The sequence below is a fragment of the Anguilla rostrata genome, chromosome 3 (genome assembly GCF_018555375.3).
Source record: "Anguilla rostrata isolate EN2019 chromosome 3, ASM1855537v3, whole genome shotgun sequence".
Lineage (NCBI taxonomy): Eukaryota > Metazoa > Chordata > Actinopteri > Anguilliformes > Anguillidae > Anguilla > Anguilla rostrata.
This window is the reverse complement of record NC_057935.1, coordinates 17,973,875-18,090,925: the sequence shown is the minus strand read 5'-3', so window position 1 is coordinate 18,090,925 and position 117,051 is coordinate 17,973,875. Positions and strand designations below refer to the sequence as shown.

Below are 117,051 nucleotides of genomic sequence, written 5' to 3'. Positions count from 1 at the left end.
TGCAAGTTCAGGGCTGTGTGGTGAGTGATTCTGAGTGGAAACTCTGAATAAGCATTTTTGCAGGGGAAAGCCATGTAGCCTGTCACGTTTTTGTGGAGTCAGGTGTAGATGCACGCTGCCAACCAGCATTTTTCACTTCTGTCTGTAATCCTGATTGAGGATGTGCTCCGTGTGTCTTAGTTGTATCTTTTGTATTAGATCACTGATTCAGGAGATTGAAAGTGGGTCTGGGCACAGAAAATGGTAGGCGCTCCTATCCAGAGCAACTTGCAGTGGAAAAAAAACTGCATCCACCGGAGTTAAGTGAGCAAGAGTGTTAGGCCTAGCTAAACATGTTCCCAGGCCAGAGAGTCGAAGTGCAACATCAATAAAGTATTAAATCTAAGTGAACGTATGCCGACCTAGAACCATAATACAAATAGGAGGCTTGTGCAGCTAACCTCCATGTAAATCCAATATAAATTCTTGAAGTCCAGATCTGCTCCTGAGGCTTAGTCTGACTTAGGCTGCTTTGGAGACCTACTTTACTAGCACTACAGACTGCTAATTGAACAGTGCTGCTGTGGTGGCATTCTTCTACACAACTGTTTAGTCGATTAATAAATGCCACAATGGGAAAGTAAATTAGGTCATGAGAAATATGTTGGAAATCAAAACTGCATTGATCGCATCAAAAACAAGAATGCAGCTGCCCAATAGTACAACCGTTTACCTTGGTTTCTGCATTATCCCTGGGACATTATCCTACACCCCCCCCCCTTATGATTTTTCCACTCAGCTTTGTATTCTTTCTTATCTTTCTAGTGGTGTCAGCATGTGGATTGCAAGTGCTTACTGTATTTTACATCCATCATTAAGCAATGCACGTGCATTTACCCCCCTCTGAAAACGTCATGCGTTCTATTACTTCAGCATTCCTTTTTTTTTTGTTGGATAACAATGAAATGTCAGTATTTAAAGCAGAATTTTGCTTTACGTCAGCGTAGATCAGTCCTCCTTGGTCGTTTATGGCGGCAGTGTAGTCTGATTTCAAAATGGGTTTATAACCCCGAGGTTGCTGGTTTGATTCCCAAGGGCAGTTTTGTACCCTGACATGCAAGGTACATAAAGGGGAAGCTGTGTTGATTCTTTGGATAAGACTTATGAAAAACTGAATAAGTTGGACAAACTGGGGTTAAAGAATGTGTGTTCTGTGAAACCAAGTCAGCCACTCTTCTCTCCACATTGACCTTATTGGAGTAAAATTGGTATGTATGATTTTTTGTTGTTGTTACTGATGCAAACAGAAAGCGGTTTGATGGATCCTTAACTTTATTTGAGAGAACATGTGCAACACAAGGTCACTCTTTTACATTCTCCTCAATAGAGTGTCGGAGTGCTTGTTTGTACAATCACAGTGTGGTATTTACACAATTACAAAACTGTAACCCAAAATAATTTTACACGATCGAAAACAATGCAAAGGATCAATATAAAACAAGTTGTATGTCTTTAAAGCATTTTCTTTATCCTGAAAAACTAGTCAATATTGAACTTAAACATATTCCAAGTATTTTAAAGAACATTTTACATTAACGGTACATCAGTGTCAAAAGCATTGTGGAGGCATGTGCCATATTTTGTTTTCCTCCAAATTAGGAAATAAAGCACACCACCTCACATAGCTAAAGCTAACGCATTCTATGCAATACAGGACTCTTTATTTAAAGAAATGCCATAAAAATTTTTTTGACAAAGTAAAAAAAAAAACATTTAATATCACAAATGACCAATGTTAATCTCACAATCATAATTATCTGCACATTGTTTTGTGTAATAACGTTTGTTAGTTTCATGAACATGAAAACAGCACTGTGCGTCTTAATTAGAAATGTTCCCAAGACCTCCCCAGCTGGAAAACATTAGTTCTCATGTTATCCTGCTCTTGCGAATTTGTTTATTTCTAATCTTGATTGAGGTTTTCCATGGAAAGCCTTTCTGCTGAGGCTTGGAGGAAGGACTACTGCTGTCAGCATTTTCATACAGAAACCAACTCGATTTTGGAATCCAATATAAACCTGCCGCACTGACCACCTACTAGCTGAGGTAGGCTGGCAACTGCCCAACCTCAATATTGTTTGTTATGCCTTGCCAAACCCTCAGTGCAATCCAGGATTTTCCACAGTTTTCCAGGTGCACCCCTAGGCATAAGAAAGATTTTCCAAGGACCTAGAGTGACCGGATATTGAATTGAACCAGGCCCCTGATTCAGACTAATCACAATATTATCTGTCCTTCACCTTTCCTTTGAGTATCATGTTTACTCAAATTGTGCATGCTTTTCTCTCCTTCCCCCCCCGCCCCCCCAATTTGAAATACCCAATCATCTTCTGAGCCATGTTCCTTATTGCACAGCAGTTTGCAAGTTGAGCTGGCACAGACATGAGTCGTAGGAAGATGCTCGTTGTGCAGCTTAATAGGTAGACTTTCAGGTACCGAAATGACCAGTGGGGGTTTGCTGGTGTGTAATGACGTCAACCCTCCCGACCCTACCGGCCTCAGTTTAGCACAGATATGGTCGGGATTCTGTACCTGACCGTGAGGCCCATCCATGCACTAGAGCGGTGAATTAACAGGATGATCCACCCAACTTCCCTGTGTTCTGCATTTATTCTTCATTCTCTCACCATCTCAAAATATTTTTTGTTGATTTGTGTAACTGCCAATTTAGTTACACCTTGTGAGAATGCAAGGGGGGGTGGGTAAAGCAACATTGACTTTCAACTTGTGACACCAAGGACTATATTTAAGGACCAGGCTTGTGCTTCGATTGAATCAGGGTCTAATAGCAATTACAGTCAACCTGAAGGTGTTAATTGGAGTTTTCACTCCAAGAAGGGGGGTGGGGGGTTGGGGGCCTACTTATCCAACATGTGGATGAGGTCTGGTAAATGACACTAAATTCATAAAAAGGCATTACTGAAACGTAAATGTAAGGCAGCTTTTTCCCAGTGTTAAAACTTGAGTTTTTGTGAACCACGCTGTGCTTTCTAGCGGAAGTCACAGTCTGAAGACTGGGAGGATCCTGAGAGACCAGACAGTCTCAGAGTCGGCTTTCGAAAGCAGACAAGAGCAGGAGAGGGAAGGATTTCAGCCTTGTGAAAAAATGTAAATGCTAAAAACAGGGCTGAAAGTGTCCACTACTCATCATGGACAATGATTGATTAAAGTGCCTGTGTAACAATCAAATGAGAAAAAGATTATCCTAAACTCAGGGAAAAGCTATTTACTATGTACTATAGTAGGCTATATCTGCTGCGGAGCCTCGAGAATGTTTGCCATGGGACATATGCACGTTATAAAGATGACTACGCAATCGTACTACACTGTATTCATACCATGCACGGAATGTTGACAAACCAAAAAATATTTCCCCTCACTTCCTTATGTTGCGTTAGAAAATCCACTTTGGTAAATATATTTTAAATGTGACTGCATAGCTTACTCACTTGGTTAATAATAACGCATTAGCACCATGAAGGATTACAGAATACTGTGAAAAAAAAGTTTACAATAGAGGTTCATAAAGCATGAAAATTTCGGCATGTATTCATTAATAATTTGTTTGACCCTTTAACCACTTCTGAAAGACACTTCAACCCATGTTTGAGTTAAGCAACTTAAAACACATATTCCTAAGGTTATATAAACAAAATACTAAGCTAGATAATAAATGCAGAGTATTCCGTATTATAACTAATCGCGAATGCACTATATAAACTATAGGTTGACAAAAACACTGTCAAAGGCAAGGCCTTACACTTGGTTTTACAGCTCTAACAAAGAATCGAACAGAAGGTACTTTAAAAATTGTTCTTTCCCTCCTTTTGCCCTGTAAAAACATTTTTTTAAATGTGCCACCTGTAGTTTAGAGGAGCTATGTAATACTAGAAATTCTCTTGCCACACTGCATCGATACAAATCATCACATCTCTGCCTGTGCTTCTGAAGGTCTCTTGCATAAAAACTGCATTCCTCCTTAATATTCATGGCTAATGAAATCTGCGCTGATAAAATAGCATTGCTCTGAGTTAAATTAATGTAGCTGCTGCTCAGGCTGTTACTAAAAATGTCTATTAGTTCAATAGCTGGGATATATCTTGCACTGGTGCGGAGGGAGGGTTTGTGGGAATTGCGGTTTGCAGCGATACCATCTCTGTAATGGAGTTACACAACTGAAGGAAGTGGGGGACTGTCTGTTTCGGCTTTCTGCTCCAGAGGACTTCTCAGGCTCTTAAAGGCAAACCTAAAGTACATCATATGACCCATGGCAATAAAAGCGACTGAAATAATGACCAGCAGACCAAAGGCCTCTGGGTTTGGCGCTAGAATGACCATGATGAAGTGCAGCAGGTCCAGGAGGCAGTTCATGGAGTTCTGGATGCCATTGATTACCCCTCTTTCAGACTCAATCACATTCTCTTGGATCAGTTGGGTTACAGTTAAATCGAAGGACCAAAGACCTGAAGACGACAGTAAAAAAAAAAAAAAAAAAATTCTAGAGATTAGGAACTGGAAATGGCAGTTATATCACATAGCCAAGTCAGAGCTGTAGTTCTGTTCAAGGTTCCATCATTTTATAATTATGGTACTGATAAAGAGACTTCTTATTTCCATGTCATAGATCACTGTTTCAAAGGTTATTTGCTTAAGCTTGGCATCATTTGAAATTTGAAAGCAAAGCTTCTCTCAATACTGGTTTCATTACATGTGGCAGTGACAGAAAGCATTGTTTAATTCACTCAGGGTCTGACTCTAAAAATACTTACCAACTCTAGCAGCAATGACACCAGCAAACAGAAGGCTGACGGAGAGGTAGGACTCCACCTGTGGCTCCATCTCGTACATCGTGGTGGACCCGTTGACCAGGCTTTGCAGCTCGGTGGTGAGCACGGCCAGCGGGGTGGGATTGGCCTCTGGCAGGGTGCTGTCATCCATGTCTTGGAAGGGCGAGACGGTCAGGTCGAAGGGGCTGCCCGGCATAAAAACGGAGACGACGCAGAGCAGGAGGCAGGAGAGCTGGGCCAAGCCTGAGATGAAGCCCGTGCGAATCAAGCCGCACCGCTTCCTCATCCAGGTGAAGGCCACCGTGCCACAGATTCCCGAGATGGCCGAGGCGCCCATGAGTAGGCTGAGGACGGAGCCGTTCAGGCCCTGGGTGTAGGCATAGCCCGTGGTGATGCAGTCGAACCCGAGCACTGTCATGTAGAGGAAGGCCAGAGACATGCCTGCAAAGAAGATTGACTGGTTGTAGTAGGCCACCCAACCGTCCCTGAAGGTGCGGATGGGCTCGGACATCTGATGGCAGCAGCTCAGTTTCTTCTGGGACTCCGCGTTGGCCAGCTCCACCTTGTTCATCAGCTGAGAGCCCTCTGCTGGTTTCTGGCCGCTCTCAAGCCCTGTGGTGGACGAGAAGAGGAACATAATAAATGGCAATAAATAACACAGCTCCTGACTGTCGTAAGGAGGGGGGTAACCACTTTCACCAGCACCAGCCATGTAACTGCACTGAAGGGTTTGGCTCATTAAGAAATATTTTTTCTACAGAAAGAAGACATTTTGTTGAACAGATGGGAAGTTCTGAGATACTGTGCTTCACCTTGCTGGATGTTGAGCTGTTTCAGCTCCTGGTCTTCCTCCTTCTGTCCAGCCTTGATAGCCAATGCAGGGGTCTTCTGGTACACCTTCCAGAGCAGGAAGTACTCCAGACACATGGAGCAGAGGTTCCAGCCAGAGATGAACCCGCAGCCCAGGAAGTACTCCAGATACACGGAGCAGAGGTCCCAGCCAGAGATGAACCCGCAGAAATGGGACCCGAACGACATGATCTGCCCAACCAGCATCGGGGCCAGGATATTAGTGAGCTGGTCAATGATCCTCACTGTGGCATTCATGTCTGATGAAGAAAAGTACAAAGAAAGTTAATTAAACCTAAGAAAAGAACATGATGCAGAGTAAATATGACACGCAAAGCTACAGGTTTGTCAGTCAACAACGCTAATGGACATACCACCATGTAGTCTCCACCCTGTCTAATGATGGAAACTACAGTATAAAGACCTGGCCTGGTTAATATAATATTTGGATAGGAAATATGAGGAAGCCCAGACTATTGCTGAAAGTGACGTTAATAGTCCAGTAGGGGTATAATGATCTCTTCGCACTATGCATAAATTGAATTCATATTCACTATGCATATGTTGCTTTTAGCAACAAGTGCCTTTTAGCTCCTGATCCTTGTATGTCTGTTCTGTTTTTTTTTTTTTCTTTTGGTATGTTTTTAATATGAAACTTTTATTTTTCTGCTGTCATCTTGACCAGGACGCCCTGGCAGAAGAGATATTGTATCTCAATGGGACCTTCCTGGTTAAATAAAGGATAATTAATTAATTAATTAATTCCCCACTGCAGTGACTGCAGAGAATAACTGCAGAGAATAAGTGGCTCTCCAGTGTCCCCTCCCCTCAATCTGGCTATCAACCCAGCCAATAAACTCTCACGGGCTTTACAATCTCCCCAATCCTCTTCATCATGGGAATGAACCTCCTCATAACAGCTGCCAGGAAAGAAGCCTGAGGGCCAAGAATGGAATCGGGTGACAGACAGCCCCCAATAAGAGGCAACATGGATGACCTCACTATAACAACTATAACCCATGTGGAGGCAAGGTCGGTCCTAACGACGCTTGGCGACATGGCAACATGGGCCAGGATGAAGTTCAAACCTAAGAAATCAAGGAGCACGGTGAACAAGAAAGGGAAGATAACCAACAAGTTCAAGCTGCAAGTCCAGGGGGAGGTCATTCCATCAATAGAGGAGAATCCAATCAAATGCCTCGGGAAATGGTTTGACGATTCCCTGTCTGAAAAAAACAACGTCACCAACACTGAAAAGCAGATAGTCGAGTGGCTTACAGCCATTGGAATGACAGGAAAGGGGAGGAAAACAGCAGCCCACAGGTTGGGGGAGGCAGCAGAAAGAGCCTCTTGCTGGTTATGGAACAGGAGGGAAGAGTTGAACTGGAAGCCAGGAGGAGATGGGCAGTGATTTGGGCGCCACCACTGTTGACTCGCCAACGAGAGGGTGTTACGGTTTAGGTCTGTTGCAGATATCTAGGTTCTGTGACTGCTAACAAAAAGGCCTAATCATCACTGTACTCATTAAGCAATCTGAAGACCTAAGTGGATAAAACACTACGGTTTCTTTCTGCCTTCATAAATCTTCTGATAAGGAGTTTACACATTTCCTGTAGGATATTCAGGGGAGCTGCAGGTTGGTCAGTGGGTTTAATGTGTATCCCTAAACCAACATAGTACATATCCAGGGCTTTCATAAATCAATCTGTTCTGCCATTGGACTTTAACAGTTGTAAACATTCCATCAAGATATGAAATCAGATGATGGCCAGTTCTGCTACCACTTTTCTGCAACGTGACAATGGTTTTATTACCTAACAAACCGAAGTGAGGTCATAAACCCTTTCCTCTGATAGAGGTGTAGCCAGCTGGCTGGCTCTGATTTCCACATGTAAACCTAAGACAAGCTGAGACCCTTACCTGCCAGTTTGCTCCTGTCCTCTCCTGCTACTACAACAACCCAGTCTCTCTGGATGGTGATAGAGGTGGCGGTGCTGGCCAGATTGGCAATGTTGGCAATGGTGATGACCATGACGTAGCAGGCAGTCTGTAAAACAGCACAACAAGAAGAACGGCTGCTCAGGATTCTCTGCTTTTTCATTCAAATCCATTGTTAAGACCATTAAGAGAATCTTTAGAAGGCGAGAACACACATTTCCCAAGTAAGGCCTGAAGCAGAACCACAGGACTGTTCTAAGGGGACCGGGTGCGTAACTAGAAAGCTGTAAGTTCAAATTCATGGTTATACCCTGTTCTTTAACATGATAATAAACCTGAACTTCCTCAGAAATTACCCTGCTATATAAATGTTAACTGTGTGCTATGCAAGTTGGCATGGATTAAGGCTGTAAAGAAAAGCTCATGTTATGTAAAAGCAACTAACGGTTAACAAACAAACTCATTTAAAAAGTCATTTAACATTTTTCAATTATATTTTGCCATTTGGCAGGTAGTCTTGTCCAGAACAGCTTACACAGTTTACAGATAATCTGTTTTTACTGAAGCCATATCTTGTACAAGGGTACGATAGCAATGTCCAGCTGGGACTCAAACCAAAACCCTTTGGATTGCAAGCGTAGATTCCTAACTATTATACCACACAGTTATCTAACCAGTATGAAAGTAACCTGTACGTATGTTTAGTGGCCACCTGGGTTCCATTCTGGTTTTCTCTCTGACACAGTTGGCTTGCATGGGTAAATGAATGGTATTTGACACACTGCTCAAGCCACATTTCTCCTGTCACATGTGATAGAAATCTCGCTAAACGTGCGGTCATGAACCCTGGATCTTGTTCAGCCCAGAATGGAAAAATCAGTGGGCAGCACAAGATTAGCACAACCCATCCTGCAAACCCTGGGCCTCTTACAAACAAAAACATCTCCTTTTGCACTATAATGCCTCCTGTTAGTTTGTCACCATACATGCATTCAAGCAAACCTCACAAGCAACCAGAAAACGGACCCTTTTGCAAACACTGGGAATTACATTCACAAGACCTGACTGATGAACTTAATCAGAAAAAAAACATCAGGCAGCCCCTCCATAAAATTTTAATTAGAATTTAGTTTAAATGTAAATTAGTGAAACACAATGTTTACACAAGGTATTTCATCAACTCTCCCTGCCACCACGATGATCCATAAGTACTGTAAAAAAGAAAATTTTGCTTAATTTTAAACAGTTAAACTGAACATGGCAGGCTCATGCTTATGAAAACTTATGTTTTCATATAAATATGTGAAATGGCACTTTTTGATAAACTTCTACTTCATTTGGTTGGAAAGATTAAAAATGCAATATAGTTCGAAATTTTGCATAATATATGGAAGGACCTTTCAATAACATTTTAATAATAGTGAACACTTGACAGGTGCTGCATATAAAATGTATTTTCTGTCATCCAAAATTTGGATGCAGGGGTATAAAATGAACATTTGCTTACATTTGTATAAAATAAAATTTGCATACATTTCTTGGCTTCTCATTGGCTTCACAACAAATTTAATTTAAAAATTTGAGAGGACAGAAAAAGGTGAAGTAGGCAACTTACAAGCAACCAACCGTTGTACATTCCTTCAAGTGTCAACTTAAACCGAAACACCACCATAAGGAGAACCCCACATAGTATCACAGCGCTGTTCTGGACCAGCAGGGAAGTCTGGGCGACTGTTTTGAAAAGATAAGCACACAAGAAAAATAAGGAAAAAAAGCTACATATTTTTGCAATGCTGGAAATATCTGACAAACATATTCAAACATGACTTTATTACCAAACTAAATGACTATTGTCAACGAAAATATATTTTAAATGTTCATAAGTAAGATCCTACTCTGGAGTTAAGTTTCTCACACCTTCTCACACCATGGCTGCCCTGGTGAGGCGGATGTGAGAGGATCTTTTCACCGCGTCTCATTGTAATATAAATATTTGTTGTATTTATAAGATTACCGCTTCCAAAAGCTGGATAGGATTGTTTGTTTGGAAGGTTTTATCGATAATAATTATCACTACATGCCAAACCAGCCCGACTCCAAGAGAACAAGATCGCAGCTTGGTTCAAGCGACTCTGAAATGGCGGACAGCGGCGGCGGTACCGTGAGTACTATGGAAGAAATTAATATAAAGCTCAAAAAGCTGGATTTGTTGGAGAGGGTGGTTAATGACCTTGCTTCGGTAAGTAAAGACATTATTCATTTGAAAAATGCCATTGGCATGAACAACGAGCTAATTCAAGAGCTGCAGCAGGAAAATAAAACCTTAAAGACAAGTCGAGGCGCTGATAAAAACAACTCACAAACTGAAAAAAGCAAACAGACAAATACAAAACAAAATCCTTGATTTAAAGTGTAGGTTTATGAAAAATAATATATATATTTTTTTTTTATTATTCTTCTTTCTTATTACTAATAATTATGATCTTATGGGACATGCGGCCAATGTCATGTTGTCCAACAAAGAAATGCAATTTGGGACTAGATGCTTTATGTGGTTGTATGTTTTCTGTGTGTTTGTTTGTTTTTTGTTTTGTTTTTTCCTTATCTAATCATGTCCACCATTTTGTTTTTGTTTCTCACCTGCCACATGACTGTTGGCTGGTATGGCATTTGTGTTGATTCTTTTTTTTTTTATATAATGTTTTTTATCTTTATATGGATCAGGGTAAAAGGATACACCACACAAAAAAGTTTCTCACACCTTTCAATCTGGGGTTTTTGTCCACCCAATCTCCGATAATGGCTCCAAGCAGCAGCACTGACCCTGCTACCACAAGCCCGTATACGGCCGTCAGCAACAGGCTATTGCCGTACAGCTCCACCAGAAACACGGCCACAGCGAAATTCCACATCCGGTCTCCCTGAAAATCAAGTACACCAAATGTCAAACAGGAAATATGAACACGAATCACACACCTAACCTAGGCTACTCCAAATTCTTCAGTGTGCAGGTAGCTGGCTGCAGAGGTGGACAATCCAGGGGTCAGAAAGTAAAAGTCCTGCCATGTATTTCATCCATCCCTGAACTCAGCCAGCTGATTTAGCTCTATCTCCTGGCTGAAGAATGGTGCTCATTAGCAAATCCAGGTGACTGGAACAAAATCCTGGGATGAACTTTTACTTTTAGAACCTGGATTGTCCACCTCTGGCCAGCTGTTATAGTGTGGTAAACCTGTTGTGGGAGTAGACGTTCTTGGGGGGGGGGGGGGGAGACAGGGTAAAAGATTCACAGACAGAAGATCCGTGTACTTTTGGAAAATATCTTTTACTGCAAATGTAATCTGAATTCCTCGGGCAGCACTGCAGTCAAGCAACATTTTTTGTATAAGTATTGAATAAATTCATCTGATTCTCTGAGTCTGTGCATGCACACATAGTGACACCTGTCAACAGAAAATAGTCATAGATAAACTGTTAGATGTGTCCAGTGTAAGTGTGTACTGTTGTAATTTTGATGCATCCTCAGATATGTTTCGCAATATTTATCGCTGATACTTACCCAAGTTGACAGGGCATGTCCAAGATATATAAGAAACTTCGCAGATGTAAAGAAATTGCGGGCAGATTCTGCAAGAATTTGCATGATATCAATTAAGGTGTATTGGGCATATTAAACACGTTCAAGTACTATTACATTAATTCACCAATTGCAAGGAAATTAAACGTTGGCTACTCAAAGAATGAATTATCATAATCAGACAAGCAAGAAATATGGCGAAAAACCTACCACAGCGATTTTTTTTGGATCCAGCGTTGTCCATATTCTATATTTTCAGTCAAAATCCCTTTGTGCGTTTTTATCGATCGGCACAAGCACTGAAACTGTATTATCTGCAAAGAATACTAAATTGCCCTTTTCTCCTCTCCAAACTTAGCTATCACTGTAGCTGAAGTTGGAAAGCAATGTTCGAAAAGGTTTTTAGTCAAAATGCAAAATAATAACAAATCCTGCCTGCGATGTCCGTATCGGGCTCTCCATAACTACACAGCCGACTGTTTCAAGTCAGTATTTATAGAGTATTTTGCGTCATTGATCACGTGGTACAATCCATGAGCATCCAACACAACCGCTGCTGGTATTGAACCCGGCGGCGGGTGAGCGCTTATACCTCAACACTACGCCTATTAATGATACATATGATACATATTATTTATTTGTTTAATCACAAATTTAAAAAAATATTTCATTAATCACATGTCGATTTCCTGCACCTGTCTTGCACGTCCACAGACGTCAAAAAGCATCTCCTAGTCGGACGTTCAAATATTTTGTTAAAAATGATGTTTGATAAGTTATTTAAAAACGGTTTTGTTTATTGTGTACAAGCTAACAGCAATGCTAGTAGCCAGAGTAACTGCTACCTACAGTGCAAAACATGTATATTCATATTTACAGCGACGTACAATGTAATATTTAGTTAAGAACACGGACAACGAATATTTTTGTGTTGTTTTTATTTAAAGTTTTCACCAGCTTGTTAATGAAGAAGTGTGACAGTAAATGGTCAAACTTACTACGACTCTGTCTTCATTGGCTACGGTTTAAACTTGGTGTTTAGTCAGAGTTTCAACACACTGCACGAGAACACTACAGCTACAAACATGACTAAATTCTAACTATGGGAAAGTTAGTCAATATTATTGTATTAAAAATATTAGTGCGAACTGTCAGTTATGCTCTCTCAATTTACACGAAGGTCTGTCTGTATGGATAATGAATATTGACTACCGCAACATTTCTAAAATAGACTAGATGATTTGTTTGCTTGCAGCTTGTAATGGAACCCCAAATTCTACAAATAGGATGTCTGTCTAGGCTTGCCTGGGATAGCCATGCAGCTTTGTTTTTTTCCTTGTGGCTTCACCTGAGTGTCATAGAAAATAACAACAGCAATGACCCCACGGTCTGTTTTTTGCATAAAGAATAGTCACAGTGCCTCTGATTGTTATAACACAGAGGCCCTTGTGTCAGTGTGTAAACCTGTTTCTATCCTATGCACAAACTGCTCTAGCCTGGAGAATGACATAAAAAAGCTTGTGACCTCAAACAACACACAGCCAAGCCTTAGACAAGAATACATTGTGCTCTTAAGATGTTTTCTTGTGCTGTGGTGGTTGTCTATATTGTACAAAAAATCAATGTGTAACTTGTTTGCGATTTTACCTGTTAAAAATAATTCCATTCCTTAAACTACAACCATATTTATGTAGTGATAATTATTGCTTTTGTTCTTCTTCTATCAATCGCAGATTTATTGGGGACCGTATTTGTCTCCACTTCATAAATCACTAGTTATAGCAGCCTGACAGGAAACTACTGGGGCAGGTGCTAGAGTTGATTTATTTGATCATATGATAGATAATGGTAACATATATAATGACTGTTACAGCTCTGTGAACAGTGCTTGTTTATAGTTACACTAGCTTGGGGGTCAATTGGGGTGATGTCTATGATGTATGAAGAACTTGTATGAGAACCACAGCAGTTTTTGTGCTCCTTTGCTGGAACTAGAGAGGTGTAGAGATAATATGTAGATTAGAGGTCCTATGGTCAGTAGCAAAATGTTGTGTGGGAAAATATATTTTCAGAAAAGCCCCTCATTGTAATAATGTTGTAAATCTAAGATCTGTGATCGTCATGTCTTCAAAAAATGTGGCTGTCTGTCAAATGCTAAGAGTAAATGACTGGTCACATGGAAACTATTCTCAGCAAGTCCTTTGGAAGGTGTTCAAAGACCCTCCCCTGACTCCTGCTTCATTTGTTTGTAATTCTGTACCTTAAAAAAGTGTTCATCAGGGGATAGCTTGTCTCTGGGTAAACACAACACTCTTTGGAGAAAATAAAGGAATGAGGAAGCTACCTGCTTTATGTTTTCTTTACAGGTCTGGTCTTTTATGTGTTATATGTTAAATGCTAATGTTTTAAGCGTTGTGTGTTCTGTGTTGAAGTGTTGTTAAGTGTTATATGTCATGTGGAAAAAATGAATAAAATGGCCGACAGGACAAGAAATAGGAATATTTTTTTAAAATAGTAAGCTATTTTCAAAAATATCAATTGTTGTTTGAAATTATTTATTTGATGGGATGAGGACTCTGCCAGACCACAACATTTAATGGATGCCTCAACAATAATACATTTTATTTGTATAGCCCTTTTCAGGACATTCAATGTTGCCCATTTCTAGAGGAGGGATTACGCACAATACCTCAAAATGCAAACCTCGAAGGTGTCATAGTCACTGAAATGCCTTTACCGATGCCGTAATATTCAGTGGTGTCAGAGTATAGGTCTGATGCTTGCCCACACTGTTCTATCGCACAAAAATAATGCCGGCTCTGTGAAGAGGCATAATAACCCTGTCTGCACAGCGCTCGGCGGGCAGACTTAAATCACACCTATGATTACAGGAATTTGTGGAATTGTTCTCTGGGCCATCCTGCATTTGTACCATTTAACACTGATTTAAGGGCAGCAGCACAACACACATTTAAACATGACGGCCTTGTTTTTCATCTGACCGCTCTTAATTCCCATGAAGTCAGACGGTCGTCTGTGAGGAACAAGGAAGCTCTGTGACTGCACACAGTGCATACTTATATATTAGAAATGATATTTGACGTATCGACAATGTCTTTTTCGCCTATATAGAAACTAAAGGCCTGAGAAAGTTATCTAAGGGACACCTTTGATTTGATTTGATTTGATTAACAGAAATATAACAAACCCAAGCAGGAAGCTTGACCGAGAAACTCTGAAACAGGGTAAGATAAACTATGTAGCCTCTTGGGTGCAGTCTTCTTATAAATTATAGCCAAGTAGCTTGCTGCCTAGATAGTTCATATAACTCTTTATTTATAGTGAGAATGCAAATAATAAGATTGATGAAGACCAATTTGTGACACTAAGTATAGGATTGCTAGGCTGCTTTGAAATCCAATGAGCACTGCTAATTGGCATCTTTGCATACCAATGATCTAAACCGAAAGAGGTTAACAAAAGTATGAACACTAACAAAACAAAAGTATGTCACTGAACAACTGAAGAAAATTTATTTGTATTGCCATTGTATGGGCAGACTGGTGTTGCTGACTGACATTTGTGGTCACTTTGGCTTTGAACACAACCAAAAGCTTAGTTTTCCTTTCTTGTGTGGGTGTGGTTTATTATGAACATATTACGAATGGTCTGGCCTTTCTAGTCAGTCAACATTAGATTTTGCTTACATCATGCTTCAAACTCTTCTAAGATAGAAATTTCAAGCATTTTTTTAAATTTTTACATTATATGAAAAAAAATGACAAAAATGAAAAAAGTATATATGACGACATACAGATGTGCCCTTGCATCTGACTTGGATTGTGTCTTTAAACATGCTCAGGGCATAATAGTTTTCATGAGTAATTACGTATGAACTTCATTGCATTATATATTAACTTGTCATTACATTATATATAGACATGTACAGTACAGTCCTTAAGTATATAGTGACTCAATTAAACAATTTTTTTTTTTTTGTTTTTTTTTTTTGTGGGGGGCAAAAGTAATAGGAAACAATTAACACAATTTGAAACAAAGTCATCTTATTTAGTACTTGGTTGGAAATCCTTTGCATTTGATGACTGCCTGAAGTCTGTGACCCATCAACATCACCAGATGCTGGGTATTTTCCCTGGCAAGCATATACTGAAGCCATCTTCAGTTTCCGTTTGATTTGGAGAATTTTTGCCTTCAGTCTCGTCTGCAGAAAATTAAACGCAATTCGATTCAGGATCGGTGACTGGCCAATCAATTACATTCCACTTTTTAGTTGCTTTAGCTGTGTGTTTGGGGTCATTGTTCTGCTGCAAGGTGAAGCACCGCCCAATTAGTTTTGAGGCATTTGATTGTATCTGAGCAGATACGATGTTTCTGAACACCTCAGCCATGTATGTCCAAACCATAATATTACCTCTATCATGTTTCAATGATGAAGTGGTATGCTGTGGATCATGAGCAGTTTCTTTCTCTCTCCACACTTTATTCTTTCTATCACTTTGGTACAGGTTCATATTTATCTCCCCTGTCTATAAGACTTTGTTCCAGATCTCTATTGTTTTTATCACTTTTTTGCAAACTCTAACCTGGCTGTTCTGTTCTTGAGGCTTGCCAGTGATTTGCATATCGCAGTGAACCCTCTGAGGCGATGCAGGTGTAGTCTCTTTGACACATCTATGCCTACATCTTGGGAAGTGTTCTTGATCTGTTCAACAGTTTTTCTTCAGAAGTGAAAGCAGTGTTTGGTCATCCACTAGGCCATAATTCATTGTACAGTTCGTTTTAAAGATCATCCACGACATGGCACCATCCCCTTTGAAAGAATTCATTAAGTTCTGCTCTGATAACAACAGCAGAATTACATGGTCCTCAACCATGTGTTGTCCACTTAAGATTTACAAAATTTGCTCAGTCGGTCTTCTCTGTTAAGGAAGTTAAAATATGGAACTCTCTCCCCTCCCACATCAACACTTCTCCAGATAATCATTATTTTCCCACAATGTTATAAAGATGGATAAAGGACAATCAAACATTAATTTAATTTTAAACTCATAATATGATTCTTTTCTTGTAATGTACATTGTTTTTAATGTATATCCACTGTGATTGTGCATATAGTGTATTGTAGGAAATATTTTGTTGTTTGTAATGTAAGTGTTTGTGTTGTGTGTAATGTTGTTTCTAATGTAGGTGTTAATGCATTTTTTTCAACTGCCCAGCGACTGGGGATGAAAATTAGTTGGTCAGCTATATCTCTGTATCGTGCATCAAGATTTCAAGCTTAAAGTCCATGTTTTATTATACGGTGTCCCTGTTAAATAAACTTTTAAAATAAATACAAATGCATGCATTGACAGAAGAACACAAACACTTCACAGGTGTTTCAAATCAATATGAAAACATTCAGGATATACAGGAACATGACAAAACCCATACGCAGTGCTATTTGCCGTGTTTGTGACAGTCGGCCACAAGCGACCATGGGTCGTGTCAATGACCAGTTGCCCAACCTTCTGCTCTAAGGATCAGAATGGCCCGCTTAAGACACCACAATGAGCGGAGGGGGGAGTTAGCAGAAAACCACCAAGGCTATCATTACAACAATGATGACTCTGAGCCCTGCTGTTTTACAGAATACACCCATGAAGTCTGTTTGAATTCAAATGTGAACACAATATACACCTCTCAGTGTGTCATCTTATCTGAAAAATGCAATGGCTGCCTCTTTGGTCATCGACAGACTGAAATTGCAGGCCTAAACAAGTCCTACCAGCTGCTCAATTGCTCCTTTGAGTTCACTCTCTTAACATCTCTGTTCATACCTTGCTAGACATGTTTCTAAAGTATCCACGGCACCGGGCGTCCTGTTTTATGAAGTTTGCTTATTCTAACATAATCAGACACATTACAGTACTGAAACTGCACCTCGGCACACAGAGAATGACTATCAGGAGTTGCAACCGTAAGTGAAAATGCGTCCCGAGTGTGAATGCTTGCCATCAGACATAATCCGCTATAGCCTGCTAAACGCGCCGGCGGTCAAGTCAGCTAGAATGCTCAAAAATGTTAATGAACAATCGTAATAAGCAGATGAAACTGACTGCAGGGACAACAGTCTTGTTTAAAGAATGTAACTGCGTGATGTGTCTGATTATGTTAGAATTTGCACTTGTCACATGACTAAAATACATCTTCTTTTACTTGCTGGTGACAGTTTATGGGTGGGAAGAGAAAAGAAGGGTTAAGCAAACAGCTGAAACGGCAGATCCAAAGTCCTTGAATGTTGTAATAACGTGAATTGTGCCAGTCCAGGCAGAATGACATAAGTAATCACACCTGTATAAATATATGACTACCTTGAGTGGCTGTAGCTTTCACCTACATTTATTTTTAGAGGACACTGATTTGTACAGTGGCAGGGAAATGGAAAATGCCTTTTCATCAGAATTCTTTCAGTATTCTAGTACTGAGCTCAATTTTATTTTACCATGAACAAAACCTTTTCATGTATACTGGATTACATAACTCTGATTTTCTCTAGTGAGCATGGGTAAAATGTCTTCAGTTTTCATAAAATGTGTGTGTTTCTAGGAATATGACACTTCTAAAAAAATTTAAGGACACAATACTCTCTGTTGTACTGAAAAGTATCAGAGTTGACACTAAACATTTTGCTGTTTGATATCTTTTTTATCAGTAATGACAGCATGAATGGACATACACTGAAACCTTTTCTATTTAATTAATGAACCACAAACTGATGCAGTTATATTCCAAACTTCCATTGAAAGCAGTCAGACAGCCATCAGACTGAAAATGATTATTTAAAATATGGTAGCTCACAAACCTCTAAGCTCTTTTTTTTTTTGAAATATCTGCATGTCTCTGAGAATGACTGACTGTCTTCCATGGGTTCATTTTTGAATTAAATTATCTCAAAAGGCATATTTTGTATCACAGAGCAGCCAAATGGATATAAAAACATTTTTCTAGATTACCCATCTTTTGAGTTAAATACAGCAGCTCTGTAATTTTATTGGAGACCACTTTAGAGATTTAATGTTTTCTTGAGAAAACATTTTTGTAGAATAATGGAAACTGATTCTGCTTTATTGTGTATCCCAGGGATATCTGCCACTTCACTGATTGCACTCCTTTTCATATAAATGACAAATTTATTTAATGCACATTACAATTATGTGTGTGATTTACTATTATTATTATTATTATTATTATTGTTGTTGTTGTTGTTGTGTTTGTCTGCATGTACACAAAATGACAGCTTCCGTGACAAAAATGTATAAGTAATAAATGAACAAACAAACTGCAAGGTAATGTGTGGTTAGGATTAGAAAACCTATGGTATGGTTTAATCAACGATTAGATTATTTGTAATTATTACTTGTTTTTCTAAATGTATCATTATTATTATTATTATTATTATTATTATTACTATTACTATTATGTAATATATCAATTCTACTCCCGGTTATTAAAAATGTTTAATCTGGCAAAAAGTCCTTATTTGCAAGTTATAAAATGAATACTTCTGGAATAGAATATCTGTTCGGGAAAATGTTACTCAAGTTCAGATGGCGCCACCTAGTGACTGAAACAAGGACTGTTAGTAGTCCTGGTCTACTAGAGTTGTTTTTCTGTTTACTCAGTACTCACAAATGATAAGCTGTTGCTTACACAATTAACTCACTTGCTCTGATTTCTAAGGTCTGAAATAGTTGATGACTTTAGGTGACAATAAATATAATCAACTATGGAAATAGCATAATTAGTTTGGTTTCACTGGTGACATTTATTTATTACTAGATAACCTACAAGATACAGTGTGCTGTAGTTAAGCGATAATACGCGCTGATTACTTTAATGTTAGTCCAGTAGTAAAACAAATGTATCAACGTAAGAACCAATTCGAGCTTTTATTTTGACTTTTTTAATAATTTTTTGACCGGAAGTTTTTTGTTATTGTCGCTTGTTTCATACGCAACTATTCATATAAAGCTCCACCTACTTTATGCACCGTCCTAAGGTGTCCTGTGCATGTGCGCGTTTTAGATATACTGTTTGGCGTGTTTTATCTGAGTTACGTGGATGGTAGGCTTTCATTCTTGCTTAAGATATGGCTTCCAAATGTCATCAAGCGAGGGAAGATGATTCACAAAGAGAAAATACACTTAAAGAAGAATTAAATAAAACGGTAAGCAGCTGAGAGAAACGTCGGGGAACTCACTGCGCAACGTCTTGGCTTACTGCGTTCGAATAGTTTCATATTTGCTAGCTAACGCTAGGTTCTACCAAGCTTATCCACACAGTTACTCCAATGATTATACTTCACATGTCGGTGTTATACCATATATTTTGGACGACCCCCGCGTTATTACAGATGAAGTGCCGTGTTTGCTTATGTATGGCGTTTCTTTTATTCAGATAAAAGAACAGAAGATTGTGGTCGACGAACTGTCAAATCTGAAGAAAAACAGGGTACGGGGGATATCCGTCTCATTAATTATGTTAGCTAGACGTATGTCTGTTTGGAGAGTAAACATAATTAACAAATGAAGTGATCGTTTTCTACTCCTGTATTTGTAATTATTATCCTGTAATTGGATAAAGCCACCTGAATGACTAAGGTTGTTTAACCTATTAATAGCAGCCTATTCACCTGCTTAGGCTAATAAATGCTTTTGGTAGTTTTCTTAAAATTTTTGGTAGTTATGTTTGTCATTTATCATTAACTTGTCATTAATTTTTCATGGCAAAGTCTGTGTCTAAGTGATTGCTGAACTCACCAAATTGAATTTTGTTTTTATTATTTAATTTATTTGAATTGGTAATACCATACATGTTGATAAGACAAGCCGAAGTACTGTTGTATAGCATTTTCAGAGAATCAGAAATATATGTTTATTACTCAATATTTCTTCTGCAGAGAGTTTACGTGCAGCAGTCCAATAGCAACATTTTCTTTTTGGCTGAGAAAGGAGAGGCCCTCAGTGCCTGCAAAAGTAAGTAGACAAATCAAGCTATTCTGATGGGGTTTTTATTTGTTATTTTTGAAATTATGGGTAAAAGCCTGCAGTGTCCCTGTTTTTGATGCACAACATGACCATTAAAATGCAACTTATTTTGCTCCCTTCATCAGAGTCACTGGACAGAATGAAAAAGGATTACCAAGACATGTAGAACTAAAACACAATTTAACAGGATGTGTGGAATCTGCTGTGCGGTGAGTGCATCCTCCTCGTGTTCACCCTTGGAGACGCGCGTGTATGAAAACTTGAGAAAGAGAGGGCCCTGCTACAGTCAGGACATCAGAAAAACTATGATTACAAATAAAGGCCTATGTTACCACTGCCTGTTTTCTGCCCATGTTCTACACTTGAGAGGTCCCATGACTCCTCAGCCAGCAGAAGATGACAGTGGGAATGTGTTCCTCTGGAACGGGGAGGTATTCGGCGGTCTACCTGTGGGGCGGGAGGAAAACGACACCCAGGTTCTGGCCCAGTACCTTTCCCGTAGCGAGCAACCTGAAGAGGTCCTATCAGTCCTGTCCAGCATTCAAGGGCCCTGGGCTTTCATTTATTACCAGGCAGCCCAGCATTGCCTCTGGTTTGGCAGAGACTTCTTCGGCCGGCGGAGCCTGCTCTGGCAGTGCAGTGCTGAGGAGAGGTTGGTGGTCCTGTCGTCTGTAGCAGCCGCAGTTCCCTGTGTTGGTGACCCACAGTGGCAGGAAGTTCCAGCAGTTGGGGTTTACCGGATGAATTTAAGAGCATTGGCTGATCACGGCACGCTGACTTTAGAGGTGTACCCGTGGATTTATGCAGGCAATGTTCCTCCACCCACCGGTCACAAGTTCAAGTGGGAGGGTTTGTCCAGTTGGGCATCTGTAACAATGAATGACTCTGGACTTTTTCTTTGTGCTCCAGTTTCTTCTTTGAACAGAATGGTCACTGAGATTCTTCCTCTTACACGGCATACTTCTAACCCTCACCCCTCTGCTGAAGACTTGAATTCATTGTTGGAGTGTGGGGAAAAGAGGAAAACTGTTAGCCAGCTCATTGAAGTGTTGAGTGAGGCAGTGCGGAGGCGTGTGCAGTGTCTTCCTGGTGAAATGACAGTGCCACGACCATCCCATGAGAGAGTGGATATTGCCATACTTTTTTCTGGTGGGATCGACTCCGTGGTTCTTGCTGCATTAGCTGACCGCCACATCCCGGATGGGAAAGCTATCGATCTTCTAAACGTGGCCTTCAAACTACAGGAACCAAAGAAGCAGGAGACATCTAAAAAACATAAGGGCAACAAGTTAAAACCCATTGACACCTCTGCTGGTCCTACAGAACTTGTGGTATCCGATGCCTTTGGAGTACCTGACCGACTTACTGGCAGGGCCAGTCTGAAGGAACTGCAAGCACTAAACCCAGACCGAAGGTGGAACTTTGTTGAAATCAACGTCACCCGCGACGAGCTCCAGGAAATGAGATTGAAAAACATTAGTCATCTTGTTTATCCCCTGGAGACTGTGCTCGATGACAGCATTGGCTGTGCTGTGTGGTTTGCCGCCAGGGGAGTCGGCGCAGTGATGGAGGGCACAGAACAGAAAGCGTACACTTCCGCTGCAAAGGTCAGATATATAACCTTCCCCTTTAATGTAAACTTTTAAACCTAACATTAGTGGGAAAAAGTGGTTCTTGTGCACAACTCTCTTGGGTTCCAATGTAGTAAAACCAACTGGTTCAATAAACTATAAACCAGAATCATTTTTTCAATATTTTTGCATGTTCCACAAATCTTGCACCTGGAGTCCACCCTGGGCCGTAAATGTGTGAAATGAACGTCTGTGGAGGTCACTGGGTGAGGAGGCCTCTCTGCTGATGTGCCTTAACAGGTGGTATTGACGGGCATAGGGGCCGATGAGCAGCTGGCTGGGTACTCCCGACACCGCGTCCGCTACAACACTGCCGGCCTGGACGGCCTGGTCGAAGAGCTGGCCATGGAGCTGGAGAGAATCTCCACCCGGAACCTCGGCAGGGACGACCGGATCATCGGGGACCACGGGAAAGAAGCCAGGCAAGTGGCAAAACACTTGGGGGGACCTACTTTGTGTTGGAATTAAATCCTGGCCCTTGTTGGTGCAAAATCTTCCCAGCAGTTATCCACAGAAGGAAGGAAGCCATTTGTATGGTTTTCATAGCCTTATTACATATAACTGGTTGTAGGGCACCTGCTGCCTGCATCAGCTTGACTAACTGTCATTCTCTGGGACAAAGACTGCACTGTCCAGTTGGCGGACTGCTGAGAGAAAATTAGTTGCATGTTTGTTGCAAGCTCTGGAGCGGGTACCCAAATGCCAACCTATGTTTTTCCATATTAGTGGGGGATGTTTTGGTGATACAATGGGCATGCATTTGTGATTAGGCAGTCTGAACTGGGCTTAAAAAATTTTAAAATACAGTGGCCAAAAAGAAAAACATTGTTCTAGCTCAATTAACAATTGTAGGTTCAGCACACAGAGAGGATTATGATTGTTGTTGGTTTTTTTGGTTCAGGTTCCCCTTCTTGGATGAGAACGTGGTTAGTTTCTTGAATGGCCTGCCAGTGTGGGAGAAGGCGGATCTTTCTCTGCCTCGGGGTCTGGGGGAGAAGCTTCTACTGAGGCTGGCAGCCCGAGAGCTGGGCCTGGGTCCCTCAGCCACTTTGCCCAAAAGAGCCATGCAGTTTGGTTCCCGAATCGCCAAGCTGGAGAATGGCCGCGAAAGGGCCTCTGACAAATGTGACAGACTCCACACAGCTTAAATCGACATGCATTTTAATAATCTCTACACAGTGTAAAGTCTTTAATAAATGTTACTGAATCCATGATGGCTTAGGTTCTATAATTAATCTTCAGGTCATATTCAGATGAGCTTATCACAGAAAAACAAGGGACCCTTTTTATTTTTTTCTGCCATTTAGTTTTTATTCTGCCATTTAAAAATAAACTGAGTACTCATTTAGAACTGGCTTCATTTAGTAGTTGAAATAATATTTGAAGACATAAACTGATGTTAATATTCATTCTACTGTGTTAGAAGAACATAAACAAAACACCATTTCAGATGCATCATCACATTATTTTGTCTTGTAGACTACATTGCTCGTTGGTGGAAACATTTTACATGTCTTTTTCATACTGCTGGAATTTTTATTTTGGAGTAACATTTTTATGTTAATCACCTGAGGCCTCATTTATAAAAATGTTCTTAGATTTATACTTGAACTTAGTTTCAAGATCATTTCCGACGGTGCGCTTACGTTCGATTCATAAAAGATACTAAGCATAAAAACCTTGCTTACGCAGGTTCTAAGAAGCCCATTTGTAACTTAGGCACCTGTGATCTATAAATCTCAAATTAACATAAAATTGACGGCACCTGAACGTGCCTTCCAATCAGCGATTTGGGTTGACAAACAAAGCCAAACGGGTAGCTTGGGAGTGTGTCGCTGCTGCAGTGAACGAGGTGGGGCAGCAAAAAGCTAATGCAAAGTTCACTACAGGCTTGGACGTATATGCGTCCCAAACTGCAATGCCCCTACATAAGCAGCAGGAACATCACTTGCGTCAGGTCTAGACTTTGTGTAGAGATAAGATCATTTCCACGTCAAAGTGAGGTTTTATGAACAACTACTTGTATGTGGTTTTCTGCGTAAGTCATACTTCAGATCAAAATTGATCGTAAATCCGTTTCATAAATGAGGCCCCTGCATCACAACTGAACCTGTATCCTTCAGGTAATAAGTTCTGCTCCCTAACCACTTACGAACATTTCACGCTTGAAAGAACCTCTTTGAAAAAAATGTCAGTATAGGTAGGCAGGTTTCCCCACATGTAATCAGCCGGATACTTCATGAGCGTACACATCTTTTCTGGTCGAGCAACAAGGGTAAAAGAGTGGAGATTAAATGAAAGCCACTATTCAAAGACATCCCTATGTCCTAGGGAATCCATAGGTCAGGGATACTCAAATGTGGCCCTAAAGGGCCAGTAGTTCTGCTGGTTTTCTTTTCTATGTGATAGTTAATTGATCAATTGATGCCACTGATTGAGCAGAGATTTAACTGACCTGGCGTCCCGGGTTTAAATCAGTCCTGATTAGAGGGGGAAAATGAAAACCAGCAGTAGTACTGCCCTCAAGGGTCAGATTTTTTGTATCCTTGCCATATTTGTTCACTTATAGACCATACTTGTGTACTCTGTGCAATGACAATAAAGTTGAATCTAATCTAATCTACTTAAAGGTCTGTGAGAAGGAGGTCAGCAAAGTGTCAGCATCAATGTTTCATAGTCAGTACTACTGTACAACAACCCCTTAAAAGGATCACAGACGGACAAAGACTTAATTACGGTAAACATTGGGATGTAAATAACCAGTATTAGAAACAAAATGCATGAAATGTAAATTCACATAGTGGACTATGTTTCTTTTTTTTGTTGTCACTGTTCTTGTCTGCTTCACAAGAAGGAGGTTCTGGGTCTGAGTCCCGGGTAGCTGAATACTCTGTGTGGAGTTTACATGTTCTTCCTATGTTCATATGGGTTTCCTCCGACATTTAAAGACATGCATGTCAGGTTAGGTATATTCTGGCCATTGCCCTTGACAAAGGCACCGGCCTCAGAATTGGAGCTGGTCCCCCAGATGAGAGTATTTCCCCCTGCTCTTGCCAAATACATTTTTTAAAAATTCAACAAAATAAAGTTTTATAATTCCACGCCTATCTTTATTTAATTTAGTGTTGAGGTCTTCAATCACACATTTTATTTTAAGGCAAAATGCATTCACCCTTGATTTTGTAATTGTTGAATAAAGTCATTTTCTACTCTCAGAGGTCATCAAAAATTAACCATTTCAGAGTGATTTTTAAAAAATGTCTCTTATGGGGAACCATGCCCCTAAACCCCCCAAGAGCACTGATACTTATACTTATATAATTATATAACTAAGTCAACGATCACTCAAATTTCAGGACACAAAATATTTATTTTCAATGCTGTGAAAACTACTGCCATGTAAGACTGTTATTTGAGCAACTGGATATAAACTTCTTACTGGCTTTCATGCCTATCATAGAAACAAATTAATTTTTTATGTTTAGAATCAAATGCAAATTCACAGGACGTGACAATAGCCTTCTGATATAGTCACTTTTCTAAAAATGAACAAAGAAAATGCCACTATCATATCCACGTCTAGCATCTTTGTTTTTGTTCAGAAAGAGAAAAGTGTCCACATTCTTTGGTTTATCAGACAGGACCTAAACTTGTTGACAATCTTCCATGCATTACAGTACACCCTTTTGGTAGCGATGGATAGGCTTCTTGGCATAGCCGTGTCCATGCACCTGCAGTGATTGTTACCGAACTACATTCTGTCAGAAAGTGCTTGGATAATGTTTATGCAAGAAAAAACAAGTCAAAGTGAGCCTTTGAAAATCTTAATTCTCTCATATAAAATTAAACTGAACAATTATATTTATAATACAGCATTATGGTTCATTGAAAAGTTGAAATAATATTTGAAGATTCTACTGAATTAGGACAATTATTTGACAATTGTTCTTTTTTGGGATAATGCATGTTAATCACCTGCCTGAAGGTTATAATGTCGAACTCATATCGAAAACTGAAACTGGATTCCTGAGGTATTAATCTCCACTCCCTAACCACTATACAATACCACAGCCATAGTCTACTGCCAGTAAGATTTCACACCTGAAAGACGCTCTTTGAAAAATGTGTCACATTCAATATACGAAGGCAGGTTTCCCACATCAAATCGGCCGGATACTTCATGAACATACACAGGCTTTCTGGTGGCAGAGAAAGGAGAAGAATGGAGATTAAATAAAAGCCACTAATCAAAGGATCTATTTGCATTTTGTCTTGAGCGGGGAAAAAAAAGCAAGACACAAACAAAAAGCCCCCCATCCCTGCCCCCTAGCACTCACACTTTTGTACCAATTTGAGGTGGAGATTTTATGGCTTTAGGTTATATTTTTGAGGTTATATGTTTCTCACTTTGGAGTTTGTTATGTACAGTACATAATCTATGTCGTCAGAATTTTGGTTCTTGGTTATAGTAGGTAACTTGCACAAGTGATTCAGGGATGTTGCATCTGTACTCACTGGTCTGGGAATGTTGTTGACCAGGTCTGGCATGATAGCTCATATTAATTGGATAAAAAAGCCTCTGTTCTCCTACATTTTACATCACTCTGGATAAGAAAATCCAAATGGATGTAATTCAATGTTTTTCTGAAGTAGTACCTTGGTATCAGCCAAGACAAAAAGTTTCCAGGTGCGTCTTTCTCTTCAATAGGCTTGGCCTGTCAAATGTGAGCATCACAGATTATGCTTAATCATGACACGGATATAAAAAGTAGCAATGTGACCGATCACAAGACATTTTTACCTTCTTTTCATGGATGAACTCATCCAGAAGTGGAATGCTTTTCTTTGAGAACAAATAAAAGCAGGGGCACTGCAGACAAAGCGACATGGTTAAGGACGATGCATCATGTGGGTAAATGTGACTATTTTCTCATAGAACATGCGCAATATTGCAGCTGGATTATAAAGTGCATGGGAATGTGTCAGAGCAAAATCATGAAATGGTAAAGGTTGTGACTTACTGCTCTCCGTGAGTTTGTTTCAGAGGGGTTGGGCTTCTCCTTCATGTAGCAAACCCGTAGGTCTTCATCCACTTCTAGAATACCATACTTCAAAGTCTCTGTGAAGGAGAGGAACAAAGAGTTGGTATTCATGTATCATCACCAGTGCCACTGTGCAACAACCCTTAACAAGCATCAGACATCACTGAGTTCTCAGTTCTCACTTAGATATAAATCACCAACATTAGAAGCAAAATGTATAAAATGAAAATTGACTTACTTTGGTGGACTGTATAATGAAATTTTTGTTGTTTTCACTCACCCTCATCTTTACACTGATAGGACAGCACCAAATTACTATCATCACATTTTTCCATTCGATGGAAAAACTCATTCGTGAATCTGGAGAGACTGAAATCCTCCTTGAATAAGGTGTCCCTGTGGGAATTACAATTTTTTTGTAAACTTATGTTCAATAATGGCTTTATTACACAATGCACTACAAAATCCATTTAAATTCACAGCATACCAGCAGAAATGGGGATTGTATCATGCAGAGATGCATCCTCACATTGAATGCCTACCCTCCGATAACTATAACGTGGTCCTCTATTCGAAAATGTTTGACTGTGAGCTGAAGACATGCTACAGCACCAAGGCGTTCCTGGAATGAAAATGTGCAATTGTAGCAAAACATAACAAAAAAGGTAACATATTGAGCAGATTTCGTAAGTAGTAATCTGAGACTGCTAAATCAATTCTACAGTGGGGTTTTAACACAGATTTCAGAGAGTACCAACCTCATTTTTTTGTGTTCCATCACTAAGGACTCTGACATTTGGAAATGGCCGTGCCCACTCCTCAAATATGTTATGGTAAAGTTGGTTGGTCTGTTGAGGGGAAGTTAATAAATTTAATGCCTTCACCATTTCAGTCAAACCACAGAATATAAACTAACGTGCAAGGTTCCAAGGAAAATACTTTTGAAGGAGGAATATTGGAATTTAGTTTTGTGAACGATTTACACGTAACAGTTTTGCTGTGAAATCACTTTCCCCCTTTTCATTGCACAATTGCATGGGTGCTCTATTGTATTGCATCTGGATCCGATAATAGTTAGGGGGCTGTGAAGGGGTGAGCTGTTTGACTTGATCCAATTTGCATCACTAAGTATTTGCTAATGACTGAGATGCTATATACTCACGACAACAAAGATGGTATCCACACACCCACTTGTGTTAAATGCATTAACCCAGTGAGATATTAAAGCACAGTTTCCCACAGGAAGCATCGGTTTGGGGATTCCGATGAGGTGTTGGAACTTTCCGGTTGTATCATTTTCGACATCTCTCTGCAATCGTGTTCCGTAGCCCGCGGCCAGAATAACGGCTTTCATTATCGTATTGCGCAGAAGAGCATGTAGCTAGCCTGTTATCTAGCGTTAGCTTGCTATATGTTGCAGGGAGTTAATATTATATTATCAAAGTATGCTTTTAAGCTAGTTACCCATGCGGTTACCCAACCAGCTAACAAGGTATACTGCAACGCGACTTCTTACTTATAGATAAACATTTAGGTTGCATTATGAGCCTTTCGCGTCCGAGCATGAAAACTACTTGTCCTGATTTCTGCTTCCGTACAGACCTTGAGCCTGGCGAACGTCACCAAAGTACACGTTTACAATCCAAGGGGCCACCTTTCAGTTCTCAACTCTTCTCCCCTGAGCATCCAATTTTAATTTTTAAATGCATGGAAATTAAGACAAAGTCAGTTTTTTTTTCAGTGTATTAATATTTTTAAACTTTTGATGATGCTTTTGTTATCTACTTGAAGATTCTATTGTAATATTCAATACTGTTTTTAAATATAAGCTATAGTTATTGAAAATGTAATTCTTGAAGTTTAAATAAAGTTGTAAAAAAAAAAGTTCTCAACCTCACCACCGGATATAATGTCGCCCTCTGGTGATTTGCGTTCAAAAAGCCAATTTCCCACTGAACAAATTCAGTGCAATTTCCCCATTGGAGTCCATTTATTTTTTCCAGCAAAATAAAAATGCTTGCAATCATATGTGTGTTTATTCTGTGCAATATATTAAAAATACATTTTATTTTTCAGAGGTCAAATATGTTTTTCTTACCACACCAATAAATATATTATTTATTTATTTTGGCTACATCATATTTTCATGCCATAGTTTCATATTAACCTGTCTGCCTAACTGACTTGCTACAACTTCTAACCCCATCCCTTAAAGTAATCGCTTGGAACAGTTTTTATGTCAGAGTGTTGAATATGGGGGTCTTCTTGTAGCAAAAGTCACAAGTATGTAAATGAGCTAGACATGTATTTCTGTGCATCAATTTTTATTTACATATGAAAGATAAAAACCACACACAAAAAAAAAAAATTTTCATTGGCTTATCTTCAGTTTTAATGGTGGTACTTTAATCTCCGCCTCCTTCACCTGCCCAGTTATGTCTGTGCCGAAAGGTGCCCTGGAACACAAAACACAGCGCTCAAAACCTCACCCTCTACTGCTTCAAGTCAGGTTCTCATACCCCTGTGTTCACTGGTTTAACATGGGCACTATATACACAAGACTGTAAGCAATATTTTCCAATCAACTGAAGGCCATGCAAAGTAAATCCACCAAAATCTCATTGTCGGTCCAAGGCAGTGGTTCCCAACCATGTTCCTGGAGATCTACCAGCCTGTGTGCTTTTCATTTCAGCCCTAATTTGGCACACCTGATTCTACTAATTAGCAGCTCAACAAGATCTCTAGCTGTTGAATGAGGTGTGCTTTGTTAGGGTTGGAGTGAAAAACTACAGGGCAGCAGATCTCCAGGAACCAGTGGCCCAAGGGGGCCTGAGACTTACTTAGGTTCATATCTGATATTAGCAGTGTGTGCCACTATCCCCTTTCCTTTTCTTAGCTTTTCAACCCCATTCCTGCAGACAAAAGAGAAAGAAAACATGCTGGAGGTGGGATCTCTATGGTTTATGCAGACTTTAGAAAAGTACATTTCATTGACTTACCATGCAATCATGACTCCATTGTCAGTGCACAACTTTGCTGGGGGACAGTGTAAATCCAATCCGGTTGCATCTGTGACAATTTGCAAAGTCTTTCTAATATACTGATTGCAGGCCACTCCTCCAGATACTACCTGGAAAGGAAATGGTTCAAGAAACATTGCACTTTTTAAGTATTGGGTAAATAGGGAGCCTTTCCAATGATAACATGTCCATATTTAATGACACTGAACAATGCACCTACTGGAAGCATTAGTTATTTGGATTTCTAAAAATGGAGCTACAAAATACAGTTGTATACTAAACAGTAAATGAAAAATACAGTTGTGCACCTTATATGACACAGGTCAACAAATAAAAAAGGAAAAAGATATGAGAAATTGTCTCACCAGAGATGGGCTGTTTTGAGGTAACAGCCCTTTTGCTTTGCAAAAAAGGATAGCTCGATGGGTGCGCTTGGCAATGTGAGAGGCCACAGTGTACTGAGCCGCTGCAGCTATGTCACTTACACATGAGAGTATCTCCCCCGGCTGGATACCTGTAAATCAAAAGCAAATTACCATAGATTTAGTCTCTCAGAGTTAAGGACACTCTTAGTAGTAAGAGTTGTTTCTTAGTATTTTTAAAATACCAATTTTTCTTTAATGCCCTGTGGAATTTCTGTAATACACTACATGACCGAAAGTATCTAAACAACCCTAGGCCTGGGGCTGTTTTTCATGATTTGGGCTAGGCTCCTTAGTTCCAGTGAAGGGAAATCTTAATGCTACACCATACAATGACATTCTAGATGATTCTGTGCTTCCCCGACAATATGGGGAAGGCCCTTTCTGGTTTCAGCAAGACAATGGCCCCGGGCACACAGCAAGATGGTTTTGTCAAGAACAATGTGGAAGAACTTAAATGGCCTGCACAGACCCCATCAAACACCTTTGGGACCAATTGGAAAGCCGACTGTGAGCCAGGCCCAACTGCCCAATCAGTGCCCAATGTCAATAATGCTATTCTGGTGGCTGAATGGAAGCAAATCCCTATAGCAATGCTCCAGCATCTACTATAATACCTTCCCAGAAGAGTGGAGGTTGTTATAGCAGCAAAGGGTGGACCAACTCTACCACATTAATGGCCATAATTTTGGATGAGATGTTGGATGTCAGGTGTTCACATACTTTTGGCCATGTACTGTATTTCTGAAAGTTGCACTGGCCTGGAAAGATGGCTGCTATGGTGTTAAGCCTTGGCTTGCTTCACAGTCACAAAATGGCATCTTTTCAATTTACACTATGTGCCTTATTGGCTGAAAAAGCATCACAAGTACTATGGCTCAACATTTTCCAATTTACTTTCCATTCCCTATTCATTCTCTATGATAATTGTTTCCCAAAAAACTTTGGGAAACTGTTTGGAATTTCAAAAAGCTTTGAACTAGCACATCGCTCTGAACCAAGCTAAATAAGTTGGAATGGCAATTATAGCTTAAGAGGTGTAGGAGGAGCAGTGTGCAGAAATTTAGGCGGAAAGAAAATAAGAAGTATGCAAGAGAACAGGCGGTGGGTTGCTGAACCAACCATACCAATAACAAAATCAGGTAAAGGAGCACAAATTTGGCAAAAGTGTCTAAAGACAGAGATTGCCAGTGCATCATAGATATGCCTTAGCATGATTATTTTATATTTTCAAGGTAAAAATCCTGCACAGTATACCTTTAATCTTTAATCCTAATATAACACAGGGGGCAAACCTCAACTGCACCATGTTTATTTGGTGCCAAACTCAATCTGTTTTGGAATATTCCATCACAACTGTACGTTCTTACACTGCAACATCATGTGTCAGTCTGGAAAGCAGACTAGCCCATGCACAAGTTGCTGGATTCAGAGCATGCTACAAAAGGTGGAAATATCCAAGGGGTTCAAAGATCAAAACTATTTAAGTGTTAATTTGATATCAATTTATGGTGTGAATAATAATTTTACCTTCATCCTCCTCTTTTTTGCTTATCACCTGTGTTACCTGGTTTCGGAAACCAGCGAAAGAGAAATTGCAATCATAATGCTGCCCCATGGGAGACTTAAAGTGGAACTTTAGCCTGTTGCCCTCTTGGGCCATCAGCTCGATAGCTTGTCCCCCGCTCAAAGTGGAGCACTTCGGATGTTTCACGAGAGACAATCTTCTTGCTACCTGCAAATCCGAACAAATGGGTACATTACAATTAACAAAAAATAAAAATAAAAAATTGTTACAGTTGTACTGCACCTAACCTTATCTAATGTGTCTCCTGGTGCTTCATCCAATGCCTGTCCCAAGAGGAGAAAGTCATCGATGTCTCTGGCCACAGCCAGGAGGCAGTGTCCTCCTGAGATTAACAGAACCAGAAATGGAAATGGCACCGACTGGATCATCCTGACTGTTAGAGCATGGGCCTCCATATGGTGGATGGGGATGAAGGGCATCTTGTGCTCCTGAATAAAGTTCAAACTGTATTGCAGACCAATTCCTAGGCTCAGGGCAAGACCAGGCTTCACTGTGGTCGCCACGGCAGACAGATCTCTTGGCGCAATTCCGCTCTTGTCGAGGGCTTCTTGGACGACGCGAGCTATGTTCTCTTTGTGCAGTCTCTGGGCGACCACAGGAATAATTCCCCCTGTTCTGAAAGAATTCTTAGTGAAGAAAACTTTTTTTCAATGTAATAACATTTATTAGCACGGAGGTCAGGTTTAAAATGTACACAAAATGAATGACTCATTTTTCATAATAAATGCTGATGGACCTATACAAACAAATACCTACTTTAAGTGCACATCTTTCTGGGTATGTGAAGACTCCCCAAGTATCCGGCCAGTTTCGTCCATAACAGCGGCTCCTGTGTCATCACAGCTAGTTTCTATGCCCAAGACCAGTCTGGTGTCAAGTGGTCCAGTACACGCTCTTTTGCATAATAAAACGTTACGTCTTAACATACTTTGACATGAGCCAGACACCACAAATGTTAATCGCTTTATGATGAATAGCATGCTTTTTCTAACTATGCTCGTATTCGTGCGCACTTGTTTTGAATTGCATAGCTAGCTAGCATTCAGGAATATGCAATAAAAAAAACATTGCGAGAAAGTGCAACAAGCCAGGAAAATCGTTCACATTTTCGGCTACATCACTTCATTATACGAAAGACGAGCGATCACAATATATGGTGTGCATTTCATTATTATTCTTTTTACGACCACGACCCTTGTTTTCAAGCCACATATACAACTTCAAGTTTCCCAGGCTACTGCTAAATTCCGTGTGCTTCTTCTTCGGTTTTAATGCATTTCTTGATTACGTGCATACCGCCATCTGCTGACACGGAGTGTGTATTGTATCCTCAAACTAGACAGCAAGTACACCCCTTTTACAGTCTCTGGTACACCCTAGCAGAGCCATAGAAAGAGATGTTCAGTTGAATTCGTTCAATATCAAAACACGACTTGCAAGAAAACAGTGGTAGGTAGCTAACAAGCAAAGCTAGCCTTACAATCAAGGTTATTTGATGCTTACAATCGTACTCAAGTTAGCTAGCAAGCAAATAGCAAGAAAGCAAGCTTTTTCAAATGAAAAACGTTTCAGCTAAAATGAATAATACATGCATTACTTTTCTAGCCAGCTTGCCATGTTAAAATTATTGTGGCGTCTCGTCTAGCAGCGATTATAGCCTAACTATCGAGATTCTAACTTAGTAATTGGAGATAAAACTTTTTTTTTGTACTCCACGTAGATCATAAACCCTTGAATATAAAACGACTAATTGAAAACGGTTGAGAAATGTAAACGTTATAGTGCTTTTTATCCAGAAAAACCGCAGCTCCCTCGTTTACTTGTATTTGTTTACAGGCCAGTCTTGCCTGGACAAATATGACGGCGACGTTAACGTACGATCCAAAGGCCAATGCGGCGTCTGTGTATATGTTGGCTGTAGGTATGGGGCATGCCCCCGCCAAGCCGTAACTTGGCGGGATGGTCATGAAATCATTATCCAGGATTTACACCAAGCACGGCATTCCCGCCGCGCTGTCGCCGGAAGACATTTATTTTATATACGCATTAGATAATTGTTTAGTTTCCAACAGGGAAATACGTCCCATTAAAATTTAGGGGCTTTCCGTGCGCTTTTTATACGGTCTAGGCCTATTCAAAAAGGCAATCTACTGTTTTTGTGGATCATATGCTGTCCAATTTGACTTTGTATAAATACGAGAAGCAGAGAAAAAGGCAGATTTGTCCATTATTGTTCATTGTCATGCCGCGTGGGGATAGACTTGCTGTTTCATAGCAGAGCAACGTCTACGAGCAATGTCAGTTCAGTTAAGCCATGCCTTCGTTGTGTAGCCTATTAATGCTGGAATCGTGTTATAATTTTTTATTTCTTTTGAGCGACACCAAGTCACTTGCTTGGTTTTATTTTGTTTAATAAATACTTAAAGATACTGTTGTCATTTTTCTTGGATCATTTAAAGCTATTCATGGGAAATTACAGATAACCCATAATAAATGTTTAAGCAATGTTCTAATTCTAAGGGAAGAAAATTAGAACGAAGTAAAATGTATTTCTAGTATTTATGAGATTTGAACTCAATTTTTGAAAAAAAAAAAAAAAAAAAGTGACAGCACAATTGTGCACTTCCTGCAAAAGAACATCTTGTGAGAAACATGAATAGTTTGTCATTATTCTCCTCTTCCAGTACAGCGGTAGACTACGGAAATGCTCCGTAATGCTCATGGCTCTGTAAAATGGGATGAAAAGAGGTAATTTGCTTAGCTATTAACAAATGCAGCTGCACCACACCCACTGATAATAGCTAGCCTATATTTAGTTTAATCCAGCCCAGTTTCCAGGGGCGCCACTGCACTTTCTGCAGTGCGCTGTGCGGGAGAGATGCTACGCTGCATTGAATTTAATTAGTCATTTAGCAGACACTCTTATCCCGAGCGACTCACGCAACTTATTACATAGCATAATTGCACCCATTTATACAGCAGGATGTATACTGAAGCAATGCTTAACTGCCACCCACATACACATCACAGGACACAACAGGGCTCTGACATCACTCTTAACACAACACAACATCCTCATAACTGGTAAAAAAATAAGAAGATTTAAGAAAAAACAGGACAAAATGAGATTTTCAATTAACACAATGTACTATAAATGCAGTTTTGGTTTTATTCCATGCTGGCTTTTAAGTAGGGCGTGTATGCATGAGTTCATTAGATATCATTGCATATTTTACAACAGTTTGTGATAAATAACCTAAAGAACCTAAGTTGATCTCTGCAGAGCTTGCAATAACTAATTAATGGCACTTTCCAAGCCTCTTGAGTGCATCAAAAATCAGAAAATTGTCTCACACGTGTGCATTTCCCCCCCCCCAGGGGGAGCATTCCCCCTAGTCTGAAACGGTCATACAAATTTGGCCCCACCACATCTGTAGCTGTCGTGCCACCTCTGATGTAGCATAATTCTGCCTTTAATGAATGCGCAAAGTGTGTGAAAACCTGTCTGTTCAATCAATACCAAATACTTCTATGTAGGCTAGAAAACATGCCCAAATTTTGGATTGTTTATGTAGACTTGGTGCCCAATTTCAACATCGTACATGCACATTAAATATCTTTGATGTTCCTTCAGCATGTGCTTCTTATTCTTGAAAGGACATAGTTTCCTTTAAAAAACAGATACAGTATGTGAAATTGTAAGGCAGTTTACAGAAGTGTGCTCCTTATCAGACCTCCAAAAGAAAACAGACTGGTTACTGTGCTGACAGAGAGTCAGCAAGTATGATAGAGAGACAGTGCTGAGTTGCAAAACATCAAACTGAGTGAGCATTATGTAAAACTTCAGTTCTCCAATTGATGTCATGGGGAACAAGTTGGTGTCTCAGCTACAAAGATTAACCTGGTGTGATATGCTTACAATGCAAGCAAGATCATTGATCTATGCAGTTTTGTTAGTATTGTGTCTTTATTTGATGATTTTGTGTTTTGCTTTGATCTTTTCATATATCATGGGAAGAGTGTAATGGTCCGGGGTTAACACGGTCTCCTGTGCATATGCATATGCGTATAGCCATTTATACACACACTTTTGCACCATTGTATATTGTCATTATTACTGAACAAACTGACCAATAAACTGCGTTCAGTCTAACCTGGTATTCCTCTTTGACTCTTACCACTGCACACTTAGCAGTTTTTAAGTCCTCCCGTACAAACAGAACTCAGGATATCTGTGCCTCGTACTTGCCTATACAACAGTGCAACATAGCAGGATACGTAGTTGTAGTTGTAGTTGTATTTATGCATGCTACAAAAACCAAAGACATGTCCATGTCTACCAAGTTGGATAGTAATCTTTATAGAGAAACACTATTGACGGACAGCAGTCTCCGCCATTTATGCATAACTGTTAGCACAGAGGAAAGGTTAAAACACTATTTTGGAGTTTGATAATCAAGATAACATTAAATTAATCTCGTTCCAGTAGCACCGGGTAAGACTACACACATTCCGTTGCCATTCAGATACTCCCGCTGTTCGTGGAGGGCTACCTTGCAGTTGGTGACCTCGACATGACAAGTTCTGGTTTCTCACTGTTGGTGACCTCGATGCACTGTTTGGTGTATCTGCGGGGTTTCTTACAAGTTCAGTTTGTCAATCCTATGCTTTTGCGGTACAGCTGGTCTTGTTTCTACAAAGAAACACTAATCAGTGAAATGATAGCAGCTGGCTGTAGTACCATGCAAATATGTCAACAATGTTATCTGGTCCAAGCCAGTGAAATTGACATCCAGGTCTGCAAAAAATCCACGCAGCTTGTTTTTGTGTCCACTTGTCTAATTTTAGACAAAAATGAATGAATACTACTAATTAAACTAGATTTGCAATATACTCAGTGTGCCAAGTTCTTCCTTTATTATTTATCTGTTTTTGTTCTTGTAGTACCTGAGCCATAATTGGGCTGAATGTGCGAAAGTCTTTTCACTATTTAGACTTTATAAATATAAAATAAATCAATTGCAAAATGAGTGATGTCAAAAATCTTTAATGACTTTGAGGTTTTAATAGTTGAGACTGGATTCATTCAATAGATAGATATTTTCTCTAGAAACACCTTGAGTGCATTGCTTTGGTGAATGATTCAAACATATTTCTTCAGGCACCAATGTTAATCTGATATATTGTGAATTGCTAAATTCCCCACTAATACTATTATTTGCCAGATTCTTTGTCCACAGAGTTACTCATTGTTGATATATGATTATATTTTGGCAGATTGTAGCCTAAGTATGCATTTTTGATTCTCTTGTGATTACGGAAACCAAAGCTACACAGAAAACTTTACACACTATTATGCTATGTACAATAAGAAAAAAGAAAAAAAAAATTCTTATCAAAGTATTCTTTCAGGACACTGCATTCCTGTTTTGTAATGTATGTACTCATCCTATCTTGTGACATATGCAGACATACAATCATATATATGCATAGAAGTGTGGATTATAATCTATCTGGACATTCTGTACACATCTTTTTTTTCTTACCGCATGTTCTGGGAACTCAGTATAAAATGCTGCACTGACATTGTCTCTATTTAAACATATTCACTGGAGAGGAACGTTGAGCTTGGGTCTGACAAAGGTCTGTGACTGAATTTGCTTCTCCTGCATTCTGGGACCTGTGCGAGTACCTAAAGATCAAGCAGGTCAGTTTATTCTGCCAGATTGCTGGATGCTCTAATAACTCCATTTTGGACTCACCTCTTTGCCTTGTATGTTTTTGCTCCCTGGTACTCAAATCACGGCCCTTGGGGTCCGAGACCTGCTGGTTTTCCACCCTCCCTTTCCTGGGAGTCAGGTGTGAATACAGTCTGGGCAATCAGTAGTGCTAATTGTTTAGTTAATTACTTGGGGGGAAAGAAAACCAGGACGGGATTCGGATTTGAGGTCCAGATTTGAGTATCCATGTTTTTAGCTGTTTTATTTGTTAACTGTTTTATTTGTTAAATGCTTTATGCCTTAAATGTTTTATAGAGCCTGTTTTTCTTCTCTCAGATGAAATAATGTTATGTGGAGGAAAAGTGTAGACCTAGATTCAAAATACATTTGGCTTTAACTTAAATCAAAGTCAAATGCAATCCTTATTTCTTTTCTTCACAAGCACAGTTTGGCCAGTCCAGTCAACACCAACTCGTACTGCCTGTAATCCTAGAAACCTGACAACCAAAAACAAACTCCCTTCCTTGGTAGATCAGATAAATAAGCACAGAAAATTATATTCAGATGAAAAATATCTGGAATAATCACCATATTGTGCAATAGTGAACTTTTTCATTTTTCATTGTACGTTTATTGATTAGCACTCGATTCATTGATATTATTTCAATCCATATTGAATCAATCAATATTTTCTTTTCTTTTTCAGAAGCAACATAATAACCAGGACCACCTACATGATGAAAAAGCAGATTACTAATATGACTGTAGCTAAATTCATGGGTATTTCTCAGTGCCCAGGTAATGTTGACATTTTGCAGCTTTGCTACTGTTCACTATGATGATTTTGCATTTTTAATGATTGCATTGAATCATTTTATATGAGGCAATTATTGATCCAGACCATTGTCATGCTACTATATGATGTTAATGTTGTGATGTTATTTGTCAAGATTTGGCTGTGGACCTTCTCTCCTTTCATTTCCCTCTTTTTAATTTGACATCCTTGGTCCTCCTGCATGGTGTGTGGATCAGCCTTCCTGGCTAATGAAATTACAAGCCAGCTGTCTCATCCAAAGAAAAGCATCATGGGTCACTTTGTCTGGCAGTGTATGGAAGTAAACAACACATTCCTGATGAAGAATGCTGTAAAACTTTGTCAAATACAACCTGACCACAATATCCTGGAGGTAAAAATAAACCCATCATCCCGCACACATATTTATGTGATGAACAATAATGCAAAACAAAACAATAGCGCAAACCTACCTACCTCAATACCACTGTATAGCTGTACTCTGGTTGTGTAACCAAGGCAAGATTATGCATCATCATTGCATTCAAACCTTCATTGTCATTCCTTACCTTGTTGTTACAATTGACAAGGCTGTTCCGTACTCATAGCTGATTTGTTGTTTTTGGTGGTTGTTCATAACTGGTCACTTTGTGGTGACTACTGATTGGCTGTTGCCCTCTCAGGTAGGGTTCGGGGCTGGTATTGGATTGCATGAAGCCACAAAGTTTATGACGGGCCCGGAGGGCAAGCTGTTTGGTCTGGACCCTTCTGAGTACATGCACAAAGTGGCACAGGAGCGGCTGGCTTCTCACCTGGGTGCAGGTAAAGTGCACCTTCTGCGGGGGCAGGTGGAGAGCATTCCCCTACCTGATAAATGCATCCATGGAGTCTACCACTCCAACTGCCACATGTACTGGCCCGACAAGACTGCTGCTGCCACCGAGCTACTCAGGGTCATGAAGCCAGGTAAGCGGAAGTACGGCACAGTAACACTATAGCCGGTACTGTGTTCTTTACATGATATTACATCATCAGTATACACTACAGTCATTTGGCAGGCGCTTCTATCCAGAGAGATGAGCAGTGGTACAGAACATCAGTGTTACTGTCAGAAATGCAAAATGTCACCAAGAATGCACAGAGACCCATTTATAATCACTAAGTGTAATGTTAACCTAACAAACAGTCATTTGTTTTGTTACAAAAGAACGTATGAGTAGACAGATAAGCTATCTCAGCGGAGCACAAACTGTGGGTCACGAGGGAATATCTATTGCGTCGTGAAATCATTGTGAGTTATCCCGGATTTACACCAAACATTCCCACGGCGCTCTAGCTGGAAATATTTTCAATGGAGAGGCGACCCATGTAGTTCCTACTGCACTCCGCCAAACTGCTTATAACAGTTGTCCTTGAAGCAACTTCTTGTTTAGGCCAGCGGTGCACAAACAGGGTCGGCCAGGCAAACATAGGTCACGCGGGATATCTATTTGGTCATGGTATCATGTAGCTTATAGCAACACTGCTAAATGCAATTAGACCTATGTGAAAATGTGGTGTAAGTCCCTCTGGATAAAGGTGTTTGCTACTGTAAATGCCTGTAATGTAATGTAATGTAATAATGCTCATTTTACATGGTAAACGTATATTTTGATAATCCGCAGGTGCAAGGATGGTAGCCACAGTGGACATGGCGGTCCTCAGGGGTGGGGTCAGGCAGGGCTTCTTCCAGGGCATGTCTATAGAACCAGAGCCTTACATGGAAGCCCTGAATGCCGTGGGCTTTGTGGATGTGCACAAGGTAGATAAGCAAGATGGGAGCCGAAACTTCCTGGCCATCTTTGCTACGGCTCCCCCCACCTCAGAATGTTCCGGAGCACTGCGAAGCTACGCTGCATTGAATTGAATTAGTCATTTAGCAGACACTCTTATCCCGAGCGACTCACGCAACTTATTACATAGCATAATTGCTCCCATTTATACAGCAGGATGTATACTGAAGCAATACTTAACTGCCACCCACATACACATCACAGGACACAACAGGGCTCTGACATCACTCTTAACACAACACAACATCCTCATCACTGGTAAAAAATAAGAAAATTTAAGAAAAAACAGGATAAAATGAGATTTTCAATTAACACAATGTACTATAAATGCAGTTTTGGTTTTATTCCATGCTGGCTTTTAAGTAGGGCATGTATGCATGAGTTCAATAGATATCATTGCATATTTTACAACAGTTTGTGATAAATAACCTAAAGAACCTAAGTTGATCTCTGCAGAGCTTGCAATAACTAATTAATGGCACTTTCCAAGCCTCTTGAGTGCATCAAAAATCAGAAAACTGTCTCACACGTGTGCATTTTTTTCTCCCAGGGGGAGCATTCCCCCTAGTCTGAAACGGTCATACAAATTTGGCCCCACCACATCTGTAGCTGTCGTGCCACCTCTGATGTAGCATCCAACTGAGTGAGCATCATGTAAAACTTCAGTTCTCCAATTGATGTCATGGGGAACAAGTTGGTGTCTCAGCTACAAAGATTAACCTGGTGTGATATGCTTACAATGCAAGCAAGATCATTGATCTATGCAGTTTTGTTAGTATTGTGTCTTTATTTGATGATTTTGTGTTTTGCTTTGATCTTTTCATATATCATGGGAAGAGTGTAATGGTCCGGGGTTAACACGGTCTCCTGTGCATATGCATATGCGTATAGCCATTTATACACACACTTTTGCGCCATTGTATATTGTCATTATTACTGAACAAACTGACCAATAAACTGCGTTCAGTCTAACCTGGTATTCCTCTTTGACTCTTACCACTGCACACTTAGCAGTTTTTAGGTCCTCCCATACAAACAGAACTCAGGATATCTGTGCCTCGTACTTGCCTATACAACAGTGTCATAGCAGGATACATAGTTGTATTTATGCATGCTACACAAACCAAAGACATGTCCATGTCTACCAAGTTGGATAGCAATCTTTATAGAGAAACACTATTGACGGACAGCAGTCTCCGCCATTTATGCATAACTGTTAGCACAGAGGAAAGGTTAAAACACTATTTTGGAGTTTGATAATCAAGATAACATTAAATTAATCTCGTTCCAGTAGCACCGGGTAAGACTACACACATTCCGTTGCCATTCAGATACTCCCGCTGTTCGTGGAGGGCTACCTTGCAGTTGGTGACCTCGACATGACAAGTTCTGGTTTCTCACTGTTGGTGACCTCGATGCACTGTTTGGTGTATCTGCGGGGTTTCTTACAAGTTCAGTTTGTCAATCCTATGCTTTTGCGGTACAGCTGGTCTTGTTTCTAGAAAGAAACACTAATCAGTGAAATGATAGCAGCTGGCTGCAGTACCATGCAAATATGTCAACAATGTTATCTGGTCCAAGCCAGTGAAATTGACATCCAGGTCTGCAAAAAATCCATGCAGCTTGTTTTTGTGTCCACTTGTCTAATTTTAGACAAAAATGAATGAATACTACTAATTAAACTAGATTTGCAATATACTCAGTGTGCCAAGTTCTTCCTTTATTATTTATCTGTTTTTGTTCTTGTAGTACCTGAGCCATAATTGGGCTGAATGTGCGAAAGTCTTTTCACTATTTAGACTTTATAAATATAAAATAAATCAATTGCAAAATGAGTGATGTCAAAAATCTTTAATGACTTTGAGGTTTTAACAGTTAAGACTGGATTCATTCAATAAATAGATATTTTCTCTAGAAACACCATCTCTTCAGGCACCAATGTTAATCTGATATATTGTGAATTGCTAAATTCCCCACTAATACTATTATTTGCCAGATTCTTTGTCCACAGAGTTACTCATTGTTAATATATGATTATATTTTGGCAGACTGTAGCCTAAGTATGTGATAAATCTGTTTGGCTCCCTCTTTCAGTACACTCCACCTCATAGTCAACCTCCCCAACTTGTCGTGTGACCACAAAGGGCCCTTGCCACTTGGCGAGCAATTTTGTACTGGAGGTTGGAAGTAATACCAGGACTTTATCTCCCGGGGCGAATTGTCGTAGTTTCGTCCCTTTATTATAGTGCCTCTGCTGATGCTCCTGAGCCTCGAGCAAATTCTCCCATGACAACCGACCCAGTGTATGGAGTTTTGCTCGTAGGTCCATAACGTATTGTACCTCACTTTTACTGGGGCTTGGACCGTCCTCCCAGCTTTCTTTAACTAGGTCCAATATTCCCCACGGCTTTCTACCGAATAATAACTCAAAGGGAGACAATCCCGTGGTGGTCTGGGGAACCTCGCGCACTGCAAATAATAGAGGGACTAACCATTTATCCCAATTTTGGCTATCATCGTGAACGAACTTTCGAATCATGGACTTCAAAGTTCTATTAAAACATTCAACGAGCCCATCCGTTTGGGGATGGTACACGCTGGTTCTAATAGACCGGACGCCCAATAAGCCGTATAGCTTGTTTAGTGTGCGTGACATAAACAAAGTGCCCTGGTCCGTCAGAATCTCTTTCGGGATTCCGACGCGGGAGATAAGCTGAAACAGAGCCTGTGCAACACTCTTAGCTGAAATATTGCGCAATGGCACTGCTTCGGGATACCGGGTCGCATAATCCACCAAGACCAATACGAAACGGTAGCGCTGGCTGCTCCGTTCAAATGGCCCGATGAGGTCCAGGTCTATCAAACGGGACCTCTGTTAAGGGTAGGGGGCGCAACGGCGCTTTTGGGGTGACCGGGGTATTTACTAATTGACATTCAGGACAGGATGCACACCACCGACGTACGTCTGCCCAAATGCCCGGCCAATAAAAACGAGCCATTATACGGTGTAGTGTCTTATCATACCCTAAGTGCCCCGCCATGGGGTTGTAATGATCCACCTGGAAAACCATTTCCCGGCGGCTTTTGGTACCAACAATTGGGTCATTTCTTCACCGATCTGAGCGTCACGACACACTCGATACAACCTGTCCCTAATGATAGAAAAATAAGGGTGAGAGAGTACTGCGTCGGGGCGCACCTGGTGACCATCAATGCGCATCACTTGGTCATAGGCAAAGCGTAAGGTGTCGTCCCGAGACTGCTCGAGTGGGAAATCCTCCGCGGGGTGGAACACAGGGACCCGGGGAGTCTCAACCTGAGACTCGCCTGGGTCCGCCCCCCCCTCGGTCGTGTCGGACGACCCTGCATCACCACCGTCAACAGCACAGACGTCACACGTCCCTATCTGTCGTGATCGCACCCCAAACAGGTCCCTAGAAATCTGTCGAAACCCCGCCCAATCAGTGCCCAAAATTAGGGAGTGCGAGAGCCGGGAGCTAACCGCAGCCTTCAGAATATGCGATTTTCCCTAGTAACAAATTTTCACGGCCACCACAGGATACTCGTGCACATCCCCATGCACACACCGAACGGAAACCCAGGATGCCTTTACCCATGCCTCGGTTCGAACCAGGCTTTGCTGTATCATGGACTGCATAGCCCCTGAGTCTAACAGCGCCCGGTGTTCACTCCCTTGCACCCTTACCGGGATGCAGTACGCTCCCTCCGGATCGGGAGCAGAAGTGGGCGGCCCGACCACCCGGACCAGCTGCCCCACTTCCATGATAGGACAGTCGCGGCACAGATGACCCGGCTGTCCGCACCGCCAACACCCCGGTCCGAGCGCCTGAGGAGCCCTCTGCGAGGTGGAGCCCCCCGCCTCTGAGCCTGTGTCTGGAGATGGAAAAGAAGTAGAGGGGAGATTAGGTCAAGGGAGGAGAGGGGGCGTGGCACGGGGAAAAGGATTAGGCCCAGCACGAGGAGGGGGTCTCCTCCTGGGTGCTGGTTCCGGCCGCTCTTGCTGCTGGGAGCCTGGGTAGAGCGCCAGGTGGTCCTCCGCCAGAGTGACGGCCCCGTCTAAATTAGTTGGTCGATGGCACCGAACCCAGTTGGCTGTCCCCTCCGGCAGCCCATGCACGAACTGCTCTAGGACCACCTGCTCGACGACACCCCCTGCAGACTGGATCTCCGGCTGCAGCCAACACCGGGCCATGTCCGTCAGGCGTTGCGCGTAGGCGAAGGGTCGGTCTCCTGCACTCAGGTTTGCCTCCCGGAACCGGCGCCGCTGATCTTCTGAGCTGCAGCCAAGCTGGTCCAGAACCGCCCTCTTCACTGAGTTGTCATCTGCCCGGGCACCGGGCGGCAGCCCATGCGCCGCCAGTTGAGCTTCGCCCGTTAAGAGGGGCTGGAGACATACCACCCACTCCTCCAAGGGCCACTGGCACGCCTCCGCTGCCACCTCAAAGCTCTCAATGAACGCCTGGACATCATCCTCGGCAGTCATTTTTGGGTGATGGATCCGGAGCTGAGGACGGGACTGGTGGTCCCGGGAGCTGGCTTCGCCGGCGGTGGCCAGCTGTCACAGCGCCTGCGTCTGGAGGAAGGCTTGTGCATGCAGCACCTCCACCTGCTCAGCGTGCACCACCGCCTGCCTTTCCTGCATTTGAGCCATCCCCTCCAGCATCCGCGACAGCGCTATGAGAGGCTGCCCCACCTCTCTCCGGTTCAGGTTGGGATCCATCCCGGAGTTTTTTTTTTTTTTTTTACTTCGCGTGGCTGTCTCTCTTTCTTCCGATACCAGTTGCTCCCCCGCACGGGCCACCACTGTGGCGAGGTGAGTGCCACCGCTCAGGATATAAAGAGAGAGAGACGAGTTCGTATGGTGCACGTCTTTTTATTTTTAGCCGAACACCCGGCTTTTCCAACAATTTATTTAACAAGGGTTTTTCTCTATACACCACTTCCTCCGTGCAGCACGTCCTCCGTCACCAGCCCCCGTCTGTCTCCGAGAACACCTTTTAAGCACCCAGGCTCACTGTCAAGGTAATCAGCACATTGTTAAACAATTACATTTAAAGAGCGGTGCTGATTAGCAATCCTTAACAGTTGTGGCATACAGTCCGAGAGCCGCCCCGTCCACTCTCTCTCTGCAGCCAACGCACAAACCACGCCCCCCTTACCACGCGCATGTTCTGGGAACTCAGTATAAAATGCTGCACTGACATTGTCTCTATTTAAACATATTCACTGGAGAGGAACGTTGAGCTTGGGTCTGACAAAGGTCTGTGACTGAATTTGCTTGCTTTGCTGTGCGAGTACCTAAAGATCAAGCAGGTCAGTTTATTCTGCCAGATTGCTGGATGCTCTAATAACTACATTTTGGACTCACCTCTTTGCCTTGTATGTTTTTGCTCCCTGGTACTCAAATCACGGCGCTTGGGGTCCGAGACCTGGTTTTCCACCCTCCCTTTCCTGGGAGTCAGGTGTGAATACAGTCTGGCCAATTAGTAGCGCTAATTGTTTAGTTAATTGCTTGGGGGGAAAGAAAACCAGGACAGGATTCGGATTTGAGGTCCAGATTTGAGTATCCATGTTTTAGCTGTTTTATTTGTTAACTGTTTTATTTGTTAAATGCTTTATGCCTTAAATGTTTTATAGAGCCTGTTTTTCTTCTCTCATATGAAATAATGTTATGTGGAGGAAAAGTGTAGACCCAGATTCAAAATACATTTGGCTTTAACTTAAATCAAAGTCAAATGCAATCCTTATTTCTTTTCTTCACAAGCACAGTTTGGCCAGTCCAGTCAACACCAACTCGCCAAACTATGATGATGAAGGAGATAAAGCATTACTTTCATTTATTTATAAGATAAGGTTGAGGATGAAGTTTGATTTATTCTGGGCTCCATTTGTTTTTTGAACAATCTTATGATTTCTGCCTGTAATCCTAGAAACCTGACAACCAAAAACAACTCCCTTCCTTGGTAGGTCAGATAAATAAGCACAGAAAATTATATTCAGATGAAAAATATCTGGAATAATCATCATATTGTGCAATAGTAAACTTTTTCATTTTTCATTGTACTTTTATTAACAAGAACTATTCATTGATTAGCACTCGATTCATTGACATTATTTCAATCCATATTGAATCAATCAATATTTTCTTTTCTTTTTCAGAAGCAACATAATAACCAGGACCACCTACATGATGAAAAAGCAGATAACTAATATGACTGTAGCTAAATTCATGGGTATTTCTCAGTGCCCAGGTAATGTTGACATTTTGCAGCTTTGCTACTGTTCACTATGATGATTTTGCATTTTTAATGATTGCATTGAATCATTTTATATGAGGCAATTATTGATCCAGACCATTGTCATGCTACTATATGATGTTAATGTTGTGATGTTATTTGTCAAGATTTGGCTGTGGACCTTCTCTCCTTTCATTTCCCTCTTTTTAATTTGACATCCTTGGTCCTCCTGCGTGGTGTGTGGATCAGCCTTCCTGGCTAATGAAATTACAAGCCAGCTGTCTCATCCAAAGAAAAGCATCATGGGTCACTTTGTCTGGCAGTGTATGGAAGTAAACAACACATTCCTGATGAAGAATGCTGTAAAACTTTGTCAAATACAACCTGACCACAATATCCTGGAGGTAAAAATAAACCCATCATCCCGCACACATATTTATGTGATGAACAATAATGCAAAACAAAACAACAGCGCAAACCTACCTACCTCAATACCACTGTATAGCTGTACTCTGGTTGTGTAACCAAGGCAAGATTATGCATCATCATTGCATTCAAACCTTCATTGTCATTCCTTACCTTGTTGTTACAATTGACAAGGCTGTTCTGTACTCATAGCTGATTTGTTGTTTTTGGTGGTTGTTCATAACTGGTCACTTTGTGGTGACTACTGATTGGCTGTTGCCCTCTCAGGTAGGGTTCGGGGCTGGTATTGGATTGCATGAAGCCACAAAGTTCATGACGGGCCCGGAGGGCAAGCTGTTTGGTCTGGACCCTTCTGAGTACATGCACAAAGTGGCACAGGAGCGGCTGGCTTCTCACCTGGGTGCAGGTAAAGTGCACCTTCTGCGGGGGCAGGTGGAGAGCATTCCCCTACCTGATAAATGCATCCATGGAGTCTACCACTCCAACTGCCACATGTACTGGCCCGACAAGACTGCTGCTGCCACCGAGCTACTCAGGGTCATGAAGCCAGGTAAGCGGAAGTACGGCACAGTAACACTATAGCCAGTACTGTGTTCTTTACATGATATTACATCATCAATATACACTACAGTCATTTGGCAGGCGCTTCTATCCAGAGAGATGAGCAGTGGTATACTGCAAAATGCAATTAGACCTATGTGAAAATGTGGTGTAAGTCCCTCTGGATAAAGGCGTTTGCTACTGTAAATGCCTGTAATGTAAATGTAATGTAATGTAATAATGCTCATTTTACATGGTAAACGTATATTTTGATAATCCGCAGGTGCAAGGATGGTAACCACAGTGGACATGGCGGTCCTCAGGGGTGGGGTCAGGCAGGGCTTCTTCCAGGGCATGTCTATAGAACCAGAGCCTTACATGGAAGCCCTGAATGCCGTGGGCTTTGTGGATGTGCACAAGGTAGATAAGCAAGATGGGAGCCGAAACTTCCTGGCCATCTTTGCTACGGCTCCCCCCACCTCAGGGCCACAGTGAGAATGTTTCGGAGCACTGCGAAGCGGCAAAATGCTTTTCAGAAAATTTGAATCTAGTAAAGAGAAAAAACGTAAAAAGTGAAATACAAGTCTAAGACTACAAGGCGTTTTCAGTTCATCAGCAGTACTGTATTGAAAACATGTTAATCAGGCCGCTGATTCTGCCTAATGACAATATTATCTGTCCTTCACCTTTTTGAATATCACATTTACTCATTTTTAAAAATGTTTTATCCCCCATTCTCTCCAATTTTGAATGTCCAGCCTCATTTAACAATACTCATTGCTGCAACCTCTCACCTCTGCCATTGTTTCTGCTTATGTGTTTGTTTATGGAAATGATCTTAACCTAATGTAACAAGCATGTCAGCTGTCAGGTAATGATAATTGAAGTCATGTTTTGGCAAAGCTCTGGCAAGGAAGTGGTTTCAGTGATCAAAGAGAACTCCCTCCCTAACGGAACAAGCACGCTTAGAAATTACACTGGAGGAAAACTGTGGTGGAGGTTCCGGAAGATGCAAAGTTAATTTCATTGAAGCTCTCGTCTCTTGCGTCAGTATTGAAAGCTCCTCAAAGATGGCTGAACCAAAAGTCTACAGTGCCAAATGAATAATATACTCTTTGGTGTCTGAACTGTCTAATAAGAGACTAATAGAATAAAGAATTAAGAAAAAACAGGAAGTAATTTGCACTATGTTCAAGGAATTGTGGAAGTCAAAGATTTAAGAGTGAACACACCTCCAAAAAATTACACATCAAGCAATATTCCCATTTGAGTTCCATTTGAACATACTGTATTTGCCTGAGCTGATTTTCCAAATAAACAGTTTTCTTTAATTACATTGTCACATCGTTGTTCTTCTTAGGGCTTTTCTTTCCAGCAGATAACAGCTTCCTGCCTGTCTCTAAGCTGGTGAAAATGTATAACCTGTAATAATGAGTGAGATTCATTACTGAGTTGCTGTGTAGGTAGTGAAAAAGGGACTGGGGTGATTCTTACTCAACTGCCAAATATAACCACGTTTTCAAATTGAACAATGAATAGGTGAAACCCCTCTGCAGTGAGAATGGAAACAGTTTGGAGGTTGCTGCTTTTAGTTTGGCCCTTTGATTCCAATGGTTCTAATGTCATTTCTGGGAATGGACCAACCTCAGAACAAAGGCGACAGGAAACTAGCGACCAAGCTGTTTCCCCCGCTGTGCGAGAATCATTATCAGTAAACAACAGGAGGAATGTGTGGGTAGTAGAACAGCCCTGACAACACCCCCTCTCCCCATTACACCCCAAGGCTCCACTACCAGTCAGCCACCCGCTCACCCCCCCACGCACACACACACATGCACACGCACAAGCACACGCACACACACACACACACATGCACTCACAGTTTAGTTATAGGCACTTTGTAACAAGGTCCATCTGCTGATGTTTTCACAGTGTCGTGTTGCATGTGCTTCTTGCCATCTTACCATGTAATGTACTTTTAATTTAATTTTTAAATGTAACTTTAATGTATTGTTGTTTGTTCTTTCTTGCTGACAGCCAATTTTCCCACCGGGATAAATACAATGTCTATCTAATTATCTAAAACATTCCTCCAGATCCCTCAGAATTTGCAATGCACAATATTGCTATAAGAAATATATTTTTAAAAATTATATAAAACAAGGTAAAAAATTTATGAAAACAGAATTCTGTGCTGAATGTTGATGAAAATAGTCTTATTCTAATACTCTATCTTAATAATAATAGGCTTCATTTTAAATTGGAGTAGTCTGCTTTAATATTATGAGTGTCGATATGATCAAAGTATTTTAATACGCATATTTGCCAGCCATGACACAAAGCCCCACGGAGCAAGATGCTGCTGCCGCCCACCTCTTCGGCTCACTGACCACAGGCTTCTAGGGGCTTTCCACAGCACCAAAAGGGTTCTCACGGGGTGCTGTGATTCTGCCAAAAATATTGTTGGCAAACAATCCCATTCATCTAATCAAAGGTAAAAATGAATCAATTAATAAAAGAAGAGGTAGACGGTGAATTAACTACTGACAATGCACAGAAGCTCTGTAAGAGTTTGAAGTTTGTAATGTCATCAGATTTTTTCCTTGCAATAAAAATGAATGCCTGAACAGAACTTTATCACTATATCTGTGCATATTTCAAAAGTACAGAAGTAAATTGCCAGTGATTGATGATGCTGAAAACATTTTCCTTTTGACCGTTTTTCTTTGACATGTTAATTTTGTATTTTGGGCTAGCTTCTGTCTTTTGATCTAGGCAAGGCACGCTGCCTTATGAGTACTGCAACAGTGTTCAGGTTCCTGCACTTTAATTTCTTTTCAGACTAAGAAACAGGGTTGTTATAACTTTACTTAAAAACTCCAACACAGTCTGACATTTAACAACTGATATCCTATCATTGTTATGCAGATGACACACAACTCTTCTTTTCTTTCCCCCCCTCGGCCACACTGGTCAATGATAAGATCTCTTCCTGCCTGGCTGACATCTCCACCTGGATGGCCAGCCACCATCTGAAGCTCAACCTCAACAAAACTGAGCTGCTCTTCTTCCCGTACAAGACCTCCTTGCTTCGTGAACTCTCAATCACGGTTGATGGCACCACAGTGACTGCCTCTCACTCTGCCAAGAGTTTGGGGGTGGTCCTGGATGACCAACTGGACCTCAAGGAGCACATCAAGGCAACATCAAGGTCCTGCAGATTCCTCCTATACAACATCAGGAGGATTCGACCATACCTGACGACGCACTCCACCCAGCTGCTCGTCCAGGCTACGGTGACCTCTCGCCTTGATTACTGCAACTCTCTCCTTGCAAACCTGCCAGCTTGTGCCATACAGCCACTACAGATGATTCAGAATGCTGCTGCCCGGCTCATCTACAACCTCCCCAAATTCTCCCACGTCACTCCTCTGCTGCGATCACTTCACTGGCTACCGGTCGCTGCCAGGATCCGATTCAAAGCCCTGACCCTTGCCTACACTGCCGCCAACAGGACAGCCCCCATCTACTTGCAGGACATGATTCAATTCTATGTGCCTGCTCGACCACTCCGCTCTGCAGCAGCAGGGCGTCTTGTAACCCCTCCCACCCGCCCAAAGGGATCACAGAGCTTCTCCACCCTAGCTCCCCAGTGGTGGAACGAACTCCCCGTCCCTCTCCGAACCTCCCCTCACTATCCATCTTCCGCCGTGGCCTGAAGACTCATCTCTTCAGACTATACCTAGAATAACCACCACCATGCTGTGTATATATATATTAAAAAAATAAATTAAAAAAACCCTTTTTCCTGTCACTTGTTACATGTTGCCCCATCCCTGCACTTCTTGGTAAATTGTATTTGTCCTAATACTCTAGCTTAATCTTCTGCCTAGTTTGGCTTTGCAGATGTTAGACCAGGATAGTGTTCATTGTTCTCGGCTAGAAATAGCTGTACAAAATAAGTAATTGTACCTTACTGAACCCGTGTTCAGCAGTTGTCTACGATCATGAAAATGCACTTCTTGTACGTCGCTTTGGATAAAAGCGTCTGCCAAATGAATGTAACGTAATGTAATGTAATATCCATCTTCTGTGATGAATATGCAGGTGCATGCTCTGGCTTGTCTTTGATTACCTTGATCAAAAAAGCACGGTCACCCTGAGTGTTCAGTTTGGGAGAAAGCCTGGTCTATGTGGTTCTGTGTATGCAACAAACCTAACTAGCCTACATGATTGGACTTCTGTTCCTGTAGACATGATCAACGAATCAGCTCTACTGTTGGCTGCTTAGCACCCACACAATGGATGCACTTACAGGTTTCAAAACTTGTGAACAAAAGGGCTCAATAACCATTACGGCCTAAATTCAGCACCCACACAGAGCAATGGAAGCCACATTTATTTATCTACTCCACAATTGGCAACCACATGATTTCATAAAATAGAGATGCTATCACACTCGCCTTGCCACCGTGAGTGAAAATGCCAGATATAGCTATAGTGCTAATTGCCAGATTTTGCCCCTGCTTTTGATTGGCTCTAGGACTGAATCTGTACTTTTCGTAGGCAGCTGTTTACGAGAAGGACACCTCTACCTGGCAGGGGTGTCTATTCTCTGTGTTTCCATGACAGACGGAAATACACATGCAAGCATCACACAGATAAACATTTAGCATGTGGCTTCGGTGGCCTCCCTGTCCAGCAGTGGTATTGTCTTTACGTGCATGGGGGTGGTTCCTTCACCAGCTGTGGTTTGTCCACAACGCTCACCTGCCTCAGCATAGCATAACCTACATACTATACAGTGCATACCACCTCCTGTACAGATTGAACATCTCAATGCACCCCCTCAACTCAACTCTGCCTCAGGCCTGAACATTTTGAACATGCTACACCTTCTAAACCTCCACACTATCAAGGACTACACATCTTGTTTTTGTACCTCTAAAGCTGAGCACTGATACAAACTCTGTTCAGGTAGCTGTAGCTTGCTCTGCAACAGAAACCACACAATGACATCAAAATAACAGCTAATCAGAGATTTGGCTAGAGCAGGTGTTCTCCAACTTGGTCCTGGGGGCCCCTTTGTGTACACTGGTTTTTGTTCCAACCAGTCACAATCCCAGAATTTTTAACAAGCTGTTATTTTTTTATTGATGAGATACTTTCCACATTTAGAGAGATTATTTACCCACTTAAACCACATAATGTCAGAAATAGGTATTGTGGTAGAAATTACCTTTCCCCCGGTCAGTGAGAAGAGTCCAACAGACTTACACACAATATTCAGTTCAGATACCTTTATTCGGCCGAATAGGAGAATCCACATAGTGCCACAACACGTCTGTATGAAAGCTCCCAGAACAGGGGAAAAGCCATTCATTTTATACAGTTAGAAGTAGGTGAAAGGCGGGTTCTGGAATTTTTGCGAAACCTGTCTGTCCCAAACTGTTTTGCTGCTTGTCCCTGATTGGTTAAAAACACTGTATTTCTGAGATACAGACTTGTTTAGACGTTCTGACTTCTTCAAGGCTATAATGTCACAGTGACTAAAAACAATGGAGAAATGCAGAGACAGTTTTCTGGGGAAAATAGGAACACGCACAGGAGGGGCTATGCATTCCCAATAATTCTCAGTTAGACAGAAAAGAAATTTAAAATGATTTCTTAAGCTTATATAAAAGCGAGTAAATATGTAAACAGTAATTTCTCATTTTTCCCTTACAGTATGCATGCCATAAAGAATAAAATCCCCATGTTCATATTTGTGCTCAGTATGTCAATTGCATAAAAAGAGGTACATCTTAAACAAACTAAAGGACGGAGTGTGGCACAGTGGGTAAGGAACTGGGCTTGTAACCGAAAGGTCGCAGGTTCGACTCCCGGGTAAGGACACTGCCGTTGTACCCTTGAGCAAGGTACTTAACCTGCACTGCTTCAGTATATATCCAGCTGTATAAATGGATACAATGTAAAATGCTATGTAAAAAGTTGTGTAAGTCGCTCTGGATAAGAGCGTCTGCTAAATGCCTGTAATGTAATGTAATGTAAAGACTGAGGTGAATAGGCTTCTAATTGATGAAAGTGTGGACACCTGGCACAATAAGGAAAACAGCAAAAGCACCTAATTAAGAAAAATGAGTAGCTTGTTAAAATTATGGGATTGTGATTGTGGTTGGAACAAAAACCAGCATATACAGGGAGGCCCCAGGACTGAGCCTGGGAACCCCTGGCCTAGGGTACCCATATTTGGTTTTCAAAAAATATTGAGTAATGTGCACAGGCGTAGGATAAAGGAATAACATAAGCAGAGGAAAATAAATATGCCTGATCACAGCTGTGAGTCAGTGCACCTCAGAAATGAACCCTTTAATTTCTGAATAGAACTGCTTCCTCAACTGCTCAGACATTTTCTGCTATGATCAGTTAAACAGCGCCAAACACAGTATAACTGTGATCAGCTGAAGACATGACAGAAGTACACAAAAATAAGAACATTTATGTCTCATTTGTGACTGTCCCAAAAGTTGACAGTTGCTATTTAAAAAATTGGAATAAAAGCAGCTGTTTGCAATGTGTAATAACAAACACTCCCAAGATTCGTGGAATGTAATTTTAACCCCTGGTGAAGAAGAGCCGGCAGTCACTTCCTCATATAAGCCCTGCCAGCTCACTGTCATGCATCACACAGCTCTGAAAAGTATTGCTGAGGTTATTAAATCCCCGCCGCCCCCCCCCCCCCCCCCCCCCCAGGAAGACTGGTCGTAGTACTGTTAGAGTGGGAGAAGGTGAATTTGAAGTGAAAAAAACACAGGCAGCCTCAGATGCAAGTTCCCCAAGGAGCATAATTTGCTTGCATGGGGGAGCATGTAATGATAAAACAAAAAACAACGTATATATTAATATATAATATATATCAACTGGGAGATGATTAGACTAGGAATTTGGACAAAAGACTAGCTGCACTAGCTTATCATTTACAATTAACTGTCAAGGAACGTAGTTCAAAACTGTAACAAGTAATACAGATAGATTCCTGCCATGTCCAAGAGTACATTATCATATATTATAAATAAGATTATTTTGTCACTTCTCTGCCTCTGCCCCTCAATGCCCATTGAAATTATGAAGAGAATAATGACCAAGAAACACAATATTGAAGCATTTCATGACTCCCTTATGGTTGGCAACGTGTGCAACACAAGCAGTTCCAAATGGCTTAATTTTACAAAGACGATGTGTCGGCAATCAAAAAACTGCTTTCATACTCCATCAACTCACCCTGACCTTTTGTACAATAGATGGTCTTCTTTGTTTTGCAGAATAGATGAATATATGCTGTAGTCATCAAGAAACTTGTCTGTGGAGTTGTGCATTGTTGCGCATCAGCATCTTACCGCTAAATAAACTGAATATCTGATAAGCAGTGGATACCCTCAACCACATCCTTTGAAGGAGCTGCTGTATCAAAACCAAAACCAAGTGCAACAGTCCTTATAAAAATGTTGCAAAACTGCAGATGTTTGTTCAGTTCCCTGTAATGATACTTTTTTGTTTTAAATAAGTTTACATTGATACAGTATGTAGTGTCTTGACAAGTATGTAAAGATGAATCAAAAGGCATTGCATGTGTGTGTGTGTGTATGAGAGAGAGAGAGAGAGAGAGAGAGAGAGAGAGCGATTTAGGCTTGATCTATTATGCAAGAATATAATGTGGACATTCATGGTTTATATAATGGTCATAATGGAAATAAATACAATGGCAATTCAGGATAGAATCAGGGCCCAGCAGTTATAACTGCACAATAGACAATGGTGGGGTGTAATTTACCATTGCTTTGGCCCACAGAGAGATTAATCTTCATGCTTTTCTTAAAAACTGCTGACAGGATGCTCACTGTGCAGGTCAATATGCTTATTGCCACCCTCGGTGAGAGAGACGCCTCCTTCAGCAACAAAACACAATTTCACCACAACACTTTCACTTTCCATAGAAGGGTGCATTACATTATCTCTGTTCGACTCTGCAGCTCATAGATCTCTAGATCTCTGCAAAAGGGACACAAAGAAGCCCTGCTGAGCCACTGTACCATTAGCACAGGAAACTAAAATGTAACTGCTAACAAGGTTGTACAAATTTCTGGGCGTCTTTTAAAGCAAATACTAAATGTTATAATGAATATAATGTTATAATGAAAATTGTGAAATGAAATGAAACTAAAGCCATAACGTTTTGTGCACAAACCTTCTCGTTATGTTCGGTTTCCACCCCTAAAATGGGTAATAGCTAAAAGAATAGTGAATACTGTCTTTCATTAAACTTTGCATTGAAAATAACCAAAGCCCTATTCAGAAACTTCCATCTGTTTATATGTTGTGCTCTGTTTTGCTTTTGCCACACACATGGCTATCAAAGTTATGTTTGACTCAATGTTAGCCTCAGAATAAATATTTTATGCTCATAAATATAATCATGGATTTATCAAATTGTCATAAATCAGAAAATAGCGCCAGCTTCATATTGCTGCTAAACAAGTTTCAGTATCTGCACATATGCAATCTTACAGATATTCAACCTTTAATATAAGTTCATTATTTCTCTAGATTTAGAAAATGGTAAATAAAGGAACAGTAAATGAAATGATGAAACATGACATTTACTGATTATTGTATCTTATTCTGGGAAACAGAACTGGAAGTGGGTGGACCTAATAGAAAATCAGAACAATGTTCACTGTGTGAGCTGGACTTTGTGTTCCCTGGCTATGAATAACTGTAAATGAGTTTTGTTCCAGTGACCTTTGATATGCACTTCTGTGCGTTGCTTTGCTAAATAAATGGAATATAACAATATCATAGTTACATCTGGGATTTGGAGGTAATCCTCTATTATTTGCAGTCACGAAAAATTGTAACACCTAATTAAAGCTTCTTTCCCCCCCCCTTGTATTTACTTGTACACAGTTGTACAAAAGACATTGGGTGGGAATGTAAACCTTTTAAATCACTAAAAAATGAAATGTGTGTTAACTGGACAACGTACAATATCTCTACATTACCATGACCGCTGTACCTTTTACCATATACTAACTTATACTACAATAATCACAAGAAACGATTACACATTTTGAAGAAATGTTTAAATGGTCACATGTCTATATCCCTTCACAACTATGGCTGTGATGTGACTCCTGATGACAGTGGCAAAGCTATTACTGTCCTAGAAAAAGTGATCTAAAGAGTGACTGTGCTGAAAGTAAATAGATTTTAGTAAAATATTTAAATAAACTAGCACTCTAGTGCTCAGGACACATTTTTTTTAACTTCTGATAGCTGCTGAACACATCAATCGAATAATTATTTAAAAATTAATTAATTATTTAATTAATTAATTATGTTTAATTTATACTATAGCAATTTATTAAATAATAATAATAATAATAATAATAATAATAATAATAATCCAGGACACTTAAATCTAAAATGTTGTATTTTCAATTATAAGTAGAATAGCCATTCACACCAGGGGATTTTTACACAATTATCTGGAAAGCCCCTGATTGAGGGTTTTAGCAGAGACCAAATCCCAGAGTCAGGTCTTGTGAACAGTGCCAGATGTAAGGCATATTTATGACCCTTTTATGCACGTATTTTTAGCAATATACTCACAAGGTGCACAAGGTTACAGCGATATGAATAGTAATTTTACAAATATTCAATTTATCAATATTGTTTTATGTTATTATTGCAGATCGAATGCAAGAGTATATGTGTTATTATTGTTATTGTTATTGTTATTGTTATCGTTATTGTTATTATTATTATTATTATTATTATTATTACCTCTTGCCTACAACAGTGAAAAAACATACATTGCAGCCTGTAAAATTGAGATGTGCATAAACATGGCCTAGATTCATTCTACATTTCTCCTTAACTTTGACTAACAAATGCACTTAGGGTAAGCATTATTTTTGTGTTTACAAATACCATTTGTGAGTTCATTTTGGGGATTTCTGAGTTTGTCAAATTGTGTTTGTAAAACAAAAAATTGTTAGTTATTATAGCTAAGAATGATAGTTGATGAAATGCAATCCACTAAGGCTTCTTGGATTACTTGGATGACTTTAGTTGCGTTGTTTTTGTCATTGGTACTTGGTGTAGTGTAACACCCACACCTCGAGAATCCAGCTAAAGTGAGCACCTGCAGTTTTCTTAAATAATTGGCAATAATTGGAAAGATTCTACTTTATAAACTATTTGGTTGTGTCTTTCTTTCAGATGTATTGGATGCAGACAGTGCTATTTTTAGGCAATGTCTCTCCTTACTCACTGTGTCTTGCACAAATACATGTGACAGTTCCATTTTGCGCAATAGTCTTTCAGACATGCTGTCAGACCTCAGCAAACAACCCAAGCATTAAATCAGTGCAGCTGCCCATGATTGGAATGGTATTGTAAATTGATGCTTATGTTCTAAAAGTTAAAACCGACGCTTTGCTTGTTTAGCCTGATAAAAAAAAATTTGTTAAATAGCCTAAAGATAAGCAAATACTTTGTTAAAGTACTTATTTCCAACAGGGAAGTATCTTTCAAGATGACTATAACCTTGACTACAGAGCAAGAATTGCTCATGCTAGTCTATCTATATGGTGTGGACTTCCCAGTCATCACCTCAGAACCCAATGAAGAACATATAGTATATTCTGGAGTGAAAATTGACACGTGTTCCAAGTCCATCAACTGAGTTGACTGACTTTTCCCCAAGTGAAATAGCTAATCCAATTTTGTAGTTAGGGGTTTTTGATGGCACAATGCCCAAACACATCTTAGGCAACAACAGGGCAAGAGTTGTCAACCCATATTGTACCCATTTTATAACAATGTCTCAGAATACCACATTAGATGCAAGGCCTTACTCTTTTTGCATTTAAAAAAATGAAGTTATGTAAGAGCTATTAAACAACATTAACTCTCAGAAGAAGAACAGACAGAGTTTATGTTTTAATCCTGAAACACCAATGGAAATAGAAAATGGAAAATGAAAAACTAAGTCAAGCACAAGCAAATATCATACCCTACATACAACTGCTGATATGCGTCTATGGCTAATAACTTCTTTTAAACCGTGCCAAACGTAAAGCTTTCATTTTCAATTAAAATACCTTATATCAGTGTGCATGGGTTTCGTTGGTGCTACTTTCCCAGTTTGGTTTTTGCTTTTACTACAATTGCTACTGCAATAGTATCAGTCTATACTTCAGAATGCAGTGTTTTCACCTCCTTAAAAGGTTATCTTTCATGATTCAGAGCGGACGAAACCAGAAGCTGCTTCCTGAGCTACTGTCTACTGAGCTGCTCTTTATTAAAAGGCCTTAAAGACTTAAGACTTAAGACTCACTGTTATAAAGATTACATTTTGGGGCAGATTTAATAGATGATACTAAGCTTTTCGCCTTGCTGTTAGTGGTGATGCTGCTGTGAAAAAAAGATGTAAAAATCATTCATTAAAAAGAAAAACTCCATGAACAATGATCACTGATGGACTGAAATCCAAACCGATGTCAAAGCTGCTCTCTCACGCTCACAGACGTCGCAGGAAGCCAGGCCAGTGTTCAGATTAAAACTATGTGTGTCTTAGTAAGCGCTTTTGAAATTAACAGTACCCTTATTGCTGATTGGACTGTTAAGAGATCAGTTGAGGTTTTCAAAGAGGCATGCATGCAATTTTGTTGTCTGCTTACTGCTTACTGTGGTCTGCACTGGCTTCTCACCTGGAATAGCTGTCTAAATGGCAGTTGCAGCCATTTACCGGGAATGTGTGTCACTCGCAATGTGTATGAGTAATGGAAGAACGCATAAGGCAGAATTAAGTCAACACATATTTCCCGTAACGTTGATTCAATTAAATGCTAAAGTGCCTTTTTTTCTTCACTGGCATATTTTGCTGGTTTACTTGGACTCAGCATGTATTTGGAAAAATGTAACTTGTATTCATAAGTAGGATTCAAAGTTTTCTGAATCCACACCCTGGCCTATTTGGATCCATCTAGAACTTATAACAGGATTTCTGAGAGACTCTCAACCATTTGGTCAAGTTAGTAGACTGGGCAAGGTGCCAATGCTACAATGCTTATGGGGACCATTGATTTATCCAAAAAAGTAAACAAATAAATAACACAAAAGACAAATTTTCGTTTTAAAACCTTTGTTATGTGAAATGAGCATGTGTTTCTTGTGCTAGATTACACAGTGCAGAATAAGATTTTTTAAACTTGTAAGAGCAAAAGATAAAAAGACCGAGACAGGTAGTTTTGGGGATCTTACCCTACACATTTCTAGTGCAGTAGCAACGTACTTCCTCCTCAGAACAAAGAACAAAAGAACAAAAGAGACACAAAGGAAACTATTTTGAGCATGTCTTCGAAATGGCAAATGCCAATTTAAGCCAGGAAGTGCTTCATCACTTGCCAAAGACTAGGTTTGGGATTAGTTAACTATGATAACTCCTCTTAGGTAAAGCTCAGGTTGATGTTTGTATCGAACGTCGTGGACCCATCCTTTTTTGTCATTCGGTACTGTTGAACTGATTGAAAATTGTTTTAGTTCATCATTGCCTTTGGCTGCAAATAACAATGGAAATAACAATGGAGTGCATTTCAGACTGAGGATATCACAGCAGAACCACCCAGGAGGCACAGATATGACAGAATAGCCTAGTGCTTTTATTACTTTTTTTTAACAAGGATTGTTTTAGTTTTTATTTCAACAGCTTGCTTGTTGTTGCTAGCGGTGCTTTTCTATGCTTGAAAATCACTTGCTTTGTGACAGAGAAACCGATGCTACAGCTCCAGTCTGGCAAACAGAGGGGGTGGGGGGTAGTCACATGACCTCAGTGGTAAGAGTTGCTGAGGTGACAGGAAGTTGAGAGTCAGCTATTTGCCTTGTGTGTGGGAGAAGGAGATGAGGGTGCCTCATTAGTTCCTTAGAGACGTGCAAAAAGTGGCAGCCAGGGGATTCTGGGAGACGTATGCCAGGTCAGAGCAGTACTCACACACAACACGTGCATCCAAATGCCATACACCTCAGGAGCCCCTGAGGGGAACATGGATAGTCAAAGAATTCTTGTCACCATTTCCCTGGTGATGGCACTTTCTGCCTCCTGTAACCTGGCCCAAAACACAGGTATGTTGAATTAAGTAAGCTGTCATTTATGTTTATTCTTCTGTTTCTGAGGTAGATGATGTATTTTCCACTTTATTGTTTAAGATCTGTTTGGAAAGCTTCCCTTGTATAATATCTGCCTATTTACACACATGTTTTTGTGTACTTGAATGTGTAATTGTTTCTTCATATATTTTTGGTTATCTCACTCCTATACTATATTTCTGTTCTATTTCTATTACATTGTCATTGGGGAGATTGTATTGGTACAATTGCCATACTGGTAATTATCCGTTCATTTATTGACAAAAGCAAGCGTATTTTATTACTTGTAATACAAACATGATATGTTACACTGTATCCATGGCTGCTATTTTTGGCACTGCAGTATGTGTACACAATCTAATGAGAGAGTATCTCTTTAAATATCTAGTTTCATATCATTTTGAGTGATGCATTAAAAGTAATTGTGCGAATTGGTGTTTCATCTTGTCCAACACATCATGGAACACGTTTCTCAGGGAGATGCCGCTGCAGGCGTTGCCCTCATTAGGAAAGAGAAACATGAATCATGATATGGAAAAACATTTTTGAATTGGGGGTAGCACACTCCCTATGTTAGGACTGATGATTCTTCTTTTCTTTTTTAAACACACATTCTTTTCTAATTTACAAAACATTATCTGTGGCATATAAATAGCAGCGCTCTCTCCACTTATCCATGGCTGTGTGGTTTCTGCTGTATTCATACTGATAAAATGGTTTAACCCCAGGGTGTACACACACACACACACACACACACATATACAACAACAGAGGAATGTAAAAGCCCTTTCTTACTGTACAGTGGTCAGTAGGAGGGCGATTAGGCACTTAGTGTTGGAAAATTACACAACACAACAATGTTGTTTTTAATGTCATTAATATTCGTACACAAAGTATTCATGGAATATGTGCTTCACCTTGGCTTATCCACAGCATTCTGTATCAGCAATTTTGTATAATGGTAGTACCATTGAGCACGGCACTTAACTTAAAAGAGATACTCTTTTCCAGATAAGAGTGTCTGTAATGTCATGTTTTCCAGGCTGTAAAGTTGAAAATAATCATCTTGTAAAAAGCCAAATAATTTCACAATATGTGGAAGCACTCCTCTTACACAGGCAACTGCAAAACAAATTTTACCTATTTTAATTTGTCTATTAAATCAAACCTCTCAAGAGATTTTCTTGGTATTTTCTATGCTCAGAGTAACATCTGAAGTTAAGTAGTCAGTGTCTGTGACAGTGGCTGTACATGTTTAGATAATGCATTTTGCTTAAAGCAAAATTTGTGTGAAAAGCCATGAATTTGAAAGTCAGGTCTCATCCAGAAAATCCATGAAAGCACAGCGCAGCTAAACAAAAAAAAATAAAAATAAGAAATTTGTCAATGGAGATCAGTCACTGATCAATTATAGGTGATTGTTATACATATTTAATACCATTCAGGTTGTCAAAGTAAATTTGGGAGTGGGGGTGGGGGGTGGGGGGGGGGGGGGGGGGGGGGTTGAATTGTGAAATTTAATATCTTTGGAGCAAATTTTTATATTCTTAATTAAAAGAAAATCAAACATTGAGGTTGATGAATGATTGAACTAGGTCTCATGGAAACTTCATGAAAACTTGACTAACTATGAACAGTCTAAACTAAACTATGAACAGTCTCATACTGGGCATCACTTAAAGGATTTTTTTATCCTTAAAAACACTCATAAGGTCTGTAGGATGAAAAATTATACGACTAAGGTTCATTGTCTAATTGAATAATGTTTTTCTAGCATACCAGAAAACACAATAGCAGAAATGCAACAAATAAAGATGTAATGTACAATGTTCTTTCTTTCTCTAACAATTTTATATGATTATAATTTTATTATGTTTTAACTCATAACTGTCATTGCTGTTTATGTGTGTGTGTGTGGTGTGCATGTGCATGTGTTTTTATACTAATATACATAATAATGATATTGTTTCATTTTAATTTGCACGGCCCCACTGTTTGTGTGTGTGTGTACGTATGCATGTGCATGTGTTTTTTATACTAATATACATGATAATGATATTGTTTCATTTTAATTTGCATGGCCTCACTGTGTGTGTGTGTGTGTGTGTGTGTGTGTGGTGTGCATGTGCATGTGTTTTTATACTAATATACATAATAATAATATTTTTTCATTTTCATTTGCATGCCACATTATTAATGCTGCATAATTCTGATCACTCCTTCAGGAACTAATTCCACTACTACTTCCCCTGGCACTCATACTACCACAAAACCTCTCTTTACTGGTAATTATCTTTTTCTAACAACCACTGTCTTCAAGAGCACTGTTTCTGCTGCCACCAAATATGGATTCATATGAAATTGATTTCTTTCCACTTGAAGGGAACGTTGTCAGATAAATTCTTGTCTTTGTCAGAATGTCAGGCGGTAACACTGTTCACATGATATGAAAGTATATAATAGATTATGGAGAATATTATTTAAAAATCTTGAATGTCAGTTAAATCCTGTATCACAAACATAATTTGCATAAGGGTTTATACCATGAATTATATAAGAGTAAAAGTTACATTTTTCTCCGCAGTCACTTTTTGGTGAGTTTTGTATCAGGTGACCAGTGTTACTGTTTTGATTACATGTAGCATGTTGTGATTCATGAATGGTTTTCTGTTATCAGCGTATTTTACTAAGTGATTACAAAAATGTGCTTAGTTATTGATTCTTCTCCATTTGCAGACCACAGGAATGAAAAATATACCATTGGCAAGAGTGTTAATCTCACATGTACAAATAAGACATGGACCGAGATGTTCTACACCACCTGGAGGATCCCTAGAAATGGAAACCACTGCACAATAGCAGCTAGCACAGACAAACCTCCTCATGACACGTGTTTGGATGGAAAAGTCATGCGCAACACATCTAATGGGGAATCCTACTTGCACATTCCTATTTTTAAAGTCACAGATATAGGAATTTATAGGTGTGAAACTGCATTTCAAGGTGCAAGTCTCATAGCAGAAATCACTGTATCTGCCATAGGTAAGAGACCACTTCATCTACTTGAATGTTGAATCCTGCAGTCATTTTGAAAGAATCAGTTTATGCATTTCAAGATGAAAGCTACATGGCACTTATTCACTTCAGATAAAAAAATTTTTTTATTTGAATTTCCCATATGATAGGCTACTTAATGGAATGTTATACAGAGTAAGGGACAAACTGCTATGTTACATTTAATTAGGCTTGATGTCTATCCATTTATTTTTGTAGACAGTGTATTAATAAAACTATATAACCATTAATTGGGTCAAAGATGATTATACATTCAGTTTGGCATCTAGAGACCATTTACCATTTTTTGCATTGTGTATATAAAAATGTAGTAAGTTTAAAGAAAATTCTGCAATCAGCTCATTTTTTGGTTCTTCCAGTTTCCCCACAGATATTCACCAGACTGGTTATCATCAGGGATGGTAAGAGAGAGGCTGTCTGTTCAGCTATTGGTGGTAAACCAGCTGCCTCCATCTCCTGGAGAAATGCGTGGAACTCCAGTGTGACTCAGACTTCCAAAAATAATACAGACGACTCCTTCACTGTGGAGAGCAGACTGATCGTCCCTGACCATGTTCCTGCTGACAACCTGAGCTGCATCATCACCCACCCCAGATGGACAGAGGGTCACACTGAACTGATTTTAGCGTTAAACCATGAAGGTACAGTCATTTCTGGTTTAGAGGCCACACAGGTCATTGTTACTAGTGGATGTTCCTGCTGACAACCTGAGCTGCATCATCACCCACCCCAGCTGGGGAGAGAAGCATTTCACTGTTCACTATGGTCACTGAAGTACATTTTTCCACATTTATACTTCCTACCCAAATGCCTGGAGAATTTTCAGATAATTTGTCCATCATTCAGTCCAAAAGAGCCTAAATTGAGATGTAAATATATCAATGGTGTTGTACAAATAAACAAAGGTATTGCACAGCCAAGCCCATAACAACAATCAAGTGATGTCTTGGGGACAATAACCCTTCATCAGAAATGTAAAAACAAAACAAAAAAAAAAAAAATGTAACAGATGCTCATGCTCAAGTTGTTCCTTAAGATACTGTGATTCTGCTTGATTTCTCCCATCTGTAGAAGACTTCAAATGGTTTTGGATAATAATTCCATTGGGGTCCATCAGTTTCATAGCAGCCATTCTGACTGGATTTTACATCACAAGAAAGCATCTCGCTAAACTGAGGTATGACAGTTTTAATCTAATTTTCTAACATCACTCAGGGTTTAGATGTTTCCTCACTTTGTTGGTGTTCTCAGTAATATAAGTAATACCATGAGAGAGATATGTTTAAAATGAACAGTTTAACCATCATGTTGCTGTTAATGGTTTTTCATGTACTCAGCTATTCTTATATTTTAACAGAAATTGCTGGAAATCCAATATTCCTGCTCCTCCTCCACCCAAAACACCACAGGTAAGTACTGACCAGGAGAAACACAAAACACTCTTATTGTGCAAGAACTTCACTCCACAATGTGTCTGTATTTAGTATAAAGGAAACTGTGACTCACAATTTATTTATTCAAAAAACAGTTTGACATGTTCAGAAACCGTAAAATTCACTGGAACGAGATCCAGTGATAGTTGTGGGCCAATGATGTTTGGACCCTTGGCCTAGGTATAGAGTGGTCATAAGCGATGATGAGGGAGGGTGGTATAAATTGCTCAGAAATTATATTAAAATAAAAGTTGCGCTGTTGAGGGAGAGCGTTTGGCGTTTTAAGTTGTTTTTTCATTCAGGCACAGGATGTGGAGGAGGTTGAGCCCTACGCCAGTTACGTACAGCGCATCAACTCCATTTACAACTCCTCAGCCGAACTCTGCAACGCCTAGAGCTGACTTTCGGGAACCCACGCCACGAGCGCGGTCCGCACCGACAGACACCTACCGCAAAAAGACAGAAAGGGAAACAGAGGAGGGGGGAGTGGGTGGAGAACTTGGAGGTTACAGAAACCCAGGAGACAGTAACTGCGGCAAGAAGCAGCCAGTTTTGCAAAAGAAGCTTGGATCTACTGCCTGGAAGTCTCAGATGACACTTTTAACAGCTTAGAATGACACCTGCAAAATATTTGAACCATGAGAGAGGATTCACACTTTTTGCTCCTGTTGCTTTATTCCCACCCACCCAGAGAGCTGTTGTTGAGTGTTTCACTTCTACTTGACTGAAAATACAGGAGCAGTACTGACAGCACAACAATTTGTCCAAAAAAGGAAGAGCAGACTCATTAGCCCTGGAACAAGACCAGGTCAAAACCTAATATGGTTACAATGGTGTAACTTCATAACTCAGCCGACCAATGGTGGAACTTCATCACTCAGTCACTCGGTCAGTCACAGACATTCACGTTTGTAGGGCTGGCCCCGCTGTTGCAGTCCAGCCAAAAATTTTATTTGAAGGACCGTCAACAGTTTGTTTAATTCATCATTAATGTTCAAGATATTGTATTTTTAAAAGGAAAATTTTTGCCTTTGCATTTGCTTTAATTTTCTTGTAATGGGGAATAGTGCAATCTTAAATGTTTTCAAATGCAAGATATGAAGAAATCCCACTGGCTGAATTGTACTCATCTCATACGGTTTGAACACTGTAGAAGTATGATTCTAAATGTGCACCATACAGGTGCGTTATTGCATAATAATAATGATAATAATAATAATAATAATAATAATAATAATAATAATAATAATAATGTTGCTGTTGAATGTTAAAAATCTTATTTAAAGAACACATTTCTGTCACGTGAAATTGTTACATCCTATATATTTCAAAATTTGGAAATTAAAATAATTTTTGATACTGGTAATCTAACTGGTGATGTCATATCTAGTTAAATGAGACTATTTTGCTGATGGATCTGTGATGTTACAATCCTTTCACTGACTAATGACCAGAGATTCTCTATAGCAGTGCTCCCAAACCTGTTATTGGATATCCCCTTAATGGACCCAAGTATTTGATGTGTTCCACCTCAAGCACACATTTAAAGCTCTTTTTCATATAATTAATTCCTTATTGTTATCTGGCTATGTTCCCATAGATTGCCATATTCTCCCCTGTAGGCAAGAAAAAAGACTTGGTGTCACTGGGAAAGCCCTAATGTGCTTTAAATCTTATCTTGCTGATTGATCTCAATCTGTTAATTCCATAACTTTTGGTGTACCTCAAGGATCCATGCTGGGTCCTTTGCTCTTTTCTCAGAACATGCTCCCCCTTGGGAACATCATAAGCAGACATGATGTTAACTATCACAGCTATGCAAATGATAAGCAACTTTACTTATCTTTTAAACCAAGTGAAGTTGATCTGCTAGTCAAATCTTCAAGACACAAAGGCTTGGATGACCCAAAGTTTCCTCATGTTGAATTCTGATAAAACTGAGATGCTTAGGTTCCAAATCTCTTTAAATTCCCCAAATATATATAGTTTCTCTGTCTCTGCAGTTATTGAAAACCTTGGTGTAACATTTGATTCAGATCTCTCCTTTCAGACCCAGATTAATAATGTCATTAGAGTGGCCTTCTTCCACCAGAAGAACATATCTAAATTATGGAAGATGTTATTCCTCCAGGATGCTTAAAAATGGTTCATGCATTTGCAGCCTCCTGGCTTGATTATATATTTCATAGACTGGTTGCAACAATTCAGCCCTGAAATATCTCTGAAATATTGTAGAGAATGCAGCTGCTAAGGTTCTTACTAGAACTAAGAAATGGAAAAATATCAGTCCAGTGCCAGTCCAAATTTAGAATTGACTATAAGATCCGACTGTTAACTTATAAAGCTTTAAATGGTTTGGCTCCAGAATACCTTAGTGAATTATTTATTCCTTACTCTCCTCTAAGATTACTTGGTTCTCAAGATGCTGGTCATGTGAAAATTCCATGCATAATCTAAGACTACAATGGGAGGTGGAGCCTTCTCTTACAGAGTTCCTGTTTTATGGAACCCTCTCCCCATGCATGTGCAGGCTTCAGACACACTCTGTCTTAAAGTGTAGACTTAAAACTTATCTCTTTAGCCAATAGTTAGCCATTCCTCTAGTCCTATGTCCTGTTAAATGGTCAAGTTTAATCTGGACTACTGAGTGGGCCAGGGCATACTTTCAGAACTTCCACTCAAACCAGCAGGACCAGATACAGCACGTGCTTATCAAATCTAAGCAGCACTTGTTAGTGGGCTGTTTACATACATCTGAGGTGTCAAGCAGGCCGTTATAGAGCTGACAAAATCAGTTATCTAGCGTGAAGTGTCAAACTGGCCTGAACAGATCTGACACACTTGGTAGTTCAGCCTTTTTGCATGAATGTTTGATCTGAGTTATCCCTACAGGGTTAGAGCATACATTGAAATTGAGTTGGGGCTGCAGTACATTTACTTTGTTGACAATCTTTATAGTGCCTAATCTCATAATCGCTGTTTCTTTTTTCCTTGTCCCTCCTTTGTCCTGAGTTCACAAAACGCTCCAGCCTTGTTTCCTTGCCTGAGTTCCCGGGATTGCTCCAGCCCTGTCAATCACTCCATGGCCACGGACCGCTGCAGCCCTGTTCCTCGCCAGTTCATGCCTTGATTCAGCCTGTAGCTCCAGATGAATTAACCAGACCCTCTAAACCGCACTATACTATACGATTTGGACCTCTACTATTCCATTTAGTTTATAGCCTCAGCTGTAACCAGCTGAACCCATTTTAATTTCTGTGATTCTGTCATTTATTATATTCCATTCTCCTAATACTTTACACCAGGCCGGCCAATGGAGCATGGCCTTCCCCTCAATAACCAGGCTCTGCCCGAGATTTCTTCTCAGGGAGATTTTTCTCGCCACCGTTTGAAGATTTTTCTCCCCAGTGGAAGTTTTTTTTTACCTTGTGCTTGCTTTTTGGGGGTCCAGGCCTGGTTTTTGCTGTTTTACTCTGTTTCTTGCTCTTTTCACTGCTACTCTTTTCACTGTGTCTTTCTGGTAGTTCTCTGTAAAAAGCACTATACAAATAAAAACTGAAGAACACCTGATACAACTAATAAAACTCTTGATTAGTTGTATCAGGTGTGCTTGAGGTGGAACACATCAAATACCTGGATCCGGTTAGGAGTACACCAGGAGAGTTTTGGGAACCACTGCCCAATAGTAGTGCAGCCCCAGGGGCCTTATAAAATGGTCTTATGTTCAAATTGTATCTTAAATAGTGGCTTACACAGAAAACCATGACTGAGTAATTATTTATAAAATCCCCCTTTGACGTGGATATGATAGTATCAGTATCTCTACGTGAAGTTTCCACTAGACGTAAGTTAATTACGAACTGTTAAGTCGAGTTACTGCACGTTTGATGGCTGTGCATGAATCCCCTGGCTGTGTGCACACATAAATAATTAATACAATTTAATTGATAATTGATAATGTTTTAGGTATGAAGAATGCAAAAATCATGATCCCATGTAAGATATGATGAAATGTCACAAATAGCCTGCTGTATGAGAAAACTATTATTCAGTCATGGCTGCACTAGCATTATTGGTGTTCAAATTGAAGATTGAGACTTATATATCACAGGTGCGTAAGATGCAGATACAGCACTTAAAATCAACGTGAGCAACTGTTTTTTTTTGTTTTGTTATCAATTACCTTTATAAATCAAGGGTAAGCACAACTCGGGACATTATTTTAAGGTTACGTTTAATCATATATTCAATAATATGTTTATCCATGAAGCTCGAGGACCTGTATTCTTGCAGCATCATAGACTTGATTGCTGGCTTTGGATTGGGTTAAGAAGTAAAACGTCTTACTGGTAGAATAGACGTAATTCCACAGGGCACAGTAAGTGCTTTCTTTGGCTTAACACTCCCCCGTGTGGTGGAGGGTCATACTGGCAGGAAATGACTTCAAAAACGGAAACAAAATTGTTTACAATGCATGCCATATTTCAATGCTTTGTAAGGAGTCTTATGGAACTGGGATCTATCTTGAATGATCTTGGAACTTGTGGGTTGGATTCCCAGATAGGGCATTGCCGCTGTACCCTTGAGCATGGTACCTTCCCTGAATTGCTTCAATAACATATCTAGCTGTATAAATGGATTGTAGCCTAGGTTAAAAATGTATTGATGTAGGTCCCCCTGGATAAAAGTATGAACTAAATACTGCAATTTATGTGATTTGACTTTGGCAGTCCACGGTTGGCTGCATTGTTCAGACACTGCAATTGCTTATGATGCAATCATCTTTTTGAATTGTTTTTTAAGTTATTTTTTGCATAGTTCTAACATTTCCTTTCAACTTTTTTGTTATTCCCATATATTTCAGTTTTCTAAGATGAGTGTTTCTTTGTACTGTGCCTAAGTCGAGACGGTCTTAACTTGAGACATTCTTAGCGACAAAAACCCTTGCAGACTGTTAACCTACATTTCAAGCAGGTTTCACAACTGCTGAGCTCAGGAAACTTCTGCTTCTCTTTAATAGAAACAAAGAAAAAAAAAGAACAAGGCAGTAAAAGAACGCATTGAGGTCTCATCACTTCTTAATTTTCCCCTGTAAAACTCTGATGATGCTGTTACACATCGCTGCTCGCTCAAGCCTCACGCTCACGATCAGTAAGGTGAGTCTGAATATCTAAAGACCAAAAAAGAAATTATATTTAAAAGTTTTGAATCTGAAACCTATGCTTGGTGGTCAGCTGTCTATTTTATGTTTTTTACAGCCTCATTTGAAAGGGCGGCTTCTGATAAAATAGATTAAATGAAATGGAAGCAAAATCAAAATGACTTTATTTCTATTGTGTCAATATCACTGTGGTGACTACAGCAAACCGTGAGAGATTATGGATTCCTTTAATAATTCTAAAGCAGTACTGAAGTGCTGGTCTGTGAATGATAATTAGCTTGACAAATATCCAAGTGTGACTACTGACATTGTTGAGAGACCTTGGTACAAAATATCTTCCATGGTCCACATCTTAAATGCCTTATAACATATTCAAATCTTTAGTCCTTTTCTCTTAGAGCCTTCACTTTTTGAGGCTGTTTGTGCTTTAAGTGTTAACAATCCTGCAGTAGTGTGGGGGGTGGGGGGTTTTGGGGGGGCTTCGTGGAGCAGTGGGGGTGGTAGTCAGGTAACCAGAAGCTGGATGACAACTGTGGTAGTCAATGCACACAGTGCTTCTGAATTGCATCAATGAATATCCGGTTGTGTAGAATTAGTGATATCATGGCAATTGGAGGATTCTCAAGGAAGCAAAGAGCTTAGGAACCAAGCTCTATTCTCAAAGTCCACAGTGCTATGCTGTTCCTTGTTAAACAAAAGGACAGACCCGTTGTTGAGGTGGAATGTCCTGATATAATACTCCTCCTAGTGAAGTTACTCTGTCTAACAGTCAGGATTGCTACAATATGTAAGCTGGGCCCCATTTGTATGGTCCAGCACCTACATGATGCAGCGATGATTCTGGTGATTTCAGTGAACTAAACAGTCCATCCTCCTAGTTTATTTTGCTCCCGTCATTTTTACACTGAGTACAGCACACCCATGCCCAGGGCCAAAAAACGCTTTCTTTTCTTGCAAAGCCCTTATTTTTAAATTGACAATATTGTTACTTTGGTACATCAATTTTCAATGTCGTACAAAGATTAGACCATCATCTTTGGACAGAGCTCAGTGAAACCTGCGGGGTCCTTCTGTTCACAGCACACTTCTGCTTCTGATTTAACTGTGTGTCTCGTGGTTGTGAGAAACACCTTCTGGTTTGGGACACATTTCTTTACATGTATATTACTTCCTGTTTTTTAAAATTACGCCATGGAGAAAATCCATACACCAAAATAAATTTGCCCTTAAGTGTACAGTGCATTTGCATTACATGATCAGTTTACTGTACATTCCATTGCCAGTTACAGTGTATGCTACATGGTGTTCTGCAGCAATACAGTTTCATTCTTAAGTTTACATCACATTGGGTTTATGTTACATTGTCAGTTACAGCACATGCTACATGCTGTTCTGCAGCAATACAAATTCATTAAGTTAACATTACATTGATTGCTTACATCACACTGTCAGTTACAGTGTATGCTACATGCTGTTCTGCAGCTGTGCACAGTTCCTGTAGCAGCTGAATAGAGCTGAATACTGTATGTGAAACCACAGGAAGGTTTTGCATCAATATGAGTAAGCGCTGTGTTTATTATTGGCACTCATTAGGCGGTAAATTAGTGCTTGTGTGTAAATGCTCAGCACTGCATTTTATGGAGCAGAGCGCAATACCACCAGAGGCCATTTTCAAAGCTTTCCACTTGATCACTTTTGTCCAGGTGCACGGGATCATGGAACTGATTTTGTTTGGGTTGACTGTAGCCCTGCATCTAAAAGACACACACACTCAAGGTAAGAAAAAAACTGTCTACACAAAAATGACAGCTCCCTTATTTTGTAAAAACACAAAAGGGCATATTATATTGCAAAGAGCTGCATAAACATCAATCGTTTTCCTTTTAGTAACTATGACAGATTGAAACTTAATAACCATGAAAAATCTACACAGTGGATATTGATGATGCAACTTTTTTTGTGCCTTTGCAAAACAGGGATTCAAATGAAAACTTTTGGAACGGGAAATAATGTATCTCTCCTGTGCTCAAATAGAAGATGGAATGAATTAAACATGGTGAGGTGGGACATTAAGAGAAGAGATGGAAGTGACTGTTTTGTGGCTTTGGAATTTGAAAATATTACAAGAAACAGCACCTGTGATTCCAGAATAACAATACAACAAAGGGGAGATGGAGTGGTTTTACAAATATCCCCCTTCAACTCATCTGATGAAGGCAATTACACTTGTGAGACTGTCTCCTTGCATGAAGATGAGCCTGCACATTTTAATGTGAAAGGTAGAGTATGTGCAATACTCTGCACACTATACGCTGCATATTCAGTGAGTACGTTCACATAGTTTATTGAACATTGCCGAAAGTATTTGCCAACAGTGCCAGAAAAAGACCTTTTTAAAAAATGTGAAAAAATTAGCTCACTTTTTTTGTCATTTTAATTCTTTGGGATTTATTTGGATTGAAATGGCTTTCTATTTACTATTTGCTAACAATATACATGTAAATTAAACTGGACTTACAGTGTATTTACATGCAGCTGCATGGCCAAGTCGTACATTGCAATTAATAGACATTATTCTGCCTTTGCTGGTTTTTCGCCTGAAAGCTGAGTCTAATGTGAACGCGTCCGAGGCTAAGCACCACCGGCCTTCGCCAGCTGGGACTGTGATATGGAGCGTGTGCGGCTCTGTAGCCCTCCTCACTTTGATTGTGCTTTCCTCTGTGATCATCAGGAGAAAACTACAGAGGAAAGGGAGGTAAGAGCATCAACAGTATATCAACAGCGAATTATTTTTCATTTCATTTGTAAGAATTTATTGCATCTATGTAGTATAAAGTGTTATACTTCATTGTGGTCATACAGACCTACATATTTGTAGCATTATAAAAACATACTATAAATGCTAGATTACTTAATGCAATGTGTACCTGTTCTGTTTGCAAACCCAACCCGTAACTATGAGCTGGCAAAATAATATTATTTATGCTACGCAGTTTTGATCGTAAAACTATTTGATGAAAATATGCTTATCATTTCTTACTCAAGCACATTAGAGTTGAAATAAACAATATGAGGTTAAAGGGCAGACTGGCAGCTTTAATTTGAGAGTATTTACAATTATATCAGGTGATTTTTTTACCCCACGATGGCCTGCTTTACTGGCATTGACATTTATTTGGTCCTAATGTTTGAGACAACAGCAACACACACCAAATGCTAATTCTATACCTAGAATCCATGGTAGGCCTTTCGCTAGCCTCCTTATGTATGAGCTAATGATGCAACAACACACAGCTGGTCAAGAAACAGCAATTGTCCAAATACGTTTGCTCCCCTAAAATGGAGGGACTATACTAAAAAGGAATGAAATTCCTACACAGATCACGCAATATGGATGTAAATACCCTGTGATGCCAGGAAGGGAACTGAGGTGCAGCTGCCAAGGGGGTATCACTACCCCTACACATGGGTATGGCCACAGCTGTGGCTCATTGTAATCATATCAGCTGTGGCCCATTACCTAATTATGGGCTCTATAAGAGACCTAGCTTCCAGGCCTAGGGAAGGAGTGTTTGGACAGTGTTTGGAAAAGCTGGGCTATTCACAGTGTGGTGGGTTTGTGCCAGTATTTGCATGGTTTTATGTTCCTTTTTCTTTGAAGCGCTTGGTTGTCAGATTGGCTCTTTCTTCTTTTCTTTACGATTTCTAATGTTTTAAGTGTTTTTGAACCAGTGAAAGGTGGTAAGCCAAACCGTCCAGTTGTGTTTTCTGTCTGTCCATCACATGAGCAGCGGCCAGTCCTGCCTCCCTACCCATAAATTAAAGCTGACAGTATGTACTTTAACCCCGTATTCACTGTTTCATTTCAAATCCAATGTGCAGGAGTACAGAGCCAAAAAACAGCAATTGTGCCGCTGTCCCAATAATTTTGCATTTTATTTATATTTGGGCTGGCAATCTTAGATATTTAGATCCATGTCACCCACATCTAATGGTGTAAGACTTGTATTCAATCAACATTTGTCCTGAACTTTTACTTACTGGACAAATTTTTTAAATTAATTTTAAAATCATTTAAGTTGTTTCAGTTAATTGTGAGTCAAAGTTATGTGCTCATGTTAATTAAACTGAACTAAACAAAACTGATTGATCTTTTTTCTTAACACACAGAAAGAAACCAGGCACAAGTGAGAGATTTGTGTTCTACACAGAAGAGGTACAGAAACAAAAGCTTAGTGCTTACCAATGGTTTTGATCAGAGGCAATGCAGAATTTTGAACAAATCACTTCTATGCAAACATTGTACTCACTATTAGTGTAAAAATTTGAAACTGATCTGACATTATAAATCATGGATACTGTACATACACAAAAATATTAATACAGCAATGTCTGTTTTTAATATTTTCAGATCCAGGATATTGAACCATACATCACTTATAGTGAAAAGACAAATGTGATCTATAGTAGCTAAAGACGTCCAACCTCAGAAAGGAACATTAATTACAAGAAAGAAGAATGGATGTGATGTCCCAGAAATCTCAGCATAATTTTCCCACATTAAAAAAATCATCATCTACAACAGTATTTGACTACTATATGATGCTCATCAGATAGTGCCAGATTAATACTAGTGCAAGACTGATGTTAATTCATATGGGACTATTTTTTCTATTATAATGTTGGACTGTCAACAGCTACGAGCATATCCTAATTTTTTTAAAGGATGCTGTCATTTTTTACAAGATGATACCAAATATAAAATGAGAATGTCGTTGAGAGAGTCGTTTGTGACGTCTATTTTTTTCATGAAGAAACTGCACAATCATAGAGGTCGAAGCATGTTGAGGCAGTTCCATAACTGGGGTTTTTATTTTATAGTTCACCATAAAATGAACTATACAAATTCATTTTTTAAAATGTACATACTGTCCAATGTGTGTTCTAATAAATGTATGACCCAAATAAATGTGTTGCATCACTAATGTCTGTCAGTGTGTAGACACAGAATTTCTTTACCTGGGAGGTCAGGGCAACTCTTACATACACATCATTGCACTGTAGCATTTCCAGTGAGGTACCAACACTGTGGGACACAGACTCAGAACAGATAATTAAAAATAGATTACCCTGACACCTGTGATCTTTAACTTATTTTCCTTTTAGCTGCAGGGGTGGTGGAATGGCGAAATGCATGACAGAAGATGTCAAGTGACGGCTAGACCACAGGTTCTCCACTGGCTGGTGTAGGCTGCTCATTTTCTATTGAGGTCACTGCGCTGCTTCGCCTTTTAAAATAACTCAGAACACAGGCCACAGCTCTGTGCGGTAACATTACATGTAGCCATACTGAGAGAAGGGAAGGCAGTTAGGCTGCAAGTGTTCTACTTTGCATTTACTTTGTCAAGGTACATGTGGAGTGTGCATGCAATTTCTCTGTCACATTTTGACTGGACTCAATGCGTTAACCAAAGCAGAGCTAAAAGCCAAACCCTGAAAACTGCTTCCCTGAGTGCTGAAAAAACAGACACATGAGGCCTGAAACCAGATGAGAAACTGTCACTGGTAATTATTTCACTTCAATCTGGACTGGCTTTTAATGACATGTTCTGAAGATTATCTTAATTGTAACCCTGGCCTTAAAAATCGCCTTATTATAAGGCTACAATCGTATTTCCAAAAAGTTAAAAAATTCTGATAGTTCAAAATCAATGACTAACTCCTATCATCATCCCTTCCCTTGTTCCTAAACCAAGCCCTAATTTCCCTCATCTGTAACATTTACCAATTTCCTCATTTAAATCCTGAACCTATATCTGATCCCAAGCCTAATTCAAACCCTAAAACCTAGCCCTAGCAGACACATCGCATATCTCATCCAAATATAATATAGTCAAGTAAATAAACACAGAGAAACAAGTTTGACATAATTTATTATGAAAAGTGTATTTCCGTGCAAAAAAACCAACATATACAATATTATAGTCTCAGATTTGGATAGTTAAAATTTCTGATCTTACAAAATCAATGACTAAGCCCTGCTCTAATCTTTTCTCTTGTTCTGACACATAGTCCTAGATTTACTTTAATACTATGCCTATCCCCCTCTGAACAGTGCCCACTGCTCTTACCATAGCAATTGTAATATATACAAACAACAACATATGTATCAGAGGTGAAGACAGTATTTTCACAAAAAAAATCTTAATACAGTTTTGCCATTATAAAAATAAAAAAGAAATCTGCTTTTAAGTATGTCTATAGATATACAATGCCAAATTTTATGGGAGTCAGTCCATTTTTGTTGAAGGAGAAGAATTCATTGTTTTTATAAAATTTACAATGGTGAAAACTCCAGTCAGGCAGAAGATATTGATCCAATAGTTCATTTTCAAATAAAACAGACCATAGGTGCGGGCTCATGATCATTTTGTCATGCGTACTATGGCACCACCAGCTGGCCAATCCTCAGACACCCAAACAAGTCTATCAAGTTTGGTAAGCCTCTGGCAAAATATGTGAAAATCATTAGTGGCTAAAACCGAGTATTAAAAATAATCCACAAAAACAAACTGGTACCAGCCTCTGCAGTGTATAAATGGTGTGTGTGTTCTTGTGAGTCAATTTGGTCAGATATTCTGATTAAAAAGCATCACCTTTGTGTTCAAATCTATAAATCAAGGGTGAGCGCAACTCAGGAAATACTTTTAAGGTTACGTTTAATCATATATCCAATAATATTTTTATCAATGAAGCTCGAGGACCTGTATTCTTAAAACACCACAGACTATGATTGTTGGCTTTGGACTGGGTTAAGGAATAAGAAGTCTTACTGGTAGAATAGACATAACTCCACAGGGCACAGTCAGTGCTTTCTTTGGTTTCACACTCCCTCTTGTGGTGGAGGGTCATAATGGCAGGAAATTACTTACAAAACGGAAACAAAATTGTTTACAATGCATGCCATGTTTCAATGCTTTGTAAGGAGTTTTATAGATTGAATAGATGTAATTCTACAGTGCATGGTAAGTGCTTTCTTTTGGCTTCATATTAAAATTCACTTAATAAAATAATAAACTATCAGTTTGACAGCTGGCTGGCAAACTTTGGTATTTAGATCCACGTCACCCACATATAATGGTTTAAGACTTGTATTCAATCAACATTTGTCCTTAACTTTCACTTACTGGACAAATACAAGAGTCACTTTTGTCAGTACAATAAAACAGAGAATTATTTCAAATTGTGTCAGTGAAGAAAAATATTTAAGTTGTTCGCAGTTAATTATAATTCGAAGTCATGTGTTCATGTTAATTAAACCCAACTAAATTGAACTGACAAATCTTTTTAACACACAGGAAGAAACCAGGCACAACTGAAAGAGTAATGTTTTCCACTGAAGAGGTACAGAAACAAAAGCTTACAGTGATTACCAATGGTTTTTAATTTTGAACAAATCACTTCTATACAAGCATGTTGTACTCACTATTAGTGTACAAATTTGAAACTCATGGATACTGTACATACACAAAAATATGAATACAGCTGTGGCAAACACGCCTGCCACAGGTCACCGAAGTGGCTTTCCAAGGGGCCCTCCAGCACAGAGACACAGGGAGAAGATGTTCAAATAGTCCACATTTATTCAGGAGGGTTTGGCAAGATGGTACAGCCAAATGAGCAGATTTAAAATCCTGTCATGACAGAGAAGGCTCCCTTGTGTGGGTGGGGATGGCAGATTTAACCTGTGCGCAGTGATTACCTCACTATGCACAGGTGCAGCCACTCCTGTTCCTGGGTCCAATTTGCCTGGCCAATTATCTAATTCTTAACCAATTATCCAATTGGCCAGGTCTAATTAGCTTGACCCAGGGCAGGTGTGGCTGCTTAAACCAGCCATCCCCACACCACAACAGCATTGTCTGTTTTTAATATTTTCAGACACGTGATTTATAGTAGCTAAAGATGTCCGACCTCAGAAAGGAACATTCATTTGCAGAAAGAAGAATGGATGTCATGTCCCAGGAATGTGTGTAATTTTCCCACATTCCCACAACATGGTGTGTCGGGGGTTCTTTGGCAGGTTGGCAATGAGGGTTTTCTTTTTTTTACTTTTAATTTTTTATGGTTATTTTTAATTTGTAATGGTTATGCTATGCTCATTAATATTGTCGTGGCATTTAAAGTAAAAATGCCTGAGGTTAACCTACTGGTGTAAAATTTTAAGTCTCTCTTGCTTTCTCTCTCTCTCTCTCTTCCCACATGGATTCCATGAATGACACCTTTGTGTCTAGCCTAAGGTAAATCTAATTTGCAAGATCTACTGTATCCGTGTATAGAAAAAAGCCTTAAATTTGCCCATCGCAAGCACACCTCATCTGTAACAAACAAATTCTGTAATGTGAACTCAGAACCGACTGAGAGGTAGATTTGCATATATATTATATTTATTACAAATACTATATATAAAGTTTTTGGCATTCGTTTAACTAAAATTAAGCCAAATTTAAAACAGGGAATCAGCAAACACCAGTTTATAATAATGTGTTATTAGACCCATAGACGACGGGCAACACAGGTACAGAAACCATCGGCATACTGCACACAGGTTAAAAGGAAATGGAATAGCAGTCCAGAAGGTGGTGCCATCTCAAAAATAGAATAACATCTCTTGAATCAGTTCATAAGAACATAGTCATCGCTCCAGTCCTCTTTGATGGTGGCCTCGTGAGCAGGTCCAGAAGGTATGTTTATGGTGGCATAGTCACAGCCATCTTCGCTGTCATGCTCCATTTTCCTCCGGGTTGTCTCATTACCGTGGTCAATGGTGGTGTACAGGACTTCTTCAGACAAATTTTTGCCATCATGCTGTCACAAAGAACATTGGGACATATTATTTTTGATGGGTCTATGAATCATTTCCCATTTGGCATAGGCTTATTTTACTTCAACTAATAAACCTTACAATAACAAAATACTTTCACCAAAAAATATCTTGGGAAACTGAGTGTGAAACTGAAAAAGCACACCTGAATTTGTAAAAAAAAAAAAAAAAAGAAAAGAAAAAAAGTCTAAAGTTAAAAATTGATTAAACTTTAAGACTTTCAGACTAATGACATGTTTTCAAGCAAAAGTGATCTCTGGATTTGGCCTTTTTCTTACATACAAAATAAGAAACCATAATATCATATTTATAAAGGCTGTGGAAGTGCTATGTTAAGCCTTTACAAAAACAAAAATAAAAAACAAAAAAAATGAATTTAAAGAGGATGAATTTCGACTGAAGCCTGACATTTGAGATTTCAACAGCACATTTTTAGGTCATGTTAATAAAGCTAGACACCATTTTCAGCATTGTGCTCAATGAATTTACATGTATCCTGTATTGTGCTTGAATTAATACCATAGAACAGTCTGTAGTGCTGAACACACCATGAATGTGCTGACTAATCGCATCTGCATGTTTCAAATCAACATTTTACCCTTTGGCTAATTAAAATGACATTACACACACAGCTAAATAGGACTTCAGGACAGGATTGTGCAGGGATGGGAAAAACTTGAGGAGTTATAAAGTAATAATGGCTTTTTTAAGATCTAGCCATACTTGTACAATCCCGAGGGGAGGCCTAGCCCTGGAACCGGAAAGAAATCTGGGCTAATGTCACACATAAGTGTTTCACAAACAAACAGAAAGACATTGCCTAGTAGGGGTGGGCAGAGGCGTCATTATCTGTATCTGTATCTGTTTATCTGAGTCTGTATCTGTATTCGGATAGAAGACAGGAAGTTGGCGTGGTTTATACAGGAAGTCAAGTTCAATGCCCCCCCCCCAACTCTCTCTCTCTCTCTCTCTCTCTCTCTCTCTCCCGGTTTTGCAGTTTCCTATACAAAGGCAGCCATGTGACAACATGTTTTGCCACTCAGTCCCGACTGAAGGGGCGTATTCCGGTGGGAAAGTGACGTCATTGCATACCCTCTATTGCCTAGATGTCCACGAATACTGTTTGTGTCTCCCCACTCGTGTTTTCATGTGTAAATGACACTTGGCTCTAACTGAACACTGTCCCCACGGATGCACTGACTCAGAACATATATATCATTTGTTCTGGGAGTGCTCCATAGCTAGACAGCATCAGTGGGGGGCAGTGAATCTCCTAGCAGGTCATTTGGGAGGCATGGAACATCAAGGTCCAAAAAACATAACCTGGACCTGATTCAAAACCTCCTCCAGGACAGCATTATGTTGGAACAGCATAAAAAAAATAGATTGGCAAGACAGAAATGGGGGGTGGATCACTGGAAATAACACACACACACAGAAAAACACTAACTCCATCATGCATTCTGTTACACATAATTTGCGGTGATAATATCAGCAGGAGGTTTCCTGTTGCTTGCTGTAGCTGAAATCCAGTGTTAGGGTCCTAGCAGCGTTTATCAACCTTAAGAACACTGAATTAGCTGCACTTACATTTTCCCTGTCGATGGCTGCTCCCGTATCACCTTGAGCAGTAACAGAAGGGAAATTAATGCATTAGTTATAAAATATAAACTATTGTAAGCAAGGCCATCCCCTAATTACAGCCTTACAGGAAGTGAAACATGCAATGCACAGCCCTTCAATACGTTTTTAAACTGTTAAGAGTGTCACCGTCTCTACAAGTGATGTTCAAACTAAATTGAACGGGTCATAAATTTACATTAAAATTTTTTTTAGCATCTTACTGAATGCTGACAGGAAAATGTATATTGTATCTATTTGTTTTTTTATTATTATTATGTAATTTCTTTACAAAAATGCAATATGTGTATAGTTAAAATATTTTAATAATTGGTGTGATTTAAAAATGTATCATTTTAAATTATTTCAAGGTAAAAAGTAAGATAATGTAATGACCTGATATAAAACTATGCAATTCAATGAGGCCAAGCTAAAGTGTATGGCTTGCACAGTGCATCTGAACTCAAAGAAATCAATCGCAAAGAAATTAGGAATTAATATACCAAGTTCAAAAAATGATAAAGTACTGAATAAACAACAAAAACAACCATTTGTTTGCATTAATAAGTAGTGACAATGGTGACAGTTTTTTATTTACTCCTATTCACTAATTTTGAAATACCAGTTCTTACCATTTGTATCTTCTGTTTTTTTTCTGGAAAAAAAAAACACAGAAAAAAATCCACTGCACATCTTTCATCTATGAATGTAAATTGGCATATAAATGATATCACAATAAGACTGTCAAATCAGACTACTGTTGCCATGGTTTCCTTTAGGATGACACTCTGGCCTGTGTCACAAAGCAGGATCACTTGGTTACCTGAATAACACATTACCCTCAAATCTGGAACATGGACTAAAGTAAAAATAAATAAATAAATAAACTGTTCCGGCTTTTACTTATTGCAGCAATCCAGCCAACTCAGAAATTCTACTTTGTGAAATACCCACCCTGGTCTAACCCTGTTCCTGAAGAATCCATGCCAAGTTCACTTATTAACTTGAAAATCACATGCTTCTGAAGCGGTGGGCCCGGTGCTATTTTATTAGGTGGTTAATTAGTGAACATGTTCACATGCCGTTCGGAGTAGCAAAAGATGAATCTTGAGAGCCCATGTCTCTTTAAATCAGAATGTAAAAACTTTCATCATGGCAGATCACAGGTAGTTTATGATGACATGCCAGCATTAAAATGACTGGTTGCTGTGTGGTCCAGAGCAGCTTGTACAGCAACAGTATGCCCACAGAGATTGAACGTGTGTATATTAGCCAAATATTCTTCAAAACAATTCTATTCAATATTATTTTCAGCTAGAAATGCAACATGAATAGAATATGAATACCATTTTCCATTCTCTTTCTTCTAATTCAAAATTACAGATGTGTGGTGCTTACTTTAGTATCCCACACAGGTTGTTTCCCATCACGACTCAGAACGAGGCCCTGGAGCTCACAGTATTCCAGAAGGTGATGTTGTGGTACCACGACGACGACTGGCACCAGCATCAGTCTCCAGAATTGGAGGGATGGTGTGAGCCACAGTTCAACTCAGCTGTGTGTTTGGCCTACCGCTGACAAGGATGAGAGAGAGAGAGAGAGAGAGAGAGAGAGAGAGAGAGAGAGAGAGAGAAGGAAATGAAAGATACTTTCATAAGCCAGAAGTGAAGGCTTACAGGAAATACCACATCTTGCATTTTTCTTTTTCTGTCCTGTTCTCTGTGGTTTCTGTTAGGTGTAAAAAGACATTTACAATGTTTATAGAATGCATGGTGAAGTCCAGTTGTATATTTTTTTATTTTCCTTCACATTTACATAGTATGCAAACAAATCGCAATGGAGAAAAAACACATTCATTGCCCCTGTGTAATGCAAACACTCAAAAACAGTGTTTACCTTGTGATCAGTGCACGCACACACACTCCAAGAAGTGACAAATCATCAAGAGCAGTATAGCAGTACACTGCAGATGGGCCAACCGCATCCTGAGTAGCTTTTCAGTGAAATAACCGCTGAAGGGACCAGGAGTGCCTTAATCACCACTCAGCACAGTACACCCTAAAACAAAGTAAATCTCTCTTCTATCTCAGTTGATGTTGGGTGAGAGTTCTCATGCAAAATGGTTGCTTTGTATCACCCAGGTGGGAGTAAGACACTGGTGGAATATGACGTGATCCCCCCTTCCCCCACTGACGCTGCCGAACAGTGTTTCTTAACAGAGCTGGTCTTTTTACAGCACCTCAAGTGCACATCCGTTCAACATAGCAAAAGTTTGTGCTGTCATTAACAGCAGTAACAGGAGCGAAATGGTCATTTTAGTTTTTCACATTTCCTTGTGAAAAGCAAGAGGCATACCCTTTTCTAAAATGAAAAAGAAACATTTACTTTACATTATGGTATAAAGAGCCCAATCATGGTTAGTACACTTTTGTTGAACAATAGTCTGTGATCATGTCAAACTATGTGCCCATTCTATAGAAAATATATTGTTTAAACTATTCAATGAAATAATTTCTGGTCATTTCTTTGGTACAAATGTTATTTTCTGATATGCAAAGATTGCTGGGAAATATGTCTGTGTATGCTGTTGTCCAATGTCAAGTGTCTGTTTGTCATAACTGTTAACTGGTTTCGGTGGTCAAATAAGGTCAGCTAGCTAGCTGATGAAGAGATCAAAGAGTAGTCCTAGCTACAACTAAGTGTATGAAAATTCCTTATAAACACAAAAAGTGGATCTCAGAACAGAAAAGAGAAAACGGACCAGGAGAGAAAGGTAGAGAAGTTGTCATTTTTGGATGGCTTTTTAAAAAAGAATCACCAAACCCGCAATTCAACTGCGTGAATTCAACTTCTGACAGATCATGGATATATCAACAACCTTCTTTGCTCAACTGTTGTTAGTCAGGACATGTTATAAAACTGAGATCTTCAATACATACTTCAATCTCTTGCAAAAATGCTTATTGTACATCATTCAGTAACCTTTGTTGAAGTGTGAAGGCTACTGTGGTTATGACATTGCCTGTCACAGTAGCTGTCACAGAGAGCTGTTTAAATGTTTTTAACTTGTAGCGATAAATTTCCTCATCTGGAACATATATTTGTACTTCATGTGTCATCGCCATTTTGGATTGCTGCCATTTTGGAAATTCTATTAGTAATGTTGTTTCCAGTTCTGACTGATCAATCATTTGGCACTGATTGGACATGGACACATGGTGGTGCTATAATAGTCATTTGAATTTTCAGTGTTCAAGCCATCATTATTCCTACCCCTTATGAGCTAGAGACATGAACCCTACCTCACACTATGTCTGTCCTCATGGACAACTCATATGCTTCGGCATCATAATGTGCACCGTTTTTAATAAATTTTAAAAACTTTAAAAGGCATCTCTTTCTAGAGCATTTCTAAAGTTATTAAAAAATAGTCGCTAGGTCAAACAATGTGGCCGCTGTAAACAAACAAATTTGAAAGTGAAGGCATTAAACAGGGAAGTGAACTATTTATCATTATGATCAGGGGTCAAAGAGCACTAATTCCCTGGAGAATAATCCCAAGAGAGACAGCAAGTGCAAGAAATGTGGATTTAATTGACAATATTATACATTATTGAACATTAACTAACTTATTAAAAAAAACAAGAACAAAAACTAAACTAATGAGCATCAATCTATGAAATGAACAATAAGACAGAACTACAACGTGTGTTACTCCTAATCAGGCGTTAACATAGAACTGTAGTTGTGATTTTTTTGATTGTTCATATTCTTTTATTTCGTTCTTGCAGTCTCAGGATGTGAAGATTCATGGGCTGCAGGCTATTTATGCTATCATCGAACCTTCAAAAAACTGCAATCCAGCTGAGTCCAGAAGACAGGAGAGTGAAATACTGGGGGGGGCGGAGTTAAGTTACACATATGTGAATATTCCATCCATGATGTTGTAATGTGAGCAAATAAACATTTACACATTATTATAATAAGAAATGACACTCTCTGTTTCTGTACTACTGCAAATAAAAATGACCGGTGTGTCAGCACCATATCCAGAGCTAATTATTCAGCTCTTGCAGGAACTAGCAAAGGTATTCAGTCCAAACATGACTATTTTACCATTAACTTTGTCTTTGCATTTAGTTTTTTTGTCAAACACAGCAAAGTTATAGTCTTCTTGTAAAGGGAAAATTCATAAGTTAAACTGTAGGATGAATGCTCATTGAATCCTGCCCTCCATCCATAATAAATCCATATTTAATCTATCTTACAATCCAAATTGACAACACACAGTAATGCATTCAAAAGCTCAGTCAATGCAATGTGCACCTGACAAAGGGCAACCCCACCTATCTTACCAATGACGTGCACTTCCTGCCCTCAAAAACCATATGTTAGCAAGGTTCAAACAATGAAGATTCTGTTTTGCAATTCGTTTGGGACCCACTTACTTTTCTTGAGTTTCTTTCTTCCCTCCTTCCCTCTGTCCTTTACTTTTCCATTCTCTTTCTTTCTTCTAATTCAAAATGACAGATGTGTGGTGCTTACTTTAGTATCCCACACAGGTTGTTTCCCATCACGACTCAGAACGAGGCCCTGGAGCTCACAGTATTCCAGAAGGTGATGTCGTGGTACCACGACGACGACTGGCACCAGCATCAGTCTCCAGAATTGGAGGGACGGTGTGAGCCACAGTTCAACTCAGCTGTGTGCTTGGCCTACCGCTGACAAGGATGAGAGAGAGAGAGAGAGAGAGAGAGAGAGAGAGAGAGAGAGAGAGAGCGAAGGAAATGAAAGATACTTTCATAAGCCAGAAGTGAAGGCTTACAGGAAATACCACATCTTGCATTTTTCTTTTTCTGTCCTGTTCTCTGTGGTTTCTGTTAGGTGTAAAAACACATTTACAATGTTTACAGAATGCATGGTGAAGTCCAGTTGTATATTCTTTTATTCTTTTATCACATTTACATAGTATGCAAACAAATCGCAATGGAGAAAAAACACATTCATTGCCCCTGTTTAATGCAAACACTCAAAAACAGTGTTTACCTTGTGATCAGTGCACGCACACACACTCCAAGAAGTGACAAATCATCAACAGCAGTATAGCAGTACACTGCAGATGGGCCAACCGCATCCTGAGTAGCTTTTCAGTGAAATAACCGCTGAAGGGACCAGGAGTGCCTTAATCACCACTCAGCACAGTACACCCTAAAACAAAGTAAATCTCTCTTCTATCTCAGTTGATGTTGGGTGAGAGTTCTCATGCAAAATGGTTGCTTTGTATCACCCAGGTGGGAGTAAGACACTGGTGGAATATGACGTGATCCCCCCTTCCCCCACTGATGCTGCCGAACAGTGTTTCTTAACAGAGCTGGTCTTTTTACAGCACCTCGAGTGCACATCCGTTTAACACAGCAATAGTTTGTGTTGTCATTAACAGCAGTAACAGGAGAGAAATGGCCATTTTAGTTTTTCACATTTCCTTTAGAAAGCAAGAGGCATACCCTTTTCTAAAATGAAAAAGAAACATTTACTTTACATTATGGTATAAAGAGCCCAATCATGGTTAGTACACTTTTGTTGAACAATAGTCTGTGATCATGTCAAACTTAACCTATGTGCCCATTCTACAGAAAATATATTGTTTAAACAATTCAATGAAATAATTTCTGGTCATTTCTTTGGTACAAATGTTATTTTCTGATGTGCAAAGATTGCTGGGAAATATGTCTGTGCATGCTGTTGTCCAATGTCAAGTGTCTGTTTGTCATAACTGTTAACTAGTTTTGGTGGTCAAATAAGGTCAGCTAGCTAGCTGATCAAAGAGAAGAGATCAAAGAGGAATCCTAGCTACAACTAAGTGTATGAAAATTCCGTATAAACACAAAAAGTGGATCTCAGAACAGAAAAGAGAAAACGGACCAGGAGAGAAAGGTAGAGAAGTTGTCATTTTTGGATGACTTTTTAAAAAAGAATCACCAAACCCACAACTCAACTGTGTCAAAAGCTCTGTCAGATCATGGATATATCAACAACCTTCTTTGCTCAACTGTTGTTAGTCAGGACATGTTATAAAATGTCAATACATACTTCAATCTCTTGCGAAAATACTTATTGTATCATCCAGTAACCTTTGTTGAAGTGTGAAGGCTACTGTGGTTGTTATGACATTGCCTGTCACAGTAGCTGTCACAGAGAGCTGTTTAAATGTTTTTAACTTGTAGCGATAAATTTCCTCATCTGGAACATATATTTGTACTTCATGTGTCATCGCCATTTTGGACTGCTGCCATTTTGGAAATTCTATTAGTAATGTTGTTTTCAGTTCTGACTGATCAATTATGCGGCACTGATTGGACATATGGTGGCGCTATAATAGTCATTTGAATTTTCAGTGATCAAGCCATCATTATTTCTGCCCCTTTTGAGCTAGAGATATGAACCCTACCTCACACTGTGTCTGTCCTCATGGACAACTCATATGCTTCGGCATCATAATGTGCACCGTTTTTAATAAATCGATAAACCTTTAAAAGGCATCTCTTTCTAGAGCATTTGCCGGATCACCACAAAATTTGGGCGTGCATCATCTTGAGAGTACTGTGACCAGAAGTTATTAAAAAATAGTCGCTAGGTCAAACAATGTGGCCGCTGTAAACAAACAAATTTGAAAGTGAAGGCACCTGTCACAGATCGGGTAGGTAGGACCCAAACGAAGAGTGAAAAAAAAAACACAAACTCAAAAAGGGAAAATTAACAAAGACTTTACTTAACAGGGAACACAACAGGGAACTTCCAAAAAAAAAAAAAAAACTCCAAATTAAAACACACACAGCAGAACATGGGCAGAAATACACAGGCAGAAATACACAGGCGTAGTAGAAACATAACTCGTTGCCATGGAGGGCCGTGTGTATGCAGGTTTTCATTCCAGCCTCAGATCTTGATTATATAATTAGTTAAATTATTTGCTGAATTAGGGATGCAGGTTTGTGCACAATGGTGACCCGATGTCTATGGTGACCCGCATTGTCTAAATAAAAATTTTCTTATGTTCTGTGCTTCAATGCAGTTAAACGCATATGGCTGAATGAGTAATTGGACTCAATTAAGGCAGCATTAATTGGTTAGAATGAAAACCTGCATACACACGGCCCTCCATGGCAACGAGTTTGACACCACTGCACTAGAAGATACATACAAATACAATTCAGGAACCAGCACAAATCCAAAACAAACACAAAGAACCAGCACTTGAATCAAGGAGACAAAGAACTTACTTAAATAGACAGGGGTAACAAGACACAGGTGAACTCAAAGAACAATCAAACCAGAGGGAAGGGAAAACGAGAGGCAGGTGGGGACGGTGATTAAATAACAAGACAATAAAATAATTGAAAGCAGTAATACAATTAACCAACAGGGGAACGAGCAGGACACAAAACAGAAGTGACGCCATCTGGCGGCCCAACAGGGAAAAACAGACAGAAACACAGAACCATGACAGCGCCAAACAGGGAAGTGAAACATTCATCTAAAATTCTTTGTTACAATTGATGCCAAAGTTAGTGCCCTTCTTTGCCAAGGGGCCTAAGGGTGCAGGAAGTTGCATGAAATCTATAAAATGTGTATGTTGATTAATCCACAACCTAAACAAATATTTCAACCAAAAATCACTTGGAAAATTGCAGTACATAAGGGACATGAGGCTTTAGGGGGCACACACCATGTTCAGTGAAATTTGGCCATTTGGGGGCGTTATTTATTTATTTATTTATTTATTTATTTATTTATTTATTTATTAGTTTATTTATTTATTTATTTATTTATTTATTCAACCTTTATTTAACCAGGAAATCCCTTGAGATTAAAATCTCTTTTTCGAGGGAGACCTGGCCAAGATAGCACACCATTACAAAGTTACAAAAATTAGTTATGCCAAAAAATAGTCATCACAACACCAGTTCCTTAGATAGGCTCAGATTGGTACACTTCAGAGCATAGTTTCCAATCAGTATTGTTTTTTCTATCGTTATTGTCTGATAATTAATGAGACACACTACACAAACAGGAAAATTGCAGGCACCGAGACATATGCGAATAGCAGCCAACACCAGTGCACACAGACTGAAAGACCACCACACTTCCGCCCTGGAGGCCCCCCTCACTTTGGTGAGATAGCGAACAAACACTGTCTTTCAGGTTTCTGTGCTGAAACCAGGTAAAATGGTTTTCAAAAGACACATCTATGCTTTCATTTCAATTGTTATTGTGGGCTTTGTTCAAGGTAAGTCAATTTTTATTGCTATGGTTTGAGTGATGATATTAAAGTACAAACATTATTCGAGACTTGAGAAAATTAGAACATCTGAAGCAGAAAGAATGCAGGGTAAGACTGCATACACTGTTTATGACATCTTTCCTTCTGTTTTTGGCATAGCTCATATTGTTTATGTAAGCAGTGTTCACCTCTTGGTGTCACAGGTTGGTTCGCTTGTCTTCACCTTAAAATCAGCAAGTAATATAGGCCCAAGTACAAAGTTAAGTTGGTGAAATGTGCAATCAGCTGGTTTCATTGATCAATTTGCTGAGAAACAACAAAAAACCTGCAGACCCCTTGGCTTTCTGTGGTATATATTAACATGAATTTCCTATACAGAAAGTAGAAGTGCTGTAGTACTCAAGACTGATCTCAAGACCAAATTTGGATGGTCAGTCTTGTCTTGAACTCAGCTGCCCTTTTACTCAGTCTTGACATGGTCTCCTTAGATGAGGACACAGATTTTTTTCCTCAAGACCAGTCGGGAAATTAGCACGCTGAAAAAAGTATTTGACCCTCCCATAAGAAGCCAGCAAAGACTATACCTTAATTACAATATACGATTGCCAAAATGAGACTTAATGAGATGTAGGCCTATAGACTAGTGGTTTTCGAACATGGGGGAGATATCGTCTTCTACACTTGGCTGTACTTCAATAAATAAATTGATAAACCTTTAAAAGGCATCTCTTTCTGGAGCATTTGCCGGATCACCACAAAATTCAGCTGTGCATCATCTTGAGAGAACTGTGACCAGAAGTTATTTAAAAATAGAAGCTAGGTCAAACAATGTGGCCGCTGTAAACAAACAAATTTGAAAGTGAAGGCACCAAACAGGGAAGTGAACCATTTATCTAAAATTCTTTGTTACAACTGATGCCAAAGTTAGTGCCCGTATTTGCCAAGGGGCCTAAGAGTGCAGGAAGTTGCATGAAATCTATAAAATGTGTATGTTGATTACTCCACAACCTAAACAAATGTTTCAACATTGCAGTACATAAAGGGCATGAGGCCTGAGGGGGCACACACCAAGTTCAGTGAAATTTGGCCATGTGGGGGCGCTATTTTATTTATTTATTTATTTATTTATATATTCATTCATTTATTTATTTAACCTTTATTTAACCAGGAAATCACTTGAGATTAAAATCTCTTTTTCGAGGGAGACCTGGCCAAGATAGCACACCATTACAAAGTTACAAAAATGTGTTATACCAAAAAATAGTCATCACAACACTAGTTCCTTAGATAGGCTCAGATTGGTACACTTCAGAGCATAGTTTCCAGGCAGTATTGTTTTGTATCTTCGTCTACGCTTGTGCTGTACTTATTACAGAATAAAATGTGGGAATAACAATGTGATGATGTGCTCCTCCCTGCCTAGCATAACTACATTTTAAATGTGTTAATTAGTCTATTTTCACCTTGCTATTCAGTCATTGAATAGGCCTAACATACAGTATGCCAATAAATCCAATGAAAAGTGAGATTTTTTTCTATAACATGATTATTTTGTGATTGTCACATAGTAACAAATAATAGTTTGGATAAATATTTCAAAATATTTTTACAGTGGCAATCCGACAAAATTACAATCATGATCTTAAATGAGACTCACTGTTTCGGTCTCGGTTTTGACTCAGTCTCACCTCCTCACGGTATTGATCTTGTCTTAATCTCATTATACGACTAAGGTTCATTGTCTAATTGAATAATGTTTTTCTAGCATACCAGAAAACACAATAGCAGAAATGCAACAAATAAAGGTGTAATGTACAACGTTCTTTCTCTCTCTAACAATTTTATATGATTATAATTTTATTATGTTTTAACTCATAACTAACTGTCATTGCTGTTTATGTGTGTGTGTGTGGTGTGCATGTGCATGTGTTTTTATATTAATATACATAATAATGATATTGTTTCATTTTAATTTTCATGGCCTCACTGTGTGTGTGTGTGTGTGTGGTGTGCATGTGCATGTGTTTTTATACTAATATACATAATAATAATATTTTTTCATTTTCATTTGCATGCCACATTATTAATGCTGCATAATTCTGATCACTCCTTCAGGAACTAATTCCACTACTACTTCCCCTGGCACTCATACTACCACAAAACCTCTCTTTACTGGTAATTATCTTTTTCTAACAACCACTGTCTTCAAGAGCACTGTATCTGCTGCCACCAAATATGGATTCATATGAAATTGATTTCTTTCCACTTGAAGGGAACGTTGTCAGATAAATTCTTGTCTTTGTCAGAATGTCAGGCGGTAACACTGTTCACATGATATGAAAGTATATAATAGATTATGGAGAATATTATTTAAAAATCTTGAATGTCAGTTAAATCCTGTATCACAAACATAATTTGCATAAGGGTTTATACCATGAATTATATAAGAGTAAAAGTTACATTTTTCTCCGCAGTCACTTTTTGGTGAGTTTTGTATCAGGTGACCAGTGTTACTGTTTTGATTACATGTAGCATGTTGTGATTCATGAATGGTTTTCTGTTATCAACGTATTTTACTAAGTGATTACAAAAATGTGCTTAGTTATTGATTCTTCTCCATTTGCAGACCACAGGAATGAAAAATATACCATTGGCAAGAGTGTTAATCTCACATGTACAAATAAGACATGGACCGAGATGTTCTACACCACTTGGAGGATCCCTAGAAATGGAAACCACTGCACAATAGCAGCTAGCACAGACAAACCTCCTCATGACACGTGTTTGGATGGAAAAGTCATGCGCAACACATCTAATGGGGAATCCTACTTGCACATTCCTATTTTTAAAGTCACAGATATAGGAATTTATAGGTGTGAAACTGCATTTCAAGGTGCAAGTCTCATAGCAGAAATCACTGTATCTGCCATAGGTAAGAGACCACTTAATCTACTTAAATGTTGAATCCTGCAGTCATTTTGAAAGAATCAGTTTATGCATTTCAAGATGAAAGCTACATGGCACTTATTCACTTCAGATAAATTGGAATTTGTTATACAGAGAAAGGGACAAACTGCTATGTTACATTTAATTAGGCTTGATGTCTATCCATTTACTTTTGTAAACAGTGTATTAATAAAACTATATAACCATTAATTGGGTCAAAGGTGATTATACATTCAGTTTTGGCATCTAGAGACCATTTACCATTTTTTGCATTGTGTATATAAAAATGTAGTAAGTTTAAAGAAAATTCTGCAATCAGCTCATTTTTTGGTTCTTCCAGTTTCCCCACAGATATTCACCAGACTGGTTATCATCAGGGATGGTAAAAGAGAGGCTGTCTGTTCAGCTATTGGTGGTAAACCAGCTGCCTCCATCTCCTGGAGAAACGCGTGTAACTCCAGTGTGACTCAGACTTCCAAAAATAACACAGACGGCTCCTTCACTGTGGAGAGCAGACTGATCGTCCCTGACCATGTTCCTTCTGACAACCTGAGCTGTATCATCACCCACCCCAGCTGGACAGAGCTTCACATTTTAAGGGTCTCTCCAGCCTCAGGTCAGAGCTGTTATCTTCCTACCTTTCAGACAAGACAATAAGCGCAATTTAACTGGATGTGCAACCTGATAGCCACATAATGAGTTATTATTATCAGTTATTAATCACACACTTATGTGAAGTGATAGTTTTATTTTTTCTCCAACAATTCCAAAATTAATGGATGCCATCGCGCCAAAAACAAAAACAGTTTGGTAGTGCTCATTTTTTTTTGTGCTCATCTAGGCACAGCAGGAGGTCTTGTGTATGGATAGATGCTGTTCCGCAGTCCTGAATAATACTAAATTACTACTTTGTTCTAATGAAAGGGGAATGCACTGGGTTTCCTGTGGTCAATTTGTCGGTATTTCATTTTTTATACCTTTATTGTGAACACAATTTACAGTGCATGATAAGTTTCCACATTATAAACATGATAAATAATTTCAGTCTCCCAGCCATTGACATGTTAATACATTTCTTTCCAGAGGCGCCACATTTCTCTTTGAAGAAAGTTGGAATCTCCATGAGCTGTGTAATCGTTGCTCTGGGGGTTCTGGCTGTATTTTGTATCATAAGGAAGTTTCCCAAAAAGGTATAATGTATTCCCTTGGATCCTATTCACTGTGAATGCATAGATTCATAGATAAAAATGACAACTTAACTGGCATTTGACAGATGCTCTTATCCAGCGGTAGCGTATGATGCAAACAAAAATACAAAGATCAGGGGTAAAAGAGCACTAATTCCCTGGAGGATAATCCCAAAAGAGACAGCAAGAGCAAGAAATGTGGACTTAATTGACAATATTATAGAGCATCAATCTATGAAATGAACAATAGGAAGGAACCACAACGTGTGTTACTCCTAATCAGGCGTTAACATAGAACTGTAGTTGTGATTTTTTTGATTGTTCATATTCTTTTATTTCGTTCTTGCAGTCTCAGGATGTGAAGATTCACGGGCTGCAGACTATTTATGCTATCATCGAACCTTCAAAAAACTGCAATCCAGCTGAGGCCAGAAGACAGGAGAGAGAAATACTGGGGGGGGGGGAGTTAGGTTACACATATGTGAATATTCCATCCATGATGTTGTAATGTGAGCAAATAAACATGTACACATTATTATAATAAGAAATGACACTCTCTGTTTCTGTACTACTGCAAATAAAAATGACCAGTGTGTCAGCACCATATCCAGAGCTAATTATTCAGCTCTTGCAGGAACAAGCAAAGGTATTCAGTCCAAACATGACTATTTTACCATTAACTTTGTCTTTGCATTTAGTTTTTTTGACAAACACAGCAATCACTGAAAAGTTATAGTCTTCTTGTAAAGGAGAAATTCATAAGTTAAACTGTAGGATGAATGCTCATTGAATCCAGCCCTCCATCCATAATAAGTCCATATTTAATCTATCTTCCAATCCAAATTGACAACACACAGTAATGCATTCAAAAGCTCAGTCAATGCAGTGTGCACCTAACAAAGAGCAACCCCACCTATCTTACCAATGATGTGCACTTCCTGTCCTCAAAAACCACATCTTAGCAAGGTGCAAACAATGAAGATCCTGTTTTGCAATTCGTTTGGGAGCCACTTACTTTTCTTGAGTTTCTTTCTTCCCTCCTTCCCTCTGTCATTTACTTTTCCCCAGTCTGGATGAATAACAAGATTTTTGAAATGTTTGTGATCCTGGATGACATTGCCATGGGCTTATTGCTTCTCCTGCATGCAGTTGTAGGTAAGGAAATTGCTAGCGTATGTTCCAGGGTTGAGGTAATATTTTGGTCCTTGAGGTTGCACACATTTCGCTGATGCTGTGATTGTGACAATAATGACTGCTCAGCATATTGATAACAAGAGAGTTAAACTGTAGGATGAATGCTCATTGAATCCTGCCCTCCATCCATAATAAGTCCATATTTAATCTATCTTCCAATCCAAATTGACAACACACAGTAATGCATTCAAAAGCTCAGTCAATGCAATGTGCACCTAACACAGAGCAACCCCACCTATCTTACCAATGACGTGCACTTCCTGTCCTCAAAAACCACATCTTCGCAAGGTGCAAACAATGAAGATCCTGTTTTGCAATTCATTTGGAACCCACTTACTTTTCTTGAGTTTCTTTCTTCCCTCCTTCCCTCTGTCATTTACTTTTCCCCAGTCTGGATGAATAACAAGATTTTTGAAATGTTTGTGATCCTGGATGACATTGCCATGGGCTTATTGCTTCTCCTGCATGCAGTTGTAGGTAAGGAAATTGCTAGCGTATGTTCCAGGGTTGAGGTAATATTTTGGTCCTTGAGGTTGCATACATTTTGCTGATGCTGTGATTGTGACAATAATGACTGCTCAGCATATTGATAACAAGAGCATTCAACTCCCTATCCATAAATATAAATATAATTCAAGCAGGAAATGTCAGAATTAGTGTGTATACAATGTGCATGTATGTGTTCATGTATGTGTGTGTTTACAATCCAAGTTTTCTCAAGCTGCTCCACATGCCTGTTTTATAAATCTATCCATGCTGAAAATTACATTTATTGTGTTTAAATTTGATAGTGGTGAAATCAAAGTTATAACTTATTTAACCATTAATACTTTCATACTTTGTGCTGTTTGGATAGAACATTAAAATGCATCTTTCATGAGTGTATTTTTGTAAAAGGAAGAATTACATTACCTGAGAGTTATATTTTATCTACCTTTATACAGAATAGCCACATTTTCTATTGAAATAAAAAATAGAAATAGAAACCTTGACTGTTTTTTTTTTACCTCAGTAAACAAATATATAGCAGAATAAAACACATTTTTATAATAAAACCATTTACTTCTCATTTCCTTGAACTTTCAGGGAACTACATCATACCAACGGTGTCTCAAGGCCCGAAGTCCACCAAATCACTGTTGACCGGTAATGTGTTTTCACTGTTAAATGTGGAAGATTATTCAGCCCAGAATTAAAACTGAAATATAGAATGGAGAACCTTTCAATTTCAGGATGTATGTAAATGAGTGGGTGTATCAATCAAACCAAGCAGGGTGAGTCTCATACAGATTGGGCAAAGTGCCACCACGGGGCACAAGAAGATTAACTTGTGCACTGCGCCGAAATGCGCAGTATGTTTTAATGGATGAGATCAATCTGAGCATTTCATTTTCACTTTGTTGAGATCATTGAAAAAAGAATGGTCGAGGCATCTTTCAAAAAGTACAGCATTTCAGAATGCATATAAAAGCTAGCTTACTAAAATGGTTTTATTTTATTTTATTTGTACTTTGCTCATATGAAAGGCCAAAAGGTGGAAAACATCATTCCATCTTTCATAATGTAAAAGGCCTGAGATATCACAAACAGCCAAAACAAGCCGATATATTCAATAATGCATATTGAGTATAGGTTGCAGCTGAGAATTTTGAACATTTTCATTCTGAAATTTGTGAAAGGACAAACTATGAAGGTTCGCATCACAGGTGCCAAGCCAGAAAAGCCAGAAAAGACTATCATGATATGACTATATCATGCAAAACTGTACATCACAAATCGGTAATCTATGAAACAGATGTCACTGACATTGCACCTAAATTCTGAATGCACACAAATTACACAACTGAAAGCAAAGAATTTGGGTGTTTGGAGTGACCTAGTCAAAGTCCTGACTTGATAGAGTCCAATAGAGATGCTGTGGCAGGACCTGAAATTAGCAGTTCATGTTCGAATACCTACTATCTTGTCTGAAATAGAGCAGAACGTTTTGCAAAGAAGAGTGGGCTAAAATTCCTCCACAGCAATGTGCAGGATTGATATCAAATTATAGGAAGAATTTGGTTGCAGTTATTGCTGCTAAAGGTATTGCAACCAGTTATTAAAGTTTCAATCTCAAAGATCTCCGTTTCATTCTCTTTGGCGGTACCAGTGGCGAGAAGACCTCCTTACTATGTGAGCTCTCAATCACGGTTGATGGCACCACAGTGACTGCCTCTCACTCTGCCAAGAGCTTGGGGGTGGTCCTGGATGACCAACTGGACCTCAAGGAGCACATCAAGGTCCTGCAGATTCCTTCTGTACAACATCATACCTGACGACGCACTCCACCCAGCAGCTCGTCCAGGCTACAGTGACCTCTCGCCTTGATTACTGCAACTCTCTCCTTGCAAGCCTGCCAGCTTGTGCCATACAGCCACTACAGATGATTTAGAATGCCGCTGCCCGACTCATCTACAACCTTCCCAAATTCTCCCACGTCACTCCTCTGCTGCGATCACTCCACTGGCTACCGGTCGCTGCCAGGATCCGGTTCAAAGCCCTGACCCTTGCCTACACTGCAGCCAACAGGACAACCCCCATCTACTTGCAGGACATGATTCGATGTGCTTGCTCGACCACTCCGCTCTGCGGCAGCAGGGCGCCTTGTAACCCCTCCCACCCGAACAAAGCGATCACAGAGCTTCTCCACCCTACCCCCCCAGTGGTGGAACGAACTCCCCGTCCCTCTCCGAACCTCCCCCTCACTACCCATCTTCCGCCGTGGCCTGAAGACTCATCTCTTCAGACTATACCTAGACTAACCACCACCATGCTGTATATTTCACTCTAAATCCCCCCCCCCTTTTTATGACACTTGTTGCATGTTGCCCCATCCCAGAACTTTTTGGTAATTTGTATTTGTCCTAATACTGTAGCTTATTCTTCTGCCTAGTTGGCTTTGCAGAGGTTAGGTCTGAATAGTGTTCACTGTGTGAACTAAACTGTGTTCTTGACTAGAAATAGCTGTACAAAATAAGCATTGTATCTTACTGAACCTGTGTTAAGTAGTTGTCTATGACCATGAAATGCACTTTTTGTACATCGCTTTGGATAAAAGCGTCTGCCAAATAAATGTAAAGTAATGTACTGTAATGTAATGGTAATTGAAGTGTGTTTTTAGACCTCACTTCCCAGAGATCCAACCGGATCCAACCAGTGTTGCCTGTGTGACGTCAGTCAGTTGGCACCTGGACCACACCTACTATAACACTTAGCCTACTATTTACTGAATAAAAAATGGTTGTTATAAGAGTAATGTTATGTACATACTCATTCATTGTCTAAGATTAGGCCAACTTAAGCTGTCTTTACACTGCCGAGCCGGGTTAATCAGTGATGATCAATTTCCACAGACGTTCTTTATCCACCTTTTGCCCGGTATGAACATCACTGCAGAGTGTGAACTGGTTAGTTGCAGAGCATCTGAAGCCGTTGCCTGGGGTCTCAAAAGACCCACATTGTCAAATCGCCAAGTGTAGTTTTAGAACGTTTACAATCAGACGTCTTGTAATTTTGCAAGTTGCATCCAGTCTCGTTGCGAATCATATCTGAACTGTATGGGCTCAAATTAATGCCAAACGTATTTTGTATTTGTGAGCAATGACTTGTGCTTGCAGCTTATGGTTTGTGTTTTTACATTGTGAGTTGAAACTGAAACAAAGTATTTTGTACTTGTAAGAAATGACTTGTGCTTGCAACTTATGGTTCGTGTTTGTACTCTGCAAGTTGAACCTGTAAAAATACGTTGTGTTTGTGGATATAGATTTTCGTGAGGGGGGAGGGTCATGTCTGTAAGTTAAAATCTACATGTGTTTTGTGATCTGAAGTGGTTTATTAACATTTGTGAACAGAAAAAGTATGAATGCAAAACAGTTTTTTATGTGCGACACTCCCTCTACATGCAAAGCCCAGTTTACAAGAAGAAAGCTACAGACAGACTTTTGGTGCTGATTTTACACTTCCGGTATGGAGAGCCAATCGTTCAGGGCATTTGCAACTATCCAATCAGCGCTCCAGTAGAGACCAGGGTTGCCACATTGGGCAATTTTCCCGCATTGAGTCTCCAAGAACGTCGGTATTAAGGAGCATATTACAGGTTGGAGACCCCAGTGAATCAATGTGTAGGAAAATGTTGGTTTTTTTCTTTGCTCCAAAAAACGATGGTCTATCACCAAACATATGGCAACCCTGGTCACTACTGGAGCTTTCTTCTTGTAAACTGGGCGTTGCGTGTAGAGGGAGTGTTGCAGGAAAAAAACTGTTTTGCATTCGTACTTTTCACAAATGTTAATAAACCACTTCAGATCACAAAACACAAAACCCTCCCCCCTCATGAAAATCTATATCCACAAACACAACGTTTTTTTACAGGTTCAACTTGCAGAGTACAAAATGAACCATAAGTTGCAAGCACAAGTCATTTCTTTCAAGTACAAAATACTTTGTTTCAGTTGCAACTCGCAATGTACAAACACAAACCATAAGTTGCAAGCACAAGTCATTGCTTACAAATACAAAATACTTTTGGCATTAACTTGAGTGCATAGAACTGGCCTTTAGTGCTGCGCACGTCGTGACTCACTATAGCCACGTTTCCACCGCAGGACCTTTACCCCGGAACTAGGAACCTTTTGAGGAAGTCACAGGAACTAGGGTCTAAATTAAGTTCCGGGGGCTTTATTTTACCCCCAAAAAAGTTCCTGCTCGGGGGGTAGTACTTTGCAAAAGTACCAGAATCTTTGGGGTGGGCCGCAAGCGCTGAAAATTTCTGATTGGTCGACAACTTGCAGTGTTTTATTTCAACCGCCATTTTTTAAAATCTGCAGCCACAAACCGATTTATTTTCATAATAACTTGAAATCAAACTTGTATGTTATGCGGTGCAGTAGCCTACTTTTGGTTATAGCCTGCCAACGTCTTGGAATTATAACGTGTGCTCTTCTGTTCTTTTCTTGCTTTGTATTTGTTTTTATAAAATGCTAAACATTCATGCTGGGACAGCATATTACGTACCAAAACATTCAAATGGTTTAATTCGGTTGCTGAATATTTTCTTCCGGATTTTCTTTGTTATCCCATTGTAATTGAATCAAAACATTTGATACAGTTATGTGAGGTATGCGGTAGTTATGCATAACCTACATTGGTGATACAGTAAAAAGCAAACTGGAAATCACCTTCCGCACTTTTTGTCAGGGTAAAATAACAGGTTAATTCTAGTAATCGTCCCTTTTGCTTTTTCAGACCGCCATAATTTTACTCTGCCATTCTTCAATTCCACAAAAAGACAAGGAAGACTATGGACTAATTTATGGTGCATGGTTCGCATCTTCGCTGCTCGGCTAGCAGAAACTTTGAAGGAAAGCAAACGGGGGCTGTACCACTGCTAATTTAAATTTTCACGCAAGTCCGAGTTTTCGTTCTATTCTTGTCATTTTGCGTTTAGCCTATATGGAATTGACGATGAGAAAGTAATCAATTCAACAGCAAATTGTTTACAACGTGTGCATGTTTTCTGCTGTTGTTGCCAGTTATTTGTGGAATGTGAATGCATTCTGTCGCCTCGGATGTCAAGACATGAAAGTGAATGTTCGCATAAAAACATAATGAATGTGTTTGAGAGGATATATAAAACAGTTACAATCTGACTATTGGCCTGTTATATCCTATTTGTTGCATAACAACGGTCCAAGTTCAACTACCAACGACAGTTTTGCTTGACAACGGTAAAATATGCCCAAACGGCTGCAGAAGAATATTTCAATTTCAGGTCATTAAATCGATAAAAATCAATAAATACAAAAGTAACCATATATAGTCATTGTTGGTAATTTGTTGTATATAAGTGGAATAAACCCCTCCGGTTATTAGAAAATAATGTAGGCTACTTCAGTGGTAGCATGGGGTTACAGAAGAAATCATAGGACAGCTGGACCGACGACAACGTCGCTTTTTCATACGTCAGTGGGCTAATTTGCCTAATCTTCGCGGGACTTTAGACCACAATGGAAACGCAGACAACAATGGGCTGAAGGAACCTTTTAGTTCCTTGAAAAGTAGTTCCTGGGACTAAAAGTTCCGGGTACTTTTGGTGGAAACGTGGCTTATATGTATATTGGTAACACAAAATTAATAAATTGCACCCCCAACTGGTTAAAAGTTGATGATACACGTCTAGGTAAGATAATAATTTATCTTTACACACATAGTTCTTTTTTTTTAAAAGAATGCATAAATAATTGCCCTCCTCAAATATTAGGGATGCTTAAGCTTCTCATCACCCACAGAGCTGGCACCTGTGGTTCACATCAATGTTCAATAATACAGTCATTCTAAAATGTATACCACATTTAAAATAAATGTGGTAAAATAATGCATTGTTCAAAATTTTTTTTTTAGAGTTCAGGAGTGAGACTCATGATCTGGGAAGCGGTGTTGATCTGATATGCACCAACAAGACCTGGAATGAGATGATCCACACCATCTGGAAGCTGAACACTGAAAGGAGCCAATGCACAATAGCATCTGGTTTCGGTGTGCAAGACTATGACTCCTGCAATGATGGGAAATTGCTGAACAACACCAAAAGTGGAGGAAGCTACCTGCACATACCTTTCTTCTCAAAGGCAGATGAAGGACTTTATCACTGTGAGGCAGTGTACAGAGATGGCAGCTATTCAGCAGAAATCAAACTGTCTGCAGAAGGTGAGATTTTCCCAGTATGCTCAAAGCCCACTCTTGTGATCAAAATAGCAGGTCAAGTACTGTGTGTTACATAATGTGACTGTGGCCGATTTATCTTTCAAATAGTCCAAGTTACACTAGCCTCACTTGTCAGGTTCATAACATTAAGGAGCTATCCATGTAACTGGGCAGGCACTTTGATGTAAGATAGGTGTGTGCCTAAATTTGGGGAATGTGTTTTGCTAATAAATTCATGGTCAGTTTCTTATGAAGAAGAATGGAGGCCTGTAAATTATTCAAGGCATGCTAATGTCCAGATGCTCAATAAGAATGGTTTCTAACCTTTTATCAGTTCTAGGACCACAGGTTTTGAATATCAGCTGTAGAAGAAGATTGTCTGGGGTCATGACTAAACAAAAGATGACAAAAAGACCTTCCATTTTTGTTTGGCAGTCCCAGTTTCTCCACAGATATCAACCAGGCTGGATATCTTCAGGAATGGTAAGAGAGAGGTTGTCTGTTCAGCTATAGGTGGTAAACCAGCTGCCTCCATCTCTTGGAGAAACAAGTGGAACTCTAGTGCAACTCAGAGTTCCACAAAGAACTCGGATGGCTCCTTCACTATGGAGAGCAGACTGATCCTCCCTGACCATGTTCCTGCTGACAACCTGAGCTGCATCATCACCCACCCTAGCTGGACAGAGGGTCACACTGAACTGATTCAAGCTTTAAACCATGAAGGTACAGTAATTTCTGGTTTAGAGGCCACACATTGTTACTAGTGGATTCACGTGATAACTGATTTTAATTAATTTAGCATTTTATTGTAGCCAGCTGGCAAAAACATTCTGGGCTACATCGATAACAACTGAGCTATTATTTGCAGTACTTGTGGTATTTTGTGGAGAATAAGTCATTGTAAACTCAAAACTAGTCATTTTAAAACAGTATGAGGATATGGATTGTGTCACTGCCAACAGTAATGTTTTAAAATACTTTTATGTTTTTTCATGGTTTCCATTAGGTGACCATACTATGCTCATTTCATAATTATTCCTTCTCTGTAACTTTCTCAGATTTCAATATTTCTGAGCTCTTGCGCTGTATACAACTTTTAACAAAGAAAGTGGCACAACCCACATTTAAAATAAGCATCATTTTGGAGTATTAAAATATCAGCAATGTTTTGGTCACCCAACCTTCTTCGGAAAAAGAAACATTCAGTGTATATGCAGACAAGTGACAAATTAACCAACATAAAGTGTCTTTGTAAGGTGTTAGGCCATCACAATCTGCCAGAACAGCTTCAAAGCACCTTGGAATAGATTCTGAAAGTCTCTTGAACTGTATCAAGAGATGGAACACCATGGTGTTTTTTGGTGTTTTGATGATGGTGGTGGACAGCGCTGTCTCACATGTCAGTCCAAAATCTCCCATAGGTCTTCAATTGAGTTGAGATTGACTGTGAAGGCTATAGCATATGATTCACATAATTTTCCTACTCATTAAACTATTGTAAAGATGACCACTAAAATAACCCCGAAAAGTTGAAAAAAATGATTTTGAATGCTCATCTTCTTGATGTCTGTGAAGATATGGCGAATAGTAATTAAAATTACTATTCGCCATATAGCTCAGGAGGTAAGACCGATTGTCTGGCAGTCGGAGGGTTGTCGGTTCAAACCCCGCCCTGGGCATGTCGAAGTGTCCTTGAGCAAGACATCTAACCTCTAACCCCTAACTGCTCTGGCGAATGAGAGGCATCAATTGTAAAGCGCTTTGGATAAAAGCACTATATAAATGCAGTCCATTTACCAAAATAAAACAAATTTGAACTCCTAAGCTGTCAAATTGTGCTAGTATTACATCTTCAATCTTGATTTGAAGTTCCAAGATGACTAGTGTACATAATTATAAATTTAATTGTAAATTTGATATAATAATTCATTAAACTCAAGAAATGCAAAACTGCTAATAGGTTTTAAAAGGTATGCAAATTATGAATAATGAATAAAACATGGCCTCCACAATTAATTTGATCTTCTACATGAAGGCATTAGACAGCAAGAGAATATTTTACCATTACAATATGCATTTCCATATATTATGTATTCATGCTATATATTATTATGAAAAAGAGCAGTATTATATTCAGTTGAATATTTCTGTGACCAATATTTCTGGGTTCTAACTCAAGTCAAGTGTTCAGCACAGCTCTGGCAACATACAGGCACAAATTTGGTCTCACTGAAGTGCCATCTTTTTTGTCTTTTTCAGAGTCTACAGCAAGTTTTAGCCTGCAGTATAGCGTCCTTTCTGTCTGCTCTGTCATGTTAATGTCAGGATTTCTGGCTGCATGCTTCATCTTGAGAACATCAGTTAGAAAGAAGAGGTATGAGGTGAAACATTTTTTCTCAATAGTGCGATGCCTTCTCCTGGCAGGTGGGGGGATCTTTTTTTTATATCTCAACCAGGGTTCAGGCCTGGTTTCTTTGCCCAATTTTCTTTTGTATTCCCACCATAAAACACCTATGTGACAGTGACTCTACTATCAAAAGCGCTATACAAATAAAATGGACTAAATTGATTTGAATTGAATTGAATTGAATTGAATTGAATTGAATTGAATTGAATTGAATTGAATTGAATTGAGCTGGGGAGTGGTTTGCTGTAGGATTTATTCATTGAGGTTTTAGGCTATGTCTTTCAGAAATATGGTAATGTCACTGTGGTGTGGGTTGAGAGAACTGCGCTTTGACATGTTAGATCTTCCTAACAGCATCTACTAAGCATCTACTAAGTAAATGTATGGAAATCTTTTTTTATCTCCCCAAAATTTACAACACGCCCCCCTTAAACAAGTGATTCTTCACTCAGCTATGACAGGAAATTACAAGCATTTTAACACAAAACTGTTCATTCCAAACACAGGATTTCTCTATCTTCTGTTTCCATAGAAACAAAGTATGGAGGCCTATATATGCCATGTCTACAGTTGAACCCAGGGGTCCCAGCTGAACCTCATCACCACAGTTCCATGTCCTGACACAAGCTATCATTGCCAAAGAGCTGAGCATTACTGCGAAAAGAAATGGGAAAAATATGGAGGAAAACAAGGAATATGATTCTTTTTCACAGTTTAAATTATGACTGTTCAAAATGTGTTTTTCTTTCTATCTATCATTAACTGTTTCCTGCTGTATCAAAGACAATGTGCACCACTGTACAGATTTGTAGCCTTGTTCTGTAACTGCTTTTCGTACCCTCGAGTACGTACAATATGCAAAATAATGAGCCACTAGTACTCATGAACAGAAAAGTTACCTTCTGAAAGGAATGCACATTTTTTTCCAAATACATCCATCCAGCAATAGATCTCATTACATTTAGCATTTTCTTAGGAGGTATGTAGTATGATGTCAGAGCCCAGAGTTTCCAGAATTTACAACACAGTAGAAAAACACCAGAGTTTCCTGAGCGCATGGTTAAGTTCCTGGGTCCTAGTTTCTACACTCATAGCTCCATGTGTGAAAGAAGCAGAGTCATAGTAACTGGGAAGTGCATTTCTGGTCGGAAGATGGCAGATTTAAAGTAAATTCATTTGTTAAAACTAATGGTTTCATTTGAACTCTTCTAACTTCTTCTAACAGAACTATTCTAGCAGGTAAAAATCATATTGTGAGTTGTGCTGGTATGTCTACGCTGAATGTCAGTTACTATTGTTTGTTTGTTGATAAGCAAAACAGATGACATCATGCAGGCCTTTCCTGAGAACTTTTGGCTGTAAATTATTGTGCTGAACCTGAGAAACAGCCTTTGACAAAAACAAAAACCAGCTCTGCAGGTTTACCTACAGCTGTCAAATTTTCTTCAGGAACTCCCTTGATCCTTCTCCCCCACTTGCTATTGTAAATAAGTCAATTAATCAATCAATCAATAAACCAATAAATAAATAGATAGTGGCATTGTGGCATGGTGATTAGGGGAAGTGAATTCAGGTTCAAATAAAGAGGTGTAGCATTGATTTATCTCTGAGAAGAGTGAGGCTCAGTGACAAAGGAACAGGCTCTGTGTTTTCAGCATTTTGGACATGGCTGATACAAGGTGCTTGATTTGCACTGGAGAAAATTCAGTTGTGTTAAGCTATTCTGTTATTCCCGGAGAAGGCCATCTGCCAAACAGCAAGCATTGTCAAAGAGGACATTTCCAGGGAGTCTATCATATTGAGAAGCAAATCCATTCATCTCGTTCTGCAGAAATAAAATATCCTGGTCCAATAATCTGATAATGATTCATCTGGTAATGATCTTAAAGCAAGTAGAAGCACACCTAACAACCATAAAGACAGTCAGAAGAATTTTTCACATTCACTGCAATTTACAATTTGCTGTTTCACCTTAACTCTGAAAGTAGTAGTAGTAGTATTAAATCAGGAAATGCATGATGAGTCATACAAAAATTCCAGACAACTTATTGCCAGACTGACTAAATGAGTATCTTGTACATGCTTCCTGAAAATCGTTCTCTCACGTGAGTACTGACTTGTATCTGCCCCTGATGCAAGATATTATCGTGCTATTGCAGTTATCAAACTGAAGGGGCAGTGGCTTGACATTGAATACTCTGAAAAAGTTCCTTATGTATGACCATGTAATCAGCTATACAACTGCCAAAATGATAGCAAAAAAATATCCAAATGAGAGAAGTTTGACAACATTAAATCACTCCAGTGAGAACTGACAATCCGGAGGCTGGTTACGTGTACATGTTACTATAAGTAGAATTAGTAGCACCTAGTTAGGACATAGTTCTAATCGTGAATGACAGATATGAGCCCTTGAAGCAAAATAAATATGTGCAGAGTCACACCAGGCTTGGCAGTCATGCAGAGGGCAGTCATGTGTTAAGACCACAGATTGTGCAGAACACACCATTGATTTTAAAATGATAGTTCACTGTCAGGGATTTTTGAAATAGTATTTCAATTTTAATGCATTTCGATTGACCCAAACAGTTTGTATGTGTAATGAAGAATATTTTAGATATTTAGAGAGGTCCATGATGACCAGCTGCCATTACAATAACTAGTAAAGGGCCATTCAGCATTTTGTCTAAAGAAATATACAGTATATGTTGCAGTCACTCCAAAACAGCCTTACAGTGCTGTTATGTTTCTGGAGGCTGTACAAATGAACAGATAATTTTTTTAGCGATTATTCACAGTTATAAACATAAATAAAGTTTTTATATTGTGCTGGTACTTTTTCCCATGAGTGCAGCAGCCAAAGGTTAAATATAATTTGGGCAATATACAAATGTATGAATTCATAATGTCTACATTACTTGAGTGTAACTGTCAACTGTTTTTTTTTTTTGTTTTGTTTTTTTGTTTTTTACCCAAAAGAACATGACCAGTGTGTGAGGAAGGCATGTGATGTTTGGGGCTTTTGAAGCCTTGTGTTTCTCAGGCAGTACACTCTGAGTGATGAAAATAATCACAGATATGGAGCTTGGCATTTCCTTGATGTGGCTGATTTGTTCTGGTCCACAATCACTAAGATCTCTGCAATCGTATACTGAGTTTGAATAGTTACATTGGTTACAAACTGTTTTTGCTGGTTACAGTGGAAGTGAAGCTGCTGGGCTATGCTCTTCTCGCATGCAAAGACTACAAATGGAGAACTGGAAAAATGCTATTGAGATCCATTTTTACATTTTTCCTCCACCAAAATGAGATTCATGAAAGACAGTACCATGACACAATGTGAATGTGGGATGTTTATTCTACATAGCATGCATAGCTATTTCTGACATAATGTTGCTTAATAGGATAAATTATACCTCTAAACATGACCAAATGACCAAAGACCATTTTTGAATCCAAGCATTTCATTTCTGCAAATTCTTTTGTAAAAAAAAAAAAAAAAAAAAAGCAAATGCTTGCTGACAGAAATTTACCTCAGTCTCGCATGGTTGATAATTGCACAAGTAGGAGGAAAGGTTGTGATTGGTTGTAATGAAATTAATTTGCTGCGCATGCAGACAGCGAACGCAAATATGCAAATTAATTTCATTCCTGCAATTCAAATACTGAGAGTGGTCAGATTGCAATTTAGCGTTCAGCTCAATGGGCTTCTACTCCTGCAGCAGTCCAAGTAACTCAAGCACATCACTCTTGGCCATCAAAGAATCAGTGAATCCAGAAAAAAGCAAATAAATAACCCTGTTAAGATCTGTCTAATTTATTTCACTAAAGACATGCAGAAATTAAACAATGAGTTTCTTTCCATTCACAGCTCAATTGTTATTGATCTAACCAAATTCGGGTGGTATTCTAGTGTTACAATCAGTGGACTAGGCATTTGACTCCAATTGCTGGTTAAATTTCCAGCTTGGTAATTTGCTCTGGATAAGAGAATCTGCTAAATGCCTAAATGTAATGTAATATCATAAGGTCTTACCTGTGCCAGCACCAGATATAACTTACACTAGCCGGTATCTGCAACTGTATCTGCCCACCTAGATGCTTCACAGTCAGCATCACAGCCAGTAGAGTTCATGCTTCCCCTGTCATTTGCAAGTAAACACAACAAAAAAGAACAGCCAAGCTGCTTATTGATATACAGTAGTTTACTTTTATTTCACTAGAGTGCTTGATGGACAGCGTTTGAGCATTAATCCCATGCGTGTATGCAACAGGCAGCAATTTCCAGTTAGTTTGAAAGTGGTTATTTACACAACCCCGTTGGATTGAAACTTCTCCTGGGCAACATGTTCAAGCAGGAAAAGTCATGTGCACTGCTTCCTCATATCAGTTATCACTCATTACACAGCTATATCACTATATGCTCAAGAATTACATCTGCCACCATCCATAATAAGTAAGGCTCAAGGATTTATGCTTTTTTTTATTCCCTCAGGAAAATGCAGAATCTGTTCATAAATATCTCACAATTTAATTGCACATTTGATCCGACACATTTATTAATTGGACTTATTTATGACATACATTAAAACACATGGACAATACAATTTATGGACCACAGCAGCAAATTGTTTGTTTTGTCTGGCTGTTGCTGTGCAGAAAACAGATTTTTGTTTTAAATTAATAGCAGTGTAGAAATGACATTCCTTTTGTTTTGTTTTTATAAAACTTTTTGTAGCCAATATCAAACTAAACCTTGAAAGGTTTATAATCTTTAAAGTCGGTCTGTGCTCTTATTACTAAAACAAAATGTAGAAAATGTGTTCCGAAGTACAGAAATACTGATTACAATGCATGATTACAAAGATTTCTCAACAGGTGTCATATAAAGTAAGGGACTTTCTGAACTCTCACTCTGATTGAGAAGACATTACTTGGAATAATGCGTACAGTCAAAATGAAAAGTCGCTCTATTACAACAAATTTTTGACTTCACATAGCTAGTCCTAGAGAATTAATTTGCATTACTTCTTTAAAAATCAGTGATGCCTCTGTTATGAGTATTTGGGGTAGACTGGACTTGAGGCACACTGGAAGCCATAAGTGCCTTTTCTGCCCAAAGTCTTTTTCCCTATCTGTACAAATGCTCATGCAAATTATATTAACAGTGTACATGCTGAGAATACATTTGAGCACCAAAACACAACAAATTCTTATTGGAATTATTTAACTTTCCTTCTTGAATCTGCAAAACAAGATGTGTTAAACATTGGGTGCTTTCCAGGTCATAAGGCTGGTCATAACGGAATTATTTTATAATTTTCAGGAAGGGTGACTGAACTGAAGCACAACAGAAAACCTGAGTGGCAGCGTAGTATGATGGTTAGGGAACTGGTCATGCAACCTAAAGATGACAGGCTTAATTCCCGGGTAGGACACTGCTGTTGAGCAAGGTACTTAACCAGCATTGTTGCAGTTTCAGTAAATATCCAGCTGAATAAATGGAAGCATGTAAATGTAAACGCAATGTAAAAAGGAAGTGTAAGTTGCTCTAAATAAGAGTCAGCCAAATTCCGGTAATGTAATGTCCTGTAATGAACCCCTGACCAGTTGAGTGGTCTGGCTACCAATACAACAACAGAAATTATTTAGGGGATTTTATTTACTGCTGTTAATACAGTTAGTTGTGACTGGAAGTATTCATCCATATTCCGCCCATATAATTTGGGTTGTAGGTGATTAGAAATTAAAAGTCAATGAATGTAGTCTAAGGCTATATTTTCTTTTTGAACCCAAATTTTTAAGAATTGCCTAGCTGTGTACTGTAAGAACACAAATCTCCAACTTCCCGGAACAATAGAGGAACATTATCTTTTCCAAGAGATCTCACATTAATACCTTTATATAACCAATAGTAGCATACACCTTAACCACAGAATTGGAAACCACAGTTTTCACCTGGTGATCTAAAACTCTCCAAATAAACATAATCACCAGGAGACCACTTTTTAAGTGAAGTCGGTAAGGTGGGAACATGGATTGTATTTTGAGTTCATCAATGATTTGGATGGGTGTGCCTTTCCTCTTTTTATAATCTTTCATAATCACACATTATCAACTAATTTTCAAATTTTCAGTTTCTTTCTCTGTATGCTCCAGTATACAAGATGAATCGACCTATTTTTCTGTCAAAAAAGCCCTCCCCCTGCAGCCATAGTTGAAAAAACTGATTTAGACTGTCTCGAGGGAGATTAATTCAACAAGAAACGCACATGAGAGGAATGTCCAACTTCCACTTGACAAAATTTACAAGAACTGCAACTTATTTGCATGAGAAATACAGAACCTACAGACTGACTTTGTTTTTCTCTTCTCTTTGTTTTACTTTTTCTGTTGAACCAAGTTAAATCCAAAGGACACAAACCCCTATTACACCCTAATATTAGGTAATGAGGATATATATTTCTTGAGTGGTTATCTCTTTACGACATTTTTTTTTTTTACCTCATAACATTGCTGTTTTATAGATGCTGAAAATTGATCAACACTTATCAGTCATTTACATGATGCTTGCGTTCAATATACACTCTCAATGCATACTACTTCTCAGCTGAACTCAGAGACACATTGAATGTGCCATGTTTACACACTTGGGCTTATCAGTTGTTAATTCTCATTACATAGACTGGAGAATTATTGAACATTGGTTCAATGCGCCATGCACAGTGCTGTTGTGTTCCTTTTTGTATGCTATCCTGATCATTGATTGGTTACATGAATCTCAGTATTAATATATTAAGCACAAGCTCAACGTATTAATATGAGTATTGCGATACAGTATTAATCACAACCCTATGAATAAAATCTTAATCCCCAGCTATGTATCATAGTACTGTCAGCTCCAGAGAGGTGGATCCTTGAGCCTCTAATTGATCAAACAAAACAAAAGGCAAGGCTCTTTGGTACTTCCCTATTCTGTCAGTAAAGCCGTAATAATTCAGTCTAATATGAGTCATCATGTCAAACCCGAGATAATTTTATTGGGGTGTAGTAGGGTGGGCTGGTTTCATGTTCCTGTGGGCTAATGGATTACTTTCCCAGATCTTTCATAGCTAAAGGTATTCCAGATGATTTTCCCCATGCGAAACAGCCCGATGAGCAATGCCATTTTCACCCTAATGATGACTAAGTGACATCACGAGAGCTTCTCAGAAGTACAGTATGTTTCATGACAGTGTAATTTCTGCTTTAGTGATGGGAAACCAAACATATGTGAAATGCCGAACTGGAAGCAGTGAAGTGGGTTTCCTTTCTAGCGGTATGTAATCCTCTCATAAACATTATTATTATTATTATCATTATTACTATTGTTATTATTATTATTATCATTATTACTATTAGTATTGTTGTTATTATTATTATTATTATTATTATTATTATTATTATTAATAATAATAATAATAATTATTATTATTATTATAATAACTTCGCCAGGTAATAAAATTACCCTTAAACTAAGTATTAAATGTATTGTCTAGAATCATTACCGTTCTATCTTACTGAGAAGACGAACAAGAACGTGTCCATGAAATGTGTGATAACTGATTTCATCGTTTACAATCTGTTCACTGTGACTGTTTGAAAGGATAATAGCTAAAGTTGCTAAATAAAAAAATATCTACCAGAACCCTTTAATGCCTACCTTGCTTGCATTAAACTGTGTTGTCATAGATAACGATTACCGTAGTTTCTGGGAAAAAGGGGAAACCCCCTATCTATTCCACCCGAAAAGAATTAGGGAATTCCCGATCTCAGCCGTTTAATATACTCCGAGATCTCCTTATGCCGCAGAGCTGACAGATCAGTTGATGAGAGGACACGAAAAAGAGGACTTTTGCAATCATAAATCAAAAGGAGCACAATGAACGCCAGAACTGGATTTCTTTTTATTTTGTTAAACTGCATAACTACGCCAGGTAGTGTATTAAACACATTTTCTTCATTTTGAAGTCTAAAGCTTTATTTATTGCCAGTAGTGGGGCAGTGTAATTGGCTACGCTATGCGCGCACATACACGCACTCGCACGCACGCACGCACACAATTTAAGTACGTTCAGTTTTACTAAATTAACCGAGTAATTTCTCGAATTTAAAATCAATTGAAAAAGAGTTTACTCAAAAGTTGAAGACCAGTGAAAGGTCTTGCTCGGGGGTGCCCAACCCTGTTCCTGGAGATGTTCTGGTTTTCATTTCAACCCTAATTTGGCACACCTGATTCTCATATTTGGCAGCTCATTGAGATCTCTAACTCTTCAATGAGATGTGCTTTGTTAGGATTTACGTGAAAACCAATAGGACGGTAGATCTCCATGAACACGACTGAGCAACCCTGGCCTACCTAAACAAGTTACCTTTTCATATTCAGATGGTTCAAAGTAATCTGTTGTATATATTAATTATGTACAATTTTCCATCCAACTTGCTCTAGGTCTTCCGGCCGAAGTCATTGTTAAAGGAGAAACCACTGCTGCCTTCGGCCAAGAAGCGTCCTTCTCCTGTTCTCTCTCTCAACCTGATGGCGTTTCGCAAGTCACATGGCAAAGACTCTTAAAAGACGACACCGTGGAGAACTTGGCCACCTTCAGCAAACGTTTTGGAGCTAAAGTCATGGACCCACACGTCAGCAGGATAGATTTCATGGAAGCGTCGCTCAACTCTACGTCAATCATAATTAAGAATGTGACTCTGGCGGACGATGCCTGCTATATTTGTTCTTTTAATGTTTATCCCAGTGGATCTATACGGAAGCAAACCTGCCTTACTGTTCAAGGTAGTTCTTACTAATGCGAATCACAGTTAGTAGGCTACATTAATTTATGTGGCCTTGTCTGTGTATTGACTGGGTATGTAGACTATACACAGTAAAATGTTGTGTTAAACCAACTCTTACAGGGGGCTAGGCCTAAACCAACTCTTACAGGGGGCTAGGCCTACATCGTCCCTGTTGGAATAGAGTTCAATTGACACTAGGTATTTTACTTTGCAAACTATGCTGCAGCCTGTAGAACGACTATAGAGGGTATGCACGTGACGTCACGGTACGTCGAAGTCGCTGCGGTTACACCCACTGAGTGGCAGAAAGACTACTGAGACTACAGCGTTAGCGCTCAGCTTGAATGCCGCGAAAACACAACACATCTAAAATGGGAAATAGCTGTTGTGCGATTGACTGTACAAACAGATTCAACAAGAAATCGGAGCTATCTTTTTACAGACTGCCGAAAGCTAACGAAAAGAGAAGCAAATGGATCGCTGCAATTCGCAGAAACAACTGGAATCCATGCACCCGAACGTGGATTTGCGGTTGTCTTTTTTTGTCAGGTATGTTGGTTTTTTGGGTAAAATCATACCTTAAGTTATGTACTGTATTGACTACTCATCAATTAAATATTTAGCATCTTTTATTTATATTATGTGTAGCCTAACTGTACAGTTTGTCAGCATTTATTAAAAAAACATCAATGATCATTAAGCCTTGTGTTCTACAAACAAGGGGGGGTGGTTAGATATATGCTTGGCTGGCTAACACTAAGTTAAGGTATGATTTTACCCAAAAATCTAACATACACAAAAATGACGAACCGCAAATCCACGTTTGGGTGCTTGGATTCCAGTTGTTTCTGCGAATTGCAGCGATCCATTTGCCTCTCTTTTCTTTAGCTTTCGGCAGTCTGTAAAAAGATAGCTCCAATTTCTTGTTGAATGTCCATGGTTCTTTGGTAAGTTGTAAGGATCACTGTCGGGTCCAACTTCCTATAATTTAAGCAGATAATCGTTTGTTTTACTCCTGGTTTTGCAGTTTCCCCTGCTAAAGGCAGCCATGTCGCAGCATGTTTTGCCACTCAGTCCGATTGAGGGGGCGTATTCCGATGGGAAAGTGACGTCAATGCATACCCTCCTGCATTTAACCAAACAAGTTTGACACTTGTAAATGACGAAGCGTTAAGGCTGCACGTCGCAATGTATAATGCTTAATAAAAATGGACCTGCTACAGTTAAGAAATTACAGTAGGCTGCAGGAGCTAGCCATGGTTTCCACATCGCTTACTGTAGTCAGATTTAGAAATGGTAGACTTATAAACGTATCGAGGAAAAACAGTTTCCGTATTAATTTCTCCTAATTGTCCGATGAGAAATCAAACGATTCTGTGAAACCGAATGATGTAGCTCACTGCTTTGTTGTCATTGGACTAATGATATTTATTTCGTGTCGCAAGGAATATTCGAAGCAAGAGCCTGGCTAATTCCCAGTGGTGGGACTCCATCGGGCGTTGCAGTCAGTTGTTCCGGTACTGGTAAACCTGCCCCTGAAGTTACATGGAATTCAACGGTGGAAGTCACCGCTGTACCCACAGAGCAACGCGTTTCCAATGCTGACGGAACGATGACGGTCACAAGCACGCTCCGTTTGTATGACTTCTCTGGCAGGAGCGTAGACTGTCTCCTGAGCAGCCCTGGGACAACAGATAAGATCAGGAAATCGGTTACATTGCCTGAAATTGTGACACCAAAAGGTAAATATGCACGTATGCTATACACTTTAGAAACGATTCACACGTAGGGTATAGGTTAGCTAGCTACTGTATCCTAGCGCCGTTGTGCAGGGCGGGATATTCCTGACTTGCCGAATGAAGAAATCTGGAATTTACAGTTTCGCTTGTATAGGCTACTGGGAAATTTGTTTCTGAAGCGCAGGTTGTGTTGGAACTGCCTTTGGGGGAGTGGTTTTGTGGTAGTTTCCGTAACCTGTCTAGCCTACACAAACGAAAGTAAAAGCCAGCGAGGTGCTTTCCTCAAAGTTACTTCTATTTCTGGTTTGTGTCACTGAGACACTGGTCCGGTTGTTTCCAGGCTGGTTCTCACAATTGGTAATTTGTTCAGTCATACTGAGTCATAACCACTAACCTCTTCTCGTAAATTAAACAATGGTTTAAAATAATATCATTTGAAGATTTAAAACATTTTCTATTTCTAATTCTTTTTTCCACATTTCACAGGTGGAAATTCTGCTTCTGGGCTGTGGATAGGAGGCCTATTTGTCTTTGCAGTAATGTCTGTTGTCTTCGCCATTGCACTTAGGCTCAGGAGAAAAAGAGGTAATTCTTTATGGGCAAGGAATGTTTACAAAATAAATGCTAAATATATTCATTTGGATTGCATTCATGTTGAGTTGAATTCTGTGAATTTTGTAGCCTACACTTGTGATTTCATCACATTAATCAAAATGCTTGTGCACATACTGGACCAGAATTGATTTCATTGGTGACTAATAAATGTGAAACTCAGGAGAGTTTGCAATTATCCAACTGGCAGTTATTGACCCACTGACTGGACAGCATTATTCTTATTTTCAACATTTGACTGCAAAATTATAATCAAAAAAAAAAAGCTTAAATGCAAAACTGGACTTAAATACAAAGGCTGTGCTATTCTGGGATACGTTGCAAGTGTGTTATTACTGAGCTTTTGGCCAGTCGTCCTTCATCAGAGCATTTGAAAGATGTTACAGACATGTCTTCTCAAATGTACTGAGCGATAGACAGTTATCCAGTACAGTACATAAATGTTTTAGATGAAATCAATGCTCTTGGTCATATTAAAGGATGTAAATGCAAAATATGCAGGCTTGTAAATATCGTTTGAATTACGTTGTTTACGATGGGGATATGAAGCCGCGTTGAGATAGCAAGAATCATCACTCATTGCCTTGCATTTCCTTTTTCTGGTCAGGTGACAAGAAACCAAAACTGCAAGGAGAAAGACAACCTGATATTTTGCTGGATTGTGGCGTATGACTTATCTTCTCATCCTTTTTTTTAAGCCACTTGTGGAGGCTACTCACCCAATGGCAGGGAGCGGCTGGTTAGGAGGTGCAGTTGTTTTGCTGTCTCCATTGAAGAGGAGGAGAACAGAACTTAAGACACACCCATCCACAGAAGAGAAGCCAGCTCAGATCACCATGGAGATGTTACTTAAAAAAATAAAATAATAATAATCTAGGCTATTTTATGCAGCAAGTAACATCTCTGTGCCTCAGTCAACCTCCAAGGAGATTTCAAGCCAGAATTCATTCCAGCCATGACTCTGAAATTCTAATGGGGGACACTGGATATGTTATGCCCTGCAGAATCAATGGATGTATGCAGCCTGAAAAACTGGTGTGGGTTCATGCACTGATGACTCTACTGGCTCATGAGTGACATCTTCATCTGGTAATGTGTCATTATCAGATTCCTACATTCCCAAGAAAACAGAAACAAGAAACCTATTCCTCAACTTTTGGGGTGACAGAAATTCAGTGTGTAATTTTATATTTTCAAAAAAAAAAAATCTGTAGACCTATATGCCCTAAATAGTGAATTTTCTTAAATGCAGAAAAGTAAACTTAACAGAATATCTAGGTACACATTCAGTTTACCATACGAGGAAGAGGGTTTATCATTTTGCCATTAGTTTTATATTTGTTATTTATTGGAACTGATGTTTCATCACAATGTTGTTTTGACAGGGACCATTTAAAATGACTCATTTGAACCATTTTGTGCAATATATTTGAGAGATTTTCAGTGAATGTATACCTTACTCAGTCTTACATAAGCTATTGATTCTGTACTGAAAATAATTGATCAGGTGGACATTTTTAATCTCTGTATGAAGCCTTACAGTGCACCACCACCACCAATTATCTTGACCCTGCACTGCTGCACTTTGAATTTAAGTTTTACAAGATATGTGTATTCACGTGTGTATCCAGATTGATGCCAGTTCCATACATTAAGTGATACAGTTGGTGTACTATTTTGACTATTTAGTTTGAATTTACATGCTAATATTCTAAGTTCTTTTTGTGCAAGAAATGTTGACATTCTTTTTTTTTATTGGTGCTGTATTTTGATGTAAAAGGGTTTTGTCTGTGTTGACTGCAGATTTTAGTTGTCAGTTTAGTTGTTATTTTCAGTGTATTTTTACGTACTGTCAGCAGTTCACGGTGTACAAATAAGTGACATTAATTTTGCCAAACTCCCTTTATCTCACAAGATCAGTACAAAGTAAACTTTAGATTTCATGTTGTGTATGTACAAAAATACAATTGACCCTTATTATATAAACTGTTTATTTTGCCATAAACAGTATACTTTAATACAGTTTACTTCAAGACTATACAGTTCATGCATGAATGTATAAAATATGTACTTGAGAGCATTTTATGGACAGATAGTTATGAGACAATATTAAATATGAAATTAAAGCTATAATCCTCCACCTCATGTGTGTACACTGCAAATCTCTGACTGGTATGTATAGGCAGACAATAGAGGAAACTGGTATCAACGGTCACCAT

At 39.3% G+C, this 117,051-nt stretch overlaps 13 protein-coding genes and 2 long non-coding RNA genes across 26 annotated transcripts; 10 read left to right on the top strand and 5 right to left on the bottom strand.

The window, feature by feature from the left end:
• Positions 1–1,293: 1,293 nt before the first annotated feature.
• On the bottom strand, positions 1,294–11,669 carry slc40a1 (solute carrier family 40 member 1). Its single transcript, XM_064326618.1, has 8 exons — positions 11,401–11,669; positions 11,173–11,240; positions 10,375–10,534; positions 9,229–9,344; positions 7,596–7,722; positions 5,639–5,935; positions 4,809–5,438; positions 1,294–4,502 (listed from the first exon to the last, which is right to left on the bottom strand). The coding sequence occupies exons 1-8, from the start codon at positions 11,432–11,434 to the stop codon at positions 4,207–4,209; spliced, it is 1,728 nt and encodes a 575-aa protein (XP_064182688.1). The 5' UTR covers positions 11,435–11,669; the 3' UTR covers positions 1,294–4,206.
• Positions 11,670–19,225: 7,556 nt separating this feature from the next.
• Positions 19,226–20,575, top strand: LOC135250382 (ASNSD1 upstream open reading frame protein-like). Its single transcript, XM_064326602.1, has 4 exons — positions 19,226–19,420; positions 19,651–19,704; positions 20,153–20,228; positions 20,366–20,575. The coding sequence occupies exons 1-4, from the start codon at positions 19,343–19,345 to the stop codon at positions 20,404–20,406; spliced, it is 249 nt and encodes an 82-aa protein (XP_064182672.1). The 5' UTR covers positions 19,226–19,342; the 3' UTR covers positions 20,407–20,575.
• Positions 20,429–23,082, top strand: asnsd1 (asparagine synthetase domain containing 1). Of its 2 annotated transcripts, XM_064326595.1 has the most exons (4): positions 20,429–21,008; positions 21,150–21,847; positions 22,112–22,293; positions 22,773–23,082. In XM_064326595.1, the coding sequence occupies exons 1-4, from the start codon at positions 20,429–20,431 to the stop codon at positions 23,017–23,019; spliced, it is 1,707 nt and encodes a 568-aa protein (XP_064182665.1). In that variant the 3' UTR covers positions 23,020–23,082. The 2 variants fall into 2 exon arrangements, with proteins under 2 accessions (XP_064182665.1, XP_064182664.1); XM_064326594.1 differs by having other exon boundaries at positions 20,429–21,847.
• Positions 23,083–25,221: 2,139 nt separating this feature from the next.
• On the bottom strand, positions 25,222–29,079 carry zgc:136439 (uncharacterized protein LOC678627 homolog). The gene is made up of 8 exons (XM_064326598.1): positions 28,076–29,079; positions 27,672–27,761; positions 27,456–27,535; positions 27,194–27,309; positions 26,893–26,990; positions 26,673–26,741; positions 26,528–26,586; positions 25,222–26,070 (listed from the first exon to the last, which is right to left on the bottom strand). The coding sequence occupies exons 1-8, from the start codon at positions 28,265–28,267 to the stop codon at positions 25,950–25,952; spliced, it is 825 nt and encodes a 274-aa protein (XP_064182668.1). The 5' UTR covers positions 28,268–29,079; the 3' UTR covers positions 25,222–25,949.
• Positions 29,080–29,220: 141 nt separating this feature from the next.
• osgepl1 (O-sialoglycoprotein endopeptidase-like 1) lies at positions 29,221–33,215 on the bottom strand. 2 transcript variants are annotated; one of them, XM_064326596.1, is made up of 7 exons: positions 32,700–33,215; positions 32,171–32,558; positions 31,886–32,090; positions 30,299–30,447; positions 29,913–30,043; positions 29,754–29,825; positions 29,221–29,369 (listed from the first exon to the last, which is right to left on the bottom strand). In XM_064326596.1, the coding sequence occupies exons 1-7, from the start codon at positions 32,921–32,923 to the stop codon at positions 29,285–29,287; spliced, it is 1,254 nt and encodes a 417-aa protein (XP_064182666.1). In that variant the 5' UTR covers positions 32,924–33,215; the 3' UTR covers positions 29,221–29,284. The 2 variants fall into 2 exon arrangements, with proteins under 2 accessions (XP_064182666.1, XP_064182667.1); XM_064326597.1 differs by having other exon boundaries at positions 32,171–32,553.
• An 82-nt stretch (positions 33,216–33,297) lies between these two features.
• Positions 33,298–36,096, top strand: LOC135250383 (uncharacterized). The gene is made up of 2 exons (XR_010328915.1): positions 33,298–33,817; positions 34,464–36,096. It is a non-coding gene; the product is annotated as an uncharacterized LOC135250383 (long non-coding RNA).
• A 1,394-nt stretch (positions 36,097–37,490) lies between these two features.
• LOC135250380 (arsenite methyltransferase-like) lies at positions 37,491–40,924 on the top strand. Of its 3 annotated transcripts, none has more exons than XM_064326600.1 (6): positions 37,515–37,650; positions 38,111–38,190; positions 38,370–38,461; positions 38,696–38,850; positions 39,140–39,422; positions 40,121–40,924. In XM_064326600.1, the coding sequence occupies exons 3-6, from the start codon at positions 38,398–38,400 to the stop codon at positions 40,360–40,362; spliced, it is 744 nt and encodes a 247-aa protein (XP_064182670.1). In that variant the 5' UTR covers positions 37,515–37,650; positions 38,111–38,190; positions 38,370–38,397; the 3' UTR covers positions 40,363–40,924. The 3 variants fall into 3 exon arrangements, with proteins under 3 accessions (XP_064182669.1, XP_064182670.1, XP_064182671.1); XM_064326601.1 differs by having other exon boundaries at positions 37,540–37,650; positions 38,106–38,190; XM_064326599.1 differs by lacking the exon at positions 38,111–38,190 and having other exon boundaries at positions 37,491–37,650.
• Positions 40,925–43,668: 2,744 nt separating this feature from the next.
• On the bottom strand, positions 43,669–46,132 carry LOC135250376 (zinc finger and SCAN domain-containing protein 30-like). Its single transcript, XM_064326593.1, has one exon. The coding sequence runs from the start codon at positions 44,790–44,792 to the stop codon at positions 44,217–44,219; it is 576 nt and encodes a 191-aa protein (XP_064182663.1). The 5' UTR covers positions 44,793–46,132; the 3' UTR covers positions 43,669–44,216.
• LOC135250375 (uncharacterized methyltransferase YdaC-like) lies at positions 45,552–48,842 on the top strand. Its single transcript, XM_064326590.1, has 5 exons — positions 45,552–45,622; positions 46,469–46,560; positions 46,795–46,949; positions 47,239–47,521; positions 47,795–48,842. The coding sequence occupies exons 2-5, from the start codon at positions 46,497–46,499 to the stop codon at positions 48,004–48,006; spliced, it is 714 nt and encodes a 237-aa protein (XP_064182660.1). The 5' UTR covers positions 45,552–45,622; positions 46,469–46,496; the 3' UTR covers positions 48,007–48,842.
• Positions 48,843–60,403: 11,561 nt separating this feature from the next.
• LOC135250367 (cell surface glycoprotein CD200 receptor 1-A-like) lies at positions 60,404–73,144 on the top strand. Of its 2 annotated transcripts, none has more exons than XM_064326580.1 (10): positions 60,404–60,696; positions 62,946–63,005; positions 63,457–63,762; positions 64,155–64,436; positions 64,867–64,972; positions 65,153–65,204; positions 65,531–70,384; positions 72,093–72,165; positions 72,424–72,668; positions 72,994–73,144. In XM_064326580.1, the coding sequence occupies exons 1-7, from the start codon at positions 60,585–60,587 to the stop codon at positions 65,621–65,623; spliced, it is 1,011 nt and encodes a 336-aa protein (XP_064182650.1). In that variant the 5' UTR covers positions 60,404–60,584; the 3' UTR covers positions 65,624–70,384; positions 72,093–72,165; positions 72,424–72,668; positions 72,994–73,144. The 2 variants fall into 2 exon arrangements, with proteins under 2 accessions (XP_064182650.1, XP_064182649.1); XM_064326579.1 differs by having other exon boundaries at positions 72,366–72,668.
• Positions 73,145–73,150: 6 nt separating this feature from the next.
• On the top strand, positions 73,151–75,374 carry LOC135250374 (uncharacterized). Of its 2 annotated transcripts, none has more exons than XR_010328914.1 (3): positions 73,151–74,000; positions 74,560–74,605; positions 74,801–75,374. It is a non-coding gene; the product is annotated as an uncharacterized LOC135250374 (long non-coding RNA). The 2 variants fall into 2 exon arrangements; XR_010328913.1 differs by having other exon boundaries at positions 73,151–74,130.
• On the bottom strand, positions 74,822–94,458 carry si:ch211-214p13.7 (uncharacterized). Of its 3 annotated transcripts, XR_010328912.1 has the most exons (7): positions 94,323–94,458; positions 85,342–85,614; positions 82,292–82,467; positions 81,526–81,548; positions 80,864–80,895; positions 78,364–79,257; positions 74,822–74,874 (listed from the first exon to the last, which is right to left on the bottom strand). XR_010328912.1 is itself a non-coding variant. In XM_064326589.1 (6 exons), exons 3-6 carry the CDS (start codon positions 82,318–82,320, stop codon positions 79,066–79,068), a joined length of 276 nt encoding a protein of 91 aa, XP_064182659.1. In that variant the 5' UTR covers positions 82,321–82,467; positions 85,342–85,614; positions 94,323–94,458; the 3' UTR covers positions 77,810–79,065. The 3 variants fall into 3 exon arrangements, 1 of the variants encoding a protein (XP_064182659.1); XR_010328911.1 differs by lacking the exons at positions 74,822–74,874; positions 94,323–94,458 and adding an exon at positions 85,940–86,237 and having other exon boundaries at positions 77,810–79,257; XM_064326589.1 differs by lacking the exon at positions 74,822–74,874 and having other exon boundaries at positions 77,810–79,257.
• Positions 88,747–93,815, top strand: LOC135250369 (cell surface glycoprotein CD200 receptor 1-like). 3 transcript variants are annotated; one of them, XM_064326583.1, is made up of 6 exons: positions 88,750–89,180; positions 91,290–91,349; positions 91,801–92,106; positions 92,461–92,736; positions 93,204–93,310; positions 93,657–93,815. In XM_064326583.1, exons 1-6 carry the CDS (start codon positions 89,120–89,122, stop codon positions 93,813–93,815), a joined length of 969 nt encoding a protein of 322 aa, XP_064182653.1. In that variant the 5' UTR covers positions 88,750–89,119. The 3 variants fall into 3 exon arrangements, with proteins under 3 accessions (XP_064182655.1, XP_064182653.1, XP_064182654.1); XM_064326585.1 differs by lacking the exon at positions 93,657–93,815 and having other exon boundaries at positions 88,747–89,180; positions 92,962–93,457; XM_064326584.1 differs by lacking the exon at positions 91,290–91,349 and having other exon boundaries at positions 88,751–89,180.
• On the top strand, positions 94,328–105,181 carry LOC135250368 (cell surface glycoprotein CD200 receptor 1-B-like). The gene is made up of 7 exons (XM_064326582.1): positions 94,328–94,462; positions 94,892–94,978; positions 95,588–95,647; positions 100,940–101,245; positions 101,678–101,965; positions 103,502–103,616; positions 104,182–105,181. The coding sequence occupies exons 1-7, from the start codon at positions 94,381–94,383 to the stop codon at positions 104,240–104,242; spliced, it is 999 nt and encodes a 332-aa protein (XP_064182652.1). The 5' UTR covers positions 94,328–94,380; the 3' UTR covers positions 104,243–105,181.
• A 2,750-nt stretch (positions 105,182–107,931) lies between these two features.
• LOC135250370 (OX-2 membrane glycoprotein-like) lies at positions 107,932–115,726 on the top strand. 2 transcript variants are annotated; one of them, XM_064326586.1, is made up of 6 exons: positions 107,932–110,967; positions 111,501–111,625; positions 112,138–112,479; positions 113,927–114,223; positions 114,707–114,805; positions 115,531–115,726. In XM_064326586.1, the coding sequence occupies exons 2-6, from the start codon at positions 111,571–111,573 to the stop codon at positions 115,626–115,628; spliced, it is 891 nt and encodes a 296-aa protein (XP_064182656.1). In that variant the 5' UTR covers positions 107,932–110,967; positions 111,501–111,570; the 3' UTR covers positions 115,629–115,726. The 2 variants fall into 2 exon arrangements, with proteins under 2 accessions (XP_064182656.1, XP_064182657.1); XM_064326587.1 differs by lacking the exon at positions 107,932–110,967 and having other exon boundaries at positions 111,462–111,625; positions 115,440–115,726.
• Positions 115,727–117,051: the final 1,325 nt, after the last annotated feature.

Excerpts from the sequence above, each read along its gene's own strand:
- slc40a1 (XM_064326618.1), bottom strand. The coding sequence starts at position 11,434 with ATGGACAACGCTGGATCCAAAAAAAATCGCTGTG. Across the intron at positions 11,241-11,400 it reads ATCCAAAAAAAATCGCTGTG|AATCTGCCCGCAATTTCTTT; the intron begins GTAGGTTTTTCG and ends AAATTCTTGCAG. Across the intron at positions 5,936-7,595 it reads GGACAGGAGCAAACTGGCAG|ACATGAATGCCACAGTGAGG; the intron begins GTAAGGGTCTCA and ends TTTCTTCATCAG.
- LOC135250382 (XM_064326602.1), top strand. The coding sequence starts at position 19,343 with ATGGCTTCCAAATGTCATCAAGCGAGGGAAGATGATTCACAAAGAGAA. Across the intron at positions 19,421-19,650 it reads AAGAAGAATTAAATAAAACG|ATAAAAGAACAGAAGATTGT; the intron begins GTAAGCAGCTGA and ends TCTTTTATTCAG. Across the intron at positions 19,705-20,152 it reads CAAATCTGAAGAAAAACAGG|AGAGTTTACGTGCAGCAGTC; the intron begins GTACGGGGGATA and ends TTTCTTCTGCAG.
- asnsd1 (XM_064326594.1), top strand. The coding sequence starts at position 20,429 with ATGTGTGGAATCTGCTGTGCGGTGAGTGCATCCTCCTCGTGTTCACCC. Across the intron at positions 21,848-22,111 it reads CGTACACTTCCGCTGCAAAG|GTGGTATTGACGGGCATAGG; the intron begins GTCAGATATATA and ends GTGCCTTAACAG. Across the intron at positions 22,294-22,772 it reads GACCACGGGAAAGAAGCCAG|GTTCCCCTTCTTGGATGAGA; the intron begins GCAAGTGGCAAA and ends TTTTTGGTTCAG.
- zgc:136439 (XM_064326598.1), bottom strand. The coding sequence starts at position 28,267 with ATGAAAGCCGTTATTCTGGCCGCGGGCTACGGAACACGATTGCAGAGA. Across the intron at positions 27,310-27,455 it reads CACGTTATAGTTATCGGAGG|GGACACCTTATTCAAGGAGG; the intron begins GTAGGCATTCAA and ends TAATTCCCACAG. Across the intron at positions 26,071-26,527 it reads TTGTCTTGGCTGATACCAAG|AAAGCCTGTGTATGTTCATG; the intron begins GTACTACTTCAG and ends CTCTGCCACCAG.
- osgepl1 (XM_064326596.1), bottom strand. The coding sequence starts at position 32,923 with ATGCTATTCATCATAAAGCGATTAACATTTGTGGTGTCTGGCTCATGT. Across the intron at positions 32,091-32,170 it reads CAGGAGACACATTAGATAAG|GTAGCAAGAAGATTGTCTCT; the intron begins GTTAGGTGCAGT and ends TCGGATTTGCAG. Across the intron at positions 30,448-31,885 it reads CAAAAAAGAGGAGGATGAAG|GTATCCAGCCGGGGGAGATA; the intron begins GTAAAATTATTA and ends TTTGATTTACAG.
- LOC135250380 (XM_064326599.1), top strand. The coding sequence starts at position 38,398 with ATGATGAAAAAGCAGATTACTAATATGACTGTAGCTAAATTCATGGGT. Across the intron at positions 38,851-39,139 it reads CTGACCACAATATCCTGGAG|GTAGGGTTCGGGGCTGGTAT; the intron begins GTAAAAATAAAC and ends TTGCCCTCTCAG. Across the intron at positions 39,423-40,120 it reads ACTCAGGGTCATGAAGCCAG|GTGCAAGGATGGTAGCCACA; the intron begins GTAAGCGGAAGT and ends GATAATCCGCAG.
- LOC135250376 (XM_064326593.1), bottom strand. The coding sequence starts at position 44,792 with ATGACTGCCGAGGATGATGTCCAGGCGTTCATTGAGAGCTTTGAGGTG.
- LOC135250375 (XM_064326590.1), top strand. The coding sequence starts at position 46,497 with ATGATGAAAAAGCAGATAACTAATATGACTGTAGCTAAATTCATGGGT. Across the intron at positions 46,561-46,794 it reads GGGTATTTCTCAGTGCCCAG|CCTTCCTGGCTAATGAAATT; the intron begins GTAATGTTGACA and ends TGTGTGGATCAG. Across the intron at positions 46,950-47,238 it reads CTGACCACAATATCCTGGAG|GTAGGGTTCGGGGCTGGTAT; the intron begins GTAAAAATAAAC and ends TTGCCCTCTCAG.
- LOC135250367 (XM_064326580.1), top strand. The coding sequence starts at position 60,585 with ATGCCATACACCTCAGGAGCCCCTGAGGGGAACATGGATAGTCAAAGA. Across the intron at positions 63,006-63,456 it reads CACAAAACCTCTCTTTACTG|ACCACAGGAATGAAAAATAT; the intron begins GTAATTATCTTT and ends CTCCATTTGCAG. Across the intron at positions 63,763-64,154 it reads AATCACTGTATCTGCCATAG|TTTCCCCACAGATATTCACC; the intron begins GTAAGAGACCAC and ends TGGTTCTTCCAG.
- si:ch211-214p13.7 (XM_064326589.1), bottom strand. The coding sequence starts at position 82,320 with ATGGGAAACAACCTGTGTGGGATACTAAA. Across the intron at positions 80,896-81,525 it reads AAAAACAGAAGATACAAATG|GTGATACGGGAGCAGCCATC; the intron begins GTAAGAACTGGT and ends TTACTGCTCAAG. Across the intron at positions 79,258-80,863 it reads CAGCCATCGACAGGGAAAAT|CATGATGGCAAAAATTTGTC; the intron begins GTAAGTGCAGCT and ends TCTTTGTGACAG.
- LOC135250369 (XM_064326583.1), top strand. The coding sequence starts at position 89,120 with ATGGTTTTCAAAAGACACATCTATGCTTTCATTTCAATTGTTATTGTG. Across the intron at positions 89,181-91,289 it reads TATTGTGGGCTTTGTTCAAG|GAACTAATTCCACTACTACT; the intron begins GTAAGTCAATTT and ends TCACTCCTTCAG. Across the intron at positions 91,350-91,800 it reads CACAAAACCTCTCTTTACTG|ACCACAGGAATGAAAAATAT; the intron begins GTAATTATCTTT and ends CTCCATTTGCAG.
- LOC135250368 (XM_064326582.1), top strand. The coding sequence starts at position 94,381 with ATGAATAACAAGATTTTTGAAATGTTTGTGATCCTGGATGACATTGCC. Across the intron at positions 94,463-94,891 it reads TCTCCTGCATGCAGTTGTAG|TCTGGATGAATAACAAGATT; the intron begins GTAAGGAAATTG and ends ACTTTTCCCCAG. Across the intron at positions 101,966-103,501 it reads TCAAGCTTTAAACCATGAAG|AGTCTACAGCAAGTTTTAGC; the intron begins GTACAGTAATTT and ends TGTCTTTTTCAG.
- LOC135250370 (XM_064326586.1), top strand. The coding sequence starts at position 111,571 with ATGAACGCCAGAACTGGATTTCTTTTTATTTTGTTAAACTGCATAACT. Across the intron at positions 111,626-112,137 it reads AAACTGCATAACTACGCCAG|GTCTTCCGGCCGAAGTCATT; the intron begins GTAGTGTATTAA and ends AACTTGCTCTAG. Across the intron at positions 114,224-114,706 it reads TGAAATTGTGACACCAAAAG|GTGGAAATTCTGCTTCTGGG; the intron begins GTAAATATGCAC and ends CACATTTCACAG.